This window comes from Panicum virgatum, chromosome 5N (assembly GCF_016808335.1).
Source record: "Panicum virgatum strain AP13 chromosome 5N, P.virgatum_v5, whole genome shotgun sequence".
Lineage (NCBI taxonomy): Eukaryota > Viridiplantae > Streptophyta > Magnoliopsida > Poales > Poaceae > Panicum > Panicum virgatum.
The window spans coordinates 2,788,546-2,920,303 of NC_053149.1; the positions used below are offsets into that span (position 1 = coordinate 2,788,546).

Sequence of the window (131,758 nt, forward strand, 5' to 3'; positions counted from 1 at the left end):
ATCCTGACTAGTTTAACAGGCAACTTGGCAACACGCCTCGCCTCGCATCGTCGCCGCACGCTAACCTGCACGATTAATTACGCGCAAGAGATGCGGCTCTGCAGAAAACGGCCGGGAATGTATGTCTAGCAGTCGATTGGGAATCTAAAACTCCTTCCTCCATTCCAACGCTCGGGTCAGAATTCAGAGGTTTGCTGAGAAAGGGAGGAAAAAAACACGCGATTTGCTCCGGTGTCACGAGGTGGCCGAATTCACCGTGAGTTAAGCACAACGCGAAACGCATTTACCTTGGTCGATCCAAGCATGGCAGGCAGCAGGAAGGAAGCGGAGCTCGCGAGGGTTACCGAAACCCGAACGGGACCATCAGCTTCCGCCCAACCGAATTCAGGACAGCGAATTCAGTTTCGGTTGGTGGCATGCGCAGCCAAGCCAGCCCCGCCGTTGCATGAATGCCCCTGGCTGGCTGGCTGCACGGTTCGCCCATCGTTTGTCTCCATAGTAAACGACCCGTCCTGCTCTGCCTGTCCCGTCCCGTCCCGTCCCGGTCCGAAGAAGAAAAAAAAGCAAGGTAAAAGAAAGACCCGTGGCGGGCGGCGTGATCATGAGTAGCTTTTCTCGCGGCATCATTTTCCCGCGTGGGGTGGGGCAAAGCCGGCAGGATCATATCCGGTGATGTCACCCGGATTCAGGTGATGGAGAGGGATCGCCGGCCGGATTGGATTGGGCTGGCTGGGCTCCAGCTCCAGCTCCAGCTCCAGCTCCGGGCTCCCTTGCCTAGTAGTACTAGGATGGTGGATGGAGCTGTAGCTCTGGGCTCCAGCTCCAGCTCTAGCTCCGCAGCGGAGGAGACTGGGGAGTGTAGCTGCTGTACTGTGCCGGCTGCCGGGGTAGGTGTGCCGCGTTTCCTGCGTGTGGGACACGCGGTAACAAATGCGTGGTAGGAGGAGTAGACTGGATCTGTTGGTAGGAGCGGTGTGGTATTCAGCACCATTTCGGACAAATCTCTAGCCTTATTTTTTTTTCTAAAATCCTTTTCTTAACATCCGTCCAAAAATAAGTCATTCTAGAAAACTTATGATAGATTAATGGGAGGCAAAGTGACCTTCATTGCCTCTATGTATTAGACAGTATTTGGTACTAATTAGTTGTACACATACACCTACCAAATAAGGTAAAACAACTTGTTTTTTTGGTAATTTTCTAATCATATGGTGATTTGTTTTTTTTTGGATGGAAGCAGTATTTACTTGGTGCATTCCGGATCTAGAGAGGTCTCAGTCCCTGGCTATGTGGCTACAGGGCTACTGGACGAGTCGGGTGAAATGATCCCAGCTTGCGTGCGTTAGGTTTGCTTAGTTTTTACACAAAGCTGATTTTACATGGTACACTGCCAATAAAGACGATTTTATTGTCGCGTGTTGTCAGTCAGCCGTCACTAGCAGCCCACGAGACCTGATCTAAGCACCAGTAGTCCTCCCGTACCATTCTGAGACTGGCCATTAGTTCGCTAGTGTGTTTTTTTAAGAAGAAAACTTGTCGAGTACCAGTTTTGCCACACGAACTTTCGCATGGTCAAAAGCATTGGCCGTTTTCGTTCAGATTTTACAGTAACAGGCTAGCAGCTCGCCCTTGGAGCTAGTCCTGAAACTCATCTTGATCCACCACATCGAGATCGCCTGCAGCTGCTACTGCGACTGCACGCGATCTGAGCCATCTATTCTCCCAGTGAACGGACCAGATCTATCGCTACAGTGATGGTACAGTGGTAAACAATACCCGATAAACAATGATGTGTGTCCCACAGTAGTTAACAGTGGCCCCCTCTGCTCCGGCGACCGCTTAAGTTGCAATCGCTATAGCCACTGCACGACCACCACATCGGCACCGCCAAAAGGAAATCATTGGGTGGGTGTGGACAGCCGGCAGATGAGGCTCCGCACGTACCTTGCGGGTACACCGCGGACGCAGCGCATGGTCCAACGGCAGGCAGCAAGCGCCGGGACCATGGAGAGGCCGCGCGGAGGCCCATGCGAAAAGTTAGCCGCCGTGCTCGGAAATAATTCACTGTGTTCGGCTGGTGGAGAGCCCTCCAGCGCTACACAGTGTTTTTCTCTCATACAACTCTAACTCCAACTCCAACTCCAACTCCAACCTGCCGAACGAACATAGTGAATGGGCGCTTTCCCCCACCCCGCCCCTCCGGTCCAACGCCCCCGGGCCGTACGATCACTTGAAGCAGGCTCGCTGGCCGCCGCGGAATCTCCCTGCCCGCCTCTTGCCCGTCTGCTTGCTTTACTGCTTGTCTTGCTCGCCGCCATTAGTTTTAGGCCCTGTTTAATTCCCAAAGATTATCATGATTCTCTGTCACATCGAATTTTTGGACACATACATGAAGTATTAAATAGAGTTTAAAAAATAACTAATTATATAGTTTAATTGTAAATGATGAGATGAATCTTTTAAATCTAATTAGTCCATAATTAGACACTAATTGTTAAATAAAAATAAAAAAACTACAGTAGAAAAATCCAAAATTGTTTGGAAACTAAACACGCCCTTAGTTTAGGGCGTGACCCGCTGCCGCTAATTTAATCCTGGTCCTTCTCTGCGACAGGCTGATGACAGCGCCGGAGTTGACCAGCCAGACAACCACGCTCGCCTGAGTACTGTAGCGCCGGAGTTGACCAACCAGACAACCACTCTTTTGATGTGATTTTGATGTGATGGAAAGTTTGGAAGAAATGATCACAGCCACGTTCACAGTCACTCAGTCAGCAGTCAAAAAGGGAGATCCCTGCCCTTTTCTCATCTCCACGCTCGAGGGAAAAGATGCGGGGGCTGGTCATGGGACGGCGCCAGTTCAGTGCACGGCGCGCGGGGCCAGGGTCCGGGGCGGCAGCAGCTGCAGCGCTGGGGTGGGGCACTGGGGCCTTGCATGAGACCAACAGGAAGAGGCCGAACACGGTTGGTGCGGCAGGGGCGAGGGGGTGCAGGTGAAGACGACGGACGGACACATGGGATGGGAGGGAATGCCCCCGATCGATCCACCGCCGTCCAACAAGAATACAAGATCACCAGCTCGCCGCACCTTTTTGCCTTTGGCTGCGCGCGGCTTCTTCGCTCTCGTGGATCCAGCCATCCATGGTGGGGCAGCAGCAGGCAGCAGCACGGCGGGTTAGCCGGATACGCACCTGCGTGTGCATCGCGAGAGGCTGGTAAAAACTAAAATTGATGCTACACACCGTCAGGAGCAGTAAAATTCAGTGCCACTGTAAAAAGTCAGTCAGTTCGGAGAAGAAGATCCTGCGAGCGAAACTCCCAACTAGTACTACTACTACATTCTTCGCAAAGAAGAAGAAGAAAATATACCAGTTTCCTCTCTATTACTCCCTTTTTCGGAAGGATTACGGAGGTGCATCAAGAAGACTGAGCAGGGCACCCGAGAATATCCTATATCCTAATCGTGCAATCAAATTGAGCTCGTGTGTCAGGCCGGATTTGGGCCTATGGTTAGACGGGACGAGAATCACGGCCCAGCCCAACGTTTACTAGCGAAGTAGCGAGCGAACGAAATTGCAGCACTGCACGCATACTACCAGCATGTGAAGGCCCGAGCAAATAGCCCCTTTCAGCTTTCAGTGCTGCAGCAGACCTGGTGCAGCACTTACTCAGAATTCCCTCCAAAAAAAACTTTCTTCCTCAGGCCTTGTCGCCGCCACCAACGGCGCGTCCCAGTCCTCGATGGCGCGCTCTCGAACTCGCCGGCGATCCGTCACCAGGCGGTGGGCGCGCGTCCAGAGTCTCACCATGAAAGCGAGCTTGGGCGCGCTCTCGGCCTCGCTGCGCCAACGCGTGGACGCCCGAGGAGACCCGGCGTCTTGGACGTTGTTGAGATCGGGGATTCGGAAATACCGTCCACCTCTGAAATAAAGTTTTCCAGTCAAAATGGAGCCGCAAAATTCTGAAATAAAATATAGAGATAGGGGATGTCATGAAGAAATACCACCTGGGATTCCAGGGTCATCCGTGATCTGTGCAGGGTGGGAAAAATGAGAGAAACATAGGCCGTGTTTAGATGTGTAAAGGCAAAACACAAAATTTTTATAAATCACTTACATGGTGTACTAAATGTAGTCAAAAATAAATCGCATTATACAAATAGACTGTAAATCGCGAGACGAATCTAATGAGCCTAATTAGGACGTGATTAGACACTAAATTGCAACAGTAATGCTGCAGTAAATATGCTCTGATGATGGAGTAGTTTACAGACGAGATCTGTAATTAGTTTTACAATTAGTCTATACTTAGTACTTTAAATATTAAACATTTTCTTGCAAAAACACAAAATGCAAAGTCCGGCCCGTCCTGGCGGCGCAGCAGGCCGCGGAGGCGTGTGGCGGGATAGAACGGTGTGCTCTCTGGCGACGACGGCCGCGAGCTGGGCGAGCACCGTGGGGAGACGCGGAGCGGGCAGTTGACAACCTGGACGCCGGGGGTGGACCGCAAAAGTTATTTATTGTGCACGCGATAAATGAGCATCACATCGCAGCAGCGCTCCCCTTCCCCTGTTCATCTTCTACCTCGCGACAGGGTAGGGGGCGCTGCCCCAGCGAGCAAGGGGGGAGGGGGGCGGGAATGGGTGGTGGGCGGGAATGTTGCCGAGCTCCCTTGCTCCAACCGGGCCTTTTCGTTTGCTAAGGCCCATATCCGGACGCCACTGGGCAGTAGCTGGGCTGGAACCAGACTTTTCAACGCAGCGAAGGCTCAGAATTCCTATATATATCTTCCTGAAGATATTTATTTACACATTTTCCGTTTTAAGATTCACGCGTAATATTAATTGGATGGACCAGATGGAATGCATTAGCACATGGCCGTACGCTGTCCATACACCTAGGCCGAGGTGTGTATTGCTGGACGATCTGTACTTTTGCTTCTCAGATTTCAAATTTGATTTTCTCTCTAGTGATTCATCCAAATTTAATTCCGTTTGAACTACGGTGTTGTTTAGAATTTTCCTAACAAAATGAGACCCAATATGACAAGTTTATTTTCGATTTGCTAGTGCAACTTTTTATATAATCCATTTCAACATTTTAAATGTACCATTCCAACACTATCATGTAAAATGTTGAACTATGTTTGCCAAAATGTTGAACAAGATTTAATGAAATGTTGAACCCAGTGTTTGAAATGTTGAACAAGAGCGACAAAGAGGATTAAGAAAACAATCGATAAAAAAATAGTACATGTTCGGGTGATGATGGGCTTATAGTATATTTATTAGCTGCGGAAGTTCATGCGAACTTTCCAGTGTCATCGTATTAGCAAACCATATTGTTTTTTATTGCGCACATAGACGTAGCAAGTCTGATGCATTTGAAGTAAAAAAAACTCTGATGCATTTTTGGTTAATGGCCGTTCTAGATGTATATACTCGGGCCACTGATGGATCAAAGATGTATAACTAACTATCTAGCGGAAGATAGGGACCCCGCGAACGCTCCTCCTGCCTGTCGGTCGGTCCCTCGCACGCCGGTAACTCGCTCATACACGGACTCGGCGTTCCGAGTTCCGAGTTCCGACTGGCCCTCAACGAGCCAGACTCCAAGTCGGAAAAAGAACACCATCACCATCCCATCACCCGTCGTCCCATCGATAAAACCCCGCGTCCCCGCCCGCACTCTCCCTACGGCTTCACGCAAAGATCATCCATCCACGCCCGAGTCCACCGCCTGAATCCTACGACGTACCCTCCTGATCACGATCGTGTTCTGTCTTCCTTCTCTCCTCGGAGCACGCGATGTCGTCGTTCCAGCCTCAGGGGAGCGCCGCCGCCGCTCCGAAGCTGTGCGCCGCCGCCGCCTGCAGCTTCTTCGGCAGCCCAGCCACGCACGGCATCAGGGGCGGAGACAGGGGGGAGGGGGGCGGGCAGGGGCCTGGCCCCCTTATGATCCCCAAATTTACACTACAAATTTAAATTTTGATTAAATTTTTATATAAATTTATATGGTTGGCCCCCCCTAACAATGAAAAAATCACCATCCTGGCTCCGTCTCTGCACGGCATGTGCTCCGTCTGCTACAAGAAGCACCACGGCATCTCCGTCGGCGGTTCCGGCGCCTCCGCCGCCGCCATGGCGGCCGAACCGGCGGCGCCCGGCGCCAGCATCTCTTTTGCACTTGCTGGCGCCGCATCAATACCGCCCTCGTCCGCAGCGCCCAAGGCGGCGAGGGAGCTGCAGCAGCCAAGCCGGTGCGCGGCGTGCTGCAAGAAGGTGGGGCTGACGGGGTTCATGTGCGGATGCGGGAAGACCTTCTGCGTGAGGCACCGCTACACGGAGAAGCACGGCTGCGCCTTCGACTTCAAGGGCGCCGGCCGCCGCATCATCGCCCGAGCCAACCCCCTGATCAAGGGAGAGAAGCTGCCCGGCAGAATCTGATCGATGGTCGCGGTTGACGACCAGTGCGATGGCTTCTGATGCTCTACGTTATCGGCCGGTGGCCGGCCCTCGCAACATCGACTCGTCTATGACCAGGGCTTAAATCCGTGCATACTGTTTGTAATAGTAACTAGCTGATATTTGAGAAGATGACCCGCATTCATATATATGAGTTTATTTTTGTCCTCCTTTTCCTCGTATCAAAGATCGTATTCGTATATGCTTTCTCGATCTGGCTTGTCGCAACGTCAAACACCTCACGCACTGGATGATTCCGATGACTAGCGGTTGTTATTTTTGATTCTGCAACAAATAGTTTTCTTTCCAGAAGTTGTTTTCACTTTATATTACTTTAAGAGGATTAGCCTATCAATCTGTGCTCCCGCACGGACCAATCAGAATTAATATAAAGTTGAATCTTATAGTTTGTTGTAATAGATTTTATTGTATATCACACCAAATATTGCGGCACCTACCTAAAGAATTAAATATAGACAAAATAAAAAATTAATTGCACAATTTGCTCGTAAATTGCGAGATGAACCTAATAAGTCTAATTAGACCGTAATTAGACACTAAACTGCTGATCTAAACAAGGCCTCAGAAAGCCGAAGCAGAGCATGGCATTGCTGCAGACCAGCAGCAGGCTCCTGCAGAGTATGTAGGTATAGTGTGGGCACTCAACTGTTTGCTCATTACAGGCGCACCATCCCAATCAGGAAGAGAATCATCAAAACAGCCAGCCCCCGAAGCAAAGCAAGGCAGAGTTGCCACCAGTCAGCCGCCACCACTTCGGATACCACACCAGGGCCACCGGGGACAGCTACAAGTATCCCACTTCATCCAATACCCAATGTAGGACCTGCATTTCAGCCATTCAGAAATAGCATAGGTTGGACCTTCTGGCTTCACAAGGACAAGAGAAGATACACTGTTTCTTAGCGTGATGTCCTCCAAAAAAAAACTGAGAGGTCCTGCTCGTTTTTTTCCCGTTTAACAATTCTGAACGAAAGAGCCAGGTTGTCATTTTTTCTGGGTGCGCATGCTTCAGATTTTCAATTTTGATGGAAAAATAGACTATGTTTGGCTCCATGTAAATATTAGTCCAGTAAACCATAATAATTTCCTGCACCAGCTGTCTGTATTAGCAAACTTTAGAGCCCCATTCTATGCGTCTACCATGTTAAACTTGCAATCCAAACCTGATTAAATATTTAACTACATCATTAGGCCCCATTAGCTCAATTGATGAGCCCAAGTGTCGCTGTGTGACTTGCAATCCAATGTACCGTCACTAATTCAGGGAACCAGAGCATCTCACATGGTCCCTGCAGCTGCAAAAGGAGTGCGCTCTACTTCACTTCTACTGCTTTTCGCCGCCCTTTTAAATTCTGTCCACTCCAGCAAGCGCGCCAAAGGCCAGAGCACAAGCACTCTCTTGGTCTCTCCCTCTACTCCAGGCATCAGCCATGGCGGCCAGCTCCTACTTGCTCTTACTCTTACTCCTCCTTGTCATCACGTCCCTAGTCCCGATCTCCATTGCTTCGTCTCCTCACAAGCTCCGTCTCTCCGCCTCCGAGGTCGCCGCGCTTGAAGAGGCCGCGCCGCCGCCTCCACGGCCGGATCACCCGAGCACTTTCTTCGAGGTGGACCGGCCGCACCGGCCGCCTCCGGGCAGCTTCGGCCCGTGCTCCACGCTGCTCCTCTCGCACTCCTTCGCGTACACATACACCAAGCCCCCCGTCACGGCCGCCTACTCGCCGCCGCCATGCCTCGCCGCGGCGGGCGGCCGCGCGGCGGCGATCGCGCTCGCCGTTCTTGAGTGGCGCGCCACGTGCCGTGGCGTCCAGTTCGACCGCATCTTCGGCGTCTGGCTCGGCGGCGCCGAGCTCCTCCGCGGCTGCACAGCCGAGCCGCGGCAGAGCGGCGTCGAGTGGACCGTCTCCAAGGACGTGACCAAGTACGCGTCGCTCCTCACCGCCCGCAACTCCACCCTCGCCGTCTACCTCGGCAACATCGTCGACCAACAGTACACCGGCGTGTACCACGCCGACGTCACGCTCCACCTCTACTTCCGCCACCCGCAGGGGCCGCAGCCGCAGCCCGGGTTGGGGCCCGCCGACGCCATCGTTCCGATCTCGCTAAACCTGCCACTGAACGACGGGTTGTGGTTCCAGATCAAAAACGGCCTCGACGTCGGATCCGCGAGCGTCGCCGTGCCGACCAACACCTTCCGTGCCGTTCTCGAGGTGTACCTCTCGTACCACTCTGACGACGAGTTCTGGTACACGAACACGCCCAAGGACCACGGCCCGTTCCGCGAGGTCACCGTTCTGATCGACGGCGACATCGTCGGCGCCGTGTGGCCTTTCCCGGTGGTCTACACCGGCGGCATCAACCCTCTCCTCTGGAGGCCAATCTCCGGCATCGGCTCGTTCAACCTCCCGTCCTACGACATCGAGGTCACGCCATTCCTGGGCAAGCTGCTGGACGGCGAGGAGCACGAGTTCGCGTTCCAGGTGACGAATGCCCAGGACGTGTGGTTCGTCGACGCCAACCTCCACCTGTGGCTGGACCCCCGGTGCGCGGCGACGACGGCGAGCGTCATCAGCTACGACGCGCCGCCGCTGGACTCGACCATCGCGACCCGGCCGGAGCGCCCCGGCAACGAGTTCTACTACACGACGGCGTTCCGGCACGTCTCCGCCTCCGGGTGGGTGCAGACAGCGTCCTACGGCAAGATCACGGCGACGTGGACGCAGAGGCTGGGCTACGAGAACACGAACCGGATGGAGGACAGCAGCCTGCAGGCGGTGAACCAGACCACCGACGCGTACTCCGGCGCCCACGTCGCCGACCGCGCCGGCGTGCTGTACTCGCAGGAGGCGCAGCAGAGCTTCGCGCTCTACATGTTCGTGGGCGTGGTGAACCAGACCTCCAACAGCACGTTCACCATAGCGAGGGACGTGCGGCTGGGGTTCGGCGAGGAGCGGGTCGCCGCCGGCCGGTCGGGGTTCTGGTCCAGGTCGCTGCGCAACGCGCAGGACTGCGAGATGGACGTGGACGTGGAGGAAGGGGACGCCGTCGGGGTGGCGTGGGGGACGCGCCAGACGTACAGGTACGAGGCCTCCGACGCGTGCTACTTCCGGAACGTGACCAGCCTCGGTTACACCGTGGTGTCCGACCACTCGGACGAGGCCTGCGTGAAGGTATCGACCTCGCCCGCCGGCGGCGTTGCGGAGTGGGCGGCGCCTGCGGGAGCGGCGCGGCTGAGCTCGTAAGTCTGAAGGTGATTGTTCAGAGATGGTTGATTTCTTGTTATTGTTTTCCCTTTGCTGTTTGACCGAAGGAGCGAAGGATAGAATAAAGGTCCCTACATGAACATGTGTGTATCCGTTTACTTTTGCGAAGTGGTGAAAGGAAATTTGTAACAACTATAAGATGTATCCGTTGAAATAAGAGAGTAACCTATTTCTTGCGAATTGAAGCTCAAAATCTTCTTTTGAATTTGCAGACCAAAGTATTTCTTGACCCTCAATATATAGGCCGAACTGCTGATGAGTGAACACTGAATGCATATTCAGTGACCACCCCTTCAGAAGCTGTCGCATGCACCAGCCCTGTACAATCTCAAGATGAGTTAGCTTCATCATCCTCCGGTGGCTTTCATGTGAAGATTTTTTTTTAATGAAATGATTGCCCAGACAAGTTCTAAAAAGAGAGCTTCTTAAACACTTATACAAAACATTCTTGAAAATTTATCAAAACAAAGTTTTCTAGAGAACTTATTGAAACCCAACATATATACTACGAAGTCGATGCTTATTCGAATAGAAGTCCAAATTTCTTCCCTCAAATATGGCCAAAGTCCGCATAATCCCTTTAACTGTCTCATAGTTCAGTTTGACCTCTAAAGTATATCATTTGATTCAATTTACCTCCTAATATATTTTATTTTTTTTATTTCACCGTATACAAAGTGAAATCTTAATTTAAAATTTTGTAAGGTTGGAGAGAGAGAAAAAGAGAGAGCCCTGAGCTGACGAGCATGAGTGTGGGGAGAAGAAAAGGAAACGGAACAAAGTTGGATAATCTCCTCTTGGTGCTCCGTGGGCGGTGGGGGCCACGCACATCCATCGTGTGCCCAAAGTGGACCTCCGGTCAATGGAGATCGAAATGGAGAAAAGTATTCCTGGTTGACCGTTGGATCCTGCAATGCAAGCCGACCTGACCTGAATACATGCCCCGGCCGAAATCAGAGACCAGGGTCAGCCCCCGTCCGGTCTCGTCCTCGGCAGCTGGCAGGCGGAGCTGCCAAGACCAGCGGCCGCTGGAGCCGACATGCGACATGGTGGAGATTTTTACCCGAAAATCTCGTGAATATAAAAAAACGTCGCATCGAATATTTTAACACATATATGGAGTACTAAATGAAATCTATTTATAAAATTTTTTGTATGGATAGGCTGTAAATCGCGAGACGAATCTAATGAGCCTAATTAATCCATGATTTGAAACAGCAATGCTACAGTAATCATCCGCTAATTATGGATTAATCATGGATTAATTAGCATCATTAGATCCGTCTCGCGATTTACAACCCATTTGTGTAAAAAGTTTTGTAAATAGACTTCATTTAGTACTTCAAATTAGCAAGATTCCGTCGAAAAAAAAAATTGCGCTCTATCTAAACACGCCGAGCTCGTCTGCAACTCTGAACGTTCAGCTGCGGTGTTTGCCAAAATGAAGTGCACGTGATCTGCAGCTTCAGGTCTAATCCGCTGGCTGCAGATGTGCAGATAGGCCAAATATGCCTTATCCTCGAGGTTGACCAGCAGACCAGGTCCTTGCGATCCTCCCTTAAGTTTCAAGCCGCCCTGGCGCGCCCAGCAACGCATCGAATTGCCTCCACCACGACCTCAACCATGGCCGCGTCCAGCGTTCACCTCGCCCTACTCCTCTGTTTGATGATCATGATCCCAGCCACCGTCGCCTCACCTCGGCGCCTGCGCGAATCCCCTGCCGGTGCGTCGCGGCCGACCACCTTCTTCGAGGTGGACCGCCCGCTCCGCCCACCACCGGGCAGCTCCGGCCCGTGCTCCACGCTCCTGCTCTCCGGCTCCTTCGGGTCCACCCTCGCCAAGCCGCCCGCCACCGCCGCATACTCCCCGCCGCGCTGCCTCGCCGCGGCGGGCGGGCGCGCCTCGGCGATCTCCCTCGCCGTTCTCGAGTGGCGCGCCGCCTGCCGGGGAGCCCAGCTCGACAGGATCTTCGGCGTCTGGCTCGGCGGCGCCGAGCTCCTCCGCGGCAGCACCGCCGCGCCGCCGCTGGACGGCATCGTCTGGTCCGTCTCCAAGGACGTCACCAAGTACGCGTCCCTCGTCGCCGCCGGCAGGTCCACGCTCGCCGTCTACCTCGGCAACCTCGTCAACAGCACGCTCACCGGCGTGTACCGTGCCAACGTGACGCTCCACCTCTACCTCCGCCGCGCGCCGGCGCCGAGGCCGCCGCCCGCCGTGGCTCCCGCCGACCTAGTCCTCCCGATGTCGAGAGCTCTGCCTCCGAACAGCGGCGGCGGGCTGTGGCACCAGATCCGGAGCGCCGCCGACGTTCAGTCCACGAGCGTCGCGCTGCCGTCCAACACCTACCGCGCGGTTCTCGAGCTCTACATCTCGTCCCACGGGGACGACGAGTCGTGGTACACGAACCAGCCCGGGTACCGCAACGGCCCGTTCCGCGAGGTCACCGTCCGCGTCGACGGCGTCCTCGCCGGCGCGGCGTGGCCGTTCCCCGTCATCTACCCCGGCGGCATCTACCCCCTCCTATGGCGGCCCGTCGCCCCCATCGGCTCGTTCAACCTCCCGACGTACGACGTCGAGCTGACGCCGCTGCTGGACGGCAAGGCACACGAGTTCGGGTTCGCGGTGACCAACGCCCAGGACGTGTGGTACGTCGGCGCCAACCTCCACCTCTGGCTGGACCCCGGGAGCACGGCCACGACGGCAGGCCTCGTGAGCTACGTCGCGCCACCGGCGAACGCGACGTCCTCGCAGTCCGGCGACCCTGTGGACACGCACCACCACGCGACGGCCAGCCGGCTCTTCTCCGCCGCCGGGTGGGTGAGGTCGTCGTACGGGAACATCACGACGAACGCCACGCAGACGTTCGGCCTCGAGTACACGCTCACCTTCGAGACGCTGGACCGGACCACCGTCGCGGGAGCCGGCGTCTCCGCCACGGACCACGCCGGCGGCGTCGTGTACGCGGTGCAGACGCGCCGGAACTTCCCGCTCGGCTGGCTCTACGAACAGGGTCGGCTGACCGTCACGCACGGGCTGGACGAGACGACTGTGTCCGCCGGCCGGTGGTGGACGGGGCCCCGGTCCCGGTCGCTGCGCACCACGCAGAGCAGCGTCGTGGAGGACGAGGAGGGAGGCGGCAAGTCGTGGGGCGTCCGGCAGGCGTACAGCTACGAGGCCACCGACGGGTGCTACTTCAGGAACGTGACCAGCAGCGGTTACGGCATCGTGTCGGACCACTCCAGTGAGGTCTGCGCCGCGAAGGGGACCTCTTCCGGACGCGGCGCTGTCGGGGCAGCGCCCGGAGCGGAGAAGGCTGGGCTCGTTCGGAACTGAACGTTCAGATGGTACCATGGGCCCAATTTGTTTGGGCTGGCATTAGCCCATTACGAAGAACCCGAAACATGTCAAACTATTTTCTAGTTCCAACTTTTTTGATAGTTGTGGTCCTGTGTGACCTGTCATACCCACCAAAGGCTAAAACTGCATGTGTGCATGAAATAAAAATAAAAACTAATATTCTTTAATAAAATATAGGTATAGATATAGATTTAAGTAGTACTCTCTCCGTTCCAAGTTGTAGGTCGTTTTGGCAGATTTAAATATATAGTTTTTGGTATACATCTAGATAAGCGTTCTGTCTATATACATAACAAAAATTAAGTATCTAGATTTGTCAAAATAACATAAAATTAGAAACGGAGGGAGTACAATAACAATATATTAGCTGCTACGTTTGGAGATGTAGAAAAAGCCATGTCATTTTTCTTGCATGTTCTTTCTATCCTTTTACTTGTAGGAAAGATTAAAATCCACGTACTGGAGCTTGCAAAGGTCAAGCCACACCGCCGAATGCCTCGTTTGCTTTTGCCAATTGCATGGTCATGAGATGCGCCGTTGTGCTTTCTTTTCACCTGTTTGAGTTGAGAACGAGGTGCGGTAAGTTTCTTCCTGCCCAAGGTCAAGGGTCTCCCTGACGATGGAGTACAGTACAGGTTCAGACGTGTGATTGATGGCAACTCTTCCAACTCGGCTCCGTAAGCACGGGGTTCTAAGGGGTGTTTTGGAATAGAGACTTAAAAAAAGTCCCAGAGACTTTTTAGTATTTAGAAGTATTAAATAAATGTTAATTATAAAACTAACTGCAGAACCCTGTGGCTAAACTGCGAGACGAATCTAATGAGGTATCTTAATCCATGATTAGCGAATGGTTACTGTAGCATCACTGTATCAAATTATGAATTAATTAGGCTCATTAGATTCGTCTCGCGAAAAAGCACTCAGCTGTCAAAAAATATTTATAAACAGATTTTATTTAATACTATAAAATAGTAAGATTCCTTTTGATGTGATAGGGATTTCTGAAAAAAGTTGAGATCCAAACAGGGCCTAACAAAACTACAGCCCCTTTCCAACTCCAACAACGCCTCGCCCATGAAGGGATGTCCTGTTGCTCATGTTGGATTTTGGACTCAAGACTTTATTTTTTTTAGGTTTTTTGGACTCGAGACTTGGTACATCCATGAATCCATCGATGACGACGAGGGCAGCGCAGAGATGTGCAAATTGGCAAATTGCAACCACCTCACGGCCCTCATCCTGCCTGGTACAGAATATCCGATCCACAGGCCAATCCCACCATCGCCCAAGCCCTAAACCCAACGGTCTGAGAAGCGAGGAGCGCGGCCCCACCTGTCATACAGCCGAGGCACGAGTGGACGTGGATCTAAAGGCCCATCATCGGTTTCCGTTAGGAGAGACGTCGCGGTCGAGCGCGGCCTTTTGGGCCCACAAGCCAGACCTCGAAGGCTGTTAGACTTGTCTTGGCTTGTTTCGACTTGTTTTGATTTATTTTCTCTCATAAAATACTATTTATTTTGTCAGCTCTATATTATATATTATTTATGAGGTCAGCCAAACAGACCTCTCTCGTCCGGCAGCCGAAAAGTGGCGGGGTCGTCCGTTGGTCCCCCCGTTCCACGAGTCGCGACGGGCCGACACCCGGGCCCACGCGCCAGTTGGCCCAAAGGAAACGCTGGCGCGCGCGCGTCGCCGTCCCGATTGGATGGGGGCATTGAACTCGTCGATCCGAACGGCGGAACGGCACGGCGCGTCGCTCGCCGGCGCCGGTCGCTGTTGGTGCGCGGCCGCCGTCGGGCAGTCTGCACGATGATTCGATCGGCCGCGGCGACGGCGGCGACTTGAGGAGCATGGCGGACCAAGAGCTTGGCTCGTTCGGCTTGGACTCGCCGGGCCGCTTACGTGGCGTCCAGCTAACCAAACCGGGACCGATCAGAATTCAGGGAGAACACAAGGAGCAGCAGGAGATGAGAAAACGTGGCCTGGATCACTTCCAGCCTAGCTTTTTGGACACTACTACACGGTTCAGTGATCGCCAGCTGATTCTGTCGGAGAGAAGACGCCTTCATGATCATCCATGACGCTCGATTCAGTGAGTGGGAAATGATCTGCAACCATGCAGAAAAATAGTAGAGCATTAAAAAAAAGGAAGATTTGCGTTCGTGTATGCTAATCTAACCACCTACTGGAGTCTAGAGTGATGACCTTTGCACCAGCCAGAGTGCTGCGTGCGCGGGCGGATCCACTGAGCCCTCCACCTTTCGCACGAGCACACGACTGGGCGAAGGCTGCTCGACAATTTTAACCTCCCCGCCTCACCTTCCTTGTTCCACGGTGAATGCGAGAGTTCATTCAGAGTTTCAGACGCACTGAATTTTCTGAATCCTTTTGGCCCGCTGCCGCTGCACATTAGCTGCCCTTTGTCCACAGGATAGTCGCATGCGCGTACCCTTGCAGCCACACATCGTACAGGCCCCAGGCGAGCCTGCCTTGTTCTCCCTGAGATTGCTTCTGAAATGTGTTGCCTAGTAGGTATGCTACCTGTATGTATTCAAGTTGATGCTGATTTGTCGCTTGGTTTCGGCCTAGTCATCAGAGTTTGTATGTATGATGACTGATGCTTGTTAGAGATATTGCTTGAGTATCAAGTTTGTATATGTACGTGTGTAACACGAATTGTGCTGGATAGAATAGAATCCCATGTAATTAGGAGAGCTAGTCAAATCTGTTACACATCTTCCTTGATGTAAACCACGCTAGGGGTGCTTCCTAGCATTATATATTAACACGCAGGCGTGCACGGAAAAGGTGCAACGCTTACAACCAAATACATCTACTCTTTCATGGTACCAAGAGCCAAACTCTAGATTGCATCTAGTATGGCGAGCGGTGCTTCCTCCTCTGCTCGGCCAGATCGCCATGGCGTCGCCGATCGGCCTTCCCGTCTCCGAGAAGCTGAACAAGACCAACTTGGTCCTCTGGAAGGCTCAAGTCCTGCCGGCCATCCGAGGAGCACAACTGGAGGGCCTCCTCGATAGTACGGTCGCACCTCCTCCTAAGGAGATTAACGTCAAGCAAGGAGAAAAGACTGTCAAGGGTGCCAACCCAGACTACGCCAAGTGGGTCGCCCAAGATCAATCGGTGCTGAGCTACTTGCTCACCAACATGTCACGCGAGGTCATGGCCCAAGTCGCGACAGCAAAAACATCCGCTCAGCTCTGGCGGGCGGTTGATGAAGTTTTCTCGTCAAAGACTCGAGCTCGGTCTGTGAACACGCGCATTGCGCTTGCAACAACTAAGAAAGGTAATCTCACTGCAGCCGAGTTTATCGCTAAGATGAAGAGTCTTGCAGATGAGATGATCATCGCCGGCAAACCATTAGGAGATGAAGAGTTTAACTCTTATATCCTCACCAGTCTTGGTCCTGACTACAACCCTCTCGTGACGTCCATCGTGACGCGCGTCGAGCCGATCTCCTTCACTGAACTTCAAGCTCAAATCCTGAGCTTTGAGCAACGTCTGGAGCTTCTCCACGAGGGCTATCAGTCCTCGGTCAATGTTGCGACACGGGGTCGCAACTCTAGCCGTGGCAACAGCCGTGGTCGCGGGGCTCAATCCCGTGGCAACGGCAACGGCAGTGGCGGTCGTGGCAATGGTGGCCGCGGTCGTGGCAACGGCGCCAACAATAGAGATGGGCAGCGCTGATTCCCTGGCAGATGCCAGGTCTGCTACAAAGAAGGTCACTCTGCACAGCAATGCTGGCATCGCTTCGACGCCGACTATGTCCCTGACGAGCGTCACGTCAACGCCGCCATGAACTCCTACGGCATCGACACTAACTGGTACACGGATACAGGCGCCACCGATCACGTTACCAGCGACCTTGAGAAGCTCAGCGTCCACGACAAGTACACCGGCAACGATCAGATTCGCACTGCAAACGGGGCAGGTATGAGTATTAACCGTATCGGTCATGCTGTTGTTCGTGCTCCTGGTCGTAACTTGCATCTTAAAAATGTTCTTCATGTTCCTCATGCAACAAAGAATCTAGTATCAGTTCATCGTCTTGCATCTGATAACCGAGCCTTCCTTGAGTTTCATCCTAATTTTTTCTTGATAAAGGACAAGGACACGAAGAAAGTTCTTTTGGAAGGCAAGTGTAAACGAGGACTCTACCCTATTCCAGCGCCGGAAAGGCAATTGTTGAGCGCAGTCAAGCCTTCCAGTACCCGATGGCACAATAGATTGGGCCATCCAGCTCTTCCTATTGTTAATAAGGTTATTAGCCAAAATAAACTCCCATGTTCCGGAGAAGTGAGTCTTGAGTCCGTTTGTGATGCCTGCCAACAAGCAAAAAGTCACCAGCTTCCGTATCCTAAGTCCAACAGTGTGTCTATGTTTCCCTTAGAGTTAATTTTCTCCGATGTATGGGGACCTGCTCCAGACTCTGTTGGGCGAAAGAAATATTATGTTAGTTTTATTGATGACTATAGCAAGTTTACCTGGATTTATCTCCTCAAGCTCAAATCTGATGTCTTCTCTGTTTTTCAAGATTTCCAAAAACTTGTTGAGCGACAATTTGATAGGAAAATTCTTGTAGTTCAAACATATTGGGGAGGCGAATATGAAAAACTCAATCCTTTCTTTCGGAAAATTGGCATCACTCACCTTGTTTCATGTCCACATGCACATCAACATAATGGGGCTGCAGAACGCAAGCACAGACATATTGTTGAGGTTGGTCTCTCGCTTCTAGCCGCAGCATCTATGCCGTTGAAGTTTTGGGATGAGGCGTTCCTTGTAGCTACCTATCTAATCAATCGCACACCCAGTAAAGTCATTGACTTCACTACTCCCTTAGGAAAGTTGTTTCATGAGACACCAGATTATTCTTTTCTTCGCACCTTTGGGTGTGCATGCTGGCCCAATTTACGCCCATACAACTCTAGAAAACTTGAATTTCGCTCAAAATGTTGTGCGTTCCTTGGCTACAGCAATCTACACAAAGGCTACAAGTGCCTTGACATATCCACCGGCCGAGTATATATATCTCGTGATGTTGTGTTTGATGAAAATATTTTTCCCTTCTCGGAATTGCATGCTAATGCTGGTGCGCGGCTTAGAGCTGAAATTAATCTTCTTCCCGGTCATCTTCTTAATATGCCTGAGATACCATTGAGCACAATAACACATGATCCGAATACTGTTAATTGCTCTAATCTACCTGATCAAAACTCAGGACAAAATGCTGCTTTGGAAGATGATTTTTTGCAGGAAAGCAGCGGCACAGGCTTAGAGGTGGATCTGACTGCCACCAACGAGTTCGGCACCGTCGCGCAAGGGGGGCAACACCAGCTCCCGACTACCTCTGCGCATGAAGCTGATGGCGTGCCAACGCCGAACTCCACTTCGCCTGCGCTAGGGGGAGCAGAGGATGCATCTACTGCTGCGCCCTCATGACCAAGGACCCGATCACAGAGTGGAATTCGGTGCCCAAAAATCTACACCGATGGCACTGTGCGATACGGCCTGTCAGCTAGCGCAGAAGAACTGAGGGACTTGGAGGAAGCCCTAGGAAATAAAGATTGGAAACAAGCTATGGATACTGAACACACAGCGTTGATCAAGAATCAAACGTGGCATCTTGTCCCTCCTCAAAAAGGTAAAAATATCATTGATTGCAAATGGGTTTTCAAAATTAAAAGGAAGCCAGATGGTTCAATTGATAGATACAAGGCCCGTCTTGTTGCCAAAGGATTTAAACAGCGATATGGAATTGACTATGAGGACACGTTTAGTCCTGTAGTCAAGGCTGCCACAATTCGACTTGTGTTGTCTATTGCAGTTTCTTATAGATGGACCCTTCGCCAACTAGATGTACAGAACGTGTTTCTTCATGGCTACCTTGAAGAAGAAGTGTTCATGAGGCAAGCTCCTGGGTATGAAGACACAAGTCGGCCACACTACATATGTAAGCTGGATAAAGCTCTATATGGTTTGAAACAGGCCCCTAGAGCCTGGTTCTCTCGTCTAAGTACGAAGTTACAAGATCTCGGATTCAAACCGTCCAAGGCAGATACGTCTTTATTTTACTTCAACAAGAGTGGTGTTACAATTTTCCTTCGTGTATATGTTGACGACATTATTGTTGCAAGCTCATCTCCGAAGGCCACAGCGGCACTTCTGAAGAGTCTGAATGATGAGTTCGCTCTCAAGGATCTTGGCGACTTACATTATTTCTTGGGTATTGAGGTGAGCAAGGTACAAGATGGAATATTCTTAACACAAGAGAAGTATGCATCAGATCTGTTGAAGCGTGTAGGCATGGAGAATTGCAAGCCAGTTAACACGCCGCTGTCACCATCTGAGAAGCTTTCAGCATATGATGGAGAGCTGTTGGGTGCCTCTGATTCTACGCGGTACAGGAGTATAGTAGGAGCCCTACAATATTTAACCTTGACACGGCCGGACATTTCTTTTGTCGTTAACAAGGTATGTCAATATTTACACAAGCCCACTACACTTCATTGGACGGTGGTCAAGTGTATATTAAGGTATTTGAGGAATACATTAGGTATTGGGCTGAAAATACAGAGGTCATTATCTATGCTTGTGAGTGCATTCTCTGATGCAGATTGGGCTGGGTGCTCAGATGACAGGAGATCCACTGGAGGCTTTGCAGTGTTCTTAGGCTCAAATCTGATTTCATGGAGTGCTAAAAAGCAAGCAACTGTCAACTGTGTCTAGATCAAGTACAGAGGCAGAATACAAGGCTATGGCGAATGCAACAGCTGAGGTTATGTGGGTACAGACCTTACTAGAAGAATTAGGGGTCAAGGCTCCTAAAGCAGCACGGTTATGGTGTGACAATCTTGGTGCAACATACTTGTCTGCAAATCCTGTGTTTCACGCCAGAACTAAGCATATTGAAATAGATTTTCACTTTGTCAGAGAAAGGGTTGCTCAAGGACTGTTACAAGTTCAGTTTGTATCTACTGGAGATCAAGTGGCGGATGGTTTCACCAAGGCATTACCAGTAAAACAACTTGATTGGTTAAAGAACAATCTCAACATAGGAAAGGTCTGATTGAGGAGGAGTGTTAGAGATATTGCTTGAGTATCAAGTTTGTATATGTACGTGTGTAACACGAATTGTGCTGGATAGAATAGAATCTCATGTAATTAGGAGAGCTAGCCAAATCTGTTACACACCTTCCTTGATGTAAACCACGCTAGGGGTGCTTCCTAGCATTATATATTAACACGCAGGCGTGCACGGAAAAGGTGTAACACTTACAACCAAATACATCTACTCTTTCAATGCTGAGCTGTGCCGACATCATAGTGGCTACATCCTGTGGTCTCTTCTGGGCCTCTAGCTGATTCCTCCTCCGTCAGGGAAGAAGCTGAGAGCTGAGACTGTTTGCGCTTGGAGGCAACGATCGAGTATTATTCGCTGGCCACGAGTTTATGCGCGTATCTGATCCGTCCCGCGCTGATGATGTCCGACGCAATGTCGAGTCACCGCTCCGAGCGAGTGGAAACCTGGGAGCGCACATGCAGCTGTTTTGGGCCCCCCCTCGCGCGAGTATTAAATCCTCCGATTCGTTCGGTCAGGTTTCGATTTGGGATCCAAGTCCAACGGAATGTTCGGTTTGATGAACGATCGTACGGCGAATAGACCGTTCCATCCAGAATTTGAAATCTACTGGCACGTTTGTTTTACGTTCCAAGTGAAATGGTCGGTGCCTTGTTTAGATCCAAAATTCAAACTTTCAAAAGTATCACATTATATTGCGGGACCTTCATAAAGAATTAAATATAGATAAAGTAAAAAACTAATTGCATAGTTTGCTTATAAATTGCGAGACGAATCTAATGAGCTTAATTAAGCCATAGTTAGATACTAAATTGCTACAGTAACATAAGTTTTAATGATGAATTAATTAGGCTTAGTAAATTCGTCTCTCGTAGTTTACATAGGATTATGTAATTTATTTTGTAATTAGTCCATATTTAATAGTAATTCAAATGTGTGCTGCAATATTCAATGTGACATTTTACACCATCAAACATGTCGTCAGAAATTTTATACGGCTGAGCCAATGGACAGAGATCCCTCTTCTCAGTATGAAACGGATATCTTTTCTGCATGCGAAACCTAAAAGGCTGTGTTTCGTTGGGGAACATGAGCTTTCGGACGCTTTAAGCACAAGATAATTTTTTTTTGAACGAACAACACTCGACGAGTGCGTTTTTATTAATATAGTAGAAAAAAATACAAGGTTCGACCATAACCGGACAACAAAAAGAAAAAAAAACACACACAAAAGGCGAGTTGCATTGGGACATCAACGCGCGCCAACAACAACTCAATACCGGCCGGTCGGATTGGGACATCAACACAAGCCACACAACGCTTCTCCACAAGACAGCTCTGTCCGGTCGGATTAGGGCATCGACGCGGACCCCGACAACCACCTCGTCGAACACGGCAACCGCCAACATTCCGCCCATGTAATCGTCGAAACCTGCAAACGCAACCCTGCGTCGACAGAGATCCAAAAGAAGCAGACTGCACCGCACCGAGAAGACCACCGCTATGCGGAACCCTCCGACGTAGTGCCGCTGCAACACCACACACCACCTGACAGGAAAAAGCCACCGAATCCGGACCTCTCACAGGCTGCCTCGCAGTCGCCACCGCGATAACACAACGCGCGGGGGCCTCGCCACTTCCGCCGTTGGACTCCACCTTGCTCTCGTCGCCTCGGGGAAACACCGCACGCGGGGACCTCGCCATGTCCATCTCAGTCTCCACATCACGGATCCGTTTTTAAGTAGCCGTCAGGGTGGTGGGCGAACTTGCCCCGCCTCCCCGGATCTCCATCAAACCGTTGAGTCGTCGCTACATGTCGACCTCACTTCCTTGCTTCACCCGCGCACATAGTCTCCGGCGCCATGTCAGCAAGTCGAAGAAGTCGCTTGCGCCATCTTTCGACGATGTACCGCACCGGATAGCCCAGCCAAGCTAGACAACCCGCCGCAGTCCGCTGCCAGCCAAGTCGTCCTACGATGCCAATGCCGCAAGCGTCGTCCTTCGACGCAGTCCCACGCCACACTAACGGTTGCCAAGCAACGCCAGCCGCCGCGGTCCGCTGCAAGCAGCCACAATCGACAATCATGCAACAACCTCCAACCGCCACCATAGCCGCGAACACCACCACGTAGGCTCGACAACACCCGTTCAGCTTGTCATGGGTCTCTAGAAGTGTCGCCTCCAAGATGGGCACGACGCCGATGGCGCCACCGACACTTGTCCAGTAACTGGACAGGGTTTTCACCCAGAAACCCGTGTAGCAGGGTTGGAGCTCCGACATGACGCCCCCAGCAGGGGAACGACGCCTTGGGGCGCCACCGTCATGTCCAACGGCCAGAAAACCGCTAAGGGCTTTCGCCCGGAGTATCTCCTCCCATGCTGCATGCCCACAGCTCGGCACTCCTGGATCGCAGCCAAGGCAGCCCAGTTGGGGCGGCGTCGCCGCCGCTCCTTCGCCCGCCCACCCACTGCCGTTCCACCTCTACTGTACATTCGTCGGAGCGTAGTCGTCGCCGTAGGCCATCGCCGCCGCCAGATCCCGACCCCTCACCGCAACCGGCGGGCAAACTGCACAAGCCAGCCACCCCAGCTGGAGCACAGCTGGTCAGTCCCCAGCGGCGCACCTCCTCTGCGCCCGCCGCTCGTGCGTGCACCCTGGCCGCACAGCCCCGCCGCCGACAACGCCGCCAGCAGAAGCCCGCATCGCACCGCGCCCGCACATCCTCACAGTCAGGCCAGCGCACCATCTCCGTGCCCACACATCGCCGTCGCGGGGCACCGGCCAGCCGAAGCACGCGCACTCGCGCTGTCGAGGCCGGCCAGCCGCGCCCACCGGCGCCGGTAGAAGCCTGGGCCGCCTTGCGCGCGCGCCTAGGTGCCGCAGTTCCTGGATCCTGCTGGCGCCGTGTCGGATCCGGAGCCCCACGAGCCCCGCCACCACGGGGCGCCGCCCGCGCCGGCTGTCTTCTTCCCCGGGTGCTGCTGCCTCGGAGCAGGGCACGACAAGGGGCGCCACCTCCGCCTCCAAGCAAGCCCGCCGCCGTGCCGTCCGCCGGTCACCCTGCGTCCAAGCCTGGGCTCCAAGCCGTGCAGCCCCTCGCGCCGCGAGCCACGCCACCTCCGCCGCGTGGCCGCGGACGTCGCACCGGGCGCCATGTCCGCCGCCGCCGAATGCCATCGCGCAACACCCTGGTCGCTGACCGCCATAGCTTCTTCGCCCAGCCGCAGAACCGGCCGTGGCGCCATCCCCCCACGCGCAGGGCAGCCGCCGCCGCCGCACGGCGCCTCTGTGGCCGCCGCCGTGTGCCGCTCCCGCCCAGATCCAGCGCACGCAGGCGGCCTCCTCGGCGAAAGGGCCCGCCACCGCCATCCTAGGGGCTGCGCGGACTTCCGGCGGCCCCTCCGGCGACGGCGAGGGTGGGAGGAGGGGGGAGGTGGGCGGTGGCGGCTAGGGTTCCGACGCAGCCCGAGTTTGAACACGCTTTTTTTCATCTTTTATATTTTTTTTGTGTGTATTGATCATGGCCTATACTAGTAGACAGCTCAAACTCTCCCAAAAGCAGCATAATTCGTCTACCAACCAAGTACTTTGCGTTGCCATTATATGGCACTCACAGCAGCATATCCACTTTGTTTATGCCACCTAGATAGGAGTAGAAGATAACGATGGATACCATTATACTATTATTTTATTTCTGATTAGTTAATAATTTCCTCGCTGCAATTCGTCTGGTTTAAATCCGCAGCCTTCACGCACGCGGGCGCTACATGCAGCGCCGCCCACTTCGCCCCGCGCCACCGAAGCTAAGCTAGCAGCCATGTCGGCGTCCTCCCCCGCCTCCCGCTCGCTCCTCCTCTGCCTCTGCCTCAGCCTCGCCCTGCTCTCACCCTTCGCCGCCGCCTCGCCTCGCGACCTCCGCTTCTCCGCCGAGGACATCGCCGCGGTGGAGGCGGCGCTGCCGCGCCCCAAGAGGTCGTCGAGGACCACCTTCTTCGAGGTCGACCGCCCGCTGCGCCCGCCCAGGGGGAGCTCGGGGCCCTGCTCCACGCTCCTACTCTCGCACTCCTTCGCCTTCACGCTCACCAAGCCGCCCGTCACCGCGGCGTACTCGCCGCCGAGCTGCATGCGAGGCGGCGCCGGCGCCGTCTCGCTCGCGGTGCTCGAGTGGCGCGCCGAGTGCCGCGGCGTGCAGTACGACCGCGTCTTCGGCGTCTGGCTCGGCGGCGCCGAGATCCTGCGGGGGAGCACCGCGGAGCCGAAGCCCGGCGGCGTGGTGTGGTCGGTGTCCAAGGACGTCACAAGGTACGCGCCGCTCCTCGCCGCCGGCAACGCCACGCTCGCCGTGTACCTCGGCAACCTCATCGACGACACCTACAACGGCGTATACCACGCCAACCTCACGCTCCACCTCTACTTCCACCGCGCCGCGCGCGCGCGGTCGCCGGCGCCGGCCGACGTCGTCGTCCCCATCTCGAGGAGCCTGCCGCTCAACGACGGGCTCTGGTTCGTGGTCCAGAACGCCACCGACGTGCAGTCCACGCGCCTGGCGGTGCCGGCCAACGCGTACCGCGTGGTGCTCGAGGTCTATGTGTCGTCCCACTACGCCGACGAGTTCTGGTACATGAACACGCCGGAGCAGAACGGGCCGTTCCGCGAGGTCACCGTCCGTCTCGACGGCGACGTCGTCGGCGCGGTGTGGCCGTTTCCCGTGATCTACACCGGCGGAATCAACCCCCTCATCTGGCGCCCCATCACCAGCATTGGGTCCTTCAACTTCCCCACCTACGACATCGAGCTCACGCCCTTCTTGGGCAAGCTCCTGGACGGCGAGCAGCACGAGCTCGGGTTCGCGGTGACCAACGCGCAGAACTCCTGGTACGTGGACGGCAACCTCCACCTCTGGCTCGACCCCAAGAGCCCCAAGACCACCGGCGGCCTCATCGCGTACGACGCGCCGAAGCTCGCCGGCAGCATCGTCTCGCACTCCGCGGACGGCATCGACGGCGAGTACGAGGCGACGGCGAGCCGCAACATCACGGCCACGGGGTGGGTGAGCTCGTCGCGCGGCAACGTGAGCACCACGTTCACGCAGCGGCTCAGCTTCGCGAACACGAACGTGGTGAGCAGCCACGGCAGCGCGCAGGCGATCAACCAGACGACGGACGCGCTCACCGACGTCGCCGGCGGGGGCGCGGCCGCGCAGCAGCGGGTGCAGCAGAGCTTCCCGCTCTACATCTTCCTGGGCGGCGACGGCAGCGGCACGTCCTCGCAGCGGCTGATGCGGCGCGTGGAGATCGGGTTCGAGGAGTCGCGCGTCCGGGGCGGCGGCGCGGCGACGAGCACGCTGCGGAACGAGCAGGCGGCGGCGGCGGAGGTGACGCTCCGGGACGACGCCGTGGTGGGCGCGTCGTGGCGGATGCACCAGACGTACGCGTACGGCGCCAGCGACGGCGGCTGCTACCTGAGGAACGTGAGCAGCGTCGGTTACGACGTGCTTTTCGACCGTTACGACGCGTCGTGCGCCGGTACGCGCGGCCGCTGACGCCCGTCGCCGACACGGAGCGCCGTGTCGGCGACCCCGCCGCGCGGGCCGGTGGCAGCGGATAACGGCCGGGGAAGCGCCAGGGCCTAAATGGAAACTCACTCCGGCGGTGCCCAAGCGTACTGGCCCCATCTAGTCCCCAATTATGAAATTTAATATGATGATGGGGTCGTTTTCGTGTGCTTAGCTTTCAATAAGAAAGATGTGATGTGATGCAGCAAGTAGTAGCGCATGTAACCCCACAAATGTAAAGTTAATTAATGGTCTGGCTTTGTAATTTATTGCTCGTTTTCGAATAGCATGAATTTTCCTCGAATTCTACGGGTCTTTATTAGATTGTCACCTGCAGAATTCGTGTGAAATTCTAGCATTCAAAACATGCTCTAGCAGTTGAAAAAAAAGTTATAACGTCCTCGAAATGAAAATTTAGCCCACATCTAGACATACTTTTATTGCCAGACATACAGTATAGTACCCCGTATTTCGGTCCCCTGATCGTGCTGTACATCATGCTCGCCGGTGGCCAGTGTTGTGCGCCGGGACCCGGCGCCGTACGAGAAATTGATTCCGTGTCAGCAGATGCCAGGACAAACTGTCCGAGCGATGCGCAGTGCAAGCATCATGCTACTGTTAAAATTTAAGATTAACAAACTAAACTAAAAAAATTACCATGCGGCACCGATGTTTTGTTCGACTGGCTGTGGCTGGTAGCTGGTACTGATTTGTTGTATAAAAAAATAATACTGGCTGATTGGTGGCTGGTGGCTAATACTGATTTGGTGTGAAAGGAAAATACTGCTGTAATGGCTAATAAGTCAGCTGAACAGAGCGTCTCCAAAATGCTCGAGCTGATTGATCCTGGGCAAAGCGGAATGATTAGCCGGCCGCCCCCCAGTCTCGCTATTGGCTCCCAGCTGGGGGCGGCATGGGCAGGGCAAGGAATGTCTCTGCCTCGCCCTCTGGCGTTCGGTTGGATCGGATGCTGTGCTGGTAGGGACGGTAGCAGCAGTAGCACTGACCGCTGAGGAAAAGAACTCCCCCAAGCATTCTGCTTCACTGATCCATCATCGCCCACGCAATTATCATGGTTCATGGGCCTCTTTTTTTTCCCCAGAAATATAAAGAAAACACATTTGTAACGAGCACCTGAAGTAAACAATTTGGAGTTTGAATATGGCCTTTTTCTTCAGAAATATTGGATGCTGCAAGTTTGAATATGGCCTCTTAGGCGTCGGAATATTTGGAGAAATGCAGTTCATGACACCAGCAGCACTTGGTACACTTTAGTTTACGTGAATATACATACTCCCTCCGTCTAAAAATGATCTACATATGAGAGTTTTAGAATCGTCCTAAATTGATATTCACATGAGTAGTAGTCATGCATGTATTGGGTGTCTCTTCAAATTTCATAGCATCCATTGGCCTATTTATGCCCCTTGGTATTTGCGAAGACCTTCATGTGTAGATCATTTCCGGACGGAGGGAGTACTTCGGAAGATGAATACAATTAATTTTCTCTGAGTAGCATTTGCTTTTTTTTGAGAAACTTTTGAGGGAACTGAGTAGCATTTGCTTGACTAGCCGGGACGGAACATGGGTCGGCCCACATGCAGCTGGGTCGTCGACAGCGCCCCACGAAACGAAACGGGTCTAGGAGATTGATTGAGTAGGGTTGGCCCGTTAAGGCCCATCATGTCTGCCGTGTTCCCTAGCTGAATTGTGCCTTGTGGTCCCCACCACAGCGTCAAGGACTAAATTGACTTTCAACGCCTCCGCTCTACTCGACTCGAATGCTGCTGTGTACGTATACACATGTGCCCAGTAGTGCACACAAAATAATTTCCCATACACTGAATTCAGATTCGTAAATGACCCGGTCAGGGTGGCCATGCGGGCGCCCATGCCTCCGCTCAGCTGGCTCGGCATCACGATCGGTTCATTCGGCTTGGCTAGTAGTTAGGATGAGATCTACGATGAGATTATTGTCATATGAAATCTGGTGAAGTGATCCGATTTCTCATATCTACACCAAACTTGTGCGATGAAAGTTAGGTTCATCCAAAAACACGCCAAATCTTGTGATTCACTGCTCCAGAGTCCAGACCTACGAATCATTTTTACAAAAAAAAGGCCAGACCCAGGCCCACCTGTCAATCACCAACCGCCGGAAGCTTATTACTCCCACGGTCCCACCAACAACATAACAAATCCAAATCACAACAACCAACCGCAAATAATTAGTTAAAATATTAACATCGCATGGATGGCTGGATCACCTCGTTTAAACCCCCGGCCAGTTTACCTGTCCGCTTCTCCTCCCGTCGCCCCTCGTGCTCGCCGCTCCAACAATGGCGCCATCTGCCGCCGCCGCCGCCGCCTCGAGCATCCTCCTCCTCCTCCTCGCTCTCCTCCACCCCGCCGCGGCGGCCGCCGGCGCCGCGCGGCACAGGCACCGCCTCGGCGCGTCCTTGCGCGCCGCCCCGCCCGACGCGTCGCAGCCGCCTACCACGTTCTTCGAGGTGGACCGCCCGATCCGCCCGCCGCGCGGCAGCGCGGGCCCCTGCTCCACGCTGCTCCTCTCCGGCACCTTCGGCGCCACCTACGGCCGGCCCCCCGCCACCGCCGCCTACGCGCCGCCGGCCTGCCTCGCCGACGCGCGGGCCCGCGGCGCGGGCCTCGCGCTCGCCGTGCTCGAGTGGAGCGCCGACTGCCGCGGCCGCCAGTTCGACCGCATCTTCGGCGTCTGGCTCTCCGGCGCCGAGCTGCTCCGCAGCTGCACCGCCGAGCCGCGGCCCAACGGCATCCTCTGGTCCGTGTCCCGCGACGTCACCAGGTACGCCGCCCTCCTCGCGGAGCCCGGTGAGGTCGCGGTCTACCTCGGGAACCTCGTCGACAAGACCTACACCGGCGTCTACCACGCCAACCTCACGCTCCACCTCTACTTCCACGCGGCATCGCCGCCACCGCCACAGCAACAGCAGCAGGCCGATCTGATTCTGCCCATCTCAAGGAGCCTGCCTTTGAACGACGGGCAGTGGTTCGCCATCCAGAATTCCACCGATGTGCAGTCCAAGAAGCTCGCCATTCCGTCAAACACCTACCGGGCGGTCCTTGAGGTGTTCGTTTCCTTCCACTCCGACGACGAGTTCTGGTACACCAATCCGCCCAATGATTACATTCAGGCGAATAACTTGTCCAACGTTCCCGGCAATGGTGCATTCAGGGAAGTCGTAGCTAGGGTGGATGGTGAAGTTTTCGGTGCTGTTTGGCCATTCACTGTGATTTACACTGGTGGTGTCAACCCCCTTCTATGGCGGCCAATCACCGGAATTGGCTCATTCACTCTCCCAACATATGACATTGACATCACACCATTCTTGGGCAAGCTCCTGGACGGTAAGGAGCATGATTTTGGGTTTGGTGTCACAGATGCTCTTGATGTGTGGTACATTGATGCCAATTTGCATCTGTGGTTGGATCACGAGAGTGAGAAGACAACTGGGAGCTTGCTCAGCTATGATGCATCTGTATTGGACTTTAATGTGAACTCTGAATTCAGTGGGTTAGATGGCCAGTTTGTGACAAGTGCAAGTCGGCATATCTCTGCAACTGGATGGGTGAAATCGTCATACGGGGAGGTCACCACAAGTTTCTACCAGAGATTCAGCTATGAAAACAGCAATGTGTTTAGAGAAAATGGCACTGTGCAAATCGTGAACCAAACGATCGATGCAAAATCTGGAATTTTTGTCAAGGATGCTTCTTCTGTGCTGCTCTCCGGGGAATTTCATGAGGTTTTCCCACTGTATCTTTATACTGGAACCTCAGATAAAGTGGGTGATGAGTACTCATTGGATTCACTTGTCAAATTCGGTATCAATGAGAAGAAGACCTCTGGTGGGAAACTGGGCTTCTCGTTCAGCTCTCTGCAGAACGCACAGTCGGCACGCGGCACTATGAGGGTGAAGAAGAATTTGGTAGTCCGTGGATTGGGGAAGACCCATCAGGTGTATAAGTATGTGGGAACTGATGGATGCTATTTCAGGGATGTGAGCAGCAGGAACTACACTGTACTTTTTGACCGCTCTGATGATTCTTGTTCAAAAGGAGCATATAGCGGGGCCAGCACGAAGTTGAACAATCAGTCAGCAAGAAGAAAGTTGCTGGTAAACAAACTATAAAGCACAGGAAAGGTTTTAATTCGTCCATGTTTCAATTTACTTTGCTTCTTCAATAAAGATTTCTTAGGTAGCTCATGCTTCAGAAAGTAGGTAAGAAACTTGGAAATGTCTTTATAAACACGCCACTTCAGATTCAGTGACATGCTATTGTCAACAGTAACTATCAATTGCATCATCATGTCGTGTTATTTAGCTGCAAAAGGTTTAAGGATGTGAATGATGCACAACAGAAGGAAGGATGATTAATAGCATTATATTGGTATTAATTACTAGTATCAATCAAGTTTCCCAATCACATTATATGCCAACATTGTTTTCATCACATTCGATCGGATTTGCATATGGGTCTTGCCTATTCTTAAGCTGGTTGCGATCTCCATCAACAGATTCTTGCTGCCCTTTGTCCTCTTCACCTCTTGTGGTGCTTATTTTTGAAGACAAGAAATACTTGGACCTTGATTGCCATGTTTCACCAACTGTCCTCTTTTTAAACTTGGACCCTCTCGACATAGCTTTTTTTTTAGATTAAGAAAAATCCCGCCCTTAAACATTCACATGTGAATAAATCCTCTCGACATTGCTAGTAGCAACATCACATCATTACTTGAGTTTGGGACCTCTTCTTGGCAAGAGAGAACAAGAGGTAAAGCTGGTAAATAGCTTGGTGAGATGGTGTGCTATATCTTTACTCGTGCCACATCTTTACACTCCCTAACCTTTTTTCATTATTCACATGTGATCATCACAGAGCCAACTCTGCAATCCACTGAAATCATCGTAAATTCATAATAGTTACATTACCACCATGTCATGCATGGTACAGTTAAAATACTGAACCATTTTTTAAATTTAAATGACCGGATCATTTATCTTTATTAGAGGAACCGATATTTTAAAAATCTACATTGTACCCCTCGTTCCAAAGATATATAATGTATCTTGTTTGATTAGGACAAGCACTTGACTAACGATTACCGTACCTTATTAATATATAACTTAGGATATAAAATTGGTCATCTATTATCTTATCATTTGGTCTACAAACGGAGCCTCCACGTTCGCTCTCAAGGCCTAGAAATTTTCACATTAATAGAAGAAAAAAATTAAAATTACCCACCACTGCCATTAAATAAAAAGACTAAAATACTTATATACATGTTTATAAATTACTCACAAGTGCCATTAAAATATATTTCTATTTCTATTTATAAATATAAATATATCTATCATTTTGCATATCAAGCTACATATCGTGCATACCTATATGATACTCCCTCCATTCTTAAATATATGACATCATTGACTTTTTTCTTCGTTTGACTATTCGTCTTTTCTATAAATATTTATGCAAATAGCCAAATATTTAAATTAGATTCAAGAGACTCTTGATAATAGACGTAAATGTACTCATTTCACTTTATTTAACTAATTGATTAATTAAATAATGTTAGTCAAAGTTGAAGAAAAAAGTCAACAGTGTCATATAAAAAAGAACGGAGGGAGTACTAGCTACACAAACAATTAACATGTTCTACCACACGTATATCTTATTATATTACTAAAATCCCAAATGCACTTTCACGATTATATTATTATTAGTCAAAATAAATAAGATAATTATAGACTTGCACTATATTAGACTACCGTATCTCACAATTAACACCACAAGCTAAAAAAAATAACACCACAAGTAGATCAGGAACCAGGACAATATCGACCAGGCCATGGGCCATGATTAGTATAGTAAGCTCATCAGGTTTGAACATGAACATAGATTGCTGAAATTTTGAACGGAATCTTGAGCTCTGCACTATGGAGATTTGTTGGCTTCCAAAAAAGCAAGAAACTTGGATCGATTGTTCCCCAACATAAATTAGGCCCTGGAGGCATGGCGCCATGCAACAGACGACAGAATTAAACATAGTAGCAACAGACGATCAAAAGGATCATAAAGTAGGGAAGCTAATAAAAAAACAACTGAGTCAGTTGAACTGAGCAGTGCGCAATATTACTGCAAGGGCTGCCAGATAAGAAGCATGTTACTACTACTACTACAACAAATGGTAGTAGCTAAGATCGAGGAGATAGGCAATCGTGACAGGATTAGGATTGTGCGCTTGCCATGCGGCCACATCACTGACAAAGAAAGATGTAGGCAAAAGGAGGCACCACTGCACTAGCAGCAGAGAAGCACTCTTGATTAATAAAGCAAGTAGCATGTGATGAGAAAGATTTAAGTTTATGATTAATAATTAGATAAAAAATGCAATATATATTTAAAATATTAATACTAGCCGTGCAAATGCATAGATCACTTCACTAGTTGGTATTTAAAACTACTAAATTTTCAAGATGATCTTCCATCACAAATATGATACTCCCTCCGTTCCAAGCCTGGTTGCCCTACTGTCCACGGCCAAGAACCTGAAATTTTGACCTGTGCACGTTCACGCGAGAACTTTTTTTTAATCGAAAGGGCTCACGCCAGAAAACCTTTTTTTTAATCCCAAGGGCTCACATTTTTTTAATCCAAAGGGCTCACACGAGACTTATCATGATCATTCATTTGCATCGAAATTAAGGTTGAGGAGAATTAAGGGCTGGATGAATATCGAGGAGAGGAATGGAGGGCTGTGATGAGTTGTGCGTGCATCCAGGCATAGCCGCCTAGGCATAGGATAGTCTTGCCTTGCATTTCCCCACGAGAGCCCACGGAGGCAGTGGTTTGGCGCGCGCGGCGGCGACGGGCACGCTCCCTCGCTTCCCCGTCCCTCGCCCCCTAAACGGAATCTAACCGCCGCCCGCCACCTTCGCGCGCGAAATCTCCCCCATCCCTTCGCGCCGCCGCCGCCGACCACCAGCCATCCCGGCGACAAGGCTCTATCCGGCTGCTCCGCCAAGAACCCAATTTTCTCGGCGCAAGAGACGCCGGGGGGAAGGCAGGGCCCCATTCCGGCGCGGCGGGACCAATGGGCTCCGGCGAATAGCTCGAGCACCTCGAGCTCGCCGGGACCACCGAGGCGGCGTCTGTTCTTCCCGGCGTGATGACGAGGCAGGGGAATAAGTAACCGATCCCCAAGCGAAAGCCAACAATTTTCCGTGCCTGGCTGTTGATCTCCACGGCTCTCTCGTCCGGCTCTTTCTTCCTTTCTCCGCATTGGGGATTTGAGCGTGTCGGCCAGCGAAGGTGGGTAGGGAACTGGCGCCTGGCTGCCGGGCTGCTATTTCCCGAGAGGAGGCGCTCCCGCTGCCATGGGTGTGCGGCAGGGGCTTCATCACGGCTCGGGACTCCAGCTACTGTTTTTCTTCATCATGCTGCTCCAGGCACAGGCCTGCCGGGGCGCGGCTTCGATCAACGGTGAAGGTAACAGCTACCTCTTGTGCAGAGGGCAGTTTACTTCTTGATCGATGGCATTGGTGAGGATCGTGTTTGGCGAATCTGGTTTTAGTTGATTTGTGATTGTCGATTCCTGTTTGTATGGTAGGAATGGCGTTGCTGGAACTGAAGGCGAGAGTGGAGGCTGATCCCCATGGAGCCTTCCAGGATTGGAATCCCATGGACAAAAGCCCGTGCAGCTGGTCCGGCGTGCGATGTTTAGACGGTAAAGTAGAGATTCTGTAAGTCAGTTTTTCCTCGATGTTTTCAGTATTAGTGCCGCTGGCCTCATGTTTGATCTTTTATGAAAAAGTCCATGATTGCTTTTAACGGTCCATTTTAATAGTTTGCTGCAACTGCCCATTTGCAAAACATCAGAGGAATAAGAGCACTATTCTTTTCAGTGATAGCCAAGTTGGTCATTTCTCATGCTACTAGTACTAGGAGATGCCTTTTTCCCTTTACAATTAGCATGATTTTTCCCAACTATGACTACCAGTTTGATTTTCTGCTATCTTATTTTTATCCCTAGCCTGAATTCTTATCATCATAAATCACGTCTTGAATTCTTATTTTTCTGCTTCATATAGAAACCTGACAGGTCAAGAATTGGCTGGAACTCTTGCTCCTGAAATCGGAAGCCTTCGACGCCTGAAATCACTGTGAGTTCATTTCTACACTTCTGCCCACAGCCTTGTTGCTTCTCAGTTCCAATACAATGCATTATTTACTGCAAGTCCTCAGGCAGGATGATATTTGGTTACTGCTTATTTTGTCTAGTTTACTTCCAAAGAACAATTTCCGTGGGTGGATTCCCAGAGAATTCATAGGGTTATCCGCTCTAGAAGTGCTAGATTTGAGCAGCAACAACTTGGATGGAACAATTCCAGAGGAACTAAGGGCAATGCCACTTCTCAAACAACTGTAAGGCTTATTGTGCCCTCTGTTCGCCAATCTGTTCTTTGCTTGGTATAATGAAGGACTCTTATGTTCCAGATCACTTCATGATAACCAGTTCCAAGAAGGTGTCTCTTCTTTCACCATCCAAGAAATAGTTGATGATCAGTCAGGATGCTTGAGCAGAAAACTAGGATGCTGGTAAGGGGATATACTTAGTGTTAACTTTATGCTCCATTTAGCTTCCAATATTTCCAGGCTTTGTTTCTTAAAGTTTCACCTCACCATATAAAGGCCTCTGCCTTACAGGTCAGACTTGAAGGATTGGATATCTCTCAGTGGCCTCCGAGAGAAATATTACACCAATGTACCAAGTAATTGTGCATTTTTCATGCTGCAAAACCAGCCCTTGGCACTTTTATGTTATATAAATTGCATCTAAAATTTAGAGCCTTATATGTCTTTCAGGTTTCAGTGAGGCACACATCATGCAGAATTTGCAGTCCTTTGCAAGTGCCATGCGCCGCAGGATTCTCAGTGAAGCCGACAACCTGCCTGCTCTTTTGGGGAATGATGCTAAATCTTCTGTTCCGGAAAATACAAAAGAAATTCAAAGACCTCCTGATGTGCTTTCTCTAGGAAGCGGTTCATTCCCTGCATTTCCTAAGTTGTATGGCCAAGCTCTGACACCTTTGGTTCCGGAAGCAATTGATGCTACCGCATTACAGCAGCTGTCTGCAGAAGTGGCCAAGTCCACTGATGTTGAGATGTCTGATACAAAATACAGCAAGTGGGCATATCTGATCACAATTCCAGCTGCAATATTGCTAATTAGTCTGATAGTTTTGATACTTTTGGTTTGGCGGAAGCGAGGCCGTACACCAGCCCCTTGGAGAACAGGGCTAAGTGGCCCTATTCAGAAGGCACTTGTAACAGGTGAAACATTCTTGCCATCCTATTTATTTTTACAATTAGGAAGTAAATGCCTACAAAGTACCAAAGTAGTGATGTTCTGGGCAGTTATATACTAAGCTCACTAAGCTGTGCATCTTTTGTGAGCCTTTGGTCTTTGAGACTCCCAGGTTTTCCTGGTGAATTAGGCATATGGCTAGTCTAGGAACTCTGTTGCTCTTGTAATTTTATTTAGATATCCTTGTCATTCAGGAACTCTATTTGCACATATGGCTGGTCAATAAGGCATATGGCCAGTTCAGGAAATATACTTTTCCTTCTTCTAGCTATATTTTGGATATTATCGTGATTCAAGATTATTTATGAGCATCCAGTGCCTCAATGCATTTCTATTTCCTGTATTCAGGTGTTTCAAAACTGAACAGAATTGAGCTTGAAGCTGCTTGTGAGGATTTCAGCAATATCATCAATACTTATCCATCCTGCACTGTATTCAAGGGGATATTATCAGGCGGAAATGAGATCGGTGTTGTCTCCACTGTCATATCATCGAGTAAAGACTGGTCTAGGAGTGCAGAAACGTGCTTCAAGAAAAAGGTTTATGACTAGCAACATCTTGTTCTCAACAAAAACAACCTGAGAATAAAAGAGGATCTTCCAATGCTAATTCTTCCTTGATTATCCTCCCCTCTATGTAGATAGATACACTGTCAAGAGTTAACCACAAGAACTTTGTCAATCTCCTCGGCTATTGCCTAGAAAATGAGCCTTTCATGAGAATGATGGTGTTTGAGTTTGCTCCACAGGGCAGTCTCTCACAGCATCTTCACCGTAAGTGATTTTGCTTTTGCATAACCTCGTAGCTCTCTCTCTCTTAATGTAAAGATACGCAGCTTTCCTGCGTGTTCGGAAAAAAAAACTGTAGCTCATAATGTTGCATTCGCCTGCAACTTGAATGCACTATTTTTGCAGTCAAAGAATTTGAGGATCTGGACTGGGCTGCGAGGATGAGAGTCATCATGGGCATTGCATACTGCCTCGAATATATGCACCATGAGCTAAATCCTCCCGTTGCAATACACGACGTGCAGTCCGACTCAATCTTCATTTCAGATGATTATGCTGCCAAGGTACAGGTTCAGCTAGCAGTGCCACTTTCAGTAACACATATAAGTACGCCGTTCGTTTCCAGAAGCTCCAGTTAAGGCCACCGGCATGGATGTTTTGCTCAATTAATCTGTGAATGGCTACTTTCTTGACTAATTATACATGATTGCTTGAGCTAGCATATTGTAATCCTGTAATGTGTTCTATCGGTGCAGCTGGCAGATGTTGGTATGTGGAGCGAATTCGCCGCCAAAGCAAAGGCTGGGAAGGAGGACGGCAGCAGCCGCTCTGAAGCTCCTCCGGATCTCCCGAGCAACGTCTACTGCTTCGGCGCGCTTATGATCGAGGTCATATCTGGGAGGCTTCCTGAATCCGATGATCACAAACCCATGTGCAGCTGGGTATGAGTAATGCAATCTCAGGCTTAAAAGATCACTCCTCACATTATCCACCGTTGCATTTCTGAAGTCCGCCTTCACCGCAGGCTTCTGAATATCTGAAAGACAAGAACTACAGCAAGCTCGTTGACGAGTCGGTGAAGGAGCACAAGAGCAACGAGCTGGAGGCCGTCTGCGAGGTGATCGAGGAGTGCATCGACCCCGACCCGACGCGGCGGCCGACGATGAGAGACGTCGTGGGCAAACTGCGAACTGCTCTTGGCATCTCGCCTGAGTCAGCGGCGCCGCGGCTGTCGCCGCTCTGGTGGGCGGAGCTGGAGCTACTGTCGGTGAAGTCAACTTAGTGGAGAACGCTGTATACTGATTACTGTACAAACGTGTTGTAACACCCCCTCCCTAACAAGATCACGTATGCATTGTATGCGAGGCTCATGATGTTGTTGATGCTGTCAGCTAGCATTTTTACCGAGTGTAAGTGGCCATCGTTGACGGCAGAGAAATGTTCGTGAAAATGTGATAAATATGACTCATGTACATGCTGATCGTTCACAAAAACGAGGGGAATATAGTGACTTGTATAATTTCTGTAATTTCAAACTTTGGTAACTGTATAGAAATAAAACAAATGGCTGGTGTTGCCACTTTGCCACTCACATAGCAATGTCAGGAGGTCTTCAGTTTCTGCATATCATTTCTACATACTAGGAGGTTAAACAAATGACCGGTTCAATGCCGGCAATTCTGATTCATTGCACGACCAAGGTCTTATGACAAACCATGTACTGACATTACAGAATTGTACATCTTCCTTTTACTTTTATCGAAATTTATACAAACCGGGTCGATTCTTTCTTCTTTTTAGCTGCATTTGAGTATTTGGCATTCACTCGTTGAGTACATCTCCCGCCTCTAATCACACTTTTTGCAAATACCCCTCCCACTGTCTGTGCGCTGCCCTTTGGATGTTGATCCAGTTATTCGGATTGAAATTTGCACGGTTTGTACAAAAAAGTTGGTTTATACCGGGTACATTTCCCTATAAAAAATCAAAGCAAATTCATGTTAGGAGTAGAATTCTTTTCTATTGCTTGCACAACTGTCAGGAGTTTGCTTGTAGAGCAGCTTCCAGAGAGTCTGATGAAGTCCAGCAGCAGTTGCCTCCGGGTCCGGGGGTTCGGCAGCAGTGGACTTTGGGTTCATCCATCGTGGCCGTCGTCTTCAGTCATCGACAGATTCGAACTGAAAGCGAGGCGGCGGAGGCGCCCCTCTTGGCCCGGCTGCCGCTGTGTTCACACGGAGGAACCAGATCAGCAGACAGCACCGAAGGAAGGCACCAGCGCAATCGAATCCAGGGGGAGGAGGATGGCGGCGGCCGTGGCCTCGCTGTACCGGCGGGTCCTCCCGTCGCCGCCGGCGGTGGACTTCGCCTCGCCGGAGGGCAAGCGCCTCTTCGCGGAGGCCCTGGCGGCGGGCACCATGGAGGGCTTCTTCCCCCTGGTCTCCTGCTTCCAGACGCAGTCGGAGCCGGCCTTCTGCGGCCTCGCCTCCCTCGCCGTCGTCCTCAACGCGCTCGCCATCGACCCCGGCCGCCGCTGGAAGGGGCCCTGGCGGTGGTTCGACGAGTCCATGCTCGACTGCTGCGAGCCCCTCGACAAGGTCAAGGCCGAGGGCATCACCTTCGCCAAGGTGGCCTGCCTCGCGCGCTGCTCCGGCGCCGACGTTCAGTCCTTCCGCGCCAACCGGGTCACCATCGACGACCTACGACGGCATCTCCTCCGATGCGTCGCCTCCCAGGACTGCCATCTCATCGCCTCCTACCACAGGCAGACTTTCAAACAGGTTATGCTAAATTCCCCAATCCCCTATGGAATTCCTCTAGTCCGCATCACATGATCAGTCTCCCTTTTCCTCTCACGCACACATTCCTGATTACTTGTACAGTTGTACTAGTTGATCTCTTGCAATTCATTACCCATTAGATTAGATTGCATTAGATTGGATTGTTGAGTTCGTCATCCTCCATTGCATACATCATTTTTCTGTGTATGACACTTATGCGTGCCTTGTGCAATGAAGCAGACTGGAACTGGGCATTTCTCCCCAATCGGTGGCTACCATGCTGGAGAGGATATGGCTCTCATCTTGGATGTCGCTCGCTTCAAATACCCTCCCCATTGGGTTCCCGTGGAACTTCTTTGGGATGCCATGAATACTACTGATGACTCAACCGGATTTCTTAGGGGGTCTCTACTGCCAACCTTCCTCTTACTTTCTCTTCATCATTTTTCTCTTGGGACATGCTAATCTCAAGATACCCGTACCTTTTACTGAACATCAAGTTTAAAAATAGTGTTTGTGCATAATACATACAGATATATACACTTTAATGTCATATTGTTTGTATGCAATTTCCTACCCTTTGGAAAAAATTCAGTGATGCTTCACCTTTCCTCAGTCCGATTCAATTAGTCAGTAATCTGTCTTGACTTTTAATCATGCCATTTTAAGGTGTTGGCATCTTTATACTTAATAGGTTCATGCTTGTATCAAGAAAGACAGCTGCCCCTTCATCGTTGTACACAGTGGTAAAATACCAATGCACGGTCAGTTGAGTTTGTATGAAGCATTTGATGTAGTTTTCATTCCTCAGTAGTTTCAGTTTTCTGCAGAGTTGCAGGGATGAGAACTGGAAAAGTATAGCAAAGTACTGTGCTGAAGATTTACCAAATCTTTTGAAGGGAGAGAATCTAGATAATGTTCAAACACTTTTCTCCCGTTTAATTGAGTCTCTTCCAGCTGATGCTGAAGCTTTGATCAAATGGGTTGTTGAAGTTAGGAGAAAGGAGGAAGGGGGACCAAGCTTAAGCAAAGAGGAGAAAGAAAGGCTTTTCTTGAAGGTGACATTTCCAGATTTCCATTTCATTCTCTGATGCTGTGTCGGTCTTTTGCTCCCTTATGTAACACACCTTGTGTTCACTTGCAGGAAAATGTTCTACAACAAGTTCGTGATACCAGACTATTTGCCATAGTCTACGACCAGCAATATGCTAATAACTCATGTTGTAATTGCTCATCATCGAGCGAAGAAGATTCCCTTACTAGGATTGCAGCTGCCGTATGCTGTCAGGGAGCTGCGGTGCTATCAGGAAACCTTGCATCAAGAAATGGTTTCTGCTGCAAAGAAACATGTTTAAAATGTGTCCAAGCGAATGGTGACGGCCTTAAGACTGTTATCTCAGCCTCTGTGGTATCTGAAGGCAATGAACAGGGTGTTGATATTCTTTTACCAATGTCTTCGCCTGGTTCCAGTTTGTGCAATTCAAACTTGAAGAAGAATGCCGTGAAATATCCTTCAAGTGCAGATGTTCTGACTGTTCTTCTGCTGGCATTACATCCCAACACATGGTTGGGCATCAAAGATGAGAAGCTTAAAGCTGAACTTCAGATTCTTGTTTCAATAGACAATCTACCTGATGATCTTAAACGAGAGGTCTGTTCTCAAAATCAAAGCTTGCTTGTCTGCATACCTTTGCTCCATAGCATAATATTTTCCTGGAAAAGAAGTTGCATATCTATTTTCTTTTGTGGAAGTCATGTCAGGCTTTAGATGTCTACATGGGTTGGGGCTATTTTTGATTCACCCTCCTCACTCTGGCTAGTAGGGTCAAGGCGGGGAGGGTTGGTATTAATTAGTCAATGTTGCTCTGGTAGAAGGTGCAAGGCAGAGCATGAGCATGGTTGGATTGGGACAGAGCTGGTGCAGGGGCGAGATCTAAAACTCTACTAACTACCAAGCTTTGAGCGAAGTGGATATTATCATATACACTTTTAATTGTGAAACTTGAAACTATCCCAAGCCCATCACTGGCACTACAAACAAAATGACGCAGACACAAAGACAACAATCATGCATGCTTACATTCATGAACTTAATTTTTTTAGACCAAAGGACACCCTTGGCCCTGCTTCTATTGAAAGCATCAGATAAACGGTTTTGCTGGGGGCACCAGCTTACAAGTTCAGCTCACGGTCAAAGGTCCGCAACAGAAAGGAAAGCTAAAAGTTAAAGGTTGGCAGGATGTAACGTTGAAGTTGACTTATTTGAGTTGTGATACATGTAGTCTGTTTCCTCCAAATCTGGAGCTCGAAATTCTCCGCACACCATATTACACTTGAAGCCCAGACTGCATATGACCTGTATATATAGAAAATTTTAAGAACCACTGTCTCTCCACAATTGAATGTTATTTTAAATAATCTTCCTCTGTCTGTTTTGTTTAAATAATTCCTCCTTTTCATTCCATAGCTTGTTCCATTATTATCACGTTAGAGAAGATACTATATGTATTTTGTTTCCTTTTGATAAATATGAATTCTTAAAGCTTTTGTTATTGTGGGTAGAGTAACTAGTGAATCTTGTGTGCTGACAGATAATGCATCTAAGGCGGCAACTTTATTATCTGAAGGCTTGTAAAGAAAAGGAGGAAGATGATGGTGATGATCCACCATCACCTAAGTATCAATGCTAAAGAGGGAATGTGCCCACGGCATAAATTTATTTTCCAGAAATTCATGTCAAGAGAAAAGTTGTGCGAGAGTGGTTCTTGACTATAGTGAACAGAATTATGGTAGGAATGATGATGTATATCTTATTGATGAGATCCGATGTAACTCCCCGCTTGCACGAAGTGGCTATGCGCAGACTTAATTACTTTACTTACTGGAAATAGAAAAGTTAAAAGAGTGGTTTTTGACAATGGTAAAAAGCAAAATTTTGACATTAGTTGTTATGACTGGCATCACGTACCAGCAGATAAGGTTTGGTGAACAGTAATGAATTTCTCATTACACAACAGTGTGGGAGCTAGAATGCAGAGAGGTTTATTGTGTAACCAAAGGATCTTCCCAAAAGAGAGTCCTTTTGCCATTGTTAACTTCTAGCTTCCTTCCTCATAAGTAATAGCATCTCACACTGAGGAGATCAGACCACAAGGGGGAGTCATTAATTCTGTGTTTGATTGAGCTGAGCGCACCCCCTCTGAAATACTTGGCTTTCACAATGTCCTGTCAAAGACCTTTTTCGTTGTTCAGTTTCCACCACCACTTACATAATATACTGGCATTTATCTTCCTAATACTTTTAATGCCCATACCCCCTTTTTCTTTGCTTTGGCAAATTGTGCTCCATTTAACCAAGTGGTATTCTCTTCATGCTATTGCCTTCCCAGAAGAAAGTTCTTCTTTGCTTATCAAGTTTAGCCATTACAGTTTTTGGCAAGAGATACATCGACATGTGATATATGAAAGTAGTAGATAAACTTGAATTTATCATAATGGTCCTGCCAGCAATTGACATGGAACTGCCTTTCCAAGTCATCAACTTTGCATTCTTTTCAACAAGGTTATCCCAGTCTCTAACACATATAGTCTACCAGGACTAATAGGAACACCAAGGTACTTTATTGGGAAGGAGCCAACCTGACAGTTAAAGATGTATGCAAAGGATAGGCATTTATCCAGGTCACCATGGATTAGAAGCACCTCACTTTTGATGAAATTGATATTTAAGCCAGACATCATCTCATACAAGTAGAGGAGAAGTTTCATGTTCCTAGCCATGTCCAAATTATCTTTGAGACAAATAATGATATCATCTGCACATTGCAGAATAATCACTCCTCCAGATACCAGATTGTCAGCTAAACCACACAACAGATTATTTCTTTGTGCTTGTTTGACCATTCTAGAAAGACAATCAGCAACAAAATTAAAGAGGATTGGGGATAAAGGATCCCCTGTCTGACCTCTTTATAACTCACAAAGTAAGGCCCTTCTTTATTGTTCAGTTTAACATACATAGTGCCCCCAGAAACTAACATTTTGATCCACTGACACCAGGTATCACAAAAGTCCCATAATTTTAGGCAAACATTTGCTAGGCCCATGCTGCTTCTACCAAGGCAAACTGTAGGTCTGTACCTCCTTCATTGCTTTATACAGTGGTAAGTAAACACGCCAATGCTTGGCGTGTTGAATATAAATGGACGCATTTGATGTTGTTTTCTTTTGCTCATTACTTCCTATTCTGCAGAGTTGCAGATACGAACCTTGGAAAACAATGGGGGCAATATTCCAAATCTTTCGAGGGCGGAGAATCCAGAAAACAGAATGGGACAATATTCCAAATCTTTTGACGCATGGCTGAGAATCCAGAAAACTCTTTTGTCCCGTCCAGCTAATGCTTGGGCTTTGATCAAATTGGTTGTTGAAGTTCCGAGAAAAGCGAAAGGTCAGACAAGCTTTGGGCAAAGGGAACAAAGAAAGGTCAGACAAGCTCTTCCATTTCATTTTTCTGATGCTGCCCCAAGCTTCTGCTCCCTTTGTTTACACAATGTTCATTTGCGGGAAAACGTATCATCGCGAGTCCGCAATCTACTGTACAAGCCCTTGTAATTGCTCATTTTCAGGTGAAGAAGATTCTCTTATAATAATTGCAGCCAATGTGTGCTGTCAAGGAGCTGCAATGTTCTCATATAGCCTTGCATCAGGAAATTACAGCGGCGCTTACCTTCTCTTCCGTACGATGATATCAGTCAGACCTTGCATTTCAAAAACATTGACATCTTTATTTATTATCTGTTACTGGTTCACGCTTGTATCAAAGGCACAGGCACAATGTAGCCTCGTACTCATGGAAGTCTCGCCTTCGCAGACGACAAGACAAGGGGGAAAAACAAACAGTGAGACGAGAATATTGAATCTTGCCATCCGAAAACGAGAGAAGAAAAGCATTGGAGCCGGAGAGGAGAGGAGATGCCTGTGCAATTCGAATTTGAGTTTTTCCTCAAAAAAAATTCGAATTTGAGTTCGCATTTGTTTTTGCTGCTGAGTGTCTGCAGGGACGAATCAGAGCAGCATCGACAGCGATATCGCGGCGGGCGGGCGAGAGAGCATCCAGGGCAGGAGTATGGCGACGGTGCCGTCCCTGTACAGGCGGGTCCTCCCGTCGCCGCCGGCGGTGGACTTCACCTCGCCGGACGGCAAGCGCCTCTTCGCGGAGGCCCTCGAGGGCGGCACCATGGAGGGCTTCTTCAGCCTCGCCTCCTGCTTCCAGACGCAGTCCGAGCCGGCCTTCTGCGGCCTCGCCTCCCTCGCCGTCGTCCTCAACGCGCTCGCCATCGACCCCGGCCGGCGCTGGAAGGGCCCCTGGCGGTGGTTCGACGAGTCCATGCTCGACTGCTGCAAGCCCCTCGACAAGGTCAAGGCCCAAGGCATCACCTTCGGCAAGGTCGCCTGCCTCGCGCACTGCTCCGGCGCCGACGTTCAACCCTTCCGCGCCAACCAGATCACCGTCGATGACCTCCGCCGCCACCTCATCCGCTGCACCTCCTGTCGGGACTGTCATCTCATCGCTTCCTATCACAGGAAGCCTTTGAAGCAGGTGAGATCCTATCTGCACCACTGTTCTACCACCCAAATCAATACTCCTCCTCCAGTCATTTTATTTCAGACAACAAATCCAAGCTAAGCTTGATGCCTGAAATGTCATATAAATATGAACAGAGGGATTAAAATATGTCGCTTTCTCCCATTATATACATTAGGTTCAGATCTGATTAATAATTCACAAAGAGATGAGATCGCAGCAGGTGGATTGTTTGAGTTGCTCGTCGTCCACTGCATAAATATATATCTATATAAACTGAAGCGTGCCATGGCCAAATGTTGCAGACCGGGACCGGGCATTTCTCCCCAATTGGTGGCTACCATGCCGGACAGGATATGGCGCTCATCTTGGATGTTGCCTGCTTCAAATACCCTCCTCATTGGGTTCCACTGCCACTTCTTTGGGAAGCCATGAACACGATTGATGAATCAACCAGACTTGTCAGGGGGTCTCTTCTCTTTTCTCTTCTCCATCTTCCTCTTGAATCTTGATCATGTCCATCTTTCCTTAATCGGCACTTATGAAGTTGGGATTGCTGTCTTGTTATCTAGGCTAGCATCTCTTACACCTATGCTAGTTAGAACTTTGGGATAGGATTTACTGATTATGAGGATATAGTAGAAGCGTCGGTCACTGCAGTGATTGCAGAGGATCTCAATCCTGCTTGAGGGCTTGTATTACCTTGGGGCCTGGTTGCACTAAACATCATCTTTTGTTTTGGACTAGAAACTGTTGTAATTTAGTTCATTTGTTCTTGAGAAACATAATTGCAGGGAGGCACATCGGGCACACTTTTTTTCAGTTACAAATTTCAACTGGTTTAATTTATTTTATATCTGTGATGCTTATAACAAAATACTGTGTTAATGTTTCCTCCAGGGCTGTGCTAATATTAAGCTAGTTGTTCTTCTGTGACTGTAGTGAGTATAAAAACCCTGCTCTGCTTGCACCATATCTTAATGTCACATTGCTCATATGAAGTTTTCTTCCATATGATCATACTAGTCACTTGTAGACCTTACATTTTAAAACATCGGTATCTTTATAATCTGTTAGGTTCATGCTTATATCAAGGCACAATGCAGCTCCCTCGGCACTTTACACAGTGGTAAAAACATTGATGTTTGCTCTGTGGAATGTAAATGGATGCATTTGATGATGTAGTTTTCTTTTGCTCATTACTTTCAGTATCCTGCAGAGTTGCAGAGATGAAAGCTGGAAAAGCATGGCAAAATATTGCGTTGAAGATTTACCAGATCTTTTGAAGGCTGAGAGTCTTGGCAATGTTCGAACAATTTTGTCCCGTTTTATTGATTCTCTTCCTGCTAATGCTGGATCTTTTATCAAATGGGTTGTCAAAGTTAGGAGAAAAGAGGACGAAGGATCATGCTTAAGCAAAGAGAAGGAAAGGCTTTCTGTGAAGGTCGTTTTCACATTTCATTTTTCACTGCTCGATCAAAGCTTTTGCTCCCTAAGTAACACGCCTTGTGATCACCTGCAGGAAAATGTATTACAGCAAGTTCGTGATACCAAGCTATTTATGATAGTCCATGACCTGCAATGTGCTCATATCCAATGTTGTAATGGTTCGTCATCAAGTGAAGATTCCGTTACTAGGATTGTGGCCTCTGTGTGTAGTCAAGGAGCCGCAATGCTATCAGGAAAACTTGCATCAAGTGATGGTTTCTGCTGCAGGGAAACACGCTTCAAAGGTAAAGGTGTTCAAGCGAATGGTGGTGGGCCTAATACTGTTATCTCAGGCTCCGTGGTATCTGAAGGCAATGAACAGGGTGTTGATATGCCCCCTCTCAGCATGAGTCCGTGCAATTCAAACATGGGCAATGAAATCATCAAATATCCATCAAGCACAGATGTGCTAACCGTTCTACTGCTGGCTTTGCATCCCAGCACATGGTTCAGCATCATGGATGAGAAGCTGAAAGGCGAATTTCAGACTCTTGTTTCAACAGACAATCTACCTGATGTTCTTAAACAGGAAGTGTGTTACCACAATCCAAGCATGCCTATTTGTCTACTTTTGTGCCCTATAAAAATGTTTTCATGACAAATAAGATGCACAAAACATTTTCTCCTAGTGGCCGTTTGGTTTTCTTAAACAGACTAAGATTTTGATTTTCTTTCACTTGTTTAAATTGTGGATGCCAGATTTTTTTAGAAAACCAAACTGTTGTTTTTTTAAAAAATTCGGATCCTGCACCTAATATTTTTCTTCTAAGGTTTCAGTGCTAAGCATTTGTTCACACTATATTTGGGGTACTGATTTTTCTATTTGTTACACCTTGACATAGAAAACTTGAAGAGACATTTATTTTTCAAATATGTAAAGGCATCTCTCCACAATCAGAATGTTATCGGGATAATCTTTCACGTCTTCTATTCATTCCATGACTTATTCATACCTCATTGGAAAACAAGTTTATTATGTGTTGTTTATTCCATGTCACAAATATGAATGCCAAAAAATTTCCTTATACTAGCAGATTGGCAGGGGAAGTATCCAGTGTACCTATTTTATCTGCTGGTAGATACTGCATCTAAGTATAACTTTTTTATGTGCTGACAGATAATTCATCTAAGGCGGCAACTCTATTATCTGAAGGCTTGTAAGGATGAGGAAATATGAGGACATTGTGCCACCATCCCCTTAGCAGTGATGCAAGTGCAGCAACCCTCTCACTTGATAAGTTTATTTGCTGGAACTTGAGGTCAAGAGAAAAGTTACGAGAGTGGTACCAAGCGAGCAATCACATGAGGATAATTCTTTTAGAAGTGATGGCACAATGTTGTTAGGAAAATTGCCTATGTACCACTCATCCCAAATGGTGTTGAAAACATATATCATTATTGATAAGTTTTGGCATCATTTTAAGATGGGCTATCATTCCTTTCTTAAATAATGACGTAACTTGCTCTTGTTAATTGCAAAACTCTTTCTCTTATAGTCTTATTCTCTTCAATCCAAAATCCAAATAGATTGTTTTTCAATACAATTGTACATATGTACTCCATCTGTCCTGAAATATAAGTCATTTTGGTTTGTCCTAAGTCAAACGGTTTAAAGTTTGACCAACTTTATAGAAAAGAGTAATGATATTTTGAATGTCAAATGGGGATAATTATATTCATTGTGGAATATATTTTCATAATTTACTTATTTGATGTGTTAGATGTTAATATTTTTTAGTTAAACCTAAACTATTTTGACTTAAGGATAAACCAAAATGCCTTATATTTCAGGACGGAGGGAGTAGCGATCGTTCATAAAGAGAAATGTGGTCTAACTAATGGATATGGAGGGGAGTATTTGTAACTTATAATCATGTGCTTACAAATGGTTTTCACTAATATGTAAGCATTCAAAGATTAAGTTTCTGGCAGCTCTTGATTTATGTTTTGTGAAAAATTCATTCATTTTTTGGTTTTTGGCGCTCTTCTTGCTGAATGAAATGATGTGGTGAATCATGTAACAACAATTATTCAGAGGCACCTCTGTTACAAAGTTATTGACTGGCTATTTGTACACTAATATATCAATGATCAAGTTAGCCTAGTAATATTCATGCTCGCTCAAAGCTGCTCCATGCCACCCCCCTCCTCCCCCCAAAACCGGCACGCGCTTTTGCATGCATTTAATTCCTAGAAAAAGAAATGAAATAAAATGTAATTGGCAAAGTGGTGATAATTGTTGTTTTTAATGGCATGGAAACTATCCAACATTTAATTTTTTGTTGTCATTATGCAAAATTCATTGGATCACGGTGCAAATTGTATTTGGTCTTAATCATCTGCAAACAAACTAAGTGGAGCTTATTTATTTGAAAGTTGGATTCAGAGGATAGGCTCCGCAACCATATCCCAATTTTTTTTTTTTTTTTGCTGGGGCTAGTGCACTATGTTGGGCTATGTGGTTGAACCGAAATAATAATAATTTTGAAAAATCAAGAATGCACTCTTATCAGATTATCTTTAGGGACACGTTGGGCCAGGTTCCGGATGCTTTTGCAAAAGGAGAATGCACAAACACAAATTAATTGAATGCACAAACACAAACTCTAGGAATCATATGGTCTCGATGACAAGTTGCATACGGTTTGGCCAGGTGAAATTAATTGGAGAAGGCACGTTCTTGTCTCACCAGTTCGTTTGGGAAAGGAAAATGAGTGGCTCTATCATGTACCAACAATTTTGCCAATAATATCCATGCCAAGTCTTCGTTTTGTGGTTGGAATAATTGACAGGCTTGGCTCAGCCTTAAGCCCTTAACTCACACAAGCCTACGAGGTGGCAGCTACTGATGAGCCTTGATGGGTATCACACTTTTCTTTTGCATGATTGATCCAGTAGCTGGCGCAGTAATCCTGTGACCGTGACGGCGTGACCATAGAACCACGTACATCAGGCTCTAGCAATAGTGCCCTCGCTGTGTGAGAGACTACTCATTCATTTCGTGTCCAGTCTCTGTCGAGGGACCAAAACAATGAATGAATGACGACATACCAAAGCGACCTGCACATGATTTGAATCCTAGTATGCCAGTGTCGTTTATGTTCGGTGCTTTGGTTCATGGTCGCGCCCGGATTCTTATCTCATCACACGTTGCAGTCAGGCTTACACACCTGTGGCCAAGGGCAAGCCAGCGAGTGGTAAAAGCTGACATGCACAAGCAAGGACGGGATGGTGCAATTCGTCAAAAACCTGCAAATTTGCGAACCAAGTGCTCTCCCAGTTATGCTTGAATACAAGAAGGGCGATTTCGTGGATTCAGTCACAGCTCACAGAGACACGCAACAATTCAAATTCAGAAGTTTACAAATACACCAAAAAGATGCAGAGGAAGACAGGTTGGTAGCAGTAGCGTCCAGATGCCACCATATCTGGATCAACGGCGGCCAAACTGTCCAAGAACGTACGCATACACGTGCATGTTATTTGTTATATCTCAACTCGCCAAACCGTCCTTCAAAGAGAACCTAACGTGTTTTACTCTTTTCATTCATAGAAGAAGCACCCAGACATGGTCAGCTGATGGCCACATGCACAGTTAGATATATGTTGCGAGCAGCTGCTACACACCATGCCATAATCAGTTCCCCACATGGCACCTCGTCCAAAATCATTCATATCCTCCAAAGGAAATTAACCAATCATAGATGCAAATGCAATCACATTTCAAATAATTGATCAGCCGTGTTCATCGCGAAAGACACGTGTACTGACTGAATAGAGGGACTACAATGGTATGGTTGATCTCACCACTCAGACTCAGCACATACCAAGGGGATCGTGGTCCTACAAATAGCATCCAAAACCACAGCCATCCAACACAAATACCAGTCCTATTCTTAGGCAGCGTGATCCATCCCCAGAGGAAGAACGAGTCCTGGCCTCATGTCGCAGGGAAAACTTTAACTGCCACAGACTCATTCCCATCTCTTCTTCTCCTCCCCCTTGGAGGATTCCGAGCACATCAGCTGTGTGTCTTGGTGTCCTCCAAACACAAGCACCCGCTCTGTTGCCCTTCACCTCTCCTTCCTCTCCCCCTGGCCAGGGAGAGAGGAAGACAGAGGCAGGAAGTGGCACAGAGTAGACGCTTGTGAACCATTCGACCTGTTGCTGCTGCTGCTGCTGTCGTCACCCCCGACGAGTCGACAAGGATGGAGAAGAAGCCCACCATCCTCATGAACCGGTATGAGCTCGGCCGCATGCTCGGGCAGGGTACCTTTGCCAAGGTGTACCATGCCCGGAACCTTGCTTCCAACCAGAGCGTGGCCATTAAGGTCATTGACAAGGAGAAGGTGCTGCGTGTTGGCATGATCGACCAGATCAAGCGGGAGATCTCCGTCATGCGCCTTGTTCGCCACCCCAACATCGTCCAGCTGCACGAGGTCATGGCCAGCAAGAGCAAGATATATTTCGCAATGGAGTATGTCCGTGGCGGCGAGCTCTTCGCCAGGGTTGCCAGGGGCCGGCTGAAGGAGGATGCTGCGAGGAAGTACTTTCATCAGTTGATTGGGGCTGTGGATTTCTGCCACAGCCGAGGCGTCTTCCACCGGGACCTGAAGCCGGAGAACCTCCTCGTGGACGAGAACGGTAACCTCAAGGTGTCAGACTTTGGCCTGAGTGCCCTCAAGGAGTGCGAGAAGCAGGACGGGTTGTTGCACACGACATGCGGCACACCTGCATATGTTGCACCTGAGATAATCAACAAGAAGGGCTACGATGGAGCAAAGGCGGACATATGGTCTTGCGGTGTCATACTGTTTGTTCTTCTTGCCGGCTATCTCCCATTCCAGGACACAAATCTAATGGAGATGTACCGCAAGATTAGCAGAGCTGATGTCAAGTACCCTCAGTGGTTCTCTCCTGATATCCGGAAGTTCATGTCCAGGCTCCTTGATCCAAATCCAAACACCAGGATCACCATCGAGAAGCTGGTTGAGCACCCGTGGTTCAAGAAGGGGTACAAACCAGCAGTGATGCTGGCACAGTCACACGGTTCAAACAGCCTCAAGGATGTTCAAGTTGCTTTCAGCACCGACCACAGGGACAACGAGGCCAACAAGGTGGAACAACCAAACAGCCCTTTGAAGCCAACAAGTTTGAATGCATTTGACATCATCTCGCATTCCAAAGGATTTGATCTGTCAGGCCTGTTCGGCAACAATCAAGAGCAGAAGGCGAATTCACGGTTCATGACCCAAAAGCCAGCATCAGCAATAGTGTCAAAACTAGAGCAGATTGCTGAAACAGAGCGCTTCATGGTGAAGAAACAGGATGGACTGGTGAAGCTGCAGGGGTCCAAAGAAGGGAGGAAAGGGCAGCTCGCAATCGACGCGGAGATCTTCGAAGTGACACCAGCCTTTTATGTCGTCGAGGTGAAGAAGTCAGCAGGGGACACACTGGAGTACGAAAAGTTCTGCAACAAGGACCTAAGACCTTCACTCAGAGACATCTGCTGGAGCAGTCAATCAGAGGAAAAGCTCCCTTCACTGGCTGAGTCATCACATTAAAGCCATCCTCTTAGTCGGTCGCGAGATATTTCCTTAGCGCAATCTCTTCAGAGATGCAACTACAATCAGCCTTCCTTTCTCTTTTTCCCCCTTTCTCAAAGGGCTGAGATCTTACTCCCTTGAGCATCAGGCTGTACGGCTCTTTGTGATCCTTTTTGCCAGTTTTCTTCTTGTAGTAGCAAGTGTTGAACATAGAACTCCTGTTCCTTTCACCAATAGAAGCATGACGAACAGCACTGTCATCTTCCAGTTGCTTGGACAGAACTACCATTGCCCGCAGGAAAAATATATATCATTGCAGAAAGTACAAATTAAAATGGTAAAACACATAAATATAAATGGATAGCACAAATGAAATTTCATATTGTAAAAGAAAAGGGTAATTTAAGCAGCTTTAATAAGGAAAAAATAAACATATCTGCTGTGCAGAAAACCACAGAAGTGATTCCTCGTTATACAGTAACATATTTCTGTGGTGAAGTATTGTGGGCAATGCATGTCCAACTCATTGTTATGTTCAAATTAAAATGTAAATACATGAATAAGAAAGGAAAATTTCTTCTTGAAGAAAGCAATATCTATGGCAGGATTTTTGGACAAATTTAGTGTGCTTGGAATTATCACTTATAAGCTATATGCTATATCAGATTCAGCAGAAAAAAAAACGATTAAGAATAGTACAATTAGCTTCATAGATACCTTCATATCAAGCAATGTGGAGAAACTAAACACCCTCACTCACCTCACAACTGTACACAGCCGCACCACCGCATATGGATACCTCTTGCCAGACAATTCATATTAAATTCTGGGAAAGGAGCAATTGATGAAAAGCATATAGCCTTACAGGTGCAAGTAAAATATAGAAGGTGCATCACCAAAGATTTTGAAACCACCGGCTTGTTGTCTGTAGATGTAAAAGTGGGACATCTTAATTTTGTAGTAGAAAATGCGGTGCTACTTCTTAGCTGCACACGGGCAATGCTATTTCATAGGTGAAATCAAGGTAGATTATAATGTTTACGCCACTTGCCAAAATAATGAGCATTGTGCCTTTGTTACACAAACATTTTGCAATTCAATAATTATTAACAGAACTTGCTGGTCATCATCATTGTCCATAGTCAATCTACTTGCTGAACGAAGCTAATAAAACAAGGATCCTCGAAATATATTCATAATTAAATAAACAAACAAGCATTCCTTTGTCCGATAAATAAAATGAAAAAACAACTTTTTTGAACCATGTAAGATCAACTCATCGAATGTCAAAAGTCGCTTCCAACTGTCATAGATTTTGTTAAAGATATGCAAAGTATAGATAAAAGGACCTTGAGAGTTTATATGCTGCATAAAGGAAAAGAAAAACAGCAGGCAGCAGCTCCTAAGGAACTATCTAGCTAAATGCAGCAAACTGGTCTAAAACACCAAATTCAATCAATACTTTATCTCACCTCAATTATTACTTGTAAACTACCTGGGTCTGTAATATCTAGCATGTATCATCTGATAGAGATCCTGAACCTAGAATAAGAGAAACATGATCTATACCTCAATTGTAACAGATAAACTACCTCCTCACTGATCCTCCCGCATTGGCATAGCAACCCAGTAAATAAAATCAAAACCACAATAAACAACACAAACAGGTAAAGCATCATGGCCACGAATACTTGGCTAGCATAAGTGTAATAACATTAAGCATCATTGAAAAATTAAGCAATCGAATTCAAGCCAGTAGCACCATGATCACGACATGGGGAAAAAAGGCTATTATTGATTCACCATGTCACCACAGTACGATACATATAATTAAAATATCAGAAACAAAAGATAATATCTATTTCTCCTCTGGAGAACAACATCCGAATAACCCTAGCCGGCGAAGATAGGCCCCACTCCGCAATCAGGGCTTTGCGGCGGCGGCGGCGGTTGCAGGCGCGGGTTCGGGCGCCGCTGCGGAAGCCAACGCTGCTTCGGCCGCGGCGACGGCAGCTGAGGCATCCTTCTTGTGCTCGTAATCGCGATAGGTGTTGATGGCCTTGGTGCAGATCACTGGGGAGAAATGACCGGCGTCACGGGGTCAAGCACACAAGAAGTGAGGACACACGTACACGAGGTTGTTGGAATGAGATACCTCCGGCGCCGACGAAGTAGAGGAAACGGAGGAGCTTGCTGGAGGCCTCGCCGGCGGCGGCCATGGTGGTGGCCTGGTGGGGAGGTCGCCGGAATCGGTCGGAGGAAGCGCCGGGGCCTAACTGGGCTGCGGGTCTCGGCCTTCTTCGTTCCTCGGCTGTTTTTCTCGGGCCTGTCTGTTGAGGAAGGAGATCTGATCTGCTGGTGTATACGGGCCTTGGGCTACTTTGGGCCCATATGTGTGAAGTCATATGCAAGTGACCTTTATGGGCCTTTTTTGTGGACGTGGCCTTTGTGGCCCTCAAGAATTATGTCTTCACTCATAAATCCTTTTAACTGGGTAATGTCAGTTGGCAGCAATCTCAAGGCTTCTCTATCATAAGCTGTAGATGAGTTACTACATCACATCCCAATTGCCGATATTGGTCTTTACCATTCAATTTAGTTATACTTTACTGTTTGTCTTCAAATGGTTTCAGCTAGTATAAAAAGTCGGCTGATTTTAACTGATTCAATAGTATCCTGTAAGAGAGAATAAGTTGAAATAAGCCGACAGAGCACTGCAGCAGCTTACACTGACTGGCTCATGGCCTCATGCTACGTTTGAGAAATCTACAATCCTATATTCCAAACGTAGTCATACAATTCCTTACCAAAGGAATGGAAACCTTCAAAAATTCCTATGAAAAACCTTTGATACAAACAAAGCCTTAGTATCTAGCATGACACCACTCCTTCCAGAAGTAGCTAGTAGCACCTAGGGCTGGAAAAAAAGCTCGCGGCTCGAAGCTCGGCTCGGGCTCGGAGCAGCTCGGCTCGGCTCGGAGCGGCTCGCGAGCCTAGAACGAGCCGAGCCGAGCCCAGCTTTCTGGCTCGCCAAAATAGCGAGCCGAGCCGAGCCGGCTCGCTGCGGCTCGCGAGCGGCTCGCGAGCTGGGCCCATCGCAGGCCAGCAGGCCCATCCGCCCAGCACCCAGCCTCCTGCCTTCCATTCCCCGCCGACTGCCCCCCCTACGCGTCACCGCCAGCCGGCTTCCACTCCCCCGCCGCCCGCCGCCACTAGGCGCCTGCCGGCTGCCGCGCGCCCGCGCCCAAGCCCCAGGCCCCCGCCGACCGCCCCCCTGCCGGTCCCCGCCGGCCGCCGCCCTCCCCTCCGCCTCGGCTGCCACCCCACCCGCACGGCGCCGCACGCCCCTGTGTCCGCGAGGCCTCCGGGCTCCGAGTTCACCGGCGAGGCTGCGCCGCCCCCGAGTCCACAAGCGCCGGCGAGGTCCCCCACTGCCCCAGCCCCCAGCCTGGAAGGGAAGAGAAGCGAAGCGATTGGCAGATGGCTTCCGCGCGCCCGGGCCGGCGGTGAATCTGGAGGAGGGGCAGCGGCGGCGGCTCGAGAGGGGCGGCGGCGGCCCGTGGGCGGAGCGGCGGCGGTAGCGCGTGGGAGGAGCGGCGGCGGCGCACGGGAAGGGCGGCGGCTGGCACGAGCAGGGGTGGAAGAAACGGTGCGGCCATGCGGGATTGGGTCGGGGGAGAGGACGCGGGGGTGCCGGGGGTAGGCGCACGGCCGCCGGCTGTGCTGGATGCGCCGGCTCGCGAGCCTTGTTCGAGCCGAGCCGAGCCAACTTTTCTAGCTCGCAATTTGACCGAGCCGAGCCTGGCTCGGCTCGCTCACCCACCGAGCCGCACCGAGCCGAGCCGAGCCGGGCTCGGCTCGGCTCGTTTCCAGCCCTAGTAGCACCTACAGCACAGGCCCCCCAAGCACACCTACTTTTGGCAGATTTAGTTGGCAAAATTCTTCAGAGTTTGATGTTTTAGCTGGCATTGACGCAAACAAACCGTTGGAGTTTCGGTGCGGCTAAAAGCTGGCGTGGAATTTTCCTTTGTTTTCAGAGGCTTTTCTTCGTGAAGTACGTACGTTGCAAACTTGTGGTCATGAAAAAATACATTACGTAGTAGCAGATGCCATTCTGTTAAACTTGTGCCAAACTGGCACATTTGTAATAGCCCCTCTCTGTTTCAAGAAACAGCTGGTTCTGACTGAAGAATGCAGGTACTTTCTGGAGTTGGTATAAACTGTCAGCTAGGCTCTGAGGCTGTGTGTCAAATCATTTAGTTTTGCACAATCGTTTTCTTGTGCATTGTTGTCGGGTGCCACAATTAGGGACACCCTAATTGGAGTACTAAAACCACTTTCGAAAACACAAACACATGTTAAGGCAACTGGGCCCACGAAGGCCCCCGGCCTCCTTCCAAATACGGAAGAGAGGAAAGGACTCAAAGAAGCCCAGCATGTGGCCCATTCGCACCCCTCTCAGGCCCACCGGACAATCTCCGCCTCGCTCGAGGGCTCCCCTCGGGACCCTCGATCGCGCAAACGCATCTCCGCCTCGCTCGAGGACAGCGGACCTGCCCTCGAGCGGGTGACCAATCTCCGCCTCGCTCGAGGGTAGCGGATCTACCCTCGAGTGGGTCACTCATCTCCGCCTCGCTCGAGGACAGCGGACCTGCCCTCGAGCGGGTGGCCAATCTCCGCATCGCTCGAGGCCGTCTCTCGGCACAAGGGACAAACAGCCCCGCCGCCCAACCAACCGCCGTACGAAGGCATTAAAGGCCAGCTACTCCGCCACGGCTCAAAGGACGGGCGGCGTCAAACTGCCACTCCCACAGTGGAGGTGGCCGGCGTCCCGTCCACCGACCCCGGTCACCGCTCCGCCACCCCGGTCGCTGTAGCAACACAGTGGGCATTTAACGCGGGACAAGATAGGCTGCCGCCGCCCCCGTTACTGTTCTGCCGACATCAACCATCCGAACTCACCTCCCGCTGGGGAAGGGGTCTGGCGATGGCACGTGCCCTTCTGACAGGGGCACTCTGCATGCGCGGGCGGGACCCCGGACCCCCCTCTTGTGGGGTCCGGGACTTCCACGCGCCCCCGGACCTTCTAGTGCGCACGCTCGCACCCCGACCAGGGGGGTCCGGGACCGTTCCACGTCATTACTACCGCTGGGACACTGCGAGACGATCAGCACAATCTTCGCAGGGCCAAGGACGGAGCCCAGGACGACAGCGACGCGCGCCGCCTTCCCACAGTACACTTTCTACAGTGTTCGACCACTATACCCGCGATTCGGGGGAAGACGACGACTTCCGCGCGCCCTACACTCATGTACACCGCCCCTCCTTACAACTATAAAAGAAGGGGGTGGGCTTCCTTTTGGGCAGGCTGATCGACTCTCTCCAATCGAAGGTTGGCAGCAGGTTCTCCGGTTTTTCTCCCTCAGAAAGGCCTCAGCACTACTGAGCACTCACCTCAACCGACTCCACTCCTAGCAGAGACTTGGGAGCTTCCCTCCCTCTCTCGCTTTGCTTGTATCCCCTACTACAAGCACTCCGGGTGCAAGATAATACAGTGCCCTCGCACACCCCCTTTGCTGGACGTACGGCCCCGCGGCCGGAACCAGGATAAAATCGTGCGTTACTGTGTTGCCTCTTGCATCATCATCTGGGACGAGGAAACACGCAGCATTTACTAGTTGGGACTCAGGCCCCTCGGGTCGGAACACCGACAGTTGGCGCGCCAGGTAGGGGACGCTGCGTGACTTTTTCTCTCTTTTTCCCACTTGATCTCCAGGAATGGCGAGCAGATCGAACCCATACCCTATGGGTGTTTCGGATCCGTTTCCAGCGGGACGCGCGATCTCGTTCGGGAGTCTCGAGTTCAGGACAACCGGCAACGATTACCTCATGCAGCTCCTCTCCTCCGAACGCAACCTCATCACTCCGACTTCGCCAGCCCGGCGCAACAGGCGCTCGGGTCAGCGTTCGCGACAAGCACGCGCGGAGCGGCGTCGTACGGCACGCCACAGCTCCCCCACGTGGGTCGAGGCTGGCGTGTCGCAACTCAGCATCACGGCCAATGGGGCAACCGTTTCGCCATCGCGTGCCTCGGCGTCATCTGCGCCGGCGCCATCGCCTGCGGCAACACTAGTGCCTCCCGGGGGGACTCGACTTCGGCGTCGCCCTTCCCCTTCGGGATGCGCAACGCTGCCGCCCACGCCTCGTCAACCATCGCTGACTTCATCGAGCGTGGGGATCTACCGGGTCATCATCTTCGGTCGATTCGCAGCCCCATCGCGTCATTTCCTGACGAATCCTACCCCGAGACGGCGAGCTCGATCGCCGACGACATCGACTTCTTCATGACCAACTTCGTAGCCGAGGAGGCCGAGGACTACTCCGGGGCCCGCGACCCCGACGCTCTCCACGCGTTCCAGCTGGCGACGGCCTATTGCCTCACCTGCTCCGAAGACTCCAGCGAGGGGGATTTCGATCCTTCCCGGGAGTGCTTCATGGTGGACCTTGCGGACGAGCAAAATGACAACGCCCCAGGCAACGACGGGGAAGGCGGGGCGGACGTACGGGCAAAGCAATCGGTGGTCCCGCCTGCGGCCCCTTCTTCGTCAAGTTCGGCGGCGCGACAAGCTCAACTGGCGCAGCTCAACGAGCTTCGAGCCAAGCTCGACGAGCAGCGTCAACAAACCCAGGAGCTACGTGCCGCACTCGAGCAGCAGCGTGCCGTGCCTGGTGCACACGCCCAGGCGGCGGGACGTGTTGCCCGGGAGCGCATCCTGGCCGACGACAACGTCGACAAATCTCCGGAACTGAAGACGGCGGGCGAGAAGCTCATCGCTGCGGCTTACCTACTCCAAGCTATGCCCGAGCCATCGACACCTTCGGGCCGCAACCTGCGCCGCGAGGCACAGGAGCTCATCGAGCAAGCTGCCGTTCAGCAGGCCGAGAGTTCTGCGTCTCGCATGCGCTCGAAGGCCCCGGAGCAGTGTGATGGGACTGCGCACCAGGACCGTGAGGTCTCCGTGCACACACCCCCAGCGGCGAAGGGCAAAGCAGCCGTAGCGCCCGGCGCGAGGGCACCCTCGGTGCACGAGCGCATCGGAAGAGTTCCCGTAAGGGAGCGAATCCGTGACACTCGCGGGCACGCTGGCGACGGCGACGCCCGCAACGTCATCGACGGCAGGAGGTACACCCCTCGACGGGGTGGACGCTTCGACCCCGAGCACGACAGGGGTGAGTCACCAGAGCCTCCGGGCACCCGGGTGTTCAGCTGGGAGATTCGAACCGCGCCTTTTCCCCCGCGCTTCCGACAACCCAACACCCTCGTCAAATACTCGGGCGAGACTGATCCTGCAGTCTGGCTTAACGACTACCGCCTAGCATGCCAGCTAGGCGGCGCGACGGAGGACGCGGCCATCATCCGCAACCTTCCTCTCCATCTTGCTGATGCCACACGAACGTGGCTCGAGCACCTGCCTGCGGATCAGATCCACAACTGGGCCGATTTGGTCCACATCTTCGTGGGCAATTTCCAGGGCACGTATGTTCGCCCTGGGAACTCTTGGGACCTCAAAGGGTGTCGCCAAAAGCCCCGCGAGTCCCTGCGTGACTACGTGCGACACTTCTCCAAGCAGTGCACCGAGCTCCCCAGCGTCACCCACGTCGAGGTCATTAACGCTTTCCTCGAGGGTACGACGTGCAGGAACTTGGTGCATGAGCTTGCGAGAAGCCGACCCGTTAACACCAATGAGTTGTTCGACGCTGCCACCAACTATGCCGCCGACGAGGAAGCGGTTGGTGCCATCTTCGACGACAAATCGAGCAAGCGCAAAGACGATGCGCCCGCGGAGGGCGGCAGCGTCAAGGCCAATGCCCCCGCCAAGAAACTGAAGATGGGGAAGAAGGGAAAGAAGCCGGTCCCACCAAGCCAGCACGGGTCGAGACAGGCAGAGGACTCCGAGGAGGCCTTTGTAGCTGTCCCAGACCGCAAGGGACCTCGAGGCCCCCCTCGAGGCGGTGGTGGCCAGTTCGACGACATGCTTAAGAAGCCGTGTCCTTACCACAAGGGCCCGGTCAACCATACCCTCGAGCAGTGCGAGATGCTCAAGAAATACTACAACCGCGTCGCGCATCGCGACGAGGACAAGAAGAAGGATGCTGACGACAAAGGTGGAGATGACGAGTTCCCCCCAGTGGAGAACGCCTTCTTCATCTTTGGAGGAACAACGACGAATATGACTTCTCGGCAGCGCAAGCGTGAGCGCCGCGAAGTCTTTTCCGTTACCAAAGCCACGCCATCCTATCTCGACTGGTCGAAGGATACCATCGCCTTTGGCCGCGAGGACCACCCCGACTACGTCCCGCATCCGGGACGGTATCCGCTCGTTGTCGATCCCATCATCGGCAACACTCGCTTCTCCAAGGTGCTCATGGACGGAGGCAGCAGCCTCAACATCATGTACGCCCCTACCTTGGAGCTCATGGGGATCGGACAGGACAAGCTTCGCCCCAGCAAGTCGCCATTCCATGGCGTTGCGCCGGGGAAGCGAGTCCAACCCCTCGGCCAGATCGATCTGCCTGTATGCTTCGGCACAGCAGCCAACTTCCGCAAGGAGGTTCTCACTTTCGAGGTGGTGGGATTTCGAGGGTCCTATCATGCCATCCTTGGTCGTCCTTGCTACGCCAAGTTTATGGCTGTCCCCAACTACACCTACCTCAAGCTCAAAATGCCGGGTCCGAAGGGCGTCATCACCATCGGCTCTTCGTTCGAGCACGCCTACGAGTGCGACATCGAGTGCGTTGAGCGCGCGGAAGCTCAAGCGGAGGACGAGGCCCTCGCAGCCACCCTCGACAAAATGGCGAGCGAGGCCTTAGACTCCACGCACCGACACGCCGGGAGCTTCGAGCCCGCCGAGGGCATCAAGAAAGTACCCCTCGACCCAAGCCACTCCGACGACAAGGTGTTGCAGATCAGCGCCACCCTCGACGACAAATAGGAAGTGGTGCTCGTCGATTTCCTCCGCGCCAACGCAGATATCTTTGCGTGGAGCCCCTCGGACATGCCTGGCATACCGAGGGAGGTCGCCGAGCACTCTCTTGATGTCCGACCCAACTCCAAGCCGGTGAAGCAGCGCCTAAGACGCTTCGACGAGCTCAAGCGCCGGGCGATCGGCGAGGAGTTGCAGAAACTTCTGGCGGCCGGATTCATCAAAGAGGTATTTCATCCCGAGTGGCTAGCTAATCCAGTATTAGTGAAGAAAAAGAGTGGAAACTGGAGGATGTGTGTGGACTACACTAGTCTAAATAAGACATGTCCGAAGGTTCCCTTTCCCTTGCCACGAATTGATCAGATTGTAGATACTACTGCGGGATGTGAGCTCTTATCCTTTCTTGATGCTTACTCCGGTTACCACCAAATCAAGATGAAAGAGTCCGACCAGCTCGCGACTTCTTTTATCACACCTTTTGGCATGTACTGCTACGTTACGATGCCCTTTGGCCTCAGAAACGCCGGAGCTACCTATCAACGGTGTATGCTCCACGTTTTCGGAGACCATCTCGGGCGGAGCGTAGAGGCATATGTCGATGACATTGTTGTAAAATCCAGGAAGGCGGACAACCTGGTTGCCGATCTCAGGATCGCATTCGATTGCCTACGGGCCAAAGGGGTAAAACTTAACCCCGAGAAGTGCGTATTCGGGGTGCCTCGAGGCATGCTCTTGGGTTTCATTGTCTCCCAGCGGGGCATCGAACCCAACCCTGACAAAGTCTCGGCCATCACTCGGATGGGACCGATCCGAGATTTAAAGGGGGTACAGAGGGTCATGGGATGCCTAGCGTCCCTTAGCCGTTTCATCTCGCGTCTTGGCGAGAAAGGTTTACCCCTGTATCGACTCTTGAGGAAAACCGAGCACTTCACGTGGACCCCCGAAGCTCAAGAAGCCCTCGAAAGGCTGAAGGCATCGCTCACTCATGCTCCCATTCTTACGCCACCTACGGACGGCGAGCCCCTCTATCTGTACGTAGCTGCGACGACCCAAGTGGTTAGCGTGGTGATCGTGGTTGAAAGACAAGAGGAGGGTCAGGCTCTGCCCGTCCAGCGGCCGGTGTACTATATCAGCGAGGTGTTGTCCGAAACCAAGACACGCTATCCGCAGATTCAGAAGCTGCTCTACGCAGTAGTGCTAGCTCGACGCAAGTTGCGCCACTACTTCGAGGCTCACCCCGTCACCGTTGTCTCGTCTTTCCCCTTGGGAGAGATAGCCCGCAACCGGGAAGCCGAGGGTAGAATTGCCAAATGGTCTATGGAGCTGATGGGAGAGACCCTCGCCTACGCCCCCCGCAGAGCGATCAAGTCCCAAATCTTGGCCGACTTCGTGGCTGAGTGGACGGACACTCAGCTACCCCCATCACAAATCCAGGGCGAATGCTGGATTATGTACTTCGACGGGTCGGTGATGAAAATTGGCGCCGGTGCCGGCCTCCTATTCATCTCACCCCTCGGAGAACACATACGGTATGTGATCCGCTTGCATTTCCCTGCTTCGAACAATATGACGGAGTATGAGGCCCTCCTCGGTGGCCTCCGCATCGCCATCGAGCTCGGCGTCAAACGCCTCGACGCGCGCGGTGACTCTCAGCTTGTCGTCGACCAAGTAATGAAAGAGTCCAGCTGTCACGACCCGAAGATGGAGGCATACTGCAACGCGGTGCGCCGCCTCGAAGACAAATTCGACGGACTCGAGCTCAATCATGTCCTGCGCAAGTACAACGAGGATGCCGACGAACTGGCCAAGATAGCCTCGGGGCGGACCACTGTCCCCCCGAATATCTTCGCCCGCGACATCGCCAAGCCCTCCGCCGAATTCAAGGACCCGCCGGAGCCGGGCCCCTCGTCCACCGGGTCCCCCGGCGGGAACCCCACGGCGGACGGGGTCGAGCCCATGGACATTGACTTTGGGACCACCTCCGCGGACGAGGCCGAAGCAATGGAAGTCGACGAGGCCCCCATCTCGCGAGACTGGCGCGTCCAGTACCTTGACTGGATGATTCGAGGGATCTTACCCTCGAACCGTGCTCAGGCACGGCGCCTCGCCAGGAGAGCCAAGTCCTTCGCTCTAATCGACAATGAGCTACACAAGCGCAGTCCCTCGGGCGTCTTGCAGCGATGCATCCCCCTCCCCGAGGGCAAGGAGCTGATCCGCGACATCCATGCTGGCATCTGCGGCCATCACGCCGCGCCACGTACCCTCGTGGGCAACGCGTTTCGGCAAGGATTTTACTGGCCCACCGCGGTCGCCGACGCCACCGACGTCGTGCGGACCTGCGAGGGTTGCCAGTTCTACGCTCGAAAAACACATCTTCCGGCCCATGCTCTGCAGACCATCCCCATCACGTGGCCGTTCGCCGTGTGGGGGCTGGACCTTGTCGGTCCGCTGAAGAAGGCGCCCGGGGGCTTCACCCACTTGCTGGTGGCGGTCGACAAGTTCTCCAAATGGATCGAGGCTCGACCCATCGGCAAGATCAAATCCGAGCAAGCAGTCCAATTCTTCACCGACATCGTCTTCAGGTTCGGGGTCCCGAACTCGATCATCACCGACAACGGCACCCAGTTCACAGGCAAGAAGTTCTTGGCGTTCTGTGACAGTTTCCACATACGTGTGGACTGGTCGGCTGTGGCACACCCACAGACGAACGGGCAAGTGGAGCGTGCCAACGGCATGATCCTCCAAGGACTAAAGCCAAGAATCTTCAACAAGCTGAACAAGTTCGGCCGGAGGTGGCTCACGGAGCTACCCTCGGTCATCTGGAGCCTGAGGACGACCCCGAGCAGAGCCACGGGCTTTTCTCCGTTCTTCCTGGTCTATGGTGCCGAGGCTATCCTCCCCACTGACTTGGAGTACGGATCGCCGAGGCTCAAGGCATATCAAGAGCAACGAAACCAGCGAGCTCGCGAAGACTCGCTGGACCAAGTGGACGAGGCTCGAGACATGGCGCTCCTCCACTCTGCGCGCTACCAGCAGTCCTTGCGAAGGTATCAAGCGCAGAGGGTCCGGCGCCGAGACCTCAACGAAGGGGACTTGGTGCTAAGGCTTCGACAAGACAACAGGGGCCGCCACAAGCTCTCACCTCCATGGGAAGGACCGTACATAATCGCCAAGGTGCTCAAGCCCGGCACGTACAAGCTGGCCAACGAAAAAGGCGAAGTCCTCACCAACGCTTGGAATATACAACAGCTACGTCGCTTTTATCCTTAGCATTTCAAGCTATTTGTATATTGTTCGTACTCGCATTTTCAATTTCCCGAAATAATAAGGAAGTACGTTTTACTTATTGCTTTTTGGGAACATTCTCGACCCTCGAGGGCTCGGGCGTGCACGAACATCGAGGTACGCTCGGCTTTACCCTCGGCAAAGCCGAGCCTCCCTCGGGGGCTACTACGGGGGGGGGACCCCGAATGTCCCCAAAAAGTCGCCAATGTTTTTTCGAAATATTTCCGTCTCGACCCTAAGCTTCTCGTATCCTTGGAAAAAACGGACGCGAGGCGTAAGCAACTACGGTACGGGGCTGGCCGAGTCGTGGGGCCGCCTACGCCTCCGGGATACGGCACCCCCCTCACCACCCTACGCCTACGTTGCTTATGAACGCGAACTTCCTTGCAGATGTTTATCTAAGTCGCATACGAAGAACACGGAAGTAAAGTAAAGAAACACAGGCTCGAACACACGAGGCCTCGACAGGCCACACATTCAAATTATGAAATAAAATTTCATATATTCATAGGATACGATTACAAAGAGCGACTGTGATAAACACTATTCTATTTACAATGGGCTTCGAGGCCCAACTTTCCTACAGGCTACCATCCCCCCCTGCGGGTCTTCAGGGGCGTCGAATTCAGCGATGGGACGGATGTCTGCCTCGAGCTTCTCGGCGAGGACGGTGGCAAACTCCTCCGCGGCTGCGTCAGCTTCATCCATAATGACCGACGCGGCGTCCGCATCCGCATCATCGGGAACGACGTACCCCGACGACACCCTCTGGAGATCCATGAGGTAATGCGTCGAGGCCATGGCGAGAGCCCGCAGGACACCGAGGCGGAAGGTACTCTTGGCGTGTTCGGCAATCCGGCCACCTAGCGCGCGCAGGCGGCTGATCACCGAACTGCCCGAGACGGTGCCCTCCCCCTCGAGCTCTTGACACACGCTCACGGCGGTCTGCTCCAGCTCAGCAAACTCCATCTGTGCCGCCGTGAGCGCGGTGTGGACCGCTTCCTTCACCGCGGTCTCATCCGCCACCTTTTGCCTCAGCTCTGAGCAAAGGAAATCGACAGACATTAGCCACGAAAGAAAGCAAATCGACAAAAAATCGAAGGTACTCACCCGCCATGTTCTTTTGCGCCTCCTCCCTCTGGGTACGGGCGGCCTCCTCGAGCAAGGACAAGGAGGCTTCTTTTTCCTTAAGGCTAGCCCCCATGTTCTGGAGGGCCACCTCCCTCTCTTCGAGGGCCACACCCTGTTCCTGGAGGGTCCCGGCGAGCGCAACCACGGCCACCTCTTTGTGTAGGAGCTCGGCTTTCTGCTGCTCAATAGTGGCGTTGAGGCGTTGCAGCTCGGCGCTCTGCGCCTCAGCCTCCCGAGCTCTTTCCTCGAGCATCGTCCGAAGGTGCTGCAGCTCGGCAGCTCGCGCCTCGGCTTCCCGGGCCTTCTGCTCTGCCATCGCCCTCTGGGCGTTCCGCTCATCGGTGACCCGCACCAGTTCCTCCTCCAGCGCCCGCTGACGCGCCCCCAGATCGGCCATTTTTGTATTGGCGTCGATGTTTTTGAGCACCAGCTCGGCGTTGTGTTGCCCGAGCTGGCTCATCTGGGAGTACAGCCGGTTCATCTCGACGCTCTTTTGGCGTGAGATTTCCCTCAGCTGCTGCAAAGGGGGAGGGCGTGGGTGAGGACGCGTAAAAGCTAAAACCGAATTCGAGCAATTTCCGGGGGGAAATACTTACCTGGCTGACCTGGTAATCCGCATTCTGATGGAGCTGATAGGCGTGGTCGAGGGCCTGCAAGATCTCGCGCCCAACGCCCATCTGCTTGTTCCAGGCCTCCTCCTCCTCCTGCTCCTTGCGAAGGAACTCCGAGGGGACACCGGACGGGACGAATACCCCGAGGTGGCTCCCCTCGGACGCCCCCGCTTCGAGCGCGCCCGCGCTAGCCGACGCGAACTCGGCGATGTGTGCAGCGGCCCTCGCCGCAGCCGCGGGGTCGATATCCATCGAATCCCCGTACTCCTCGCTGCTGTCCGGTAGCTCCACCACCGCCGTCGCACCCTCCTGCGCCGTGGGCACGGGCACTATCGCGGCGGTACCCTCGTCTCGGGCCTCGGTGGGCTCCGAGATGGGGGCTCCTTCTACCGCTGGCGCCTCTTGCGCCATTTCTTCTGCGAGACCCTCGCCCTCGGCCCTCGAAGGCTCGAAGACGGGGGTCTCCTCCGCAGTTTGGCCGGCAGGGTGCTCCTGTGCGCCCCCGCCAGTTTCTCCTCCTATGTCCGGCCGGGCGGCGATATCTGCGTCGCCCTGACCGGCCTCAACATCAATGACCGCTTGGGCGGCGCCACCGGCACCGCCCTGGCCGGTCTCCTCGGCGTCGGCCGCTTGAGCAGCCGCCTCGGCGCCACGGTGGCCGGCGTCACTCTGACCGGCGTCACCCTCCTTCTCCCGGGCTTGCTGCGCCGCCTGGGCCCCTCCGGCCACTGCCTCCCGTAGCCTAGCGGCCGCCGCCTCGAGATCCAAGGCGGGCGGGGGCTGCGGCGCCGTGTGCAGAGTGCTACGAGCCCCGGTCTTGAGAGCCTTGGCCGGGGCAAGCCGCACTGCGTCCTTGGGAACGGCCCCGGGGCTGGAAATCAAGAGACGCGAGTTGAGCAGGATCGAGAAACCCACCAGATACGCAACAAAAAATGAAATCCAAAATACTTACCCATATCGAGCACTCATGCTCCGCTTCCTCGTGGCGCTCCTTCGAGCCAGAGCCATCGAGCCGTCCCTCGAAGACTGCCCCGACGGCGCCCCCCTCGTGTCGGCCCGGCAGCTCGAGGCTGCCAGCACGGACGACTCTTCTCCCGCCGCAGCCTCGGTGCCACGGATCCGCACCTGGGGCGCGGGCGTCTCCTCGGCGGCCGCCGACGGGGATGACTCCCGCGCTGCAGCCTCGAGGGAGGGGTTCGCCAATGACCCCTCTGCGGCCCTCAGCTCCTCTGGCGCCACGGTCGTTCCCTCTTCATCATCCCACAGGTAGAACGGTGGGGGGCTCGCGCCCTCCCCGTCCCCCCTCGGAGCATGGTCCTCGGCGTCCGAGGCCTCCTCCTCGTCCTCCTCCGAGGACTCAGGTGTGGCGGGCTGCGGCTTCCCCTCCGCCCGAGCGAGCTGGCGCGCCTTGTCATGCGCCGCCTTCCTTTTCCTCTTCCTCTCGGCCTTTGCCTCCGCCGCGTCCTTCCGCCTCTTCATCTTCTCCGCGTGGAGGCGATTGATCAGGCGCTGTTCTGGGACCGGGGGCCTCGAGGTGCCGCATCTCAAACCCTGTACAACACACCCGAGATGGGGTCAGGAAAGGGGAACTACACGATGCACGACGAGTTCGAAGCCTAAACTCACCAGGGAAATATACCCCGGCTCGGGGCGCATCTTGATCCTCCAAAGATCCGCGGGATCTTGGGGAAACTCCGCCACTGCATACTTCGCCCTCCGGGCGGCGTTGGTGTGAGAGAGAAGCTTGCTCGACGTCCTCGAGCCCTCGACCTTGCTCCCGGGGATGAGCCGGTAAATCGGCAGGGCCCTCTCCACAAGAGGGATCACCCTCTGCCGGTGAAAGTTCGCGATGACGTCCGCCGCTGTCAATCCCTTCCTCGCCAAACGCGCCAGCGCATCGGTGAGGCCCTCGAGCCTGGCTTGTTGGGCTGGGGGCGAAACCCCCCAGTCCCACTTCGCCGGACGCTCCCGAAGAACCTTGTTAGTAAACGCCGGGAGCGCGCCACTGAAGTTTCGAAGGTAGAACCACCCTCGGCTCCACCCGGAGTTGTTTGTCGTCATCTTGCTTGTGATGTAAAGGTTCCGCCGGTTCGGGCGGACGTGGAGCGTCAAGCCACCGGCGCGCGCGAACCGCCTTGGCTGGTTCCGCGCGTTCTCGACGAAGAGCTCACCGTGGAACAGGTGGATCCAGAGATCCCAGTGGACGTCGATGCCGAGGTACCCCTCGCAGACGGCGACGAAGACCGCCGCCTGCGAGATGGAGTTGGGGCTGAAATTGTGCAGCTCCACTCCGTAGTACTCGCACAGCGCCCTCATAAACTTGCTGGCGGGGACGCCGAAGCCCCGTTCGTGGAGGCGCACGAAGCTCACGACGTAGCCCTGCGGGGGCTTCGGCTCAGACTTGTCCGGGTGCGGGGAAATCCACGACGGCGCCCCCGTGTCGGAGTTCCGCGGCAGCAGCCGTTCGGCGACCAGCTGCTCCAGCACCGCGACGGTGGCGGAGGACTTCCCCCATGGCAAGGGCTCCTGGATGTCCGACATCTCCGAGAGTCGAGGGGGGATGGAAAAAGGAAGACTCCGAAATGGCTAAGTCTCTCTCTCCCTCTTTCTCCTTTCCCCTTCTCGCTCTTGGCTACGGGTTCAGAAAGCAACGGAGGCGGAGAAGGCGAAGGCAAAGGCAAAGCGGGACGAAGGCAAATGGCCAGGTGAACCCAAAACATCCCTTTCTTCTCCGTATTTATTTACCACGGGGGGCGCACCCACAGCCACGGCCCAAATCTACCGCATTCAATACGGTAGATTTTGCTATCACTGACGGGTGGGCCCCACGACCGCGAAGTTTCCCACGCGCACACGCGGCGATAAGTGTGGCACGATAACCGGCGGGCGCGACGCGACTGTTGTGTTATCCCATCCGTCAGCCGCCGCCCACGCCGCTCCGTCTGCCCGAGGCGGACGCCTGAAAAGGCGCGCCCACGCTGTGCCGCCCGAATCGGGCCACGTCGCCCGCTACCGGCGGAAGACCCGCGCGCGCGTGGCTCGCGGCTCTGCGACGTTTTCAGACCATGACGGAATATTCCTTCATAGGGTCTCTTTACCCTCGAAGGAATCGCATTTCGAGGCCTTACTGATTAGGGGGTCAAAGCCTGGCCCTTCAGGGGGTTCAACAGGCGCCCCAGATCACCAGAGTCAGGGACTGCAGGGATGTGCCGTACAAGCTACCCTCGAACGCGGAGTTCAAGACATCCTACGCAGTGTTCAAGGCCAGTCGAGGGTGCCTAGAACGGGGATCCCATCGAGGGAGAGCATCGAGCCCTCGAACCCTACCGAATGGGTTCGAGCCCCGCCTAGCGAACCCTCGCGAGCGCTTTATGAGACGTGTCTATGGACCACGAGCCGACCCCTATCGAACAGGGCACGGACGTCCACTTGAACAACCCGCTAATAGCTCACTGAAGCAGCCATAGCTCGCGGCCCGGGCATGGGTAGCATGGTGCGCTTCACCCCTCCTCCCTGCGGAAGGGCGACGAGGGTCGTAATTGAAGTCGAGGGTTTCCCCTGAACGCCTTCACACGGGCCTAGGCTCGGGGGCTCCTCGCACACCACAGTTCAAAACCACACCCTCGAATAAATCGACAACCATCACTTATGAAGCTCCACGCGTAAACCGAACCCACCGCTATTAGCGTACGTCCCCCTAACGGCTAAAGCTGAACGCCAGATCGTCGTACCAGCACTAAGAGTGCCGAGGCCGGCTGAAAAAGTGTCGATGCCGGCTGAAAAAGACGCTGGACGGCCATCCCAGTAGAGCTACCCAGCGGGACAACGTTTATAGCCCTTGGACGAGCACAAACTCTCCTCCAAGGCCTCGGGGGCTACACCCGCGGGTGCGCTGACACGCCCCCGCGAAGGTGACTTCACACATATTCGAGGGTCGTGACTCTCTATACACCCCTATACCCTCGGTAATCCTCCCCGCAGAGGAGAAAGGTGACTTTATTGCTCAAATGCAAGTAAAGATTACAAAGGGTCACCGGCGCGAAGCCATCGAAAGATACAAACACATTGCCACCTACGTGGCAATTTTCCCTGTCTTGGGGAGGAGCGAGCGACGAAGAAAGGCACCAAGCCCCTAGCTGACGCAGCGGCGAGGCTGCTAGGGATGCGAGAAGCGGCCCCCAGACCTCACGGGTCCAGCGGGACGCTCTCCTCGCAAGCCTTCTTCTAGCGTCTCTTCCACCGAAGACCACGTGGGGGGTCAAGCTGGCGGACAGCGCCCTCCGCACCGTCTCCCCGAGAGCAACCTTGTCGCCGGGGGGGACGATGCAAAAAACAGCCGCCAGACCTGGCGCCAGCGCCCCGGTCAGGCGTCTCCATCCCCCTTCAGGCTAGGGGACATCGCAGGAGCAGGACCCCACGGGCCCAATGCTCTTCTGCTGATCCCACTGAAGCTGAGGGATGGTACGCACGCCCACTCCGGTCTTCCCCAACCGCTCGCAAGCATTCTTCTAGCGCCAAAAGCCTAAAAAAGCCAGGCCACCCCATCTGGGGGCCGGTCGCAAAAAGGCAAAGGAAACATTACAAGATTTAGGCAATGCTGGAAGAAAGAGTCGGAAGGCTGGAGAAGAAGGGAAATCCCACGACCCCTATTTATAGCTGCGCCGGGCACAAAGCTTCGAGCTTTTCGAAGAGCGGAGGCTTGTATCGCCCGTGACAAAGCGGCGCTCCACGAGCAAAGGATGCCCTCGGTCCCTGCGCCGAGACACGACCGAACGAAATAAAGCGGAGCTGAGCCCCCGGATGCTAAGCGGTGCAGCATCGGCCCTGGCCGGATGCCCTCGAATGGCGCGCCGTAAAGCAACCAAGAACGCTGGGGCCAAGGCCCTACGTACGGGACAGCACGATGGGAGCACCAGCTGCCAAGCAGCGGGTGCCACCGTCGCCCTGGCCCCCCTCAGTGCGCGGACACGTCTTTTCCTTTACACAAACAAACGAAGAGGCGCGCGCCTCGAAGTACTCCCCCCACGGGCGTACTATCCCGACCGGCGTGTTGTCACATCCGCCGGGCCCGCGCTCAGGCGCGCCCAGCAGGTGCGCGACTTTGACTAAACACGTCGAGAGAGAAACCGCCGAATTACCCTTTGGACGAATCCCATGACTCGACCAAAGCCTCGGGGGCTACTGTCGGGTGCCACAATTAGGGACACCCTAATTGGAGTACTAAAACCACTTTCGAAAACACAAACACATGTTAAGGCAACTGGGCCCACGAAGGCCCCCGGCCTCCTTCCAAATATGGAAGAGAGGAAAGGACTCAAAGAAGCCCAGCATGTGGCCCATTCGCACCCCTCTCAGGCCCACCGGACAATCTCCGCCTCGCTCGAGGGTAGCGGATCTACCCTCGAGCGGGTCACTCATCTCCGCCTCGCTCGAGGGCTCCCCTCGGGACCCTCGACCGCGCAAACGCATCTCCGCCTCGCTCGAGGACAGCGGACCTGCCCTCGAGCGGGTGACCAATCTCCGCCTCGCTCGAGGGTAGCGGATCTACCCTCGAGCGGGTCACTCATCTCCGCCTCGCTCGAGGGCTCCCCTCGGGACCCTCGACCGCGCAAACGCATCTCCGCCTCGCTCGAGGACAGCGGACCTGCCCTCGAGCAGGTGGCCAATCTCCGCCTCGCTCGAGGCCGTCTCTCGGCACAAGGGACAAACGGCCCCGCCGCCCAACCAACCGCCGTACGAAGGCATTAAAGGCCAGCCACTCCGCCACGGCTCAAAGGACGGGCGGCGTCAGACTGCCACTCCCACAGTGGAGGTGGCCGGCGTCCCGTCCACCGACCCCGGTCACCGCTCCGCCACCCCGGTCGCTGTAGCAACACAGTGGGCATTTAACACGGGACAAGATAGGCTGGCGCCGCCCCCGTTACTGTTCCGCCGACATCAACCATCCGAACTCACCTCCCGCTGGGGAAGGGGTCTGGCGATGGCACGTGCCCTTCCGACAGGGGCACTCTGCATGCGCGGGCGGGACCCCGGACCCCCCTCTTGTGGGGTCCGGGACTTCCACGCGCCCCCGGACCTTCTAGTGCGCACGCTCGCACCCCGACCAGGGGGTCCGGGACCGTTCCACGCCATTACTACCGCTGGGACACTGCGGGACGACCGGCACAATCTTCGCAGGGCCAAGGACGGAGCCCAGGACGACAGCGACGCGCGTCGCCTTCCCACAGTACACTTTCTACAGTGTTCGACCACTATACCCGCGATTCGGGGGAAGACGACGACTTCCGCGCGCCCTACACTCATGTACACCGCCCCTCCTTACAACTATAAAAGAAGGGGGTGGGCTTCCTTTTGGGCAGGCTGATCGACTCTCTCCAATCGAAGGTTGGCAGCAGGTTCTCCGGTTTTTCTCCCTCAGAAAGGCCTCAGCACTACTGAGCACTCACCTCAACCGACTCCACTCCTAGCAGAGACTTGGGAGCTTCCCTCCCTCTCTCGCTTTGCTTGTATCCCCTACTACAAGCACTCCGGGTGCAAGATAATACAGTACCCTCGCACACCCCCTTTGCTGGACGTACGGCCCCGCGGCCGGAACCAGGATAAAATCGTGCGTTACTGTGTTGCCTCTTGCATCATCATCTGGGACGAGGAAACACACAGCATTTACTAGTGGGGACTCAGGCCCCTCGGGTCGGAACACCGACAATTGTATAGCACTATAGCAGCAATAGGCCTGTAGAAAGTGGTCAGCAAATGAATCAGCTCGCGTGTCTGCAAGGCTGCAAAGTCCTCTTATGCATGATTGTGAAAGATTGTGATGATATTCAGCCATTCAGGACCAGGTTAGTGCCTTGTTGGCGCAGAGAGCACTGGCGAAACAGAATGCTAAGTAAATTGGTAGTTCTAGAAAAAATAATCAAATAAATAAATTGGTGTCACTTGCTTCTGCGAATACAATTTAAATTGGTTGGTACCTCATCAAACTCCAATCCTCACAAACACAAGCCCTATTCAAGATAGCACACAAGACCACAACACTGCAAAAAAAAAAAATCCTGGCGTATCACCGTATATACGTATAAACCCAACCCCCTTTTCATTCGTACGTGTACGTACGTACAATTCTGCATGTAGTTGTACACTTGTATACATGGCAAGTATTTATCAATTATTGAAATTGTACGCGGCACGAAGCCACATACGATGGCCGACGACGAACGTGCGCGCATGGGCATGCGGGCGTGCACGCATGAATCGGACACGATCACAGCTCAGAGGCTCCGAGACCGCTCGTCGGATTGGACCAGCGTCGTCGGCTCGTCGCAGACGAGGTCGTGCAGGCCGGGCTTGAGCTGCGCCCGGAAGAACTCCTCGTACTCGGCGGCGCCGCCGGACTTGCGCCGCACCTCCACGACCACCAGCTCCGCCGTGAGCTCGTAGATCTCCGCGGCCACCACCAGCGCGCCGTGCTCGCCCTCCCGCGTCCCTTCCATGCTGACCGACCCGTCGTCCAGCTCGCGCACCACCAGGCCGGCCGCCGACGCGGCCCCCTCCAGCGCCGCCAGGATCTGCTCCACCGGAGCCGCCGACATGAACCGCGCCGCCGCCGGATGGTGGCGCTGCTGCTCCGGGCCGCCGCCGCCGCTACCTGCGGCCTCGCCGTCCTCGAACAGGCCCGACAGGTCGAACCCCCTCGAGAACGAGATGATGTCGAACGCGTTCAGGCTCGACCGCCGCCGGCTGCTCCCGCCGAGCCCGCTGCGCGCTTCCAGCTGGATCAGCGACGGCGCCGACCCGCACGACGTCAGCCCGCCCGCCTTTCTTACTGATCGCTTGGCGGCCACGTCTGTCCGTGGCGTCTCGGGCTCGGGCGGCGAGGTGGACGCGTCGACGCTGTCGGCGTCGTCGTCCAGCTCGAAGCAGGTGAATGAGCGGTCGTCCTCGATGCGGAAGGAGAAACGGCGGAAGCCGATCTTGAACCACTCGTTGTCCATGATCTCGTCGGCGGTGGCGCGGCGCTGCGGGTTGGTGTCGAGGACGCGGCGGAGGAGGTGCTTGAGCTCGGGCGAGAACCACTTGGGGCAGCGGAACTCGCCCTTGTGGATCTTGCGGTACATGCCGACGAGGTTGCGGTCCTGGAACGGGAGGTACCCGGCCATGAGGACGAAAAGCACGACGCCGCAGGACCAGAGATCAGCCTTGGCGGCGTCGTACCCGCGGCGGGAGAGCACCTCCGGCGCGACGTACGCCGGCGTGCCGCAGAAGGTGTGGAACAGCCCGTCGTGGCGCATCTGGTCGGCGACGGCGGAGAGCCCGAAGTCGGAGACCTTGAGGTCGCCGGCGTCGTCGACGAGGAGGTTCTCGGGCTTGATGTCGCGGTGGTACACCCCACGCGCGTGGCAGAAGGCGACGGAGGACACCAGCTGCTGGAAGTAGCGCCGCGCGTCGTCCTCCCGGAGGCGGCCCTGCGCGACGCGCGCGAACAGCTCGCCGCCGCGCACGTACTCCATGACGAAGTGGATGCGCAGCTTGGTGGCCATGACCTCGTAGAGCTGCACGATGTGCGGGTGGCGCACCCGCCGGAGCACGGCGATCTCGCGCTTGATGTGCGCCGTCAGCCCGGACTTGAAGATCTTCTCCTTCTCCATCACCTTGATCGCCACCTCCTCGCCCGTGCGCACGTTGCGCGCGTGGTACACCTTGGCGAAGTTGCCCTGCCCCAGCAGCTTCCCCACCTCGTACCGCCCCAGGAGGAGCGCCGGCTTCTTGCCGGACTCCCGGCCGCCGCCGCTGCCATTGCTTCCTACCTTGCCTGCCATCAGCCGCACCATTGACCGGCAAGAACGTCACTAGCTAGGCTAGCTGCGGATCGAGAGAATTGGAGAGGGAAGAAGAGAGAATGGGATCCAAGAACGCGAGGTGGCATATATAGAGAGGTGGTAGAGAGTGTACTCTTAATAAAAGTTTGACTTTTGATGATCTTTCTGAAGTTGTTTTCACGATTTGAATTTTCTTGAGAACATGTAATTTATGCATTTTTGTACAGTTGTAATGTGATGGGGGAGCACTAATTCAGTCATCCATGACTCGGATTTCTCCATCGCCGTTCGATGTGGATTGTAACGTTATCTTGGCCGTTGGTTCTGGGTAAGGACACTGACACTGTTGTGCTGCGTGGTCGGTGATCTGGCGAAGGGATCTCCTCCTTTTTTTCTTTTCTGAAATTTTATTTCTGCCATGACACGGACGAATTGGTTGGAAAGTGATTTCCCATCTAACTTTGAAATTTCTATGCTGCTTGCTCTGTGCTTAGTTGGACATACTACGGAAAAAGGTCGGTGCATTGTGACAGTTGACGAAAGCGTTTCACAGGTAATTTGTTGCTATCCTCCACGCAGGAAAAGGTTGGTGGGAAACAGGTTAGAGTTTGCGCTCTACTTATATTCTAGTCCAAAATGTTCTGGTGCAGAACTGCAATTGAGCTACTGCCACCTGTATGCTCTTAGGCCACTAACTTCTTTCAAGGACTGCGATTTTCAGTATAAAAGGTAAGAGGAGCATATTGCTTCTTGATGTATGTTGAAATGTTGAAAGGTAAGCAGAAAGCATTAGCTCTTGAATTCCTATATTTTGACAAATTGTTCATGAAAACAGAGACAGGCAGAGGCAGTCTCTAGCAGGGAGAAAGCAGTGTTGTCCTGGATACATCAGATGTTCTTAGAAAAAATTCAGAGCATAACAAGAAGTGCCCCTCTGGTTGCTCCCAGGGTCGTCGATATCCTAGACAGAAACAAAATGAATATTGTAGAATCTGGAATCAACCTTCCACATCACGAGGGGACACTTATTTGTTGCGTCCAAACACAAATGTTCAATCCATCTGCCTCGAGTTTTCCGGAAGATTAGAAGAACAGTAGCTCTACATGCTTCATAGAGACATTAAGTACTTTTCCACAGTGCAATTGTCTCCATTTGTTTAAAATTTTCATTCAGAGATGCGGATGCATGCATTGCACGACGAAATGTTCATGACAAAAAAAGAAAATATTTTTTATTGCCGTGATGACTAATTCCTGGAATAAAAAATACCATGGAGACCTTCAATAATTGGGTAAAGAATTTGTAAGTGCTGCGGATAATAACTAATAAGGATTATGGAGGAATGTGATAAATGTTTACACGTCGGATCCAACACACGGATCAGAAACTGTACAGTGGAAGAAAGAGAATTTTTCCTGGGGTGCCGTATGTTAGCCCTTTCTGGTCAAATGCAAGCTACAGAGATAAGACACCAGGGTCGGCACTCGGCAGGGCAGATTCTTATAAGTGAAAAAAAATTATAGAATGCATTTGCATGTTTTTATAACCTTAATTGGCATGCACTTTAATAAAACTAAATTTAATACGGTACTAGATACTTAGACCGATAAATGATACGTCAAAGTCAAACGTACCTTCAGCACCTTATACATCATCACAGATTCGCAATGCATGATGCCGTGATGAAAAACATCGTGATCTCTCTCTCTTCATGGCTTCCATAGTTCCATCCATGCATGAAAAAAGGAATTCACGCAGATATTGGTTTTACAACAGTGTACCTAAGGCAAACAGGTCTTATACAAGTTGGTTTTGCAAAATCTGCAGGCCAGCATCTGCCCTCTCATATGCACCTGACAAACTGAAAATTGCGAATCATACACCAAACACGCCAATACACCAGGTAACTGAATGCCATTTTGTCACTGACTGACTGTCTAAACTGCTGTATTGAGAATTCAGAAATTCAGAACCTTTTTTCTTTAGAGAGAACGACGGGGGATGAGTGTCCCCACCGGAAATTTGACCACAGATCTCAGCTGAGGCCGGTAGGATGGTGCAGGCACTGAGTACAGGTGTTTTGGGGCAATTCAGAACCATTGATTTATCAGAGTAATTCACGTTTCCATAAGGTTGATAGCACATACAGTGCATCATATAGTCACATAATCCAAATGATTGTTCAGCAAATAGAGGGGATGAGAAGCACGATATGCGTTTCCGTGCATCAAACTTCAGCTATCACAGAATGCAACACACGAGTCGGCAACAGAATGGAAACAGCACTACCATCTCACATCCAAAAGAGAAGAAAAATATAAACACATGATTGTATGTATGATGAACATAAGAGGACTAACAAAATATACAGATAGATGGCGAAACTGTGTGACAAGTTTGGCTCCATTCACTGACACGAATTAAATCCACTTCCATAGTATTTTCTCTTGGTAGTGCCCCTACCAACAACATACGTCAGCAACAAAAATTACCCAGCAATGCTCCAAACTCCAAAGTACAACAGAATACAGACGATATGACTATTTGGTGTCAACGGATCAAATCACCATGCAGCATATAGACTTGATGAAATCAGAACTTCGAATTCTGTTTATAAAGAAGCTGGCTTATTATAGTTATGTCTTAGCGCGAGCATGACCAACCATATCTTAAAGTCCCATATCCTTCTCAAACTTCTGGATCTGATTCAAGAATATCCAAGTCAACTGCACACAAAATATAATTAGGTTAGTATGATAGAAACATGAAATAGGCAAGTTGTCTGTTTAGCATATAAATGATTGGAATATGAGCACTACCATGACATGTGGAGCAATCCTCACACAGTAGACAGGAAACCCGGTGTAGAACTTAAACGGGCCTCCACTCTTTAAGGTCTTCATGACGCAATCAAGAGATCCAGTGTACGGGTACTTCCCATTGGCATCAGGCTGCATCTTCTGAATCTGTGTCTTCACATAATCGAAGGGCAAACTGCAGGCAGATGCAAAGAATCCTGATACAGCACTGGCCCCTACAAGCAATACTCAAGATCTGTTAGGAAAGCGGAGAATCTGAAATGAACTGCCACAAAAACTCTCACTAAAAATGTTAAACAGCAGTCTAAAATGGAAGGCATTCCATGGACTGAATCTATTTGGGCAGCAGTACTTGCTCAAAATATATTCAGAAACATGTCAGTTGGAGCATAAACCAGGTTGATGGAAACCTAAGCTGGTAGGCCCCTTGTTATACAGCCACTTCCCACAGGCAAAAAAAGTATTGAGACCATAAAGCACAATTGATGCTTCGATTAACAATAAAAGTGAAATAGCAGGTTGAAATTGCCAAATTTTTTAGTTCACGAGCTCTAACTTTTGCTCCCCATCTGCACATGCACGCTACAGCCTAGAGAATGGACTAACCTGACACTTTGATTCACATATCAAAATGCAAAATATCACATGAAATCCAAACACAAAAGTAATATCAATCTTACCGAGCATTGTAGATAATTCTCCAGCACCAAATTTGTCTCTAAATAATTCAACACTCTGATCATAGGAGGCAAGCATGCCCATGTTTAAGGACATAGCTCTCACTACAGTTGGGCCTGCACCCTTCCAAAGTGCCAGAACACCTTCATCGGCGACAATACGGTAAAGCGCATGAAAAGCATTCTTGTAGTTACGCCGTTGGGCAGCCGGCAGGGTTGAATCGGCCTGCATCCTAATGAGTGCCAAATCTGCAGGACTACCAACAGATGCTCCAATTGCTCCAGCAGTGAGACCAATAACAGCTTTTTGCAGTAGCGGTAGTGGCTTTCCCTCATTTGCTTCAACCGCTTTATTTGTTAGAACCCTGAGAAAATCCAGCATCAAAACATAAACTCTCAGGAAGGACTTAGTGTCAAAATTCATTTGTGGTGAAAAGAATCAACATGGTCAACGAATATTCTAGTAAAAGAAACATAATTGTGAAATGATGAGCCTGGTGTTAGAAGCGACGGCGAGAAAACGACGAAGAACAGCAAGATCAAACCACAGAAGACAGGAGGATTTAACGTGGAAAACCCCTCCAATGCGAAGGGTAAAAACCATGGGCGCCAGCCAGCAAGAACTTCACTATATCGGGTGTGTGCACAACGCCTAGTGGCGGCTTACAAGAGGAATAATGAATTGTGGAGCAAACCCTAATCAGCCCCCCCCCCCCCCCCCCCCGCTACACTCCGGCACAAGCCTCCCGGCGACGGGCCTCCGCTCCGCTCCGTCGAAAGTTGGCATTTTTCTTATACAATGAATTTGGATCACAATATAACACCTGGCTCTGAGAATGATGGGCCTGTTACCTTCACATGGGCATTCCTTCTTGTGGCGAGAAAGAACTTTAAAAGAAAACTTCACAAAAGTCATGTGACGAAACCACTGTTAAGTTCTAGATTAATACTAAACATATGAGTCATGTTCTGAACACACCCAAATAACAGTATGCATGCAACAGTTCAAATACTTCCAAATATTGTTCCAAACAGATACAAAAGGTCGCTGACATAAATTACTGAATGCAATACTCTGTATTCTTCTTGACATTCATGTGGAGAATGGTGGACGGTGGTGAAATAAGTAATCACCTGAAGGATCCAAGACGAGCAGTTGTGTACGTGGCTTGCCTTAGCAAACCAGCTGATAATCCCTGCGTGAAATAAATGTACAAGAACTCAAACTGACAAGCCACCTCATGACTGCAAATTAGTTCAAAACTATTTTAACATGTTCCTGCAGAGACATATAATTAGCCACTTACATTGGCAGCATTATAGTTTCAAATGGGTTATGTATCGTTCCATTTAAGGGACTATAGAGGTAAAATATCATCTGTTGCCACATTACATAAGCATTAGCTATATGTATAATATATATCCTCAAAATCAGAACCAGCAGTTTTTCTGCGGCTGCATTTTATGTCCATGATCCACTATGGCTCGCCAAACTAGGCCACCGCATTATGCTCTCAGAAATGCAGGTTTCTCAACAGTTTATAGTTCATTCCACGTTAACATTTTCCATGATCAAAGAAAGGGGACAGCACCTAAAAGAACAAACCTTGTAAAAGGAACCGATTCCCTCATTAGCAAGCATCTTCTTGGTGACGGTAGCTGCAGAGCCCTCTCCCAGTTGGATTTTGACCTAAAAATGAAAAAATAAAATAAAATTCATAAGGAACCTTGATCTTAGACCAACAAACCAAACCTGAGAGACTCTCAGACCAGTAATGCAAACCCACGAGCCTTAACTGGACTGAAAATGAATACCCAGGTACTAAAAATGGCCCGGACTCAACAGAAGCAAGTCCAAAATTGAAAGTCAAAGGCGATTCCCCACACGGATTTTAAATGAACTACGTACTTGGTACTACCCAAAGCCATGAAAAGCATCCAAGTACTGCATGTTCCTCGTAGTGAACTAACCAACCACATAAAAAGTGTCTACCGTAACAAAAATCTCAAATGCAAGAAACAAATTCTGAACCCTGTGGTAATGGTCCCTTTCAGAGTTTATCAGTAATAGACCAAAGGGTCGAATCCACTGAGTAACAACGTGCATCACACTCCCAACTTTGCGATTTCCGCACACTTACAATCCTCAACAAGCTATTTCCACCGACGTCAACAACCAGAGCGAGCAAAAATCATCCTACGACGCAATCCATCAAACAGCTCGCCTCCACGGAAATCCACATTCAAATTTCAAACCCCGCAGTACAACAACAGGAACCAGCCCACAGCAGCGCAGTAGCCATATCTCGCCCACAACCAGCCCATCCACCGCACATAGCGGCCTGAAAACCCGAGGCCTGCCTCACCAACCACGCCACACGAGGCCCAACGGTGCGGCCGGAGCAGGGGGGGCGCACCTTGACCATGTCGATTGGCTGGATGACGCAGGTGGCGAGCATGCCAGAGGCGCCGCCATTGACGAAGGGCTTCACCGTCATCCACGCGGCGCTTGGAGCCACCGCCTGCTGCTGCTTAGCGTCCGCCATCCCGACCTCCTCCTCCTCCTCCTCCTCGTCGGCCTACCCTCGCAGCTCCTGAGGAGAGCAGAGGGTTTAGGCGGCGGTGGACGCGGATGGTGCCTGGGAGCTGGGAGGCTGTGAAGGGGGCGATAGAGACCTGCGCAATCCCCTGCTGCCTGGTGCCTGCGCCGGTTGCCGTCGCCCCTTTTATGTCGACGAGACGACGACGGCCACCAGCGCCGGCCGTGGCCGAAGCCGAAACCGAGGCCTCTCCTTCCTCCTGGTCCATGGGCCGATGGAGTGTGGGCCAGCCAACCGTGTCACTCGAAGCACAAGGCGTCTCGCTTCTCTCACCGGCCGGAGCCGGGCTGCCGGAGGGAGGATGTGGTGCGCAAAAAATGAATCCCTTTTGGCTTTTTATTTTTGCATTGCATGTGAAAATAGTGAATCTTTTTCTTTTGGCTTTCCTGGATGGTTTTTGCGTTCCACCGAAGAGATGAAAACGAACCTATCTTGGCTTTTTATTTTTGGGAGTGAATCTTTCTTTTGGCTTTCCTGGCGTGGTTTCTTGCAATTGTCGGAAGAGAAGATAATGATAATCTCTTGTGATTTCGTTTGATATTTGAATTTGGGCTTTAAAATGACCTTTGCACATTTCTAGCTAGGGAATTTTCTAATACTCACCTATACTCTATCTCAGTTCCTTGCATTCTAACATGTAGGTTTAGTGATTTTTTTTCCAGATTTTGTGCTTGTTGACCAGTCGAGGTAGTTGTTGTTTGTCCAAGCGTTGACCCTGACATGAGGTAAAAGATACTCTGCACACAAAATAATTGTGCCAATTTTAGCTTGCCTTATAGAAAAATCACGTAGGATAACCGCGGCATTCAAATTCGATGCTAATTTTTTTTGAGTGAACAATTTTAGGATCTTGATGGTGAATGTGCCAAATTCTAAGAAAACTCTTTAGTAAGCTTATTAGGGTCAAGACAAACCACCAAGTAAGGTTATACGTGCATAGACTATAAGAAAGTGAGATACTATATGTCTATATATCCGGGTTGGTATTTGGAAAACCCCTAGCTTGCTTATAATGTTATATATATATATATATATATATATATATATATATATATATATATATATATATATATATATATATATATATATATTGCTTATAATAAGCTAGATCAACAGCATTTTACCGATTAGGGCATGAGGAAGACTTTTTCTTAGATAAAAGGATTGTCCCTGCATTGAACATTCTCAAGAGAATGTCTATAGCCAACAGAAAATGCAGTACGCAGACTACAAGAGCTACAGCGCTCAGACATAAAAAGACCCAACCAGAATAAGCAAAGTAATGAGTTTCACTCCAACAGCCAACCAACTAGATTAGCCGTCTAGTCTTTGCCTAAAGTTCCAAACACCTCTTGCCCCAAAGTCCATCGTTACTCCTTCCCGGTTCATGCAACCCATCAACAGAAATTCTCTTGCTTTTCGATGTCATTATATTGCGGTAACCGGGGAATCCAATTAGTCATCAGGTGTTTGCTTGTAAATTCAGAGATTTTATTTGCAGAGGTGAAAATGACTAGTAGAGATACTCGTGGCCAGGCATGTCAGGTTTATTCTCTATAATCAGGCTGAAAGCAATGTATTATTGCTAGCACGACTCAAGTGAGGACAACTAGTAGAAATCACTCCCCTGCCTTTTCTCGTAGCTCGTGATATGATGTGTGAAGCATGAGGCCGGAGTCGAAAGCCTGAGCCGAAATGCTTGGATGACATGTTCCGGAATCCCTAGAACTGAAGGTTCAGAACTGAGCAGCTGATACCATGACACATTTTTTGTGCGGTCATGATTTCTGACCAAACTACGTGTCATCTTTTGATTGGGTGAAGGGACTAGAGGGTTTGGACCATTGATCAATCAAGTGGCACTGTGGCAGAGCACTGCATTGCCGAAGGAAAGGGACCATGTGTGGGTTAGCATATTCTCTTTGTCGCTTCCACCCCCCAACCCCCCCACCCAAAATAGTCACAAAGACGACGAGTGGGGGTTTAAGGACACGTAAGCTGGGCGTCGCTACTTCTTCTATTTGGGCTGTAGCCCTGGCACGGACTTCTATTTGGGCTGTAGCCCTGAATCCATGAGTTTGATATGGCCCAACTAGACAGCATTCCCTTCTCTCTCTCAATCATCATCATCGCGCGCTGGCCGCCTACTAGTACTTATCAAGCAAGTCATCATGTTTGTACTCGCAGAAAATGTTAATCATGTTTTGTTCTCAATTATGGAGTGACTGCCTGCCGCTCTGCCCCCAGACTCTCACAGCATCACATGACAGACAAACAAAAGGCTGCCTTTTTATCCTCAAGGGTCAAGGCTGAGGTCCCTCGTTCCAGTTCTCTGGTTCTTAAAACTGATCAGCTCACAAAAAAAAAGTAGCATAGGCCTCATCTGAGATAGTCAGAAGTGAGAACGTAGCCACCCCCCCCCCCCCCCCCCCCCCCAACACCGGCACGGGCACGAGGCGCGGCCGTGGACGCCATTGGTAGGCACCGCCTGGCTGCCGGCTCCGATCCCCTTTTCGTCCACCGGAACGAATCATTGCGCTCTACAACATCCGTGGCTGCAGGTTGCCCCCCCCCCCCCGCGGCGAGCATCCCCGCACAGTGTGATTTGCCGCGCGGCGCAGCCGCAGCTGGCCCCATCCATGTCTGCATGATGCGGTTCCAGGGGTCAAGAAGCCTGCGCCATGACATCGCAAATTCGACATCAGATGGCCCGATCTCTTTCTCGATCAATCAAAACATGAGGGAATCCAATCCAGCGCAGGAACAGCGGTTCCGAAGAACTGTGCGTCGTAGTCCTTCTCCTTCCTCGAGGAGACGAAGAACATCGCGTACGAAATCGATCATGCCTCATGCGTGTGTCCAACTGAAGCGCGTGCGGCAAGACTAAATAATTATCCATTGATGAGCAATGTAAAATGGTGCCGCGTGCAGCTAAATAAGAAATCAGTTCACGCGCCGGCAGTTGAGCCGGACCTCGCCGCCGCTGCCGGCGGCCGGGGCGAGGCCGCCCAGCCTCACCATCGCGGCGGCGAAGTCGGCCGCGAAGGCCGTCCCGTTGGCGGCGTACGCGCGCACGAGCGCGTCCGTGGTGCCGTTGCCGGCGCCGTAGAGCGCCTGGTCGGACCGCAGCAGCACGCGGCGGGCGACCAGGTCCCGGAAGTAGCCGTTGTCGAAGGCGTCGGGCGCCCCCGGCTCCAGCGGCGCGAGGTTGCCGTCGCCGCCCGCGGCGGGGCAGACGCTGGCGCGGAGGCCCGCGGCGAAGGCGGCGTCCGCGGCGGTGTCGTTGTATATGTGCGAGCGGAAGACGGCGCAGCGGGCCCGCCCCACGGTGTGCGCGCCGGACAGCGCCGTCAGGTCGCGCGCGTCCAGGCCCTTGGCGCGGAACATGGACAGGAGCGTGGGGAGCCCCGCGTCGGGCGGCGGCAGGTTCGTGTTGGCGGCGCTCGCGCTCGCGTTGCGCGCGTCGCGGCGACCCAGCGGCACCGTCCAGCTCGGCCCGCCGAGCTGCATGCCACGACTCTGCTGCTCAGTCGAGGGCGTGCGTGATTTGTTTGGGAAGAAGAGGAGCCATAGACACAAAGACCAAACTGAACTGACCAGGTTGACGGCGTCGCGCGCGGCGAGGGCGAGGATGTCGGCGCAGGAGACGGTGGCGTTGCAGGAGGCCTCGATCTGCGCCTTGATGGCGTCGATGACCTCGTAGCCGCGCAGCGAGTTGGCGTTGGGCCCCGCGTTCTTCTCCCCCGTGAAGTTGCCCGGCACGTCGTCCAGCAAGACGGAGGCGTCGCACCCCTGCCAGCACGCCAACACACGTCAAACAGCCAGGCGCAACCCCCAAGCGTCAGAGCACCCAAGGACGCTCGGGGCTGTCGACCCTTCTTCGGTCGAGGCAACAACGACACCGAAAAAGCAAGAAGGGTTTTTACATTGACGAAGCAGTCGTGGAAGAAGAGGCGGAGGATGGAGGCCCCCATGCGCGGCTCCCTCCGGACCGCCCGCGCCACGCCGCGCCGCACGACGGCCTGCAGCGCCGGGCACGTCGCGTTGTAGAAGCCCGGCGACAGCGGCTGCCCCTGCGCGCCGCCGGCGAGGGCCGCGACGGCGGCGAGCGCCGAGAGCCACAGCGCCCGGGAGAGCCACCCCGTCGCCATTGCCACCGGCAGCCAGCCAAGCAGGGCAACGACAGAGCAAGTGAAGTGTTCGATGAACCGAGTGACGAAGCGCTCACGCGCACGGGCACGTATATATGGGCGGGCGGGGTCTGCGGCCGCGTGCAAGTGGAACGCGGGCCGAGATAGAGGGGGTGGCGTCACGGTGCCCGCGCCGCGCGCCCCCCGCCGCGGCGCTCGCAATCTGGCATCGGCTCGCAAGGGGACAAGCGGGTTTGTTGGGCCGGTTCCTGACTCCGGCCGGAGACCAGTACCACCACCAACCCAACCGCAGCAGCGGGCACCCCGTCGCGACGCTCGATGACAGCGAGCGAGTGGGCTCGCTCAAGGGTGGGGTGAGGCTGCGCGGCCGTGGACGCTAGCGCCGGGTCACCGAGCGCGCACGGCGGCCGAGACGATGCGAACGGGGTGGAGCGGGCAGGCTAGGCTACAGGGCGAGACCTCGTGGCGGCAGTCAGGCTGCACCGCCAGGCGCCAAGCCGCCAATGGCAGGCAAGTCGGGTGTCGCATGGCAGTTGGCAATGGCAGCAGCGAGCACCGGGCAGGCAGGCAGGCCGCGCCAGATACCGTCACGGCGGCCATCTTTTCCTGTCGGGCGCCGCCGGCGGCTCATCCGCTCATGTGCCGCTAATCCTCCATGCCTGCTAAGTGTTTTACTAATAATGGGCGGACCAAGATCAGCAGCACTTGATCAGTGATCAAACGAGACGTGCGTGCGTGCATGTGTGTACCTTTGGCATGGCTTCAAGTCTACGGCAGATGATGAGATGAGATTATGCCGCGCCATCGAGTGGTTTCTTTCACAAGATCAACACCTGGTCATCTCGGCAGTTCTTCTATCCTCTACCCACTGCATGCCCTGTGTGTCGGCCGAGAAGCGATGATTCTTGGCGAAGGTATGTGTACGGCAGACCGGTCGTGCAATCGGATAGAGCACCAGATTACAGTATCATAATATACCTTTCAAAAAGAAATAATCAAACGTATATAGAGAACACATGTGTCATGGTTACCTTAAGAGGGGATCAGTTTACCAGAAATCGATTGATCCAGAAAAGCCATATCAAAACCAGCTTCCGGTAATCCTGTTTCGCATTTGGTTCGTCTTCACTTCAAAAGGTTTGAATTCCATGGTTGTAAGATTCCATAGTATTATTACACCTGCAAAATGGATGAAGCATTCAAGCTAACCCAAAGCTAATTTACAGCAAATCCTCAAACTGTGCCAAGTTGTCATAGTGAGTAGCAGCAACCCACATGCGGCAGACATGAATGTAAAATTACCTGATACTTTCATTTACAGACAAGAAACAACATCATCATAAAAGCATCCATTCACAGAAAGAACTACACCATGCTTAATTCACTGGAGAGCAGAAGCGGGATCATCTTACATGATGCCAAGATCAATGTGCTCTTGCTAGATACCAAAACTCTACAACTCGCATGGATTGCAAAGTGCGAGCTGTTCCCAGACGAATTTATTAACTCATCAAAACGATACACTCAAAAAAGAGAGAGCAATATTCAAGTAAAACAACATGATTCACACGTTACTTGTGCAGACACCAACATAGGCAACATTATTATATAAAAGAAAAACACAGGCAACATTCATACATGCCACAATAGCACAGATTGCAAATAAACCCATGAAGCGCCCCAAAACATCACAGCGAATAAGTTGGGAGTACTAAATAGGGTCCATGAAATAAGTTCAAAGTCAGCTTCCTGACCCTGACAACCACAGATACCGAAGTTCTGAAGTTACAAAAGGTTCTCATAAACGGCAAGGATAGATCACCAGGCTGCTTGACTCGGTTCTAAATGCTGGTGACACAGTGCATTTGCTCATAACTAAAAGTCTAGCCTAGCTGGTATTCAGAAGATTACTGGACCAAAACGCAGAACTAGTTAGCCTAAGCATGGTTCATCATCCTGCTCCACCTGTACGTTCTGCAGCTTCGAATCCAGCCTGTCCTCGACGTCATCATCCTTGGCACCTTCGTCGTCATCATCATCCTCATCACCGTCATCGGGCTGCCCCTCAGGTTCGTTCTCATCCAGTGAGCCCAAAACATCCAGCGAATTCTTACCAGCCTTCAGAATATCTTTCACCTCATCAATCCCTTCATCAGAGATGAAATTACCATCGATGTTCAGTTGCACAAAACCAGGTTTATTTGCAACTGCCCGTGCAAAGCAGCGTGCTCCAGCCCTCTGAAACATGTTTGTGCTTACATCAAATTCCTTCAGATCTACATGACCATCTTCCAAAGATTTTGCAATAATCACAGCACCAGCATCCTTGAGTTCATTCTCAGCCAAGGTCAGCTTCTTGAGTGATTGCATGGCTGTTAGGCATTCTGCTAAATCCGGGGCTGCCTTGGCATTTATTTCATTTCCAGCCAATTCAAGGACTTCCAACTGAGGTGCTGACTGTTTGAGGGCATTGACAATTGCTACTGTACCCTTATTCTCAAGATTGAGGTCACTGAGGTAAAGCTCAACGAGATCAGGAAGCTTTGGAAGGGTTTTGCTGAGAGCAATCCCTGCATCAACACCAAACAAATTATCCCTAAGATCCAGTTTCTTCAGATGTGTGCATGTCCCTAATGCCTCAGACAATGCGACACCACCATCAGATCCTATCCTTGTTGCTGAGCACCTGAAACTCTCCAGATTTGGAGACCGCTTAACCATCTCAGCAACATACACAGCACCTTCATCTCCAGTCATGTTGTTGTGGAAGTGGAGAACCTTAAGCTTCTCAGTTGAAGGAATAAGCTCAGAAAGAGCTTTTGCAGCGTCCTCTGATATGCCATCATTCATGACATAGAGTTCCTCCAGATTTTCCTGTGACTTCAGGAGCTCACTGAATGCCCTGACACCCTTCTCACCTAGTGCATTGTCGGAGATGTTTAGATATCTCAGTACAGAACCCTCTAGTGCTTTGGAGAATATGCGCATCACATCAAGAGCTTCGTCCTCTGGCCTTCCTGCAACAAAATCAGATATATCTACCTCTGTAAGCTGATTCTTAACTGACTCGAGAATAGATCCTGCAACATTAGCAGCATCAACACCAAAGCTCCTGTTGCTAAAGCAGATCCTTTTATATGAGTTTCCTGGTTTGGTAAGTGGACTCAGCAGTTGCTTTGCTTCATCTGCCTCGATATAAGCACGCTTGCCACCAGATATATCTAATACAGTATCACCAGGCGCTAGAGGTGTATCAGCTACCGACGCTTCTAATTCTGCAGTGATCCTTGGGCCTTTCTTAAGAACTTCCAACATCATCTTGCTAGTTTCTTTAGCGTACAGCTGGACAGCGGAACTCCCGTCACCATCAGGTTCTTTCTTGAAATGCTCATCTGCAGATCCAAAGCACAGCTGTTCAATCCTTTCAGCATTCTCATGAGCCTCTTCCTTGCCCAAAAGTCCATACTTCCGGGAAAATATGGACTCAGTGGACAGGTTCTTGGTCATCCTCTCTACAAGCTTGAGGCGTGTGCTTTCACTCGGTGGCCACAGCTTGATGGAGAATGTCCTGGGTTGGAAATTTTGTGCTGCTGAATCCATGTGAAAACCTTCGAAGTTGACACGAGACCCTAATAGTACAGAATGAATTATTAGCCTTGCTGTGATAAGATATTGTACTAGCCAAAGTCTACAGTACATTACCAACATCAGTCAAGTCGTTAAACAAAAAATATAGGTTGACGAACAGTTCACTCAAGTGGTTTGCTTAAAATCTTCTGTATGTACGAGACCAACAAATCATTTAATCATGAGGATAGAATGATAGATCTTTGTGAATTGTGAGTTCCATTCCATCAAAAGAAAAATAAAGCTCTGTCATCGTTGTACCAGAAAACTAAAACTCGCAGCAGATACAGGTAATTGATCTAGAGTTACAAAGGACAGAATCAATGAGCTCCTGAAAGTTCTCCATAATGCTTATAAATGACTAAATTCAATGGCAAAGCACTGTGATATAACAAACATGGTGGGTAATAAATGCTTGTGCAGAATAACTTCAGATATGCTCCTAAAATTCAAAATTTCAAATAGTAAATGTAGAGTTAACTATTTGATAAAAAATTTCAGATAGCCAAATTCAATCACACATACACATAGGCTTGCAGAGCTAGCATACACCCTTGACTAGCTTATACCAGAAAAATACAGACACTCTCAACGATAAAAGATTCAGAACTACTGGAAATCCAGAATATTCAGATTGCTACCGGTTTTTTAACAGCCAAGAATCATTAGCACATACTCCCTCCATTCACAGATGATAGTTAACATGAGCCCACAGTGGAGCCTTTATATCGATCGTGGCTGCAGATCCTACGCTACCACTAGCACTTGCTCTAGCAACACCAGCAGCGGTATGGACTAGCATTGCTAGATGTAGTCATCTACAGAAGAAAGCTAACATGTCTCTAGATCGGGGAGAAGGGAATCAGAGAGGAAAAAAATGGAAGGAAGAAATCAATCCAAATCCAAGAGGACGACGAGAACGGAAAGCTCACCAGAGATTGCAGCCGGCGCTCCTCCTTGCCGGCGGGCGGTGGCTTGTGGCCGGCGACGGCGAGTGGCGGCGCTCGGGCGGGCGGGCGCCTGGTCTGGCGGCGCCGGCGCCTGCGAGCGTGTGCGTGCAGTGCGACTGTGCGAGGGTGTGCCTGTGCGAGCGTGGGTGGGCTACGGGCTAGGTCACGGGCGGGGATTGCAGGCTGAAGTATTTCGTGGGCTGGGCCGTGCCCCAAAACGGATAGATACGCGTCCGGCCCACGTACAAAAACGTACTCCGTCCCACAATATTGGCATTCCAAGTATTCAAAATTTGTGTCACAATATAAGCATTCCTAGACTATTGTGGGTCCCACTAGCTATAGATTCCACTGCCGTGCTGGTCCATCGAGTGAAAAAAAATCCCCAATCTTCTCCTTCTCTCCTTCCCCCACCGGCACCCGATCTCCTACTCGTCTCCTTCCTCAGCCCCCGCCGGCCCTCTGAGATCTGCGTGACGGGGATGGAAGGAGGCCAGGGGCGCGGCGGGAGGCGCTGCGCTCACTGAAGGCGGGAGCGGCGGCGGCGGCTGGTGCGGTGGCGGGAGGAGGCACGGGGCGCGGCGGCAGTGGGTGCTGCGGTGGCGACGGCAGGTGGCGCGGCAAGCACCGGCTGCGGGAGGTGCCGCGGCGCGCGGCGGCGGAAGGTGCGGCGGCGCAGCGGCGGGAGGAGGTGCGGGGCGCGGCGGCGGCGGGAGTAAGCATTTGTGTGGGTTCCCCCACCTCCCAAGGCCCACCGTGCGCTGAGAAAAGGGAAGGGAAAGAAAATCCCCAATCCCTCCCGCAGATCTCCGACCCCTCCACCGCCGGTGTCGGACTCCTCCGCCGCCGGTCCCCAGGCGGCACCACCTGACGAGGACGCGGAGGTGCCGTCAGCGGCAGCTCCTGCGGGGGTGTCGGCGGGAGTTGCTAGCGCTGGTGCGGTGGCGGCAGGACCAGCGGACGGGTGGTGCGCGGGAGCAGTTGCGACGGCGGTGGGAGGCGCGGCATCAGGGGCTGCAGCGGCGTCGTTCGCAGGCCTTCATGCGGCGACGGCGGCTGCTGCAGAGAGGACGGGAGCTTCTCCAGCCTCAGATTGTGTTGGCGGCCCCCGTGAAACGCTGCATTGCTCCTGTGCTGCTGTACCACATCATCCCATTTCAGGGGCACATGCGTCATTTCATCTCTCTACTATTTCTTCAATTCAAATGCTTCGAGTGCTAATATACTGGGACGGAGGGACTTGATCTGGATCGTGCGGTCAAAGCTGGCGATAGGTGCGGAGCCTGGGCGCCTGGGGTTGGAGATCGACGATGGATTGGACGCTACCGCCCCTCCCTGCTGGCAGTCAAATCCGCTCCCCGATTATGCAGTCAAAGCCGTCTATTTCGAGTACTACTATAGCTGCGTTTAGTTGGCAAAAAAAAATTTACCCAAAGCCATAAATCTGCCATTGGCAGGTGAACCCAAAAAAACTTCAGACCCCAAAAAAATTTGGGTGGTGTTTAGTTCCCAAATTTTTTTAGGCAGCAACAACTTTCCCTGGTTGCCCTTATTTAATGCTTCATTTCGGTAGCATTGCTTCTTCCATGCATAAACATGCATGCTCATGATGCTGTCATCAAATCTCAAACATGTAACTGGTGATCTCACACACCCTATCACAATGCCACAAAAACAGATATGAACACTATTACCGTCATTGAACCACAAACGAACAGTTCGCAAGCATACACATTTTCTTCACAAACAAAACAGCACATGTCCATGTCCATCTCACACACATACACAGTTCGAACAAACTGTCAATTACGGTAAAACAAAGCAAGCGCAATCGAATCCCGAAACGCATTCATGTTGTCCAGTTCATCTTCCACTTCTTCAGTCTCCTGCTGATCCTCAAATGCTTGATGCGGCACAGAGTTCTCATCACGGTCACAACGATCAAAGTGTCTATCCCGCAAGCCACTATTCCTAATGAAATTATGCAATGCACATGCTGCCTGTATGATTTCGCTTTGGTTTTGCGGTGCATAACCAGGTATCTCCTCCAGCATCCTCCACTTCATTTTCAGCACACCAATAGACCTCTCAACGACATTCCTGAGGGAAGAATGTGCATAGTTGAAGGTCTCTTCCATACCTTGTGGTGGTGCGGCATTCCTATACTCCTGCAGATGGTACTTTGTTCCCTTGTAAGGAGCTAGGTATCCAACCTGGTTGCGATACCCCGAGTCCACTAGGTAATACTTCCCTGTACCAAAATGGATGAGTTAGTGTCAGTAACTACAAGTACCATTGGCAAATGAACTTCCAGATTGCAACTTTACCTGCTGGTGGATGTGGAAACACATGGCTATATGTTGTCGTTGCATCATTGAAGGGTCTCATATCATGAACAGATCCAGGCCATCCACTGACAGCAAATGTAAACCTCATGTCAAAGTCACAGGCAACCATAACATTTTGTGTGGTCATCCCCTTCCGACTCAAATGCTGCATGAACAGATTCTTCGGCACCACACAGGGTACATGAATTCCATCTATGGCCCCTATGCAATTTTTGAAGTAGGGAATGAACCTATGGTTCCCTAGTCTAGGATGCATTGTGCTGAATTGTGGGTCCACAGGCTTTATGATGTCGGCAGCAAGCTTTACCACACTCTTCAAAACTTTGGTGAACAATTTGCTAACTGTCCCCAATGATCTCTCAAATCTATCCTCAGCTTGCCTAACTGATTGAGGGGCCCCAAGCATCCAAAGAAACATCCCTAGAGTCTCAATCGAGGTGGATTTGGTACTAGATTTGAGGCCATAAGACTGTACAAGCAGGGAATGCTGGCTATGAAACATATCTGGGCTCATTCTAAACATTTTGTAACAGGACTTCGTATCCCCCAACTTCCTCTGTACCCATTCCAAACCGGTCATTTGAGGTTGCCTGTATGGTGCTCTACTCAAATGCTTTTCAGCATGCACGGCATATTCATACATATCATCGAAGAAGGCTTCCTCGTCTTCATCTGCCAAAGCAAGCTCAAGCAAATCGAAGAAACCATCAACCCAATTGTTATTGTAATGGGTTGAAGTTGTTGATGTCACAGCAGCCTGCGAAAACAAACAATGACCAACATTTTATCAGTACCATCATACAACAGAACAATAATTGAAATCAGCCCATCCATGCATAATGCAAATCACCATCTCACATATATCTGAACAATAATTCAAATCATGCCATCAATGCATAAATATTTAATTGCAATTTAGCCATAACAAAAAACCACAAATTTAGTTCATTAAAATAGACATAGTTCAAACACAAATCCTCGAAACACAGACATAGTTCAAACACAGACTTAGTTCAAACACTAATGAAACTGCAAATAATTTAGGAGGATCTAGTTGTTGACCCTCGAGTAGTTCTCCATCATGAAGCGCCTTTCTGCAGGGGTGGCGATGAAGAACAGCTCCATAAGAGCGTCAGACTCCACTATGTGCATTACTCCGTGAAACAATTGCGGTGTCGTCTCTGCACTGACACCTAAGTCCGCTGCCAGCTTGTACACTTTCTGGACCCTCGTCCTATGCTCAGTGCGGGCAGCTTCTTCCGTTTCCTCCCTTATCCGCCACAGGTCATGTATGAGCTTATTCCTGTTACTCATAAGCTCAATGTGGCGGGTCATGTTGCTGTCCACTGACCTAACTGCTGCACGTTTGGACCTTTTGCTTGGGCTGCAGATAAGATATTGTACAGAATGAATTATTAGCCTTTCTGTGATAAGATATTGTACTAGCCAAAGTCTGTACATTACCAACATCAGTCAAGTCGTTAAACAAAAAATATAGGTTAACGAACAATTCACTCAAGTGGTTTGCTTAAAATTTGCTGTATGTACGAGACCAACAAATCATTTACTCATGAGAATATAATGATAGATCTCTGTGAATTGTGAGTTCCATTCCATCAAAAGAAAAATAAAGCTCTGTCATCGTTTGTACCTGAAAACTAAAACTCGCAGCAAAAACAGGGAATTGATCTAGAGTTACAATGGACAGGATCAATGAGCTCCTGAAAGTTCTCCATAACGCTTATAAATGACTAAATCCAATGGCAAAGCACTGTGGTATAACAAACATGGTGGGTAATAAATGCTTGTGCAGACTAACTTCAGACATGCTCCTTAAATTCAAAATTTCAAATAGTAATGTAGACTTAACTATTAGATAAAAGATTTCAGATAGCCAAATTCCATCACACAGACACATATTATGCAGAGCCAGCACACACCCTTGACTAGCTTATACCAGAAAAATCCAGACACTCTCAATGATAAAAGATTCAGAACTTATACCAGAAAAATCCAGACACTCTCAATGATAAAAGATTCAGAACTACTGGAAATCCAGAATATTCAGATTGCTACCAGTTTTTTAACAGCCACGAATCATTAGCACTAGCACATACATATTAAATTACCCGCTAAGTTCCCGATCATATCCTATTTGGAGAAAGAACACCACTGGCAGGAAGAATAAGAAATGGCAATCATTCGAGCGCACCGAGAACTGAAGCGCAGGCGCGGCCAAGGCAGCAGATTTACAAATTTAAATAGGGAGAAAGAATGTAGTTGTGTGACGCGAAATTCGTTCTCAAGTCGGCAAATATTTTAGACGGCCGGAAAACTTGGTTGGAATGGAGAAGCAGATGCTCCAATCAGGATTTCTTTCTGGTACCCAGTTACGTCAGCCATTGGATGATTGGAATGTTGATAGATGGAACGGAGAAGAGGAGAAGCAAAAGCCTAGGAAATTATCTTGATGAACGCAGCAACTTCGGGCTAGTTATCCTGCTCTAAGGTCTTCTAGAAGAGAATCTTACATATATAAAATATTAAATGACATTTATTTGTAAAAAATTTTGACGGGTGATAATTAATCGATTATTGCCTACAGTGGTGCTATAGTAACCATTATTTAATCATGCGATCAAAGATCTCACTAGATTCGTCAAAGTTTCTAGCGCGAGGATTCTGAAATTGTTTTAAAGAACCATCTTTATTTAATATCTGTAATTAACAATTAAAGTATCTTCTAGATATGCTAAACTAACCAAACGGGGCCTTGCTTTCTCCATACTTGAGACTGGACCAAGGATTACATTACCGGCCATACAGCATTTATCAGTGAGCTCCGGTAACGATAATCGATTGAAAATCGGTGAAAAATCGCCAAAACTGGTAAAGGGACCCAAATTCAAAAAAATGAAAATCGATAATTTATCGTCGATAATCGATGCAAACCGAATGATTTATCGCTTCGCCTACTAAAAATGTGTTTTGGCAGTGGAAAAAATATAAAGGTTTGATAGCATTTAATTTTTTAGTTTATGTATTATATTATATTAGATAAATTACACATACATGCACAATTTTACATATGAGATTGCCTAAGAAATAAACATGTTTACATATTTTGCCCATAAATTGCATAAAGCACATGAATTTGCACATGTATACAAACCACGAAGTGTATAGTCCATATAAACAAATGAGTGCGTAGTCCATACAAACTTCATAGTTCAAAGAAACAAAAGAGTGCATAGTTCATACAAACCTCATAGTGCATAGAAACAAGAGTACATAGTCTATAGAAGCTACATATAAACTAGCAAGCATATAGTTCATACATGAAGGCATTCGGCATATCAATTTAATCATTCTTCGGTCTCTTCTTGCTGGTATGTGTGATATCCATAATAATATTCCTAAATATTGAAATGAACTCAAATAAGCGGGGAACACATAATGATGAAATTGTAATATAGATACATACATACCTGTAATTCACCAATCTGACCACTAGTGCTCATGCCAAGATGTACCGGTAGTTGAATGAAGTGGCTTGGATATGGTGGTGGTTACAGATATGGGTATGGTTGTGGGTATGGATATGGGTAGGAGGGTGGACGTGGATAGCTGAAGAAGGTTGAACTTACTGGGCTGGAGCTATCACCTTCCCGAGGATCAGATCGACGTCGGTTGCTTGTCGTCCTCCGTTGTGACATGGGTTGACCATGATTTTGTGTGGCATGGGTTGCCCCTCCTCCACCTTTTCAACACGATAATATTTGCACTTGAAGCCAATGCTAATCTTCTCTCCATGTTCCCAAAGTAAGTCCTGATTATCAGACATTCACCTACAAGAAGGGAAATCGAACCATATATGTGTTAAAATTATGCTATGAATAAATGGTACTCACTCTTAATTTGTACCATTTGGGCATATAATATAAAGTAAAGGCATGCACCTTATTATCCTATTTAACATATCATTTTGTACAACAAGAAACTTTTCTCCAGGACTAATATCTAATAATGTAGCCTAGATTTTATATCTGTGATACAACCAACCATCCAAGGAATATTGTATACCAATGTAGTATATTTGGCCAAATCGGTGAGTAGAAATAAAAAAGAAGCTGAAATGAACTGAAAATCGTCCGATACAAATCGATAATCAACGATTTACCTCGATTATCGACGCCACGAGCACAGCTCCTCTCCCAGCTGCAGCATCATCGATAAAAATATTTTTCCCTAAACAAACAATTATTGCTTTCAACATGTGACAACATTCTGGAATCAAGAGAATGTCTAGTTTTTTATAAAAATAAGTTCTCTACTTTTTATGATTTTTTTAAAATTTTGAATTTTTCATTGAAATCCAGCGAAATTCCAATCGGTTTACGTTTTTAGCTAGCACCGGTAATGATAAATTTCACCGATAATCACGATTATCGAGCTGTTTTGTATTCCATGGACTGGACTACTGAACCGATGCCGGCAGGTTACCGGAGCAGCTCGGTGCAGAGTGCAGAGTGCAGAGCTTACAAGTGAAGCTGTGGGTGTGTTTAGATGTGTAAAAAGAGTGTAAAAAGTGGATGCGAAAAGTCACATCAGTCACTGTAGCGTACTGTAGCACGTTTCGTTTGTTTGTGGTAAAAATTGTCCTATCATGAGCTAACTAGGCTCAAAAGATTCGTCTCGCAACGTACATCAAAACTATGTAATTAGTTTTTTTATTTAACTACATTTAGTACTCCATGCATGAGTCATTTGCTATATTTAATGTTTTGATGTGATGGAGATGTGATGGAAAGTTTGGAGTTTGGGAGGGGAGTTTTTTGGAACTAAACACAGCCTGTGAAGGGATGGAGGAGTCATGGAGGTCGGCAAGCAAGGAGCTGCAAGCTGCTCCGAGTCGGGTACAGGTCAGGCAAACGTCGCTGCGAGCATTCACATCACGGAACAGCTTTGCTTGCAGGCCGCGACTTGCAAGTACTCCCCAGCAGCGGGTTTCGGCGCAAGCGTGTTCGGCTGGCCTGCTTGCGGCTGCTCTGGACTGAAAGCAGCGGCTGGCTTGGGCCTGTGCAGCAGCAGCGGTGGCCGGTGGATGGGCAGAAGAAAAAGAATCCGGGCGCGCCGGCGCTGCTCTCTGCACTGCACGGCACTGTACTGGGCGGATGGCCCATGCGTGTTTGAACGCGGCGGCTGCAGTCAAAGCCTACCCTGCCCGGCGCCCGGTCACGGCGCTAGCCCGTAGCTGCGGCGAGCTGCCGCTGGCCAAGTGTGGCCACTGGCCAGTGTGCAACGCCGGCGGATCAGGAACGAACAATGCGGGGCTAGCTCCGGGTCTTCCTAAAGGTCCAAGTTTTCGGCACGAGGCCGGCGCTTTTCATCGAAAGGTGCGATGGCCATGGCCCTAGCTACCTCGTTGTTAGCATGGAACGGAAGTGTGGGCTAGTCTAGGTTGGAACTGGAATGGTGAGGAGAAACCCGATGAACATGTGGATCAGGAATTGTGTGAAAGGCTGTGTTTAGATGAGGTGAAAAGAGGGAGAAAAAGTCACATCAGTCACTGTAGCACACTGTAGCACTTTTCGTTTGTTTGTGGTAAATATTGTCCTACCATGACCTAACTAGGCTCAAAAGATTCGTCTCGCAACGTACATCAAAACTATGCAATTAGTTTTTTTATTTAACTACATTTAGTACTCCATGCATGAGTTATTTGCTATATTTAATGTATCGATGTGATAGGAGATGTGATGGATGTGATGGAAAATTTGGAAATTTGGTGTAACTAAACACACCCAAAGTGGAAGAGCGATTTCTAGCTGAAAGCCTGACAGATCTTTCTAGGCTTCCACCACCGCAGCAGGCAGCAGCAGCTAGCCTACCAGGACCTTTCAGGTTAATAGTAGAGCTAAGTATAAGCCAAGTAATAAAAGTCAAATCATATAATAGTTGTCTTATATTTGACTCTAATTTTTTTATTATGTAATGTCATGCCTTATTTTCTTTTTTTTACTCTTCCTCACATTTATTTTTATTTGGGCCCACATGCCTATGCTTCCGTACTAAGTTTGATGCTAGAACAAAAGACAAGTTCTCTTTTCTTTCCTCACTTCTCTCCTCCATATCAACAAAAATATTGACTAGGGAAGCAGGCAAAGATAGCTAGCTCGGAACAGACGGCTTTGACCGCATAATCGGGGAGCGGATTTGACTGCCAGCAGGGAGGGGCGGTAGCGTCCAATCCAGCGTCGATCTCCAACCCCAGACGCCCAGTCCAATCCAGCGTCGATCTCCAACCCCAGACGCCCAGGCCCGTGTTTGGTTGAGCCTGAAAAAAATTCCGTAAAATTTTTTCGCGGCTTTGACCACTAATTATAAATATTAAATAAAATCTAATTACAAAACCACCTTCACCACCATGGTACCGTAGTAGTTACTGTAACTAATGAGACATTTGACCGTGCAATTAGAGGATGATTAAAACATAGTTACTATAGTATTACTGTATCTAATCATGGATGAATTAGACTCGTTATATTCGGCTCGTAAATTTACACACATATATAAAAAAATTTACAAATAAACTTCATTTAATACGTCATGCAAGATTTCTTAAAAAAAATCAGCTCCCATCGCCAGCTTTGACCGCACAATCCAGATCAAGTCGCATCGCCAGCTTTGACGGCACAATCCAGATCAAGTCCCATCGCCAGCTTTGACCGCACAATCCAGATCAAGTACAGTGGCAGTCACCGGGGACGCAACGCAACGCGCGCACAAAACAGCAACGCTACGACTACGAGCTCGCGGTCGCCATGTGCGTGGTGATCTGGAGGACGAGGACCAGCTCCTCCTGGCTACTACGAGCTCTCGGCTCTTGACCGAACTACCCCGCTCTGATCTTATAGCTGGACGCAGGACCATCCCTCAGCTCAAGCTCCCTCTTCCTCACGCCACCTGGGCACGGGCCTGAGGCATCGATCCGTCCGTCCAGGCTCCAGGGAAGGAAGCCCGGGGCCGTTGGATCGCCCCGGGTCAAAAGGGACGAGGAGTAACGGTCGGTGGCGCTACAGCGAGGACGCATGTGACGCGAGGCGTCTCCGAGGCCAATTATTAGGGCGCGCTAACAATGATCGGGCCGGGCCCCGCCCCGGCTAAACAAGGCCCCGGTGGGGCCGCGCTGCCTGCCGGAGGGGAGGCTCCGCCAGCGCCAGCCGCCAGGGCATTCTCGGGACTCTCTCGCCTCGGCCGCTTTGACCGCCACCGTGTCACGCCGCTCGCTTCGCTTCCCCGCCGGATCGCTCGCTGCCGGACGCCACCGGGGTGGGCGGCGGCGGTCAGGTACTCAGGTGGTGGTGGTGGTTGCTCCGCGGCCGGTTTCCTGGTCCGGCCTTGTTCAACGGACGTGGGTGGTGGCGGCAGTTATGGTGCCGGTCGTACGGTACCAACCGCAGCTGGCGGAGTGTGAGGTTACCCGGTGACACTGGCGCAAGCACAAGCTTTTGGAACGAGACTGCCGTTTACCTTTCTTTCGTGCGTACGTCGACGTGCAGCCTGCAGCCACTGTTCATGACATTTTGGTTTGGGATTTGTTCTGTTGAAAAAAATCGTTGTGAGAGATTTGGATGTGGAATTTGAAGCATGTTGGAAGAACTTTCTCCATCAGTTTTGAATGGTGATTTATATTTCGGTGGTTGTTCAGAATAGAAGAATGCGCATAAATAATTTTAGCTGCGGCTATTCTCATCCTACATTTTCGAGCATGTTGAAATGGATTCTTAAAAGAGGGTAATTTTCACTGGTGACCATTTTTCCCTGATTGCACTGCTAAGACTAAAAGAATGTGTGAAATGGGGAGAATTAAAAGCCAGCTAAAATATGCTCATTTTGTAGCAAGCAGTAAATACCATTGAGCTGTAGCCAGTCACTCCTTTATCATTTTGGCAGTAGTAAATAGAAGAGAATGTGTAGTGTAAAAGGGTTGGGAAAAATTGAAAGCAACCAAAACTGTTGATCCCTCTATAGCAGCCAGCAATCAGGCAATGATTACTAGCCATTCCCCTCACTCTAATTCTTGCCAGGCAAGCAAGGCACTCCTTATCCTTAGCCAGGGGTTCATCTACTGTAGAAAACTTATGTAGAAGGAGAGGGAATTAAAAGCAAGCAAAAAATATGGTCATGTTTTTTTAGCAGGCATTAAATAGCAATGAGCAGTAGCCAGACTCCTCATCCTCATATTATTATTGTCAGCAAAAGGGGAAAAAAAAGAGAGGAACAATATGTACTGTCAAAGAGAGGAGAGGATTTAGAGGTAGCCAAATTATGTTCCTGCTACTATACCAGCCAGCAAATAGCAATGATTAGTAGCCGAACTCATTTTTGGTAGGCAAGCAATGCACTTGACCACTTGTTCGCCAGGTCCTGGTGTACTGTAAATACTCCAGCCAAAATCTGCCAGAGCACTCAGTAATTGCGCTTGATTACTGCCACTGTATCCAGCCCTCATTTTTGGCAGGCAGCCAATGCACTCCTGTTCCAGGGCCTCAAAATTTACCAGCAGAATCTGCTACTGCTGAAAAAGATTAGCAGCAGAAACTGCTACTGCTGAAAAAGATTAGCAGTAGTAACTCTCTGCCAAGAATAATCCCCACCCCCAGCTACTTAAAATGAGTCAGCAGGCAAGCGGGGTGTCCCAAGCTGTCGAAAGCCAAGCAAAGCAAAGCAAAGCAAAGGCGAGCCGCGAGCGGCGGCAGTCCTCGCGGCCCCGACCGGTCAAAAGCACTGCCGCTCCACACCTCCCCACACCACCATCCCCATTCCCCAACCCCAAGCGAACCACCCCGCAGCCGCAGCCGCAGCTGCCCCCCACCGGCCTCGGACTCAGCGGCGAGCGCGGCGATCTCCGCTTCCCACCCCGACGCATGGACGCGCCGCCGGGGCCGGAACCCATGGCGCTGGACGCGCCCCCTGCCGCCGCCGCCACCGAGGACGCAGCGGCGGCGGTTCCCCCCGCCGGCGGCGAGAAGGTGAGCGGGTGGCCCAGATCTGGGGCTGGGGTCGGATCTGCGATGGGGGTCGGGGCCGGGCGCTGCCCGATCTGCTGGCTCTATGGGCGTTGTGTCTAATGGTGCTTGTTTTTTTGTTTGTTGTTTGGCTTTGGTGGCGCAGAAGAAGGAAGGCCAAGAGGGGGAGAGGGTCCCGGGCCACATTATCTCCACCACCATCGGTGGGAAGAACGGCGAACCGAAGAGGGTGAGCTGCGATTCTCTGTCTTATCTGTCTGTCGCGACGGCTTGTGGATGAATGTTGCTGCTGGCCTGCTGCTAGTGCGCGTAGGATGCTTTCGTTGCTTGTTTGGTCGCGGAATCGCGGTCGGAATCCGTCGTGATATCTTGGTTTGATCTGGGATTCGTGTTCGGTAGCTTATAGTTAACTTGCTAGTGTTGCCTTCATTTTCGGGCGAAATTCGGTGGATTAGACTGGTTTGCTAAGAAATTGTACTGTTTCCCCTATTTTGGAGGCGCCGAGCTGTGCAGATATTTCTGTCTTTCCTTGATATGTCAACGATTTAGTGTTTGTGGCTGTATTACGCGGCAGATTGCTTCATTTCGGCAATTTCGGCGCTCGGTCGCTTAATTATTGGTTGCTAATCTGCATTTCCGAAGCTTGTTCTCCTTTAGGTTTGCTAGTTTTGTGCTCTGTTTCGTCGTGTAGAATAGAAATGCTCTATTTTTAGCTTAGTTAGATGGGTGAGAATCTGAATGCCTGCCTGCTCACTTAACCTGAGGCCTGTCCACTTTTGTTAGCCTCAATTCTGTCCTAGGTTACTCATGTGTTGTTTTGGCCTTAACTGCAGACTATAAGTTATATGGCGGAGCGTGTCGTGGGTACAGGTTCATTTGGGATTGTCTTCCAGGTACGCCATCTTGGTCTCGGAGATTTCTGTTCCTTTAAGGTGCTGTAGGTTAGTTGATGCAATAGGTATTGAATTGCTTTTGACGTGTAGGCTAAGTGTCTGGAGACTGGGGAGACCTTTGCCATCAAGAAGGTGTTGCAAGATAGACGTTACAAGAACAGGGAGCTGCAACTGATGCGCGCCATGGAACACCCCAATGTCATCTGTCTGAAGCACTGCTTCTTCTCGACAACCCCCAGGGATGAGCTGTTTTTGAACCTTGTCATGGAATATGTTCCGGAGACGCTGTATCGTGTCCTGAAGCACTACAGCAATGCGAACCAGAGAATGCCTCTTATCTATGTCAAGCTCTACATGTATCAGGTTGGTGAACTGCCATGCTCATCTGCTTTTATGTGCTTTCCGGTTTTGCTAAGGAGTTGTCTCATGTTGTGTTTACAGCTTTTTAGAGGGCTAGCTTATATTCATACTGTGCCAGGAGTCTGCCACAGGGATGTAAAGCCACAAAATGTCCTGGTATGTGTTATGTGAACAAGATCATGTCCTTGCTGAGATTTAGTAATTGTTTTTGAATTGGTCTCTTGCTTGCTTATACAGGTTGACCCTCTCACTCACCAAGTCAAACTGTGTGACTTTGGAAGCGCTAAAGTCCTGGTATGTTAATTTTCCTCCCAAGAGAATCTGTAGTTGGATCCGGAACTTGTATGCATTGTTGAAATATGCTTATGTCAGGCTAGTTTACTATTGGGCAGCAGTTTATGTTAACATTCTACGTTTATCTTCAATATGTTGCTTTTGCCTTTTGATGATTGCTTTGTGATAGCAGTAGTAGTTAGAATTAAATCGTATGTTGGAGGGTGGCTTGAGTATTGAAACAATACATGAATACATTTCCTATTTAACTGTTGTTATTACGCAGACTGTTCATTTTCATTAACGATGCAATTGATAAATGGTGCCTCCTTGTGAGTCAAGCTTACTGAATTGGTTTTTATCATGTGCGGTTACCTGCTATGAGGTTTTTAGTTATCAGTTTATCACATTTGCTGGTGGTAGTCCACAATCATGTTAGTTCACTTGCTATATTTCTGTAAAATAAAAATCTGTGTCCTGACCTTGACTGATTGATTCCTAAATATGGAATTTAACTCATTAACTGTTGGACTCTCTTGGCACTCCTGTTCATTTCACATATTATAATTTGGACCCTCCTATTAACCAGTTCCTTGTGTTCCTTTTTCAGATTCCTGGTGAACCAAATATATCTTACATTTGCTCTCGTTATTATCGTGCTCCTGAGCTCATATTTGGAGCAACTGAGTATACAACTTCCATAGACATATGGTCAGCTGGGTGTGTTCTTGCGGAGTTACTTCTTGGTCAGGTTGGTTGCCTTTATCAGATGATTAATATCTATTTATGTACCTCGACTAAGAAAGATATCTACGATGTGATTGTGACCATTTTGCGTGTGTTTTTAACAGCCACTGTTTCCAGGAGAGAGTGCGGTTGACCAGCTAGTGGAGATAATCAAGGTATTTCATAATGTTCCGCAACACACATTCTTCTATTATGTTATGAGTGTTTCTTATGCCCATGTGAAAATTTTGTAGGTTCTTGGTACTCCAACTCGTGAGGAGATAAGATGCATGAACCCCAATTATACTGAGTTCAGGTTTCCTCAGATAAAAGCTCATCCATGGCACAAGGTATTAATTGTCCAATCATGTATATCGTGCCATTTTACATACAGGGTATTGTAATTGTTGTCTACGGTTCCATGTCTCTGAAGCGCACTTAAATTGGTTCTATAATCTAATATCAAATCTGCACTTTGAATTCAAAATGCACCAGTGACTAACTGAGACACTTTTATCCTCCAGATTTTCCACAAGAGAATGCCTCCGGAAGCTATAGACCTTGCTTCTCGTCTCCTCCAATACTCACCAAGTCTTCGCTGCTCTGCTGTGAGTAATTTTTTTTTACTTCGTTTCTTTTATTGTTGTTTTTGAACCTGTTGGGTTGAGCTAATAGAAAATTGGAATGAGGCATCTGGCTAAGGTTGCTGTGCTGCTTGTGGTCCATTTTACATGGTTGTGCATATTTTGTTAGGTTGCATTATTGTCGATTATTCAGTCTCATAGAGCATGATCAATTAAAAGAGGTTAAATCCATGTGGAAGTTTGTCCTCCCAAACCATAGCTTCTGGTCCTGCATAGATATGATAATTATGATACCCAGTGGTCCAGGAGGCTGGAACCAAGAGTTGATGAGTGTTAGCTGATGAAGAGTGGGTGCAACTTTATAGTCACATGTGCTTGTTAAGTGTACTAGTTAGTGCCCCACCTAAAAAAGACAGCAATAGTGCTCACACTGTAGCTGGAATGCAACATAATCTTTAGATTTGGATCCTGTTGATTATAAGTGTACTTATGCATTTCATGGACTCTATGCAGCTTGATGCATGTGCACATCCCTTCTTCGATGAGCTACGGGCGCCGAATGCACGCCTGCCAAATGGCCGTCCATTCCCTCTGCTCTTCAACTTCAAGCATGAAGTAAGTATACGAAACATGATGTACTGTTCTGTTAAGGCCCCCAATGAATGCACTTAGCTCTTGCTGTACTCCTGTGCTCATCAATTCCACTGATTCTGTTATGCAGCTAGCAAATGCCTCTCCGGATCTCATCAACAGGCTCATACCCGAACATATCAGACGGCAACATGGCGTCAATTTCGGGCACACCGGAAGCTAGGAGGGCAGGCACTGCGATTTTCAACTTTTTGGTCTTGGTTCCCCATGAGCTTGGGCCGATGCAAGCATAGGCGACATGGTACCATCAGGAGAGATCAACCCAGCAGTTCCTGAGAGAAGTAAAACTATGTAAATTATCTTGACCGTAAAGAACTACCGCCAGTGTTAAGCCGGTAACTGGCGCATGTTGGTCCAGTAGTTAAGGTAAGATTGTAGGTGGTGACTGGTTAATGCCTAGGGCTGTTTTTTGTTATTATGTTCGTCGGTACTTCTCAGCAGTAGTGTAGCTGCTCCTGTTTTGTTCGTCCGCCATGATGTAAATGATCATCTCCTTGCAATGCCTGTTCTCTTCTCTCCTTATAATGCTTAGTCGCCTCATCATTTTGTAGTTAAGATGCGTGTTGTGATGCGACTCTAAGGCCGGAAAGTGGGGACCACAACTCTGTTGAAATGGAATTGCTCCTGAGAAAACTTATTTTGACCCCTGGTCGATCGTTCTGTTGGCTGGAACTGGAAGTCGTCCGATACGGCATACAACTGACCTTCCGGACCTACATAAACGGAACACAAGGACCCCTCGATCTCGATCCTTGTCCTGGGATCTCACGTAACGCACCCCGCCAAAAGTTCTCGCGGAGCCCGGGCGGAAGACGAAAAGGTTCTCGCGGGAGAGATGGCGGCGCTGCGATCGGCGATGGCGATGGTCAGGCGCGGCTCCTCTGTATCTTCGGCGATCGCGTACCTGGGCGGAAGAGGGCTGGAGATCAAGCAAGTTTTCCGCCATGCGGCGCCGCCGATTCATCCCGCGACCATGCGTAACCTGGTGAGGAGACATCACTTGCTTCGTGCTTATTGATTTCGACATAGCCTTGATCTTTGCGTCCTTCTATAGATCTGGGCTCATGAACTATGCGAAACCCTAATCCTGACTAAACCACCCCCTCAAATCCGACTACTAACCTCGCGCAATTTATGCTAACAATGCCCTCGTGAGATTCCGATATGGAAAATGCTCGCTACGGTTTGTTTGGATAGGCAGCATGTCTCTACGGTTTGTCTCGACAGGCAAATATCCTCATCGATAACTGGGATTGATGGGTATGTCCATTCATTTTCCTTCTCCAGTCCAAAACCCTGTACTCTAATACAATCGTCATTGGCTAATTTGGTGACTTTAGTGATTGAGTTAGGTTTTTTTTTCTATTTTTGTCGATACAAATTACATTTAGCTGCAAACTGCGTGTTGGTGAAGTTTGATGGGAAATGTCAGATCATGGATGGTGATCAGCTGGTTGCATTGCACAAGCAAGATGAGATTTGGTGCATTGTGCATCTTTATGCTATGGAAGAACACACAACAAATGATCAGATACCCTCACAGATGCAAACAGTCATTTCTCAGTATTCAGATGTATTTGCTGAACCCACTGGTGTACCTCCCAGCAGACCAAGGACCATACTATACCTCTACTCTCTGGAACCCAGCCTTTTCGTTTGAGGCATTATAGGTATACACCTTTTCAAAAGGATGAAATTGAGAAACAAGTTGCCCAGTTGCTGAAGAATGACTGGATTCAGGCCAGTAACAGTCCATATGCCTCACCAGTCTTGTTGGTGAAAAAGAAGACAGGAGAGTGGAGGCTATGTGTCGACTTTCGAAGGCTGAATGCTTATACCATCAAAAACAAATTTCCACTGCCAATCATAGAAGAGTTGTTTGAGGAACTATTTGGTGCTCAGTGGTTCACTACTTTGGACCTCAGGTTTGGCTTCCATCAGATATTAGTTGCTGAATCAGATAAGCACAAGACTGCTTTTCAAACTCATTTTGGCCACTATGAGTATAAGGTCATGCCATATGGTTTGACAGGAGCACCAGCTACCTCCAAGCTATCATGAATCACATTCTTGCCCCCTTATTAAGGAAATGTGTGGTGGTATTCATTGATGATATACTCATCTACAGTAAGACTCTCTCAGAACACCAGCAGCATGTGAAACAAGTGTTTGGCCTTTTAAGAGAACATCACTTTAAGGTCAGATTGTCCAAGTGTTCTTTTGCCAAGCAGCAACTCAATTATTTAGGGCATGTTATCAGTCCATCAGGAGTGGCTACAGACCCAAAGAAAGTTTCCATAGTTCAAGATTGGCCTACCCCTACTTCAATCAAGGAGGTTAGGAGCTTTTTGGGCCTAGTAGGGTACTACAGAAGATTTGTAAGAAACTTTGGATTATTGGCCAAACCCCTCACAGAGCTGTGGAAAAAGGGACAATTTTTTTGCTTGTACCACTATTACTGATCAGTCCTTCCAGGCATTAAAGTCAGCATTGATTTCCGCTCCTGTTTTAGCACTGCCAGATTTCAGTCAACCGTTTGTTGTGGAGACTGAGGCTTCTGACAAGGGCATTGGGGCAGTGTTGCAACAAAATGGCCACCCAATAGCTTATGTTAGTAAGGCTTTAGGCCCAAAGAATCAAGGGATATCTACATATGAAAAGGAGAGCTTGACAATTCTCATGGCTGTAGATCATTGGAGGTCCTATTTACAACCTGCTGAATTTATTATTCAGACAGATCAGAGAAGCTTAGTTCATCTGGATGATCAAAGGCTTAACACTTACTGGCAGCAAAAGGCCCTCACCAAACTAATGGGTTTGCAATATAAGATCTGTTACAAAAAGGGTTCCACCAACAATGCTGCTGATGCTCTATCTCGACTCCCTGTTACTTCTACAAGTGAAATATTGGTTATTTCTGCTGCCCAACCTGTATGGCTCCAAGATCTCCAAAATAGTTATGCTGACAGTCCCCAGGCCAGTGAACTATTGTCTGGGCTTGCAGTTCATCCAGAACAGGGCCAATTCAAGTTGACTCAAGGAATTATCAGATTCAAAGACAAGATCTGGCTGGGTCACTCTGAAACATTACAGCAGCAGGTGATGCATGCCCTCCACTCCAGTCCCATAGGAGGACATTCTGGATTTCTAGTTACTTACACCAGAATTAAGAAGCTTTTTAGCTGGCCTCAAATGAAGAAACACATTCAAACCTTTGTTGCATCATGTTCTGTTTGTCAATAGGCCAAAACTGAAAGAGTCCATTATCCAGGATTACTACAGCCTCTAGCTGTCCCTGACCAAGCATGGCAGATAGTCTCTCTGGATTTCATTGAAGGTTTACCACCCTCTCTTTCCTTCAACTGTATTCTAGTTGTGGTGGATAAGTTTTCCAAATACTCACACTTCATCAAGTTGAAGCACCCCTTCACAGCTCTCAAGGTTGCTCAACTATTTCTGGACAATATTTACAAGCTCCACGGTATGCCTCAGGCTATCATCTCCAACAGAGACAAAGTCTTTACTAGTCTCTTGTGGCAAGAACTATTTCGTCTTTCTGGCACTGAACTGAGAATGAGTTCAGCTTACCATCCTCAAACGGATGGTCAAACTGAAAGAGTAAATCAGAGCATTGAGGCTTATCTTTGCTGTTTTATTCAAGCTTGTCCTTCCCAATGGTCTAAATGGTTATCACCCGCTGAATTCTGGTACAATACCAACTATCACTCCTCACTGACCAAGTCCCCATTTGAGATACTCTATGGTCAAGAACCACGACACTTTGGCATCACTGGAGTCCCTGTTTGTACCAACTCTGACTTGGAAGCATGGCTCAAGGAGTGTGATCATGTTGCAGACATTCTGAAGTGACAGTTGACACGGGTGCAGCACCGCATGAAACAGCAAGCTGACAAGAAGCGTTCTGAGCGATCTTTTGCTGTGGGTGATCGAGTTTGGCTCAAATTGCAACCTTATGTCCAGACCTCTGTGGCTCCGAGGGCAAATCACAAGCTATCATTTCGCTACTTTGGCCCCTATGAAGTAGGAGTAAGATTGGTTCTGTGGCATACAAGTTGAAGCTACCAGCGCACAGCTCTATTCATCATGTGTTCCATGTCTCATTACTGAAGAAAGCTATCGGTAACACCATACCTGTTTCTTCTGCTCTACCACCAGATACTACTTCTATGCAGGAACCGGAATGCATTCTTGATCGCCGTTTGAAGAACAAGGGACGTCGCACCATCTCTTAGATGTTGATCCAATGGGCAGGCTGGCCACCGGAACTCGCCACCTGGGAAGATGAAGACTAGGTACGCCAGTTGCTACCATCTGCAACGGCTTGCGGTCAAGCTGTTTCTCGAGGGAGGAATGTCACGAACCTGATCAAGACCCAACCAAGGCCCATGCGCGAGAAGAAGCCCAACACTCGTGTTGCCGGACCGAACTGGACCAAGTAGATCGTAGGCCCATGAAATAGGTGACCGTACCTTGCTTAAATCCTTTCGTGCGGAAGGGGAGAACTCGATTTGGAACTCCCGGTTGATGACGGTGGCGGGCTTCGGCTCGAGTGTGCCGGCGAGAACCTCATCCGCCTACCGGATTCGTGAATAGATCTGGTCGCGAACCATCTTGAGCGTAACAGTCGGTTGTCTGGCTCCGGCGTCTCGCCTTGGCGATGCTGTGTGGGGGGCTTTTGCTTGAGGAAGAGGTAGCAGCCTACAAATTCGCACGCCCCATGAGTAATTACGGCCCAGCTTGTGGTCCAAAATCAGCGGAGTGTTCCCCACGGTTACGGGTTATTTATTTCTTCTTTTTCCAATTTCCATAGCATAGCATTCTCCACTAATCACTTGGTATTTGTCTTATCAACACAGCAGTTAGAGTGACAACGATTAGGGCCACCAAGAAATCTTTGATGCTTCGCAGCCTCAAATGACGTCGTTTAGGGCGTGCTTGGTTTGCCACCATGCTACAGATGACGCCGCCACAGGTAACACCGTCGCTGCTTGGTTGCTAACAAACCTGCGAGCTTTTTTTTTTTTTTTTTGATGGCACAAACCTGCGAGCTGCCACAGCTTGCTTGGCGATCGATTCAACTAGTATCAATGTTACACACAACAAGAGCTCTCGGTGGCTGGCATGAACACTCTTAATCAGATCGTCACTAGAGCAGTTCAATCAGATCATTTGCTTCCTAAGTACAGGCAGCAAGCAGGATACATTCGTCTAGATTTATTCACCCAGCTAGCTGGGCAGCTACATGTTCTAGTCAACGGCGAGTCATGAGAAGCGCGTCGCTGTGCTAGTACCAGCCAGCCAGCGCAGCCGCCGCGCGCGCCTAGAGCCGCGGCCGCGCGGCCGCCGGCCCGGCGCCGTGGTCCTTGACCTGGCCCCACACCTTGGGCCACGCGGCCTTCCTGATCTCGGCCAGGACCTCCCCGTCCCAGCCCCTCGCCGCGAGCCGCTCGGCCTCGGCGACGGCCGCGGCCACCACGTCCTCCACGCCGCCGTCCACGGCCGCGTCCACGATGCCCCGCCGCGCGGCCTCGGCCGCCGTCATCTTGTCCCCGCGCAGCACCAGGTCCCTCCTCGCCGCCGCGTCGGGGACCTTCTCGCGGATCAGCTCGGCGAAGAAATCCACGATCTTGATGCCGGCGTCGACCTCGCTCATGTAGAGGAACCCGCGGGAGCCGCGCATGACGACGGCGTCGTGCGCGAGGGCCAGCGCGCACCCGGCGGCCGCGGCGTGGCCCGTCACGGCGGCGACCGTGGGCATGGGCAGCGCCAGGAGGTCGGCGACCAGCGCGCGGAAGCCGCCGTCCATGGTGGCGTGGAGGTGGGGCGGCGCCGTGCGCACCCACGCCTGGTCGAAGCCGTTGGAGAAGTACTTGCCTTCGGCGGCGAGGACGAGCGCGCCGGCGCCCGCGGAGGCGGCCACGGCGGAGCGGATAGCGGCGAGGAGGGCCGGGTTGAGGCGGTGGTCGCCGGCGCCGGTGATTGTGATGAGGTGCACGCGGCCGCGCCTCTCGACGGCGCACAGGTCCTTGCCCTCCATTTGGGGATCCGGCCGGCCGGCCGGCCGCCGTGACCAAGAGGGATGGTTTGTGGAAAGGAATGAGAAGCTCTCTTCTCTGTGTCTCTGATGGATGAATCAACTGTCTTTGGTTAAATAATGGACAGAGTTTGGGAGGAGCAGCCTACTATGACGCATCTGGCGGCTAACTTTCCACGATAGACCAAAGGATGGGCGATAAAAACAGAAGATGTTATTAAATTGGTTCATGTTTAATTCATATGATATGAAATGTGCACTGAACTAGAGCACCGATCTGACTACACGCACAATTCATATGAAATGTTATTAAATTGGTTCATGTTTAATTCATATGAAAAGTTTTGCTCTCTTCAGTTCAGTACAGTTCACATGGCATATTGTGTTCAGAAGTTCAGTGCAGCAGTCCAGTCCACACATCTGGGTCTGTACGAGTACGACCGTGCAAAGGACAGCTGATGGCCATGTGTAGCTAAACTTTAGCGAAGTTGAAAATATTTGCCCAAGAGAATTTTGCCACACTTTTTTGACTTATTATTGATGCAAGAGACCCAGTTTGCCGGCAAAATAACCTTGTCACAAGTGTAGCTGTAATCAAGAACAGCTATCTAAGATGGTCGAACTTGGCTAACCTTAGACGTGGCAGACTAAAGTATGCTCTAAACACAAAGTTGGGTCACGGAAGAAAAACTGTTTGAACTGAAGGCGACTCGTGCAAGGCAGGAGAAGACCGGCGGACGTAGGTGGGCCGTCCTGGGCTAACCGATGGGACTACGCAACTGGGTATACGACCCACTAAACATTATTGCCACTCGATGGTTCTCCATCAGAAAACACGAGTATGCACCTCCCAAAGAACGACTTGCATTTTTATTTTAAAAAAATGTGTTGCAGGGATGGTAATAGGCTATGATTCTAATATTTTTCTTGACAATTTAATTTAAATCTTAATATTTTTAGCTTAAATTAAATAAGATTAGAGGTTGATCCTTGTTGTGGTTTGTGGAGACCCACAGTCGGGTGGCGTAGTGCACCCGCCTAATCCCAGAGGGTGAGTACTCGGGGAAGCACTAAGCGATTCGGCATGTCTACCTAGGGAGCAAGAACGCAAGAACACTTGAGGATTTAGAGTGGTTCGGGCCGCTGGAGCGTAATACCCTACATCCACTGTGAGTTGTATTGCTCTTGCGTAAGAATGAATCTATCCTCTGCCTAGGCTGGGTACTGGCCTCTGCCGGGACTTCTTCCCCCCTTTCTCTAACGGGCGTCTCCCTTTTATAGCCCAAGGGGACGCATACACAGGCGTTGAGACCCCGACAGGTGGGTCCAACACGGATGTATAGTATACCGCGTAGAAGGCATTAATGGTGCTACAGTGGTTGAGAATCTCTCTCCGGATACGCTTCATCGCCTTGTGGACTCTCTGACCGAGGAGTGGATTCACATGTCCCGTCGGCGAGGCGCCCGTTGAGGTAGTGTAGGTTGCGGCGTAGACTGTTGGGTCTACCGCGTAGGCGTCATGATGGGCGAAGGCGAGCCGTCGTGTCCAACTGGTGTAGCAGACTGACATACGTGGCGTGGGCGGCGCCAGCGGCTGCACTGTGTGCCTTGGTAATGCGCGATCAACAGTGCAGCCTGGCAAAAGTCGCCTCGGGCTCTGTTGTGGCAGAGCGCACTTACGTCTCCCGTATTGAATGCGGTAGGTGGGCGAGTCTTCCCGAGGAAGCTTCGCGGCCGCGCGCGTCCCTGCGCCTGCGAACACGTGGCGGCTCCGGACCTGCCCCAGGCGGGGTGTCTGTTCCCTCCCCGCTGGGGGGTTCGGATAGTATATGGGGGTCCGGGACCCTGTGGGAGGTCCGGGGCCCCTGACCGTTAAGGCGCGGAGCGTCCCCCCCTCAGGGACACATGGCGTCACTGGACCCGTCCCAGAGCGGGGAGCGGGTCCGGGGCCGTTGGCCCGGTGAGGTAAGAGCCTGACTACGCGATGACTACGCCCCTTATGGCATAGTTACGGATGACTACGCGAGTCCTGCCTTACTGCAGTATGAGTGGGTATCACTGTTCCAGGGTACCGACAGTGGCACCCCGGGCCCACCTCGGGGGAGGTACGAACCCGCAGGTGGGGCCATTCTCGTGACGTGTTTTGACGCAACCTGGTTGCGTTGGCGTGCTCATGTCGAGAGCGGGTGCTCCGGACCTACTGGAGGCCAGAGCACCTGTTGCCAGGTTCAGGTACTAGAGCACTCTCCATAGGGCGGTGAAGGTGTAGGCTTAGGGTACGGAACCAAGCTAAGCGGCTACACGGATCTCGGATCGCCCAGGGAGCGAGCACCACTTCCCCGGACCCGGCTCCTGGCGACCGTAGCGAGCGGTCTCCGTCGGAGCGGGCCACCGGAGTGGACTTGAGCGACTGTGGCGAGCGGTCTCCGCCGGAGCGGGCCACCGGAGTGGACTTGAGCGACCGTGGCGAGCGGTCTCCGCCGGAGCGGGCCACCGGAGTGGACTTGGGCGACCGTGGCGAGCGGTCTCCGCCGGAGCAGGCCACCTGAGTGGACTTGGGCGACCGTGGCGTGGAGCGGGCCACCGGAGTGGACTTGGTCGACCGTGGCGAGCGGTCTCCGCCGGAGTGGGCCACGGGAGTGGACTTGAGCGACCGTGGCGAGCGGTCTCCGCCGGAGCGGGCCACCGGAGTGGACTTGAGCTGTCGCCATTGATCCAACGAGATACGTCACCGAACCTTGCGGTAGGGCATAGGAAACCACGCCTTATACGAGAAAGGAGTCCGGACCTCTAGGCACGGCGGCCTCGGATACTAGGGGACTCGTAATAGGGCAGTGAAGTGCGTAGGCTTAGGGTACATTACCAGGCTAAGCGGCTACGCAGAACTTTTCCACCCCAGGGTACAAGCACCACTTCCCCGGAGCAGGTCCCTAGGAGTTCGGGCCGCCTTCTAGCTAGAAGGGGTATCCCAGTCTGACCACAAGCCAGCAACTCAATGTGGATCGTTAGCAAGAAAGGAAAGACTCCGCACGAGAGAAGGAAACAGTCAAGCCGAAACTGATGAGTGCAATTAAGCTAATGTAAAGATAAGACTGAGAAATCAAATCTCCTTTATTATTTGATTCATATGGTTAGCGTGGTGTACTTCAAAGGTCGGGATTACGAGGGCGGACCTCTACCGCTCTGGACCACTCGCTGGTGTCGCCTGTTTGCGCGACGAAGCCAGAGGTCGGGTTTACAAGGGCGGACCTTTACCGCTCTGGACCGCATGTAGGCACCACGTCATTACAAAGGAGGAGCACTCTTAATCTTATCTAGGGGCAACCTACAGCCGCCATCCCGTAAGGCATGTACGATCCTAGCCGGAGTGGAATCGCCACCTTGGGGGTTCCTCTCAGTCGTCGGAGGCAAAGGCGACCTGGACGTGCATGTACAGCATCATCCAGCATCACCTCGGGAGCTTGCAGGGCTCTTCCCAGCACAAGAACTGTCCCATACTCAGATAGCATGGGAACAAATTCTTTGGCTTTGAATGGGAGTGGCCCAGCCGTCGCCGGCTGCCGTCGGAAGCCAGCCCGGTGGCCGCTCACAGTGAGCTGAAGCCGGCATGACACCGTGGTGCAGCGGAAGTACGGGTGCTCGTTTGGACAAGCACGGAGCGTGTAGAAGGGCGGTCGTTCGCCGGCTTCCCCCCGGCGCTGACATAGGGCCCCCGCACCTCGTGGCAGAGGTCGAGGCCTGTCTGCAGCTATACCGAGAGAGGCTTGAGCCAGGCGAGGGAGAAGGCAACCGTCATCTTCCCCGAGTCACAGCCATCGGCTCCAGGCTCCATCTTGAGAGGATACCTTGAGCCGACGTCGTGCCGCCGTAGGGGAACCCTGGTGGTTGCTTGAGAGAAAACCTTGAGCCGACGCTGAGGTGTCGTAGTGGCGACGCACAGTAGGCGCCGCTGCCATGCGCCGCCGCACCGAGGGCACTGCCGCCTCGGTGCCGGGGCATATGGCGTCGGTGACGCCACGCCTCTCTTCATCTTCTCGTCGTCGTTGCAGAGGATGAGCTCAACCTCATAAGCCTAGAGGTGAGCGGAGATCTGGCCTACGCCTGCGCGTCCCCACGGACAGCGCCAAATGTTGTGGTTTGTGGAGACCCACAGCCGGGTGGCGTAGTGCACCCGCCTAATCCCAGAGGGTGAGTACTCGGGGAAGCGCTAAGCGATTCGGCAGGTCTACCTAGGGAGCAAGAACGCAAGAACACTCGAGGATTTAGAGTGGTTCGGACTGCCGGAGCGTAATACCCTACATCCACTGTGAGTTGTATTGCCCTTGGGTAAGAATGAATCTATCCTTTGCCCAGGCTGGGTACTGGCCTCTGCCGGGACTTCTCCCCCCTTTCTCTAATGGGCGTCTCCCTTTTATAACCCAAGGGGACGCGTACACAGGCGTTGAGACCCCGACAGGTGGGTCCAACGCAGATGTATAGTATACTGCACAAAAGGCATTAATGGTGCTATAGTGGTTGAGAATTCTCTCCGGATACGCTTTATCGCCCTGTGGACTCTTTGACCGAGGAGTGGATTCACATGTCCCGTCGGCGAGGCGCCCGTTGAGGTAGTGTAGGTTGCGGCGTAGACTGTTGGGTCTACCGCGTAGGCGTTGTGATGGGCGAGCCGTCGTGTCCAACTGGCGTAGCAGACTGACATACGTGGCGTGGGCGGTGCCAGCGGCTGCACTGTGTGCCTTGGTAACATGCGATCAACAGTGCAGCCTGGCAAAAGTCGTCTCGGGCTCTGTTGTGGCAGAGCGCACTTACGTCTCCCGTATTGAATGCGGTAGTGAAAGTGATCTAGGCCCCTAAGTGGGTTTTGGTGAATAATGACAAAACACATGTATATTTAATCGTGTAATTGAGCATGTGTGCAGGTGATGAGTTTGTAAAGGTGAAACAAAAGACGACGTACGACCCCTCAAAAAGGAAATGAAAAGACGTAATTCAAGCATGCTCAAGGAATTAGATTTTATATTTGAAATTTGAGTATAGGGACGCCGTACTATTAAGAGGGACTTGATTCAAGAGTTTCGATTTAAATCTTGTGCTCAAGAGAACCTAGACAAACATCTGATAGCCACAAAATACACTCAAAAGAGCAAAACATGAGTTTCCATCCTGCCTAACCCGGATACTCCGGGTATAGGGCCGGATACTCCGGACCCCTTTGCCTGGAGTGTCCGGGTGCTGTTCTCGGGCCGAAAAGTTAGGGTTGCCCGGAGTCTCCGGGTAACTGTTCGCCCAACGGCTATTTTTGGGTCAAGGGGTATAAATACTCCCTCCCCTCCTTCAGTTCTCTCACTCTTGCCATTCCTTCGAGCTGAACTCCTTCCAAAGCCAAAAGAGAGCTCTCTCACTCCCCTCTCTTCATTCTTGAGTGATTCCTTTGAGGGATTTGAGTGAGAAGCAAGCAAGAGCTAGGATTCGTGCTAGTGAGCCTCTTTTCCATCTCTTGAGCACTTGATTTTCGTCTAGCCCATGGATTCAAGTTTGTTACTCTTGGAGCCTTGGGTTCCTAGATTGCTAGGCGTGCTTGTGACTGCTCAATCAAGATTGTGAGCTGCACAAGAAGTTTGTAAGCTCCATTCCTCGCCGAGGAATCCATAGTAAGTGACATTGGGCTTGAGAGGTGATCTCGCCCTTGGGAGAGGAGTATAGGGGTTCTTGAGCACCGTCTCTCGAATCCTTCCTCAACGGAGACGTAGCACCTTCGGGTGTGAACTTCGGGAAACAAATCCTTGTCTCTTTCGTGTTAACTTATTTGATTTTATTGCTATTTGCTTGTGAGACTTCTTTTCTAGGGTTTGAGCTCGATCTACTCACTCACGAGTTTCTAGTGAGTTTTGTTTGTCGGATATCAACCTTAAGGAACCCCTGGTACTCGTACTTTAGCTCGATCTACTTTTCATACACAGATTCCTGCAGTTTCTTTTCAGGTTGTTCATACCCGGAGACTTCGGTCATAGCTCCGGATACTCCGGACCACAAAACCCGGAGTATCCGGGCTTATTCCCGGAGTATCCGGGCTGAGTCTGCGTCTGATAGGTTTTTAAGTGTCTTTGAGTTGCAGATTGCCTATTCACCCCCCTCTAGGCATCTTAAGGTCCTTTCAATTGGTATCAGAGCTTGGCTCTCCATTCAAAGGGTTTAACCGTCCGAGAGGTCAAGATGTCAGATGATGAAAAGAATTCAGAGAATCCGGTTAATGAAGGTGAAAAAGATGATCCCAGTGATAAAAGAGACAAAGACAAGAATGTAGAGCCATCCAACAACAACAAGAAAAGAAAGAATAAGAATGGTGGAGAAGAAAGTGGAGAAGAAAGTGAAGAAGAGACATCCGATGATGAGATGTCTTATGAGAAGTGGAAGGAATGGAGGAAAAAGAAGAAGGAGCAAAGGAAGAAAAAGTCTAGCTCCCGAGTTTTTATCGATTCTAGTGATGACTCCGACACCGATTCCAAGAGAAGAGTCTCACGCTCTTCAAACAAGGGCAGCTCATCAAGGTCAAAAGGCAAAGATGATTATTGAAGAGTTGCTCATGACTACACTTTTTCTCTACCTAGTGAGCGTAATGCATCAATTCACATGGGCAAGCCACCTTTCTTTGATGGCTCCGGATATAACCAATGGAAGACTAAGATGTTCGGCTACATGAATGCAATCCATAAGGATCTTTGGAAAGTTGTGGAAGTTGGGTGTGAAATTCCGGATGAAGATGAAACTCCAACACCAATTCAAACATATGTGCTACAAAGGAACTTTCAAGCATTGAACATCCTACACACATCAGTAAGTCCCGAAGAGTTTGACAAGATAGAGGATGCACCAACTGCCAAGGATGCTTGGGACACTCTCCAAGTAAATCATCAAGGATCAAGGAAAGTCCGTGAATCAAGAATCAAGACATTAGAAGATGAATTGAGCATATTCTCCATGAAGAAAGATGAAAATGTCAAAGAAATGTACAACCGCATGAAGAAGATCACAAATCAAATCAAATCACTTGGTGGTGACAAGTGGGGTGACCGTGAGATCGTGGACAAGCTCTTGACCGTGTATATGGCTAGGGATGTTACCCTACCTAGTTTGATTAGAGCCGAAAGAGGTTTCAAGCACTTCACCGCCGAGAATGTCCTTGGAAGAATTGAAGTTCACCATGATCAATTGAAGAGAGTAAGATTAATCAAGATCTAGCCAAGCTTCAAGAACAAGCAGTCAAAAACAATGGGTTGGCACTTCAAGCTAAGTCAAAAGGCAAAGAAAAGGCAAACCAATCCTTAAAAAATGAAGGCACTAGTAGTGATGATGATAATGAGCTTAATGATGAGCAAATGACCTTCTTTATCAAGAACTTCACAAGAGTATTGAAGAAAATCAACTTTAGAAACTTTGGGAAGAACAAGAAGTATGAGCCAAGAAAAAGATCTAATAGGCCATGCTTTGGGTGTAACAAAGTTGGGCATTTCATTGCCGATTGCCCGGAAGAGAAGAAGAAGAACAAAGACACCAAAGAAAGCTCATCCAAGAGAGATAGATCAAGATACAAGAAGCAAGCTGGAGAAGCTCATCTTGGTCAAGAATGGGATTCACAACAAGAAAGTGAGTCTGAGAAAGAAGATGTTGCAACCATGGCTTTCAAGGCATCATCTCCACATCCTACAAGTTTGTTTGAAGATCTCACCGATGATGAGGATGAAGATCCTATCATGTGCTTCATGGCTAAAAACTCCAAGGTAACATCTCCAAACTCATCGGACAATGAAATGGATAATGAAGTAGAATTTGCTAAACTAGTCAAGAAATATTGTAAAGGGGCCGCAACTAAAATGATGAAGTTACTTATGAAACTAGATAAAGCAGATGAGACTCTTGAAACACAAGAAGAATTGCTTAGACTTGAGACAGAAAAATTCAAGGCTCTTGAAAAGGACCTCGCTAATGAAAGGGAGGAAAACAATATGCTTGTGAACTCAATCAAAGTCAAGAATGGCACTCTTCTTGAGCTAAAAGAGTCACTCTCTAGTGAAAAAGTAAAAGTGGATGATTTGACTAGAAAATTTTCTTTTGTCAATGACACTAACACTTTCCTAAGAAAGGATAATGATAAACTTCAAGAGAGCATAACAAGCTTACAAGCTAATCACACGGCACTTGAAGTTCAATTTAACACTCTTTGGGAAAGTACTTCTAAGACTAGAGAGACATCTAATTCATCTAGTCCTTCTACAAGTAATGGTTGTGCACGGTGCTATAACATAGATATTCAAACTTGTGCTACTAACCATGTTGAGATGAATGCAATGAAGAAAGAAATCTCTAGACTCACTCATCTATTGCAAGAAGAGGCTCCATCACATACGCTAGTCCCAAAGAAAAATCCCTCAACAAGGGTAGGTGAGTTTGAGAAACACACTAAGGGATTTGGGTCAAGATACATGAGCAAGTTTGGGTTTGAAAAAGGTAAGGGACTTGGTAGGAATGGTCAAGATCACCTTGGGTTCTCAAGGAGGTCTAGTGAACATGACCACTCCCGTTCACAAGACAAATGATGTGATTCAAGAAAGTGGTCATGTCAAATTCATCAAGAGAGGAACAACATGTGATGAGGATGCTAAGATTGTTGTATCCTCATTCAAAGAAGATAAGTTCAAGGCCTCTAACTCAACCAAGATCAAGGCACAAGAATCATCTCATGTATCCTTTTATGCCGATTATGTTTTGACAAGGAACCACCGTGGTAAAGTGGTTGCCAAGTTTGTAGGACACCGTACATGGAACACAAAAGTAAAAAGTCATGTTTGGGTGCCCAAAATTCTTGTGACTAATATTAAAGGACCCAAGTATTGTTGGGTACCTAAAAGAAAAGAGTAACTTTGTTTTGTAGGGATACTCCTCCGGTGGATCAAATTGGGTGATTGATAGGAGTATGTTCGGAGAAAGGAGTATGTTCGAAACTATAACCGCATCAAGTGGAGATCATTTCATTACCTTTGCGGGAAATCAAAAGGGAAGAGTGCTTGGTACCGTTAACATTAATCTAAACTCAAAGTTCACTCTCTCAAAAGTTCTTTTAGTTGAGTCACTTGGTTACAATTTGTTGTCCATCTCACAACTTTGTGATTCGGGCTTCAATTGTTTGTTCACTAACGAGAGTGTAACCGTCATTAGAAGAAGTGATGACTCCATTGCTTTCAAGGGGGTGCTCAAGGGAAAGCTCTATCTTGTGGATTTCTCTCAAGAGAAGGCTCAACTTGACGCTTGCTTGATAGCAAAGTCTAGCTTGGGTTGGTTATGGCATCGCCGACTAGCTCACGTTGGGATGATAAATCTCAATAAGTTTCTAAAGGGGGATCACATCCTAAGACTAACAAATGTTTCTTTTGAGAAAGATCGTGTTTGTAGTGCATGCCAAGCCGGGAAGAAAGTTGGTGTTCCACATCCATCAAAGAGTGTCGTCACCACCGTCAAGCCATTTGAACTTGTACACATGGATCTCTTTGGTCCGGTGGCGTACATTAGCATTGGTGGTAACAAATATGATCTTGTCATTGTTGATGATTATTCTCGTTTCACTTGGGTATTCTTTTTGCATGACAAAAGTGTAGTGCAAGAGACCTTCACGAAATTTGCAAAAAGAGATCAAAATGAATTTGAGACTAAGATCAAGAAAGTGAGAAGTGACAACGGCACCGAATTCAAGAACACTAACGTAGAAGAGTTTCTAGATGAAGAGGGCATTGGTCATGAGTTCTCGGTTCCATACACCCCTCAACAAAATGGAATTGTTGAGAGAAAAAATAGAACTCTTATTGAGGCACAAGAACAATTCTTGATGAGTACAAGATCTCGGATCAATTTTGGGCGGAAGCAATCAACACGGCATGTCATGCAATCAATCACCTATATCTTCACAAGATCTTGAACAAGACGGCATATGTTGGTGTCCCGGATCCCAACTAGTAAATGCCGCGTGTTTCCTCGTCCCAGATGATGATGCAAGAGACAACACAGTAACGCACGATTTATCCTGGTTCCGGCCGCGGGGCCAGACGTCCAGCAATGGGAGTGTGCGAGGGCACTGTATTATCTTGCACCCGGAGTGCTTGTAGTAGGGGATACAAGCGAGGCGAGAGAGGGAGGAAGGCTCCTAAGTCTCTGCTAGAAGAGGAGTCAGGTATGGCGATGTGTGCTTAGTAGTGCTGAGCGCCCTCCCAGAGAGAGAAAGAGCGAGAAAGCGAGGGCGAGAGAGTCTAAAGGAAGCCCACCTCCTCCTTTTATAGTCACAAGGAGGGGCGGCGCACATGAGTGAGGGCGTGGAAGTCGTCGTTTTCCCCCGAATCGCGGGGGTACAGTGGTCGGATACTGTAGGAAGTACACTGTGGGCATGGCGGCGTGCGTCGCAGTCATCCTGGATATCGTCCTTGGTCCTGCGAAGATTGCGCCGGTCGTCCTGCCAGCCCCTACAGGCGGCGTGGTCGTCGCTGGTGTATGGTCTTCTATATACGGCGCGGTGGCGTTCGGTGGGCCCTGCGGACTAGGGTCTTGCATGCACCAGCGGTAGCGGTGGCGGTAGCGGGGCGCGCAGCGGCCCCGTACCCCCTAGTCGGAGTGCGGGCGTGCACACTGGGAGGTCCGGGGGGACACGTGGAGGTCCCGGACTCCTCGAGGTGGGAGGTCCGGGACTCCGTCCGTGTGTGCGGAGCACACCTCTCTGAAGGATACGTGACATCGCCGGACTCCTTTCCCTGCGGGAGGCGGGTCCGGTTGGTCGGTGTAGGCAGAAAAGTAGCGGGAGCAATGCAGAGCCTGTCTTGTCCCGCGTCGCAGGTCCCACAGTGCCGCTACAGCATCCGGGATGGCGGAGCGGTGACCGGAGTCAGCGGATGGGACCCCGGTCACATCCACTGCGGGAATGGCGGCCCGACGCCGCCTGTCCTGGGTGCCATGGTGGAGTGGCTGGCCTTTAATGCCTTCGTACGACGGACGGGTGAGCAGCAGGGCCGTTTGTCCCTTGTGCCGAGAGGTGGCCTCGAGCGAGGCGGAGATGAGTTACTCCCTTGAGGTTAGGTTTGCTACCCTCGAGCGAGTCGGAGATGCGGAGCGCAGTCGAGGGGTCTCGACGGGGACCCTCGAGCGAATCGGAGATCGTCCCGCGGGTTCGAGGGGGATGCGAATGGGCCGCACGCTGGGCTTCTTTGAGTCCTTTCCTTTCTTTCGAATGGGAAGCAGGCTGTGGGCCTTCGTGGGCTCAGTCGCTTAACATGTGCTTGTATTATCAAGAGTGATCTTAGTACCCCGATTAGGGTATCCCTAATCGTGGTACCCGACAGTAGCCCCCGAGGCTTTGGTCGAGTCAGGGGATTCGGCCAAAGGGTGATTCGGCGATTTCCCCCTTTGACGTGACCGGTCAATGTCGCGCACCCGTCAGATGCGCTTGAGCGTCAGCCCGGCGGGTGTGACAATACGTCGGTCGGGGTAGTGCGCCTGCGAGGAGGGTACTTCGAGGTGCGTGCCTCTTTGTTTGTTTGTTCCGGGGACAAGACGTGTCCGTGTGCTGAGGGGGGCCAGGGCGACGACGGCGCCCGCTGCTTGGCAGCTGGCGCTTTCGTCGCGCTGTCCCGCACTCAGGGCCTTGGCCCTGCCTTCCCTGGTTGCCTTGCGGCACGCCGTTCGAGGGTGGTTGGCCTGAGCCGACGCCGTGCCGCCTAGCGCCCAGTGGCTCAGCTTCGCTTTATTTTGTTCAGTTGCGTCTCGGCGCGGTGACCGAGGGCATCCTTTACTCGTGGAGTGCCGCGCCGTCACGGGCGGCCCAAACCTTCGCTCTTCGACAAGCTTGAAGCTTGGTGCCCGGCGCAGCTATAAATAGGGGTCGTGGGGCTCCCTTTCTTCTCCAACCTCCCTGCTCTTTCTTCCAGCATCACCTAAATCTTGTAATGTTTTCCTTTGCCTTTCGTGACCGGCCCCCAGATGGGGTGGCCTAGCTTTTTTAGGCTTTGGTGCTAGAAGAATGCTTGCGAGCGGCGAGGGAAGACCGGAGAGGGCGTACGCACCATCCCTCAGCTTAAGTGGGATCAGCAGAAGAGCATTGGGCCCGTGGGGTTCTGCTCCTGCGATGTCCCCTAGCCTGAAGGGGGATGGAGACGCCTGACCGAGGCGCTGGCTCCAGGTCTGGCGGCTGTTTTCGCATCGTCCCCCCCCTCGGCGACAAGGTTGCTCTCGGGGAGATGGTGCGGATGGCGCTGTCCGCCAGCTCGACCCCCCGCGTGGTCTTCGGTGGAGGAGACGCTAGAATAAAGCTTGCGAGGAGAGCATCCCGCTGGACCCGTGCGGCCTGGGGGCTGCTCCTCGCATCCCTAGCAGCCTGGCTGTTGCGTCAGTCAGGGGCTCGGTGCCTTTCTTCGTCACTCATTCCTCCCCAAGACAGGGAAAATTGCCACGTAGGTGGCAATGAGTAACCCTTTGTAATCTTTATTTGCACTTGAGCAATAAAGTCCCCTTTCTCCTCTACGGGGAGGATGACCGAGGGTATAGGGGTGTACAGAGAGTTACGACTCTCGAATATGCGTGATGCGCACCCGCGGTTGTAGCCCCCGAGGCCTTGGAGGAGAGTTTGTGCTCGTCCAAGGGCTATAAACATTGTCCCACTGGGTAGCTTTACTGGGGTGGCTGTCTAGTGTCTTTTCAACCGGCATCAGCACTCTTTCAGCCGGCCTCGGCATTCTCAGTGCTGGTACAGCGGCCCAGCGTTCAGCTTAACCATCAGGAGAGCGGACGTTAACAGCGGAGGGTTTGGTTATACACGTGGAGCTTCATAATTGACGGTTGTCGACTTATTCAAGGGTGCGGTTTGAACCGTGGGGCGCGAGGAGCCCCCGAGCCTAGGCCCGTGTGAAGGCGTTCAGGGGAACCTTCGACTTTGATTACGACCCTCGTCGCCCTTCTGCAGGGAGAAGGGGTGAAGCGCACCATGCTACCCATGCCCGGGCCGCGAGCTATGACTGCTTCGGTGAGCTGTTAGCGGGTTGTTCAAGCGGACGTCCGTGCCCCGTTCAATAAGGGTTCGCTAGGTGGGGCTCGGACCCATTCGATAAGGTCCGAGGGCTCGATGCTCTCCCTCGATGGGATCCCCCTTCTAGGCACCCTCGACTGGCCTTGAACACTGCGTAGGATGTCTCGAACTCCGCGTTTGAGGGTGGCGTGTATGGCACATCCATGTAGTCCCTGACTCTGGCGATCTGGGGTGCCTGTCGAACCCCCCGAAGGGCCAGGCTTCGAACCCCTGATCAGTAAGGCCTCGTGCGGTGCGATGCGGGGCGCGCCTTTTCAGGCGGTAGCCTCGGGTAGATGAAGCGGCGTGAGCGGCGGCTGACGGATGGGATAGCGCAACAGTCGCGCCGTGCCCGCCGGTTACCGTGCCGCAGTTATTGCTGCGTGCGCGCGTGGGAGACCCCGCAGTAGTGGGGCCCAGCCGACAGCGACAGCGAACTCTACCGCATTAAATGCGGTAGATTTGGGTTGTGGCGGAGAGTCCGCCCGTCGTGGTGAATAAAAACGAAGAGAAGGGGGTTGTTTGGGCTCACCTGGATGTTTGCCTCCGTCTCACTTTGCCTTCTCCGCCTCCCCTGCATCCTGAGCCCGTAGCCAAGAGCGAAAGGAGGAAGAGTAAGGAGAGGGAGAGAAAATGCACCTTAGCCATCCCAGAGCCTTCGCTCCGACATTCCCCCTCGAATCGAAGAAATGTCGGACATCCAGGAGCCTTTGCCGTGGGGGACGTCCTCCGCCACCGTGGCGGTCCTGGAGCAGTTGGTCGCCGACCGGCTGCTGCCACGGATTTCTGACTCGGGGGCGCCAGCGTGGATTGCCCCGCGGCCAGAGGAGACCGAGCCGAAGCCCCCATAGGGCTACATCGTGAGCTTCGTGCGCCTTCACGAGCGAGGCTTCGGCGTCCCCGTCAGCAGGTTTATGCGGGCATTATGCGACTATTACGGAGCGGAGCTGCACAACTTCAGCCCCAATGCCATCTTGCAGGCGGCAGTCTTCGTCGCCGTCTGCGAGGGATAGCTTGGGATAGAGGTGCACTGGGATCTCTGGATCCACCTGTTCCGCGGCGAACTCTTCGCCGAGAGCGGGCGGGGCCTAACGTTCCACGTGCGTCACTCCCGGAGGAACCTCTACATCCACAGCAAGATGACGACAAACAATGCCGGGTGGTGCCGAGGGTGGTTCTACCTTTGGAACTATCATGGCGCGCACCCGGCGTTCACCAACAGAGTTCTTCGGGAGCGACCGCCGAAGTGGGACTGGGGGGTATCACCCCCAGTGCAACAAGACAAGCTCGGAGTCCTCACCAACGCGCTGGCGCATCTGGCGAGGAAGGGGTTGACGGCAGCGGCCGTCATCGCAAATTTCCACCGGCAGAGGGTGATCCCTCTCGTGGAAAGGGCCCTGCCGATCTTCCAGCTCACCCCCGGGAGCCAGGTGGAGGGCTCGAGGACATCGTTCAAGCTGCTCTCCCACACCACCGCCGCCCGGAGGGCAAAGTACGCGGTGGCGATCTTTGGCGGATCAAGATGCGCCCCGAGACGGGGTACATTTCTCTAGTAAGTTTTGATTTCGAATCCGCCGTGTTTTGTGTAGCCCCTTTTCCTAACTCTAACTCGGGCATGCCTTGCAGGGGTTGAGGTGCGGCTCCTCGAAGCCCCCGATCCCGGAAGAACACCAAATCAACCGCCTCCACGCGGAGAAGATGAAAAGGCAGAAGGACGCGGCAGAGGCAAAGGTCGAGAGGAAGAGGAAGAGAAAGGCGAGGCACGACAAGGCGTGCAAGATCGCACGCTCAGAGGGGAAACCGCCACCCACCATGCCCGAGTCCTCGGAGGAGGACGAGGAGGAGGCCTCGGATGCCGAGGACCACGCTCTGGGGAGCGACGGGACGGCAGCGGGTGCGAGCCCCCCGCCGACCTACCAGTGGGAGGATGACGAGGGGGCGTCGGCGGCACCGGAAGAGAAGAGGGTTGTGGCTGAGTCATCGGCGCGCCCACCCCTCAAGGGTACGGAGTGGGAGTCGTCGCCTCCGTCAGCCGGTGAGGAGACGCCCACGCCCCAGGTGCTGATCCGTGGCGACGAGGCTGCAGCGGGCGCGGAGTCGTCTGGGCTGGCAGCCTCGAGTCACCAGGCCAACACGAGGGGGGCGCCCTTGGGGCAATCTTCGAGGGACGGCACGGTGCCGCGGGCCCGAAGAAGCGCCACGAGGAAGCGGAGCATGAGTGCTCGATCCGGGCAAGTAAACTTGGGTTTTGTTTTTGTTGCGTATTTGGTCGATTTCTCGATCCTGTTGTCCTCAGCTGTTGTTCCTCGATTGCCAGCCCCGGGGTCGCCGCCAAGGATGCGGTGCAGCTTGCCCCAGCTAAGGCCCTCAAGACCGGGGCAAGCAGCACACCGCACAAGGCGCCGCAGCACCTGTCTGCCGTGGACCTCGTGGCGGCGGCCGCGAAGTTACGGGAGGCCATGGCACGAGGGGCCCAGGCGGCCCTGCAAGCTCGGGCACAGGGGGAGGAGGGCGACGCCGGCCAGAGCGGTGCTGAAGCAGCCGCTCATGCTGACGACGCCGAGGAGACCGGCCGGGGCGGTGCGGATGGCGCCGCCCGGCCGGACGTCGACGTTGAGGCCGGTCAGGGCGACGCGGCCAGCGCCGCCCGACCGGATGCAGGAGGAGAAACTGGTGGGGATGTACAGGAGCACCCCGCCGACCCTGTGGAAAAGGAGGCCCTCGTCCTCGAGCCCCTGAGGGCTGAGGTCGAGGGAGTCGCAGAGGAGAAGGCGCTAGAGGCGCCAGTGGTGGAAGGAGCCCCCGTCTCGGAGCCCACCGAGGCCTGGGACGAGGGTATCGTCGTGGTGGTGCCCGCGCCAACGGCGCAAGGGAGCGCGGCGGTGGTGGAGCTGCCGGACAGTAGCGGGGAGTACGGGGACTCGATGGACATCGACCCTACTGCTGCGGCGAGCGCCGCCGCGCAAATTGCCGAGTTCACGTCGGCCAGTGCGGGCGTACTCGAGGCTGGGACGTCCGAGGGGCGTCATCTTGGGGCGATTGTCCCGTCCGGGCTCCCCTCGGAGTTCCTCCGCAAGGAGCAAGAGGATGAGGAAGCCTGGAACACGCAGCTTGGCGTCGGCCGCGAGATCCTACAAGCTCTCGACTGCGCATTCTAGCTCCATCAGGGGGCGGATTACCAGGTCAGCCAGGTAAATGCTTTCCCCTAAAAATTGCTTGGATTCGATTCGTCCTTAACATGTTGTTACCCATGCCCTCCCTCCTGCAGCGGCTGAGGGACATCTGGCGCGAAAAGAGCGCCGAGAAGACCCGGATGTACTCCCAGATGGGCCAGCTCGGGCAGCACAACGCCGAGCTGGTGCTCAAGAACATCGAAGCCAACACGAAAATGGCGGATCTGGGAGTGCGTCTGCAGGCGCTTGAGGAGAATTTGGCACGGGTTGCCGGTGAGTGGGACGTCCAGAGGGCGTCAGCGGAGCAGAAGGCCCGGGAGGCCGAGGCGCAGAGTGCCAAGCTGCAACGCCTCCGGACGGCGCTCAAAGAGAAGGCTCGGGAAGCCGAGGCGTAGGGCGCCGAGCTACAGCACCTCGGGGCATCGCTCGAGCAGCAAAAGACCGAGCTCCTCCACAAGGAGGTGGCCGTAGCTGCGCTCACCGGGACCCTCCGGGAAATGGGCGATGCCCTCGAGGGGAAGGAGGTGGCCCTCCAGAACGTGGGGGCCGCCCTTAGGGAGAAGGAAGCCTCCTTGTCCTCGTTCGAAGAGGCCGCCCGGACCCAGAAGGAGGAGGCGCAGAAAAGTATCACGGGGTAGTACCTTCGAGTTTTTGTCGATTTTATTTTTTTTCGTAGCTTACATTGATTTCCTTTGCTCAGAGCTGAGGCAGAAAATGGCGGACGAATCCGCGGCGAAGGAGGCAGTTCACACCGCGCTCACGGCGGCACAGACGGAATTTGCTGAGCTGGAGCAAACCGCCGTGAGCGTGTGTCAAGAGCTCGAGGGGGAGGGTGCCGTCTCATGCAGTTCGGTGATCAGCCGCCTGCGCGCGCTAGGCGGTCGGATTGCCGAACACGCCAAGAGCACCTTCCGTCTTGGTGTCCTGCGGGCCCACGCCGTGGCCTCAACACACTACCTCATGGATCTTCAGAGGGTGTCGTCGGGGTACGTCATTCCCGATGATGCTGATGCGAACGCCGCGTCGGCCATCATGGACGAAGCCGACGCAGCCACGGAGGAGTTCGCCACCGTCCTCGCCGAGAAGCTCGAAGCAGACATCCCTCCCATCACTGAATTCGATGCCACTGAAGACCCGTAAGGGGGGGGGGGGGATGGTAGCCTGTAGGAAATCTGGGCCTCGAAGCCCATGTATATAGATTAGTGATTATTGTAGTCGCACTTTGTAATCGCATCATATAAATATAAGAGATTTATTTTCGTTGAATCGACTGCGTGGCCCATCGAGACCTTGTGCGTTCGAGCCTATGTTTTCTTTACTTTATTTTTGTGTTCTTCGTGTGCGACTTAGATGAACGTCTGCGAGGAATTTCACGTTCATAAGCAACGTAGGCGTGGGGTGGTGAGGGGGGTGCCGTATCTCAGAGGCGTAGGCGGCACCGCGACTCGGCCGGCCCCGTACCGTAGTTGCTTACGCCTCGCGTCCGTTTCTTCCAAGGATACGAGAAGCTTAGGGGCGAGACGGAAATATTTCGAAGAAACATTGGCGATTTTTGGGGACGTTCGGGGGTTCCCCCGTAGTAGCCCCCGAGGGAGGCTTGGCTTTGCCGAGGGTAAAGCCTGGCGTACCTCAGTGTTCATGCGCATCCGAGCCCTCGAGGGTCCAGAAGGTTCCCAAAAATAAATAAGTAAAGCGTACTTCCTTATTATTTCGGGAAATTGAAAATGCGGGCACAAACAATGTACAAAAAGCTCAAAATTCTAAGGATAGAAGCGACGTAGCTGTTGTATGTTCCAAGCGTTGGTGAGGACTTCGCCTTTGTCGTTCGCCAGCTTGTACGTGCCGGGTTTGTGCACCTCGGCGATTATGTACGGTCCTTCCCATGGTGGTGAGAGCTTGTGGCGGCCCCTGCTGTCCTATCGAAGCCTCAGCACCAAGTCCCCTTCGTTGAGGTCTCGGTGCCGGACCCTCTGCGCTTGATACCTTCGTAGGGACTGCTGGTAGCGCGCAGAGTGTAGGAGTACCACGTCTCGAGCCTCGTCCACTTGATCCAGCGAGTCTTCGCGAGCTCGCAGGCTTTGTTGCTCTTTGTATGCCTTGAGCCTTGGCGACCCGTACTCCAAGTCAGTGGGGAGAATGGCCTCAGCGCCATAGACGAGGAAGAACGGGGTAAAGCCCGTGGCTCTGCTTGGGGTCGTCCTCAGGCTCCAAATGACCGAGGGTAGCTCCGTGAGCCATCTTCGGCCAAATTTGTTCAGCTTGTTGAAGATTCTCGGCTTCAGTCCTTGGAGGATCATGTCATTGGCACGCTCCACTTGCCCGTTCGTCTGTGGGTGTGCCACAGCCGACCAGTCCACACGTATGTGGAAACAGTCGCAGAACGCCAAGAACTTCTTGCCTGTGAACTGGGTGCCGTTGTCGGTAATGATCGAGTTAGGGACCCCGAACCTGAAGACAATATCGGTGAAGAATAGAACTGCTTGCTCGGATTTGATCTTGCCGATGGGTCGAGCCTCGATCCACTTGGAGAATTTGTCGACTGCCACCAGCAAGTGGGTGAAGCCCCCCGGCGCCTTCTGCAGTGGACCGACGAGGTCCAGTCCCCACATGGCAAACAGCCACGTGATGGGGATGGTCTGCAGAGCATGGGCCGGGAGGTGTGTTTTTCGAGCGTAGTACTGGCAACCCTCGCAGGTCCGCACGACGTCGGTAGCGTCGGCGACCGCGGTGGGCTAGTAGAAACCTTGCCAAAACGCGTTACCCACGAGGGTGCGTGGCGCAACGTGATGGCCACAGATGCCAGCATGGATGTCGCGGATCAGCTCCTTGCCCTCGGGAACGGGGATACATCATTGCATGACACCCGAGGGACTGCGCTTGTATAGCACGTTGTCGATTAGGATGAAGGACTTGGCCTGCCTAGCGAGGCACCGCGCCTTGGCGCGGTTCGAGGGCAGGATCCCTCGAATCATCCAGTCGAGGTACTGGACGCGCCAATCTTGCGAAGCGGGGGCCTCGTCAACTTCCATTGCCTCGGCCTCGTCCACGGAGGGGGTCCCGAAGTCAATGTCCATGGGCTCGACCTCGTCCGCCGGGGGGTTCCCGCCGGAGGGCCTAGTGAACGAGGGGCCTGGCTCCGTCGGATCCTTGAATTCAATGGAGGGCTTGGTGATGTCACGGGCGAAGATATTCGGGGGGACGGTGGTCTGCGCCGACGCAATCTTGGCTAGTTCGTCGGCGTCCTCGTTGTACTTGCGCGGGACATGATTGACCTCTAGGCCGTCGAACTTGTCTTCGAGGTGGCGCACTGTGTCGGTACCCTACAGCTGGGGTACCCACTCCTACTGTGCCAAGACTCGCGTAGTTATCCGTAACTATGCCCTAAGGAGCTGAGCAGCCGGACCCCTGGGGTCCGACTCCATCTCACCGAACCAATGGTCCCGGACCCGCTTCCCGCTCGGGGACGGGTCCGGTGTCACCACGTGTCCCAGAGGTGGAAATGCTCAGCACCTGTGACCGCGTACCCGGACCCCCGCAGGTGGGTCTGGGACCTCCACGTGCCAGCCGGACTCCCGCAGATGGGTCCGAGACCTCCACGTGCTTATCCGGACCCCCGTGAGCTCTCGGCTCAGCTAGCTGCTCGGGAGGGGTCCGGAGCCGCCACGTGTCACGCAGACGCGGGCGCGGGTGCAAGCCTTCCGCTGGAAGCTCCCTCACCCACCCGCATTAAGTGTGAGTGGTTGAGGCGGGCTTTGCTGCATCTGGGCACGGGGCAGCTTTTGTCAGTCCACACTGTGGATCGCCAGTTACCGAGGCGGCTCGTCAGTTACCAAGACAAGCATTAAAGACTCAATGCCGTGCGCATGGGCGACGAGTCATGATGACCAGCTACTGACTGGAGCAACAGTGCATGCTGCTACAGTGGACTGAGTCAGTAGTTCGGCGCTTCATCATGACCTCGACTCGCGGCTGCAGAGGCTAGACTCTACTCTGACAGGACAGCTCAAGACCATCCCTAGTCAGAAGCTACGCACGGAAGCCGACGACAAGATCTCCGGATCTGAGGCATTGAAGGCCAAAGTGTAGTTTATAATACATCGCCGGGTCCACATGTCGGCGCCCCGCTCAGTGTACGTGCTCCCCTTGGACATATAAAAGGGAGAGCACGCCCGCTAGAATAGGGACACACAGATCCTCAGACTCTCTCGAGACTCAGCTGGAGGGCGCAAACAATACAACACACAGTGGACGTAGGGTATTACGCTCCGGCGGCCCGAACCACTCTAAAACCAGTTGTGTTCATCATGTTCTTCCAAGAGATCGAACTAGTCCTAGCTAACCCCCGAGTACTCACCCTCTGGGCTTAGGCGGGTGCATTCCGCCACCCGGCTGTAGTTTACCACGCCACGACATTTGGCGCACCAGGTAGGGGAAGCTTTAGCTAGTTTTAGCTCATCTCTTGCCCATCTCCATGGCTCGGGTGGTTGAGCACTCCCACCACGACGACGACGTGGAGATGACGGAGGGTGTGGCGTCATCCGCGCCACACGCCTCTCGCCTTCCTGCCCCAGGGGCAACCGTGCCCGTGGAGCAGCCACCGTCGGCAGCGGCGCGCGCCGCACGTCGGCAAGAGTCAGGGCTACCGTCAAAGGCCCCCTCACAAGCTACGAGCGGCGGAGCGACAAATCCCAGCTCGCAGCATACCTCACTCATGTGAGGAAGCCCGCTCCAGCGGAAAGCCGACTCCGGTCGCACCAAGCCCGCTTCGGCGGAAAGCCCACTCTGGTCGCACTAAGCCGACTCTGGTGGCTCTCTCCGCCGGAAAGCCGACTCTGGTCGCACCCCCGACTCTACATCTCTGTAAGTCCTACCCTTAGAGGCCCAGCAGTTAATAAAACAATTTTCTTTGTAACTAGGTAGTACTTCCGTGTGGTCCAGTCCGGTGAGCCTCCCCCGTGGAGGGGTCCGGACCTCTGCGAACCAGGTTCAGGGAAGCGTACTTACCCTCTGGGGAGGTCCGGAGCCGTGTAGCTGCTTAGCCTGGTTCCGTACCCTAAGCCTGCATGCTCTACCTCCCTAGGGCGAGTACCGTAGTACCTAAGACTGGGGGCCCGGAGGTCCGGACAGCTCCGGCCTCATAAACCCGTGTTCTGGCTTACATCGCACATCTCATGTACATCTAGTTATAAAGGAAAAGTTTGTTCTCAGTTCGCCTCTAAGGATGTTATATTCCAAATTTCAATCTACGCATTCTGTTTGCGCTAACCCCCACGTGGGTTCTTACTCTTGTGCGGTGATTGTGGTCCGAATTGAGTTGGCTAGTTAGTGACTTAGTTCGAGACCCCTCATGGAAGAGAGGGGTTTGGACCCCTGGGAACCTGCAGGTTCAGGGAAGCGCACTCATTCTCCGGGGAGGTCCGGAGCCGTGTAACCGCTTAGCCTGGTTCCGTACCCTAAGCCTGCACGCACCACCTCCTGTGAATGAGTGTCGTAGTACCTAGGACTGGGAACCTGGAGGTCTGGATTTTCTCTTAACCTAAAGGCCGGCCCCTTGAGCTCCGTTCACTGAACCTAGCTGTCTATCTCAAAGGATTACTGCCAACAGGATTTGGGACCCGTGGGCACGCTACTAAGCATCTACCTTGAGTCATGTGCAGGTCCAAACGTGATGATGCAGCAGTTGACCCAAAGGATGGACGACGCAGGACAAGACCCTTGCAGCGCGCACCGCTGGGAGCCAGAAGCAGCCTAGTTGCTCACAGTAGTGGCCCCACCTGCGGGTTCGTTGCCTCTCCCGAGGCGGGGCCGGGGGCCTCTGTCGGTACCCTACAGCTG

The 131,758-nt window shown here is 51.5% G+C and overlaps 15 protein-coding genes, 1 non-coding gene and 2 pseudogenes across 18 annotated transcripts; 11 read left to right on the forward strand and 7 right to left on the reverse strand.

Annotated features, from left to right (window-relative positions):
• The first annotated feature begins 6,070 nt into the window (after window positions 1–6,070).
• On the forward strand, window positions 6,071–6,445 carry LOC120672923 (zinc finger A20 and AN1 domain-containing stress-associated protein 5-like). Its single transcript, XM_039953552.1, has 2 exons — window positions 6,071–6,116; window positions 6,222–6,445. Exons 1-2 carry the CDS (start codon window positions 6,071–6,073, stop codon window positions 6,443–6,445), a joined length of 270 nt encoding a protein of 89 aa, XP_039809486.1.
• Window positions 6,446–7,853: 1,408 nt separating this feature from the next.
• LOC120671970 (peptide-N4-(N-acetyl-beta-glucosaminyl)asparagine amidase A-like) lies at window positions 7,854–9,932 on the forward strand. The gene has a single exon (XM_039952247.1). The coding sequence runs from the start codon at window positions 7,915–7,917 to the stop codon at window positions 9,724–9,726; it is 1,812 nt and encodes a 603-aa protein (XP_039808181.1). The 5' UTR covers window positions 7,854–7,914; the 3' UTR covers window positions 9,727–9,932.
• Window positions 9,933–11,193: 1,261 nt separating this feature from the next.
• On the forward strand, window positions 11,194–13,365 carry LOC120671828 (peptide-N4-(N-acetyl-beta-glucosaminyl)asparagine amidase A-like). The gene has a single exon (XM_039952078.1). It carries the CDS (start codon window positions 11,371–11,373, stop codon window positions 13,078–13,080), a length of 1,710 nt encoding a protein of 569 aa, XP_039808012.1. The 5' UTR covers window positions 11,194–11,370; the 3' UTR covers window positions 13,081–13,365.
• A 3,114-nt stretch (window positions 13,366–16,479) lies between these two features.
• Window positions 16,480–16,618, forward strand: LOC120677092. The gene has a single exon (XR_005676156.1). It is a non-coding gene; the product is annotated as a small nucleolar RNA Z247 (small nucleolar RNA).
• Window positions 16,619–23,934: 7,316 nt separating this feature from the next.
• LOC120672926 lies at window positions 23,935–30,270 on the forward strand. The gene is made up of 2 exons (XM_039953554.1): window positions 23,935–25,743; window positions 28,035–30,270. Exons 1-2 carry the CDS (start codon window positions 24,022–24,024, stop codon window positions 29,928–29,930), a joined length of 3,618 nt encoding a protein of 1,205 aa, XP_039809488.1. The 5' UTR covers window positions 23,935–24,021; the 3' UTR covers window positions 29,931–30,270.
• Window positions 30,271–32,635: 2,365 nt separating this feature from the next.
• Window positions 32,636–37,210, forward strand: LOC120676361 (protein MALE DISCOVERER 2-like). Of its 2 annotated transcripts, XM_039957620.1 has the most exons (12): window positions 32,636–33,294; window positions 33,416–33,548; window positions 33,897–33,968; window positions 34,087–34,230; window positions 34,303–34,404; window positions 34,513–34,577; window positions 34,672–35,139; window positions 35,522–35,712; window positions 35,814–35,946; window positions 36,088–36,245; window positions 36,438–36,623; window positions 36,707–37,210. In XM_039957620.1, the coding sequence occupies exons 1-12, from the start codon at window positions 33,183–33,185 to the stop codon at window positions 36,962–36,964; spliced, it is 2,022 nt and encodes a 673-aa protein (XP_039813554.1). In that variant the 5' UTR covers window positions 32,636–33,182; the 3' UTR covers window positions 36,965–37,210. The 2 variants fall into 2 exon arrangements, with proteins under 2 accessions (XP_039813554.1, XP_039813555.1); XM_039957621.1 differs by lacking the exon at window positions 32,636–33,294 and having other exon boundaries at window positions 33,416–33,532.
• Window positions 37,211–37,773: 563 nt separating this feature from the next.
• Window positions 37,774–41,398, forward strand: LOC120675585 (glutathione gamma-glutamylcysteinyltransferase 1-like). Its single transcript, XM_039956786.1, has 6 exons — window positions 37,774–38,459; window positions 38,700–38,863; window positions 39,154–39,205; window positions 39,290–39,517; window positions 39,604–40,110; window positions 41,051–41,398. The coding sequence occupies exons 1-6, from the start codon at window positions 37,983–37,985 to the stop codon at window positions 41,147–41,149; spliced, it is 1,527 nt and encodes a 508-aa protein (XP_039812720.1). The 5' UTR covers window positions 37,774–37,982; the 3' UTR covers window positions 41,150–41,398.
• A 1,308-nt stretch (window positions 41,399–42,706) lies between these two features.
• On the forward strand, window positions 42,707–47,058 carry LOC120675586 (annotated as a pseudogene).
• Window positions 47,059–49,411: 2,353 nt separating this feature from the next.
• LOC120673890 (CBL-interacting protein kinase 5-like) lies at window positions 49,412–51,359 on the forward strand. The gene has a single exon (XM_039954931.1). It carries the CDS (start codon window positions 49,743–49,745, stop codon window positions 51,096–51,098), a length of 1,356 nt encoding a protein of 451 aa, XP_039810865.1. The 5' UTR covers window positions 49,412–49,742; the 3' UTR covers window positions 51,099–51,359.
• A 1,467-nt stretch (window positions 51,360–52,826) lies between these two features.
• LOC120673891 lies at window positions 52,827–53,406 on the reverse strand (annotated as a pseudogene).
• A 6,100-nt stretch (window positions 53,407–59,506) lies between these two features.
• Window positions 59,507–60,073, forward strand: LOC120672097. The gene has a single exon (XM_039952391.1). The coding sequence runs from the start codon at window positions 59,507–59,509 to the stop codon at window positions 60,071–60,073; it is 567 nt and encodes a 188-aa protein (XP_039808325.1).
• Window positions 60,074–72,035: 11,962 nt separating this feature from the next.
• Window positions 72,036–73,955, reverse strand: LOC120673916 (putative CBL-interacting protein kinase 13). The gene has a single exon (XM_039954959.1). It carries the CDS (start codon window positions 73,920–73,922, stop codon window positions 72,363–72,365), a length of 1,560 nt encoding a protein of 519 aa, XP_039810893.1. The 5' UTR covers window positions 73,923–73,955; the 3' UTR covers window positions 72,036–72,362.
• Window positions 73,956–76,182: 2,227 nt separating this feature from the next.
• On the reverse strand, window positions 76,183–80,107 carry LOC120673917 (mitochondrial dicarboxylate/tricarboxylate transporter DTC-like). The gene is made up of 6 exons (XM_039954960.1): window positions 79,825–80,107; window positions 79,014–79,097; window positions 78,542–78,603; window positions 77,411–77,772; window positions 76,731–76,945; window positions 76,183–76,637 (listed from the first exon to the last, which is right to left on the reverse strand). The coding sequence occupies exons 1-6, from the start codon at window positions 79,951–79,953 to the stop codon at window positions 76,581–76,583; spliced, it is 909 nt and encodes a 302-aa protein (XP_039810894.1). The 5' UTR covers window positions 79,954–80,107; the 3' UTR covers window positions 76,183–76,580.
• Window positions 80,108–82,836: 2,729 nt separating this feature from the next.
• LOC120672675 (peroxidase P7-like) lies at window positions 82,837–84,736 on the reverse strand. 2 transcript variants are annotated; one of them, XM_039953200.1, is made up of 3 exons: window positions 83,934–84,241; window positions 83,605–83,799; window positions 82,837–83,511 (listed from the first exon to the last, which is right to left on the reverse strand). In XM_039953200.1, the coding sequence occupies exons 1-3, from the start codon at window positions 84,156–84,158 to the stop codon at window positions 82,951–82,953; spliced, it is 981 nt and encodes a 326-aa protein (XP_039809134.1). In that variant the 5' UTR covers window positions 84,159–84,241; the 3' UTR covers window positions 82,837–82,950. The 2 variants fall into 2 exon arrangements, with proteins under 2 accessions (XP_039809134.1, XP_039809133.1); XM_039953199.1 differs by having other exon boundaries at window positions 82,837–83,799; window positions 83,934–84,736.
• Window positions 84,737–85,740: 1,004 nt separating this feature from the next.
• Window positions 85,741–88,895, reverse strand: LOC120672674 (RAN GTPase-activating protein 1-like). The gene is made up of 2 exons (XM_039953198.1): window positions 88,718–88,895; window positions 85,741–87,787 (listed from the first exon to the last, which is right to left on the reverse strand). The coding sequence occupies exon 2, from the start codon at window positions 87,756–87,758 to the stop codon at window positions 86,091–86,093; it is 1,668 nt and encodes a 555-aa protein (XP_039809132.1). The 5' UTR covers window positions 87,759–87,787; window positions 88,718–88,895; the 3' UTR covers window positions 85,741–86,090.
• A 1,517-nt stretch (window positions 88,896–90,412) lies between these two features.
• Window positions 90,413–92,485, reverse strand: LOC120676370 (protein ALP1-like). The gene is made up of 3 exons (XM_039957630.1): window positions 92,146–92,485; window positions 91,063–91,840; window positions 90,413–90,986 (listed from the first exon to the last, which is right to left on the reverse strand). The coding sequence occupies exons 1-3, from the start codon at window positions 92,416–92,418 to the stop codon at window positions 90,538–90,540; spliced, it is 1,500 nt and encodes a 499-aa protein (XP_039813564.1). The 5' UTR covers window positions 92,419–92,485; the 3' UTR covers window positions 90,413–90,537.
• A 7,304-nt stretch (window positions 92,486–99,789) lies between these two features.
• On the forward strand, window positions 99,790–104,124 carry LOC120673714 (shaggy-related protein kinase GSK1-like). Its single transcript, XM_039954693.1, has 12 exons — window positions 99,790–100,118; window positions 100,261–100,344; window positions 100,949–101,008; window positions 101,099–101,371; window positions 101,450–101,524; window positions 101,606–101,662; window positions 102,252–102,392; window positions 102,493–102,543; window positions 102,622–102,717; window positions 102,892–102,975; window positions 103,465–103,566; window positions 103,673–104,124. The coding sequence occupies exons 1-12, from the start codon at window positions 100,014–100,016 to the stop codon at window positions 103,763–103,765; spliced, it is 1,221 nt and encodes a 406-aa protein (XP_039810627.1). The 5' UTR covers window positions 99,790–100,013; the 3' UTR covers window positions 103,766–104,124.
• Window positions 104,125–108,672: 4,548 nt separating this feature from the next.
• LOC120676826 (enoyl-CoA delta isomerase 2, peroxisomal-like) lies at window positions 108,673–109,864 on the reverse strand. Its single transcript, XM_039958145.1, has one exon. It carries the CDS (start codon window positions 109,658–109,660, stop codon window positions 108,944–108,946), a length of 717 nt encoding a protein of 238 aa, XP_039814079.1. The 5' UTR covers window positions 109,661–109,864; the 3' UTR covers window positions 108,673–108,943.
• Between the last annotated feature and the right edge of the window lie 21,894 nt (window positions 109,865–131,758).

Bases quoted from the DNA above. Each gene is read 5' to 3' on its own strand.
- LOC120672097 (XM_039952391.1), top strand. From the start codon at position 59,507: ATGGACGGAGGCAGCAGCCTCAACATCATGTACGCCCCTACCTTGGAG.
- LOC120673890 (XM_039954931.1), top strand. From the start codon at position 49,743: ATGGAGAAGAAGCCCACCATCCTCATGAACCGGTATGAGCTCGGCCGC.
- LOC120672923 (XM_039953552.1), top strand. From the start codon at position 6,071: ATGTGCTCCGTCTGCTACAAGAAGCACCACGGCATCTCCGTCGGCG. The intron at 6,117-6,221 runs GTTCCGGCGCCT...CCTCGTCCGCAG, and splicing joins CCACGGCATCTCCGTCGGCG to CGCCCAAGGCGGCGAGGGAG.
- LOC120673916 (XM_039954959.1), bottom strand. From the start codon at position 73,922: ATGGTGCGGCTGATGGCAGGCAAGGTAGGAAGCAATGGCAGCGGCGGC.
- LOC120673917 (XM_039954960.1), bottom strand. From the start codon at position 79,953: ATGGCGGACGCTAAGCAGCAGCAGGCGGTGGCTCCAAGCGCCGCGTGG. The intron at 79,098-79,824 runs GTGCGCCCCCCC...TTTCATTTTTAG, and splicing joins AGCCAATCGACATGGTCAAG to GTCAAAATCCAACTGGGAGA. The intron at 76,946-77,410 runs GTAAGATTGATA...TATTGCTTGTAG, and splicing joins AGAATTATCTACAATGCTCG to GGGCCAGTGCTGTATCAGGA.
- LOC120673714 (XM_039954693.1), top strand. From the start codon at position 100,014: ATGGACGCGCCGCCGGGGCCGGAACCCATGGCGCTGGACGCGCCCCCT. The intron at 101,663-102,251 runs GTATGTTAATTT...TTCCTTTTTCAG, and splicing joins TTGGAAGCGCTAAAGTCCTG to ATTCCTGGTGAACCAAATAT. The intron at 102,544-102,621 runs GTATTTCATAAT...AAAATTTTGTAG, and splicing joins AGCTAGTGGAGATAATCAAG to GTTCTTGGTACTCCAACTCG.
- LOC120675585 (XM_039956786.1), top strand. From the start codon at position 37,983: ATGGCGGCGGCCGTGGCCTCGCTGTACCGGCGGGTCCTCCCGTCGCCG. The intron at 38,460-38,699 runs GTTATGCTAAAT...GCAATGAAGCAG, and splicing joins ACAGGCAGACTTTCAAACAG to ACTGGAACTGGGCATTTCTC. The intron at 39,518-39,603 runs GTGACATTTCCA...GTTCACTTGCAG, and splicing joins AAGAAAGGCTTTTCTTGAAG to GAAAATGTTCTACAACAAGT.
- LOC120671970 (XM_039952247.1), top strand. From the start codon at position 7,915: ATGGCGGCCAGCTCCTACTTGCTCTTACTCTTACTCCTCCTTGTCATC.
- LOC120676826 (XM_039958145.1), bottom strand. From the start codon at position 109,660: ATGGAGGGCAAGGACCTGTGCGCCGTCGAGAGGCGCGGCCGCGTGCAC.
- LOC120672926 (XM_039953554.1), top strand. From the start codon at position 24,022: ATGTCGGCGTCCTCCCCCGCCTCCCGCTCGCTCCTCCTCTGCCTCTGC. The intron at 25,744-28,034 runs TGACGCCCGTCG...CACCTCGTTTAA, and splicing joins GCGCCGGTACGCGCGGCCGC to ACCCCCGGCCAGTTTACCTG.
- LOC120676361 (XM_039957620.1), top strand. From the start codon at position 33,183: ATGGGTGTGCGGCAGGGGCTTCATCACGGCTCGGGACTCCAGCTACTG. The intron at 35,140-35,521 runs GTGAAACATTCT...TCCTGTATTCAG, and splicing joins TCAGAAGGCACTTGTAACAG to GTGTTTCAAAACTGAACAGA. The intron at 36,246-36,437 runs GTACAGGTTCAG...CTATCGGTGCAG, and splicing joins CAGATGATTATGCTGCCAAG to CTGGCAGATGTTGGTATGTG.
- LOC120676370 (XM_039957630.1), bottom strand. From the start codon at position 92,418: ATGACCCGCCACATTGAGCTTATGAGTAACAGGAATAAGCTCATACAT. The intron at 91,841-92,145 runs GTCAACAACTAG...TTGTTTTCGCAG, and splicing joins TGATGGAGAACTACTCGAGG to GCTGCTGTGACATCAACAAC. The intron at 90,987-91,062 runs GTAAAGTTGCAA...ATTTTGGTACAG, and splicing joins GTTTCCACATCCACCAGCAG to GGAAGTATTACCTAGTGGAC.
- LOC120672675 (XM_039953199.1), bottom strand. From the start codon at position 84,158: ATGGCGACGGGGTGGCTCTCCCGGGCGCTGTGGCTCTCGGCGCTCGCC. The intron at 83,800-83,933 runs GTAAAAACCCTT...GCGTGCTGGCAG, and splicing joins TCCACGACTGCTTCGTCAAT to GGGTGCGACGCCTCCGTCTT.
- LOC120672674 (XM_039953198.1), bottom strand. From the start codon at position 87,758: ATGGATTCAGCAGCACAAAATTTCCAACCCAGGACATTCTCCATCAAG.
- LOC120671828 (XM_039952078.1), top strand. From the start codon at position 11,371: ATGGCCGCGTCCAGCGTTCACCTCGCCCTACTCCTCTGTTTGATGATC.